General features: G+C 39.5%; 3 protein-coding genes and 2 long non-coding RNA genes across 5 annotated transcripts in view; 4 read left to right on the top strand and 1 right to left on the bottom strand.

Annotated features, from left to right (window-relative positions):
• The window catches only part of LOC124278384, a 6,498-nt gene extending 4,175 nt beyond the window's left edge, over positions 1-2,323 (top strand). Inside the window, exons 4-6 of the mRNA XM_046714100.1 lie at positions 1,371-1,464; positions 1,900-2,040; positions 2,289-2,323. Of these exons, the coding sequence (XP_046570056.1) occupies positions 1,371-1,464; positions 1,900-2,040; positions 2,289-2,323 (270 nt within the window). The remainder of the gene's footprint in view (positions 1-1,370; positions 1,465-1,899; positions 2,041-2,288) is intronic.
• A 259-nt stretch (positions 2,324-2,582) lies between these two features.
• Positions 2,583-8,557, top strand: LOC124278372. Its single transcript, XR_006899075.1, has 3 exons — positions 2,583-2,677; positions 7,362-7,592; positions 8,414-8,557. It is a non-coding gene; the product is annotated as an uncharacterized LOC124278372 (long non-coding RNA).
• A 424-nt stretch (positions 8,558-8,981) lies between these two features.
• Positions 8,982-12,099, top strand: LOC124278383. The gene is made up of 5 exons (XM_046714099.1): positions 8,982-9,069; positions 9,983-10,076; positions 10,611-10,797; positions 11,207-11,306; positions 11,870-12,099. Exons 1-5 carry the CDS (start codon positions 8,982-8,984, stop codon positions 12,049-12,051), a joined length of 651 nt encoding a protein of 216 aa, XP_046570055.1. The 3' UTR covers positions 12,052-12,099.
• A 34,127-nt stretch (positions 12,100-46,226) lies between these two features.
• Positions 46,227-54,186, bottom strand: LOC124278371. The gene is made up of 4 exons (XR_006899074.1): positions 54,079-54,186; positions 48,644-48,650; positions 47,424-47,426; positions 46,227-46,253 (listed from the first exon to the last, which is right to left on the bottom strand). It is a non-coding gene; the product is annotated as an uncharacterized LOC124278371 (long non-coding RNA).
• An 11,775-nt stretch (positions 54,187-65,961) lies between these two features.
• Positions 65,962-124,139, top strand: LOC124278398. Its single transcript, XM_046714112.1, has 14 exons — positions 65,962-66,065; positions 67,280-67,399; positions 114,286-114,382; positions 115,187-115,431; positions 115,982-116,075; positions 116,417-116,557; positions 117,084-117,194; positions 117,942-118,171; positions 119,564-119,715; positions 120,074-120,213; positions 121,699-121,792; positions 122,596-122,782; positions 123,259-123,358; positions 123,946-124,139. Exons 1-14 carry the CDS (start codon positions 65,964-65,966, stop codon positions 124,125-124,127), a joined length of 1,995 nt encoding a protein of 664 aa, XP_046570068.1. The 5' UTR covers positions 65,962-65,963; the 3' UTR covers positions 124,128-124,139.
• Positions 124,140-144,179: the final 20,040 nt, after the last annotated feature.

The following is a 144,179-nucleotide window of genomic DNA, read 5'->3' as shown; positions in this document are numbered from 1 at the left end:
ATGCCTTGATACCCCAGGATGTCTGCTCTAGAGTATTTGCTGATTTCCCTTCCATTTGAAGCTTATCAAGTTCATCTTCATCTAAGTCACTATCAATTTCATCAGTTTCGGCCTTTTCGACCCAACGCGAATCAATAGGTTCATGAGCGACACAGCCACACCCACACAATCGGACGCCATCTTCTTTTGTCACTAATCGGTGCATCAAAGCCGCCCTCACGTGCACCCGCTGTGACGACATTTGACAACAGAACTGATAATGGCCCGTTGTTAAGGCATCAGCGAGCCATTATCATTTGCAGCGGCCCGCTCATTTCTGACAACAAGGGGGCGGTTTCATGATAACATCCATTTTAGCTATAAATGTAAATAAAACATAATTCATTAACAGTTCGTGCGTATTTAAACCTTTCTAAAGGAGATGATAACTTTAGAAAGAATCCTCTTCTTAAAATAAGCCTTCTGCATTACCCAGAGTGTCAGAAGGGCTGTGCTCCCAGGGAGTCTGACGACAGAGTACTTGGGATGCAAGCGAGATATTTCAAAGACAAGGTCCGCATATGTAGCATGCTTTTCCTGAATCTTGCCAATCACGCTGCTGTCAAAAGGGACAGAAAATTCAATGATATAAATAAATTCATTGGCTTTATCTAAAAGGACAAGATCAGGTTTGTTGGCAGGAATTATCCTGAGGCTGTATATGGGCCTATTCCAAAGAAGTTTGACAGCAACATTTTCCATGACGCCCTGGACATGTTCAGGGTCGTACCATGGATGGACCTCAGAGTCAAAGCCATAGGCATGGCGAAGACGGTAGTAAAAGCAACGAACCATGCCATCATGTCGTTTAAGATATGCTGTTTGTGCCAAGGAAGGGTATCCACTGACACGGTGTTGGACAGTCTCTGTAAATTCATTGCACAATCGACATTTCATGCAAATATTTTCTTTAAGAATCACATTTAGGCGATTGCGAGTGGGAAGTGACTGGTCTTGGGCAGCAAAAGGATATTGTGGTAGTGGTATGTGAAAACATACATTTTCACTGGGACTTCGTGTCTATTAATCTTGTCCAAAGCACGGTAGTTGCTGTAGTGGTACGTGAACAAGCATAAATTGTCATTGAGATTTGAATTGGTTTCCAAAGGGAAATAATTGTTACTGTGGTCCTGTATGGAGACAATATACCTGGCAAAATTAGGTAAGGAGTATCAGTTGGATGGGTAGCTGTGAAGGCAGCTTGACCCTTGAGAGTTTCTAGGGCTTTGGTTGTGACCACCACAGAAACATCAGTCACACTGCATGTTCTTTATGTTTTTGCCACAATGCCTCAAAACAAACTAACGCATGAAAAATACATTTTGCCACAGCTGGAGGAACCCACAGAAGCGTTTACTATTTTCATCACCGGCGCAGAGATCAGCAACAACATCACTGTGACCGTCACCATCAACGACAACGATGGTCAGTTTCTTAGTTACTGTGTATGAACCCTGCGATAAAATTGCCAGTTTGGCCTGTTTCAAATGGCAAGATTTTGTAGAAATATGTGTTTGGGACAAGGTGTTACACTTCTCATATTACCAACTTGACTCCAAATAAACAAAAACAAAAAACAAAACACACTAAGTACTTGAAAAAACAAAACAAAAAAAATTACCCCCTGGACACTTGAGAATACACGTGAGGCACGTGAGAACAGCACTCGCCCAGAATGCTTGAGTAAGCCCAGATTGCCTCAGGGATTGTGTTTTCACATGCCAATGGTAATTGTTTTGGCTATTATTCTAAGTGATATTCTGATTTATACTAATTAGTTCAGTTCAAATAGTCACTCTTTAAAGTCGTTGCATTGTATCAATATATTCACATCCCAATGTCTTGTGATTGTCACATCAGCTCCAGATTCCTTCCACTGTGGTAGGGGTAAGAGTCAACCCTGCCTCAACAATGGCACCTGCAACAACGACGGCTGCCACCTCAACACTGGCTTCTGCAACTGTACTTCTGGTTTCGAGGGAGTAAACTGTGGAATTGAAAGTAATGTTTTAAAATTATTAAACATTAAAACATTAATCAGTCAGATTACACGTAAATACAAAACGCATCACATCCATCACCACAGGTACGTCGAAATGACGTATCTTTATCTGTGATCGACCATTGGAATAGGTAAACCCTAAAAAATGCCCACAATTGTTTTATTGCGGCATGCAATCCTCGCCTATTTTATGATTAGGTACTATAAGGATGACTCTTTGTGTTTAAGCATTCAATATTCCATCTAGTTCCAATCGGCGTTGCCCCCATTGTCAACCAATAGATCCAACACAGGTCTTAGCCCAACAATCATATGTTCTATCCACAAGACTATCAATCTTATCATTTAACGATAGAATACACCATGCCATAAAAAGATTTATTTTTTTCTGAAAACTGTTGATAGACACAGTATTGCATATTGCTGTGTCTACCTATATATACTTCTCTGTACACATCACAGATTGTGCAATACAGTCGATGATGACGTGTGTGTTGTGACCTTGACCTTTTGCGTGTGTTCTAGCGTCGGCGATAACAACCACCTGCAGTCCAGCGTGTGTGAATGGAACATGTGTGAACGGCACGTGCATCTGTGATCCAGGTTTTGCAGGGGACATTTGCGACAAACCTGCATGTGAGTTGATGATATATTTGTCTTCCGGTATGATTTCTACGGTAAATGACGCATCTTTCGTGACTGACTGAGTTTGGTTTTACGCCGCATTTAGCAATATTCCAGCAACATCACGGCGGGGACCAGAAATGGGCTTCACACATGCCCATGTGGGAAAACCGGGTCTTCGGCGTGACGAGCCAACGCTTTAAATTAGGCTACCCCACCGCCCCCATCTTTCGTGAGGCAACTATCAGACTAAATATGGTAAACAAGATAATTATGTTATATGAAGTACGACAAAATACGACAAACCAATCAGAACGCGTGTAATGACTGCTGTGCTTTGATAAAAGTAATCCCCAGTACTTTAATCGTTTATGGCAATATGTGATTGTTTGAAAAAACATGAAAAATATATATCGTCATATTGAAAGTACAGTGATTGAGTGAGTTTAGTTTTACGCCGCACTCAGCAATATTCCAGCTACATGGCGGCGGTCTGTAAATAATCGGATCTGGACCAGACAATCCAGGGATCAACAGCATGAACATCAATCTACGCAATTTGGATACGTCAACCCAGTCAGCGAGCATGACTACCCGATCCCGTCAGTCGCCTCTTACGACAAGCATGGGTTACTGAATATCAATTCTAACCCGTATCTTCACGGGTTATTGAAAGTACAAAGAACGTAGCTAACAGAAATGTGTTGCTTCATGTGATGTTTTCAATAAGAATAATGCCAGGGACGGTGAGAGAATCAAATACACACACGTGCGTTTGTTTATATAATCGTTCTCATGGGTCAAATTGAGTGTATCTGCTTGCGGACTTGTTTTGAAGACTGTACGTGTGCTTTCCAACATTTTTAGGAAATATAATTATAAATCGCTTCGAGTTTCAAAACAATAATATTTACATCTGTATAACTAATCAACATTAATCTTTAACATTGGGCTTATATTTCATATCTCTGGGAATATTTTAGTCTGACTTTTGGGGGTCAGTTATACATTTTTTCAGCGTATTGATTTTATATTTCCACCAGAGGTATGGCTGTAAGGTTACACGAATGTTTGGTGTGAGAAATATTCGTAAGTCTTTTTTGAGTATCTGCTTTGGGATTTATTGCAGCTGAAAAAATTATGTTTTATTTGCATATTCAATAAAACATATCCCATTTGTGATTCTTAAACCCTCTTTAGAAATATGGAAGTATAAGGTGACCACCTGATGAACGTTAGATGATGTGTTTAACAGATTTTTTTCCTCCTGTAGTTGTATCAAAGAGGTGTAAGTCATAACCAAAAACTAAAAACAAAACAATACAATATACGAGTGCTTCGGTGATATTAACTACCATTACAATTTCATATATATACCAAACTGTGATACATACCTTATGTGCAGGTAAATGATGCTCAGGTATTATAACAATATTATATTGATAAACATAAAACATACATAACCAATGAAAGAGGAAGATGATACATATTGGGGTGAATTTAAAAGTCATCCAAGCACTGGGAAGAGAAGGCCCAATTTGTGATTGAAATTTTCTGTTTTATTTAATTATATTGCTATTTTATTTATTTATTTTATTTTATTAATCCTTTTTAAAAGGGGGGGGGGATATGATTTTTTCACAAAGAATATTTCTTTCAGTGTATTTATGAATAAAGTTATATTGGGATGCATATTCTTAATACTGCATATGTAAATGTATCTTTTTGCAGCATGGATAATATGATTTGGTAATCTACTTTTGATGTAGAGTACCAAACCAAACCATTTGTTTTGATAATAGTAATTGATGAGTGTATAGCTTGTTAAGCCAAATTCGCAGGTTTTTCCAAAAAAGTGTGTCTTCTGACATTCTCAGTACACATGACAAACATTCTCATAACATCATTGCAGAAACAACACAAACTGTTATTAACTTTTATATTTTAAGCAAATCTCTTTTTGTATAAATAATACCTTGTAGAAACCTATACTAAAAATCTATAAGTTTGGTATCTTGCAATCATTTTACACTTGATACCATATTTTTCTTTTAAAAATTCTATTGATATTAATCCAGTTTCTTCACAAATATCCCTAATATTTATAATCCCTTTATCCGCCCAGTTCTTTATGCAATTTTGAAGTTATGATTAAACCATAATGGTTGGGATAGAATTTCATTGATGTTATTTGGGTCAATATAGTGTTCTTTGTAGAATAAGTGCCATGCTTTTAGCACATCATGCCAAAAACGATTTTCAATATTAATGTAAGTTTCAGAATTTGCTCAAAAGAGATTGTAGATTGGTAACGTCATGACACAACGCTGTGGGAAGGATGTAGATTGGTAACGTCATGATACAACGTTGTGGGACAGTTGTAGATTGGTAACGTCATGACACAACGTTGTCGGGAGGTTGTAGACTGGTGACGCCATGACACAACGTTGTGAGAAGGATGTAGATTGGTAACGTCATGACACAACACTGTGGGAAGGATGTACATTGGTAACGTCATGATACAACGTTGTGGGACGGTTGTAGATTGGTAACGTCATGACAAACTGTTGTGGGAAGGTTGTAGATTGGTAACGTCATGATACAACGTTGTGGAAAGGATGTAGACTGGTGACGTCATGACACAACGTTGTGGGAAGGATGTAGACTCGTGACGTCATGACACCACGTTGTTGGAAGGTTGTAGATTGGTAACGTCATGACACAACGTTGTGGGAAGGTTGTAGATTGGTAACATCGTGACACAACGTTGTGGGAAGGTTGTAGACTGGTGACGTCATGACACAACGCTGTGGGAAGGATGTAGATTGGTAACGTCATGACACAACGTTGTGGGAAGGTTGTAGATAGGTAACGTCATGACACAACGTATTGGGGAGGATGTAGACTGGTAACATCAAGACAACCGTGTGGGAAGGTTGTAGATTGGTAACGTCATGACACAACGTTGTGGGGAGGTTGTAGATTGGTAACGTCATGACACAACGTTGTGGGAAGGATGTAGACTGGTAACGTCATGACACAACGTTGTGGGGAGGTTGTACATTGGTAACGTCATAACACAACGTTGTGGGAAGGTTGTAGACTGGTAACGTCATGATACAACGTTGTGGGAAGGTTGTAGATTGGTAACGTCATGACACAACGTTGTGGGAAGGTTGTAGATTGGTAACGTCATGACACAACGTTGTGGGAAGGTTGTAGATTGGTAACGTCATGACACAACGTTGTGGGAAGGATGTAGATTGGTAACGTCATGACACAACGTTGTGGGAAGGTTGTAGATTGGTAACGTCATGACACAACGCTGTGGGAAGGATGTAGAGTGGTAACGTCATGACACAACGTTGTCACAATGTAAACACAACGTTGAAAATTTTCGTTGAGGAAACGTTTTGCTTTCGGCTCCTCACAACGTCATATAACTTGGTGTTACGATAGAGTGTTCTGTAAAACCTTTCACTTTGAGATTCTTACTTTCTTCACTATTCAGCTACAGCTTCAGAAAACACACGACCAAAACAACATGCAAATTGACGAATACACATTGAGGTGAATTTATGCTTTGTTCTTGTGTACTGTTCACTACTGGGAAAACTGTTTAACTATTAACGTTAACTAGAACGTCAAGACAACGTAAAATACGTTAGCATCAAATAACTTTCACCTTGTGGCGACGTGAAAATGACGTATCACAACGTCAGGGCACAACCTGGTGAAACCGTAAATGGGAGTCCGGAGTATAACGTTGTAACAACGAAAGCATAACGTTGTGACAGCGTGAAATTGCTAGTTGGGATATGTGTTTAGGTTAAAGTTAAGTCTACTAAGGGCAGAATTACATCGGGAAATCGAATCAGTCGAACACTGTTGTGTTCGAGTTATCCAAGCTTCTTCACAACCGCAAAATATTGACTAGAATAAGGAATAAGCAGTGATCGAGTTTTCAGTTCGAGACAACCGTCAGTTCAACACATCAAAATTCGACACTTGTGTTTGTATATACATTACCTATTAGTTTACTTTTGTCAATGAATATTTGCATCAGTAATCCGAAACTAGAACATGTTGCAGGGTATTCTCTATGACGTCTTTGGCTTCAACGGTCTTATAAGTGTTGGTAACCAGCATGACAAGTACATTTCCTGGTGTCAACAAAAAACTAATCCTATCCGACTGTTCTCCCAAGTGACATAAAGAGGTTGGCTGACACAGCTTTCAGTGGGGTCATCAAAGCCCTGTCTTTTGCCCTGCTGAGCTGCGTCCTATGGATTCAAAGAAACCTTTGAATCTGGGTTGAGTGTGTTTGGTTTTATGCCACTTGTAGCAATATTCCAGCAATATCACGGCGGAGGACACCCAAAATGATTTCACACATGGTACCCATGTGGGTAATCGAACCCCGGGCCTTCGGCGTGACGCGCGAATGCTTTAATCACTAGGCTACCCCACCGACCTGGGTCGAATCCCGGTTCTCCCCGAGTATGTTTCCATGTTTGTCACCATCATACCCGTGCTCGTGTGTTTCACTAAATTGGTAAAACATCTGACAAGTGCTTCACTTCGGGCTTTCTTCACACGTTTAGCTAATGTGATGAAATTGGAATTCCGTTCAGAGGGGTATCAAACTGAAGGCACTTGCTCACTCTTTCCAATCCTCTCTACCATTTATTTTCAGATTTTCACCAGTGCCATCCTACCAACTTCAGTGTCTGTATCACACCTTTCTCCATCGACACTTTTTTGCGGGGACATATATGTACACGACTTCAAGAACGTCTCTGCATGCAACTTAACTCTGGCTCCGACTGTAGCCGACCCTAGCGACGGCATCGTGGATTGGTGCAAGGGATATGCCGCCGTCATCCCCTACAACGGCACCTGCGGTGAACTCGGACCGTCCTTTAGTGTGGGTATTCTCTTTTGACATTCTCTATGATGAGTATTCTCTCGTGACGTTATAGCCATTTGTCCGATGGTGACGTAGAGAAAACTAGCACAAACATTTACATTTGTTATTCTGATCGCCTAGAAAACCAGCACAAGCAGTTCCGTTTGTTCTTTTTATGGTGCCATACAGACGGCGGGCACAAACTTTCATATTCAGTATGGTAATACCTGAAACATTCACATTTATTAATAGTGAGTACCCGTGACACACAGATGACGGGTATATATTGTTTTATTTTTTGTTTCGTTTTTGTTCTTTTCATCCTCATTAATCAAGTCTACAGTCCGTTTGATTTCATTTGAGACCGATGAATTGCCTACTAACACAAAATCGAATAATTGCAACAAAACCAAATTTGGCACAGTCACATGAAATCGGCAGACCAACTCTGATGATTTGTCTCATAATGTTGGACACCCGAATAAAAAGTATTTTTGGTAAAATCCGATCATATTTATAAGTATATACGTTTTCTTACCCGGTAATTAACTTTCTTTCAGGGCAAACATGTGAACTGATTCTAATTATACTGCTATAATGTTTTCCCTGAATTCATGTCACAATGTCCAACCCTTGGATCATCTTTTGCATTCTCTCCAGCAACAACTTTAATTTAGGTGTGACTTTTGCCATCAGGTGGAGCAACAGCTATCACTGGATTGTCAGCTCGCCGTCATTAGCTAGAATACTGCATGAAATGACTGTGTACGTCACACAATCTCCTACACACATGGGGCGTCTCATTCACGCTTTCTTATTGGTGTTGTGTATTATCACAGGGCAACGTGACCTCCTATGTACTCCAGTTGTTTGTGCAATACACCAGAGATCTCAGGCAGTGCACTGATGAGAAGGTCACCTTCACCTGTGAGTTTAACAACAACTCCCTCGAGGTCAACCACAACATCGGCGTTGAAGGCCAGTCGGACAGGTAGGTTGGTGGCAAGTATAACTTCCCGTGGGTATCAGAATTATGGTTGTTGTTTGGTTTTCTGCAACCTATGTGCGCCGTAACAGGCGACAAAAGAGGATGGATATCATTCTCTGACCGCCGTCAAAAAACCAGGAAAGTTGCCTAATGCGGCGTGAACTAGCAAACAAACCGACACATAATCTGTGGTAATGTTTCTGTTCCTGGGTGTATATAGTCAAACTAATACTTGCTACTAGCTAGTGGCAATTTATTATGATCCTGACGGTATGGACGACAAAGGCCGAAATCAATGTTTTTATTTTACTGGGTTGAGCATACTCGCCTTTGGGTAAATTCTCTCGTTTGTCTTCTATCATTTCAGCAATGATGCCACGTCTTTCCAGCGTGGGACGAGCCAACTTGTCCCCGCCAATATGGACGTCACAGCCAAAGATGGAAGTCCACTCCCTTCCATTCTAGCATTGGGAACTGATGTCAAAATAACCTTGTCCGTTCAGAATGGTACGAATTTCATAGCTCCTGGGTATCATTTCAGAATAATTAAACCCACTATTTATCTTCTAATCTCATTTCATCACGTAAACAAACTCCCGATGGCGTGGGTGGACTGGTCGTCTCAGGCGCCACAATTCTCTTTTGGCTTCCCTTGTGCACGTAATTACGGGTTTTTTCGAGTTTTCGGTACAAACATTGCTAGAAATGGAAAGTTGTTTTGTCTCAGAGATATATTTGTCTAGCCTAGAGACGATTGTGCTTCTTTCAAGTTTCATAATGTGATCATAGTTTTATTTCTTACCTTTGAACGTAACGTGAAGCATATAAACTTACTGTAATGGGTAATTTAGGTACAGGTAGCGCCTTATTGTTTTGCCATACATTGAAACGTACTGCATCAGCCCTTCCTCTATTTGTGTACAAAATTATTTCGTACTGGTGATAATGTTTTGTGATGTTAGTGAGCGAGTTGCGATGCTGCTGAGAACAGTATTGCCATTGTATCAGCTTCCTGTAGAAAGTGATGCGGATTTTTCAGCTTCGGTATACTGTAAGCACGGCTAAAATAAGCTAAGATTCCACCCTTCAGCAAACCTTTTGAACTGTTCAGTTACTCAACTGCGTGAAGCGAATGGCGGGCAAGGCATCAGGCGTGTTTCTTTATGAAAGAGTTATGTATTGCACCATATCCCAGCTATATGAAGGTGTGGTACGACCTAAACTTTAATAACGTAGTATTCTTTTAAAAAGTGCGGTCAGTTTTATTGACTGCACTGCAGTAAATTGTACTAATAACGCCAGGTCCAGACGAACCAGTGATTTATAATGTAAACAACTTTCCACGCCTTATTAGATTACGTCATCAGTATATCATTAGCATGCGAGTTGTATCATCTTGGCGTTCGCTCTTCATCTCCAGTACCTGGACAGGCTGGTATCATCATCCATTCCATCACCGTCCACAACAACAGAGCAGGGTTGGACAAGAGATCTCTTTCTCTGTATAATTATGGGTAAGTGGACACCCGAAACGTGGCATGCGTCCGTGGAGGCCATATGCTTTTGATGTATCGCAATGGGATTCGAACCACGGACTTGATGCGAGGTTGGAAGACCTGTCCATATTAAGCCAAAAGGTTAACTTTGAAAGGTAAGGATGTCAGTTGTGGGATGACCTTCCTACATGTGCAGTGGTCAGTGTCTGTAAATGTTGAAATCTAAAATTGTGTATATTTTACATATTTATTTAAATATTGTTTCATCCAAAATTATTCAGACTTACATCTCGTGTTTACGCACCAACGTTCAAACTTCAGCTTCTATATCTGTCCTTTCTCATAACGAACTTCCCATGGTGACATTGATTCATTGATAAGTCTTGTAAATATTAACATTTGCTGAATGTCTCACGATGCACAGTTACACTATGACTAAATGTTCTGTTGGACTTGAATTCCAGAATCTGTTAAACATTTTCAGATCGCATTTCCAATATCAAAACCAATGGACTTTCTGAATGTAACCAACGAAAATATTTGATTTAACAGCTGCGCCCCTCAAGTTTACAGGGGCATCCTCATCACGCCACCCTACTTCTCCCCAGCCGGACAGAAACACACAATCTGCTTCATCCTGAGGCTTTTTGTGTTTGAACATGACAGAAGTCTGTCCAACCCTGTTCTGGTCCTCAAAGTCGGATTTAAAGTCTTTAGCAATGCAGCTTCAGCTGTTATGGTAAGAATTTACTCTCCGGTCGTTTAACACCGAGGTTATGCCCGGCAGTGAATCGACAGGGGAAAAAAATCGTAGTTTTCCTTCTTCAGCACCCAGCACTGATGTAGCCGTTAGCAGTTCATAGACATGACATTGCTCCAAGAGTAATTTTTGCTGCGTTCTGTCTTGCTTCACAAGGGGATAATATCTTGGACCCGGGCTTTTCGTTTTGCGTTTATAGTTTTCATTGCTTTCGTGTGCAAGAGCTTGTCATTATTTGGTGTTAAGTGATTCTGCTGAGGAGTCATATCAACGTTGATTATCAATATGTCAACATTATCAACAGTCATGCGTAATATGAAGTGTAACTTTGTCCAAAACCTTTCGTGAACTGATCATTCACCAAGTCACATTCCGCTTCAAATTTCAGCCGGTGTGTAGTGGCCGAAGGAAACGACAGGCTGAAGAAGGAGATCTCACCGTGTCAAGAACTTTCAAAGTCACTATTGAAGAAAATGGCGCCCAAACAGGTAATTCTATGCGATATAACTGAGAACTCCAACCTTGAACAGAGCATCACGCCCACTTCAACTAACTCTAACCAATCTTCATTGGAATCAGTGAGTACAATATTAACAATCGTCTAAGTGCTTATATCGATTGTCAGCGTGGCCCATAGTGCTGACTGTTCCCTTGAACAACACCAATATACTTCACAATCTTCTTGGATGTAGTCTGTTGACTCCTTTAATATGTTTTTTTAACTCTAAAAGGACCCAGTCGAACCAAACGTTAGACGGTTGACATTTCCTTTAGCCCTCTTATTTTTAAAGTTCACTTTTGAATGAAATAGTATTTCCCTAACAAATTCCACATGGCCGATATTCAGTCTTCTACAGAGTAGCCACCCATGGGGTAATTAGCAGAACATACAAACAGGAGTAATAACACTGGGATGGAAACATAACAATCAATTTGACCGTTCCAGCTATCTCGCTAACTTTATCTGTCATAGCTGGATAAGAGGCATCGATAAAATAGAACACTTCAATTTGTGGTGTCCCTAACATGTCATGTTATTACATCCCTACAGTCGTGAAAGGAGAGATCAGCACTGGTGGTTCCAGAACATGGATGGTTCCAGCCGTGGTTGGCATTGGCTGCGTCGCCATCGCTGTTGCCGTCATTGCCATCTTCTTGGGCCTCATCATCACCAGACGAAGGCGAAGGTCGAATATGAAAGAAACTAACGACAAGTCTTATTATACACATTAAGACTCCAATTTTCCAAGAAGCAATGTCAACAGGGGAGGTATACCCAGCTGTCTCTTTGAGCTAGGAAACATCTTGTTAAGCTTATGAACGACTAGCGCGGTCAATACTTCCCTGCCCAAACTTAGCGGTGTATTTTGTATTAGAAGCATTTTGCATTAGAAGTGAAAACACGAAGTTAACATTGATGTCCTGGCTGGAAATGTACAAAAGTGTACATACAAGTTTAGGATGGAGCACTCGTATTTTACATGATAAACATTGTTATTATGCATTTACTTGATATGGCATATTTGGAGATGTTTCTCGTGGTAGCACATCGGGATTTATTACCCTTAAGGTAATTTTGTCGAATTCTGATTGGTCAATAGCTAAAGCATACGAAACCATGTAGGCGGATTTGCCAGAGTGTACGAATCCCCGTCAGAACTGTCACGTGACACACTACACGGGTTGTACGAATGACCTTGACCTTAGATGGAATGTGGCTGCTAAACGGCTGATCGCTTCCAAATTTTAGAGTTGGCGTATACAATTATTAGTATAAGCAGAGTAAAAATTGTTACCATAATTTCTTATTTGTTTGTGTCAATAAATATATCCCCCCCCAAAAAAAATGTTTCTGTATTACACTTGTCGTTTAACAAAACCTCAAATTCGATCATTTTTTATCATCTCCCTTTATGACCGTTCAGGAAATATCATAGCGAAATGTTTTGTGTCTCATTCAGCCGAAGGTTGAATGTTGTTGCTTAAAGATAAGTACACCCTTTCAAAACACCGTGTAACTAATAATATCGGTGGCGGAAATACTTGTATCTTTTGTGGGATGTGATTGATGGTTTTATATTGGTTTAATATTTGGTGTCATTACTGATTTTCTCTGACCCATTTTTATAATTTTCCCAACTATTTTTCCCTTTACATCAAACGGAATTTGTTTCTGAGGATAGTCAAGACTGTGTCTTCCTTTGCATTGACGTTCTATATTGAACACATGTTTGGTATCTTTGTAGCATGTAATTCTTGTTTGTTTATTGGTTTTATACACATGTTTGGCAGTTGGGTGGAATGTGATTTATGGTTTTTATTGATTTTATACAAATATTTGAGAGTTTGGAGGAACGTCATTCATGGTTTTATATATGTTTTAACCGTATGTTTAGTATCTTTGTGGAGTTAGATTCATGGTCAAATATTGGTTTTACACATATATCTTAGATCTTTGTGGGATGTGATTCATGGCTATATATTGGTGTTATACACATGTTTGGAATCTTTGTGGGATATGATTCATGGTTGTATATTGGTTTTATACATATGTTTGGTATCTTTGTGGGATATGATTCATGGTTGTATATTGGTTTTATACATATGTTTGGTATCTTTGTGGGATGTGATTCATGGCTATATATTGGTGTTATACACATGTTTGGAATCTTTGTGGGATGTGATTCATGGTTGTATATTGGTTTTATACATATATTTGGTATCTTTGTGGGATATGATTCATGGTTGCATATTGGTTTTATACATATATTTGGTATCTTTGTGGGATATGATTCATGGTTGTATATTGGTTTTATACATATATTTGGTATCTTTGTGGGATATGATTCATGGTTGTATATTGGTTTTATACATATATTTGGTATCTTTGTGGGATATGATTCATGGTTGTATGTTGGTTTTATACATATATTTGGTATCTTTGTGGGATATGATTCATGGTTGTATGTTGGTTTTATACATAGAGTTGGTGTTTTAGTTGGATGTGATCCATAGCTTTCATACTTGTTAGTTGTCTTTATTGATTTGGATTATAGGGATTCAATATTATGGGTTATTGTCTTTGGTTGGTAGAAATGTCTATTTAGAAAACATTGTGGGCTGTTGACGGTGGTGTAAAGTTTTATCTAAGCTGTGGTGCATTATGTTATAAACATATGCAGAATGTTAAAATATATGTGTACGGTCATGGTAAGATACTTCATCATCATTAATTGTCAGATAATATCTTTAGTCATTTCAAAGATAATATTGAAAAAGCAATAGATCAGCACTTGATTATGTATAGATATGTTACTAGAGGCAGAAATAAATAATTCATCAATAAAAGTCTAATGTCATGTGATTCTTTACAGCTTCGAGCTAATGTGTTTGGTTTAACGCCACTTATAAGAGTGTTAGCCATTACATCAAGGCGTGTCAGCTTGACGTGAAAAAGTTGTGCTTGAAGTGATGTGAATCATAGACATTTTCTTGTACGAAAATGTACAAATACGATTATTGTACTATAAGTCGTGATCAGTTTGAAATTTGGATTCGAACCCACCTTCACACATCACATCGCCTAAGGGATGCATAACTGCTACGGTTAAGCCACCCGCTCTCTCTTTCAGCTCGAGGTGCAAACACTGCATGTATGCACCAGTATTCGCACTTTTAGAAAACACAGTTAAAATCATTTCATTCTCCTGGGCTGGAATTTCCATCTGAGACACATATTGTACGAAAATAATTTGTCTCGTTTTTCTAGAACAAAAACAGAAAACATTCAGATTAACTGACTGGGCTACCTTCTCTCAGTAGTCACTAACATGTGCACCAGTACAAGTGCAAGAGGCTGTGTGGAGGATGACACAAAAGAGGACCACTTCGTCATCAACATCGGTTGATTATTTTTGAGGATTGTTTGTATTGTTGGATGTTTTTAACGACGCGTAGGGTGGGGCTGGGGTCTAAGGTCTTACTGTTAGTTAATTCAAATCACTTCCTAAATGTACTAAACTGTGAACGTGTATTCGTGGAAGAACATTGCTGTCTCGCTAAAAATATCTTATTCGTCATGTAAATCTACTCTAAAACTGTTCCTAATCCCATCTGACCGCCTCCGTGGTGTAGTGGTTAGAGCGTCCGCCCAGACAGCGGAAGGTCGCGGGTTCAATCCCCGACTGCGTCATACCAAAAGGCGTTAAAATATGGTACTTGTTGGTCCCTGCCTGGCGCTCGGCATTAATGGGTACAACAAGGACTGGTCGGCTCGGAGTCAGTATAATGTGTCTGTGTGGGGTATTCATGCTTCACTGCGGCATGGTATCTCACTGGGCTAGCACTATAAAACCAGATTCAGTCTGGGCTAGTACAAGCAGCCGCACATACACATACACACGCATGCACGTCGTCATCTGAGCGAAATATTCTCAAGCACGACGTAAAACCCAATTTCACCTCACCTCACCTAATCCCATCTACTTTAATATCTTTTCTCTGCGTGTCACACTAACACACTCTGTTTATGAAACATCAGTCACTGAGCATTTCATACAACATTCGATGAAAGTATGTGATATATGTTTTGACAAATTGGATTCGAGTTTGGATTTACTTGACTCTAAGCAGAGTCTTTAACGTTGCATTTCATGTTTATAACTGTTACAAATCAGGACAAATATGGATTCTTTATGTGATATATTTCATAACTTCAAACTAAACAGACTTTAAAAAACCCAATATCCATTATTGCAGCTGTTGTTGTTGTTAATCCCTTTTATGCATACCTTCGATGTTGTTTTACTGAATCCTTGTTTAATAAGTATGTATATACATATATAAATCTGTTCTGTGCTGTAGTAATTCACTCTTGCTTGACAACGGCTTAAGAACCTATATCGACCCGTCGAATCATAATTAAATATATAAGTTGTCATCCACAAAGTATTTTACCTTTCTTAAGTGTTGCAATACAATAGGATTTTCCATTTGTGCGGCTTTGGGATTTCTAATGCCACATTTTGCTTTACATTTAAATAAATTTCGGACGCTAACTGACAGCAACTTTTTATCAAGAGAAAATCATATTTTTAATACCAAGCAGTTGGAGAAGTCAAAGGCAGATACCCTAAGTGTGTAGCTCAGTTTTCTGGCCCTCGCTGCGATTGGGGATAAGTAATCTCTATTGTGCTGTGTGGGTCTCGATCAGTCTGTCTGTCTGTCTGTCTGTCTGTGTGCGTGTGTGTGTGCGCGCGTGCGTGATGATCTAGTATCCTGATTACCTTGACTTCCTCTGTAAGTGTAGGCAACGGATCTGTAGTGTGTGTCAGCGATTGTGAGTCTGTATGTGCCTGTGTGCGTTCCCATGTGGGCTCTCAGTGACCTACTGACAGCAGTTGAAGCGGCTGGCAGTGTGAAGGTGACAGTCATGATGAACATGCCTCGTCCGACTGGCCATTCCTGTGTGAATATCAAAATATATCCTTGAAATAATCAGTAGTAGTCTTTGCTTGTTTGTCTGATTTGATCGTTGTATTTGGCACTGTGAAATTCCATGCAAATACCTTCATAAATCCAGTACCAAATCTGATATTATGGAAAATAATTAACTACCAATGGAAATACTGCACTTATAAACCCTTATGTAACGCCGCTTTAAGCAGTGTCACAGTCTCATTACGGCGTGTCAGCATTGTGTTTGAGGAAAGAACAAAGTGATGAAGATATTAAACGTTCACCATACTGGTGAAATCCACGAATCAAGGCATGGTGCTGGCAAACCTAGTAACCTAATCTGAGCGATCCGAGATACGATCACAGGTATCTGGCGCTTTGGACGAATGATCCTAAAATACTATATGTTAACGATTTGCTCCGAATTAGTATAGGTCTTCACCAGCGTGCTTACAGGATCGCTGACTTGGTTGATGTATATATGTCACCGTATTCTAACTGCATAGATGGATGCTCATGATGTCAATCATTGGATTGTCAAGTCCTGATTCCAGTATGTACAGATCACCTTCATAAAGCTAGGATATTGCTGGGTGGTATTAAACAACCAACAACACTGACCCGATGTATAAACAGGCAACCACTATGAGTGGAATATAAACAACGAATTCATAAATGTTTCGCGAGAGCTCAATACAATCCAGCCAGTGTTTTTTCCAACTGACCAAAGGCATGTTTGCGGAGTGAAGGGCACTGAACCGTGCCGTATATAGCTGTGGTTTATACTGTGAACCATAATTCGATAAGAATGAGGGCCATTCTTTGGAGATATACAACTTCTTTATTCTGTATAGGCGACGTTTCGACATAAATTCTAATATTGTCAAGAATCCTATGTCGTTGAAAACCATACCGTTACACCACTTGCTTGACAACGACATTAGAAGCTATGTCGAAACGTCGCCTATACAGATTTAAGAAATTGTATATCCATAAAAACTGTCCTCATTCTTCATCTCCTCAACTTCTAGAATGCCAATCAAAGAAGTCATTCTTCGTTAATGTCGTCAGTAAGTAAACGAACACTCAACTCTGCATTTTCGTGTATTTTAGAGGTGTGTAAATCTGGCCATTGTTTCATGTGTTTTCTAGCATGTGTGTGTGTGAGTTAATATTTATCGCCACATCGGCAATATTTCAGCCATATCGTGCCGACAACAATATATAATTATATTAAAGATCAATAAAGTTAGAAATTAAAAACCTGTTGACTAACAACAGTAAAACTACTAAAGTACTGTCGGAAAAACTGTTTTTAGGCTGATACTCTGTATCCCTAAAATTTACACAATTGCAAATAGTATATTTCGAAATAACCCACTTCGGTCTAACTGGGCGTTCAGTGGGATGCGTAATACGATATCCAGAAAAGCATGTTTACTCGTAAAATCGGGCAAAATACGAATAGCTGCTGAAAACAATAGATCAGACTATAGATGGCAATTAGGTCGCTCAGCCAGGTATGACGACGGACCGTCGACTCACCTGGCATGAAATGCATGTGCTGCCTACAGGCACAAGGGGTCATCTCAAAGATATTTTGTGCTTTTTCATGTGTGTTGACTATGTCTCATCTATTGATTAACATCTTACGTGTCTTTCTTACATATAGTTTCATATAGTTTATGGTGAAATATGTCAAAGAGTATGATACCCGAAAACTATAGAAACGCATCGTAGTATATAGGTAGCATGACCACCCGAAGATCGACAGGACTGGATATTATTTGTAAATTGTTATGACGTGCCGTGTACCTCCCCAGTATAATTGCCCCAAAGGATTATCTTATCTTAGCTCATATCTCTATCCCCAAGCCCGACCCCAGGTTTTGCTTGTGAGACGGTCCCTCCTATCTGTTTCTTTTTATAGTTACAGTGAGACTGCATGGTAGCTACATCCTTAATAGTTTCGGCATAAAAGTTATTATTTTTTACGTCAGCTATCGTTTATAATGAATCTACGTCTAATTTCAAATTGGGCATTTAAAAAGTGTCCTTTGTAATACAATATCGTCGCAAACTAATTTGCGTAAAGCCATGGTCTATTCCAAATAAGTCTTTTTGGACTTAGAAAAAAACCGCATTGCTCATTTCTGCACTAATTTCACCTCAGTAAAGTCCTTTTTCTCCGTTTCCTATCTCTCTTCCACCGAGACCGTAGTTAGGCCGAACTTAGTTTAACAGATATTTCACACTTTCACATATCAACTACATAAATTGTAGAGATAAATGAGAAAATACAGTTTTTTTCTATTTCCGACAGTTCTATAGGGTATCACAGATATCCATTTAAAACTAGTAACTAAATCTAAAATATTTCAACTATAAATGGCAATACAATATAAAAACGTGCTATAGATTGCAAACGACTAAAGGTAGATCATCATACTAGGGACAATGGGGACTTACAGTACATTTGCTTCCTGCATGGGCCCTAGCTGGATTTACATCATCCCTTCAGCCGCTAGCAATTTAGACAAATCTAGCCATACATTTAAGAAGACACATATTCAACGATTAAAAATAGTGGAAAGTTTGAATTTACTTTGAATGTTTGTGGACTTACGTACCCTCTCAGGAGGACAATAATTTCTAGCATGTGTAACGAACGTAAATGCTGTAAAGGTAGGACATGGATTTCAATACCCTTGAAATCACGTATGACCAGAGTTAGGTTTATCATATATTTAATACACGCGTAAATAATTGGTTATGGGTAAATGTATTGTCACAATATTGACATTAATTTAACATGTATTTCAATGGTTCGGTAATATAACTTTCACATCGGGTTCGTTAGAATGTTTGACCACTCAAATAATGTACTGAGATCATTAGAAACACATGGCGAGGTGATACCCATGACCGAGCACCTACAATTTAAAGGGCTGCGCTATTAACGTGTGTACCTTTCTTGACATACACATGATGTGTGTTTAAAGGGTTCATTTGTCGGGACTCACTCACACTCACACACTCATATATCGGGTCTATGGATGAGCACTGGGCATTCTGTTTACTTTAGTAATTGCATTTTTCTCCAAAAGAACTTAGCACTCTGTGCAAGTTTAACAAGTGTAGAAGTGAGCAAGGTCAGCAGCTCACAAGACTTTCACCTTGGCTCCACCAAACTTCATATACATGTTAGATAATAGTTTTGCCATTTACTGATTACATATATAATATATGGAAATACAATTGCTGTGTTACGTGGAAACCTGACATAGCCTTGAACTTTACTGTCTCATGTTGCTCACAATGAAGTGGATGTTGGTGAAGAATGTCACTGACTCTCATGGTGAACGTGTGTATTAAGTTTGGTGAATCTAGCATGTATAGTTTTGGTGATATGCTCTGAACAAGATAACCATCAAACATATTTTGCGCTAGGTCATGTTTCCATAGAAACAGCAAAATTCAGATGAACTTTAGAACAGCAAAAGGCACATTTGTTGGTCATGATTAACTTGTGCACTAGGTTTGGTGAACCTAATGAAGTGAAGTGGACACATTTTGCACTAAATCGTGTTTCCATAGAAACAGCAAAAATAAAAGTCTGATCAACTTCAAAATAGCAAAAGGCTTTATGGGTAATGATTAACATGTGTGGGAAGTTTGGTGAACCCAGCATGTAAACTTTAAGAGATTCGTGACGGTAGGACGGAATGAACGCGCTATATATTCCCGTTATTTCGTAAGCGGGGGTATAATAACAACAAGTATTAAATAATTGTAAGACGGATATTATTGGTACTTTGCATCCGAGCGTTTGGGCGGTAATTTGTTTGTTTTTTTATACACCAAGCACAGCAGACTGCTCCATCTTGAGTTTTGTTGTGACCAAACTTCAGCATCTTCCCATCAGGTGAAGAAGATCTGTTATGTTGACTCTTTTATATTTAAACTTGCGCCTGTACATTTTTAATTCGATTCGATTCTTTATTTATTGGGCTATATGCCCCTCGTCATCATTTTACACTACATACAGGATATAATATGGTTATCCATTGAAATATACATACATTTTCACATTTACAAAGGAGGCTGGACAAAACATTTTGGTACTTACATGCATAACTTACTGTATTTACATGATTTTGCAATACTATCTTTGGGTGGGTTTGTTAATAATTGTAAAAATTTCAACATACTTGGTTTCTTCCCAAAATAAGGTTTAATAATACGTTTTCCATGTACAGTATGGTTTGGGCAAATTAAGACGAAATGGTATTCATCTTCAATTACATTTACAGTATACAGTATCTTTTTTAACACCCAGTTTCAATTTTTAATTTATGACACGAAAATCGTAACATAGTTAAATACCTGACAGTGTTTGGATGTATATGGCTCCATCGTATATGGTAGAGCCTGCAAAAGCAACCTGAAACTTCTGTCCACCACCAAGGCCTAAGACTTGAACTTCTCCTGTTGACAGTCTCTATGTTGAGGCAGATGAGCCATCCCTTAACCAACGTCGTGTAAAATTATCATTACAGTATCTAACAAAACTCTATTCTAACGAGTCTAATCATGCATTTAGCTGTGTTTTCAATCCTCTTTATGAGGATCTGTACAACAAAAAGTCTTCTCTTGTTCCGCCTCTTGGGCACAGAATTAAACCATTCATTTCTGCTGCCGGCATTGAGCTGGAAAATATATCTCCTTCCCGTCTTCTTTCTTCTCATCCTTGGCAACTGGTTTAGGCCTGAAGTTGACCTAACTCTGACAAAGTTTAGGGAATCAGAAACAAATTATCTACAATATAAACAAGAATATAATCAATTAAAAATTAAATATAATACATACAAATCCTTATTTACAGATGGGTCCAAGGATGGTGGCGCGGTGGATCTTGGCGCGGTGGCATGTGCTACTGTCATTGGAGCCAGAACAATATCTTCTAGAATACCGGATAACAGCTCTATTTTTACAGCAGAAGCAACCGCCATATTAACGGCCCTTAAATATATTCAAAGACATCCTAAACATAAAGTATATAATCTTTTCTGACTCTCTTTCTTGCTTCAGGCTTTAAAAAATCTATCTTGCAAACATCCACTTTTAATTGAAATAACCGAACTATATAATGATCTTGCTACTGGCCAGTGCGACATCGTCTTTTGTTGGTTGCCAAGCCACGTTGGCATTTCTGGGAACACAATGGCCGATCTTGCTGCTAAGGCAGCACTCAACAAATCTCTGACACCACTTCTCCTTCCATACTCTGATTACAAAGCTAGCATTAGAACCTACATCCGTGATCTGATGCAGAAGAAGTGGGACACCCAGGCAGGCATCAATAAATTACATGAAATAAAACCTTATATTGGTTACACCTACTTGGGTTTCAGTCCAGATTTGATGAGGTCATTATGCGACGATGTCGCATTGGTCATACGCGTTATACTCATAAATACCTGTTAAAAGGTGAAGATCCTCCGTTTTGTATCTCTTGTGATGAGAGAACCACGGTCAAGCATGTCCTGCTTGACTTTGTTGAATTCTCCATCATAAGGGATAAATATTTCAATGTGAAAACAAAGAAGGATATTTTTACAAATGTTAATTTTCATTATATATTATTGGTTTTTTAAAAGAGATTGATTTATTTGATGCATTCTGAGTAATGTGTTTTGTAAATAGCTATATTTTAAAGATTGGTAGTTTAGATTAGTAACTTAGATTGTTAGTGGCTGTACCCTCAAAGGGGGTTAAAGTATTGTAAAATTATTGTCCTCCTGAGAGGGTACGTAAGTCCCAAAGCTTTCAAAGTTAAATTTAAATTTACTTGATTTATTTTTAAAACGTAGTATTTTTGTTCTTTTAAAGTTGGTTAAATATTTCCTTCAATCGCCATCGGCTAAAGGGATGATGTGAATCCAACTAGGGTCCATGCAGGTAGCAAAGGTACTGTAAGTCCCCATGGTCCCTCGTATGGCGATCTACCTTCAGTTGTTGGCGATCTATAGCCTATTTTTATATTGTGTTGTCCTCTATTGTTAAACTGTTTTAGATTTAATTACTAGTTTTACATTTATATATGTGAATATTCTAGTTGTTTTACTGTCCTTTGTCGACAGCTATTTAGATTGATTACCTTGCTTTCATCGCTATATCACTCACTCACTGTTTGGATGTAAAGCATCTAAGTATAATTCATATCCAAATTCGCATTTGATATTACTACTTGAAGTAATGTCATGTTACCATTTTTTAATAAAACAATCAAATAAACGACAACATAAAAAGACAACAAAACGCACTAGCGTCAACACATCCTGGGTTGCACCATACATATCCAAAACCATTTATAAACATAACATATAATAACTGACCTTCTACAAGGCAGACACAGTTTATTACAATAGAAATACAGATAGTTGTATTCACTAAGAAGTGAACAGTTAGATCACTAAATTTGAAGATCTGTACACCTATGTTTGATTCGATGTCTAGGGTAGCAAATAGATAATGCTAGTGACTGCAAGTAGCTCATAAGCTCAGAGTACTGTAATATGATTGTCCTCCTGAGAGGGTACGTAAGTCCCAAAACAATTAAAGTAAATTTACACTTACTACGATTTTAACTGCAGTATACATGTTATTTCACTTTTATGGCTAGATTGTTAAAAAGTGCTGATCAGCTGAAAGGATGATGTAAATCCAACTAGGGTCGATGCAGGTAGCAAAAGTAATGTAAGTCCCCATGGTCCTAAGTATGATGATCTACCTTCAGTTGTTGGCGATCTATAGCCCACTTTTATACTGTATTGTCCTAATTTTAGTGAGTGATGCTAGTTTTATTTTATCATACTGTAATATTCTAGTTGATTTTACTGTCCTTCGTCGACAGGTTTTTATAATTTACATGTATTTATGGTGAATTCAAAACTTGTCTTTTGTCACGATATGGCTGAAATATTGCCGATGTGACTTATAATCTTAACTCACTCATTCACTCATAAGTTCAGATAACTTAGCAGGTTCGTTATCATGTATGGTAAAAAAGTGTCAGTATCCATAACCAAGTTGAAGATCCAGTAGATATTGATGACGTATTTGGTTTAAGAGTTTGGTTTCTATAGAAAATAGTGAATCAAATATATTTTACACTCAGAAACAAATATGCTATGTTACACAAAATCTCCTACACTAGTACCCTGTTAACCTAAGTGGGTGTGGGGTAGCCTAGTGGGTAAAGCGTTCGCTCGTCACGCTGAAAACAAACCGAAATGGTAACAATGTGTGAAACCGATTTCTCGTGTTCCCCGCCGTGTCGTGACGAGAACATTTAATTATCATATTAAATATCAATAAAATTAGAAATTATAAAACTATTGACGATGAACAGTAAAACGACTAGTGTATCACAAATAGAGATTTAAAACTAGCATGTAATTTATACGTATACTATAATGCAAGACTAGCATTATAAAACAAACGGGACAGAGATCACCAGCAACTAAAGTTAGATCACCATGCTAGGAACCACGGGGCTTATATATATGCATCATATTTACTTTTTACTTGATTAACTTCTTGTTTATATTGCAGTTCATTAGTTTCTGATCTCTTGAATGTTGTCAGTGTTAGGTCAGCTTGTGGCTTTGAACATCTTCCAGCTGAGACTCAGCGCCCGCTACTCTCCTGGTATTGTGTTAGTCACTGACGAGGAAGTGACCTTCAACTGCACCTACAGCAGCGACCCTTTCCCCGTCAACAGCCACTCCGTGAACATCAGTCAAACCAGGTATGTGCCAGATATATCTTAGCTTCACCACAATCAGGTTAAATGACCATAGTTATGATAGTTATGCTTTTACTAGAGCGAATGAGTGGGTTCTGACTTATGCCGTCTTTTGCAATATTCCAGCAATATCATGACGGGAAACACCAGAAATGGGTTTCACACATTGTATTCGAAGTCGTAGGAAATCATTGTAGGAAATCGAACCGTCTTCGGTATCACGAGCAAACGCTTAACCAGTAGGCCATCCCTTGTTTCCTGCATGCTTAATGCTTCAATACCTAGGACATTACACTGGTTATGGATATTTTACGATTAACAAACAATAAAGAAATTGATATTGATAAAGCTTTCATGTTCTCGTGATCTTTTCACGATATTGTCCATCAGGTGCCAAAAACACGTCCATGATAGTGAATAACCATTCTCGATTATCCATCCAGTCAGCTTGGCGTAATAGGAAGATCTGAAATGTTCAATACAAGGAATTATTCTTCTTCTGATTCAATGAACACGACCAGGGCTCGTACATTTGTCTTGATTTAATGATTGGCGTCCTCTTACTCAATGAAGACAACGGCACTTAGACTGTACGACAATGGCACAACAATGTATCTTACATTTATCCATTTCACACTTTTTTGGTGCTGATACCTTGATTGATTATACACATATTCCGATGTTTCATGTTTCTTTGTTTCTAACACAAGGGACGGTGGGGAAACCTAGTGGCTAAGGCGTTCACAAGTCACGCGAGACCCAGGTTCGATTCCCCACATGGGTGAAGCCCATTTCTGGTGTCACCCACTGTGATATTGCTGGAATATTGCTAAAAGCTAAACTCATTCACTCCATCACTGTTTTTAACACAGATAACCGCCGATAACTGTAAAACACCAGCTATGAATAACTGCATTATAACAGCAATTGGGTTATTTTTTAAAGCTATAGGTATTGGAACAAACCCTTATCCTCGGTCGCAACCCTATTTCTGCATCCGTGTATTCACACATTTATAAAGTCATCATCGCTGCCAAAGACAACCGACAACCTAAGGTGACGTCACATTTTATGTGCACACGAATGGGTGATGATTGCAAATGGCTTCGGTAAAGAAACGTTTCATTCACGACTGGAATATTAGACATTTTCAATTTGCTGAAATAAAATTAAATAATCAGTGACTAAACAAATTGATATCGTGCATTTAAAATATGCATGTAAAATATTTGATTTTCCTTATATCCACGATTCAAAGTTCATATCTGCATCATAGAGAAAGACGAAAGCATCTGTAACTCTGATTATGCTTTTTTTTCCTGTTTAGCAGCGGCTATGGGAAATGTGTCTGAAAAAGAAAAGACCTGTGTCCAAAAACTATTAATTCTATTGTCTTATTATTATTATTTGTAATTTGCAGATTTTATATCCATAACAAAGATTGCACCTCAAGCAAAAGCAACAGTGATATTGCTGGAATATTGCTAAAAGCGGCGTAAAACCACACTCACTAACTCACTCTTTAATATATGATAGTGTATTAATAAGTGTAACGTAAGAAAGAAGAACATTAATACCTCGCGCTCAGCCTTCTTGTGAAGTTTTTGCTTGCCTTCTACCTTCATTGACACAGGAAGAAATGAGCAGTCGGTAGGTCCTGAGTTAGAGTCTTAGGAAATAATAAGGGTTTTTCTTATTTTGGGGTCGGAGGCAAAATTACAGTCGTGAGTTGGTCGGACGATTACAAACACAGATCTAGAAATGTAAAATAAAAGAGATAGAGGGTCTTTGTCTTGATATAAGTACCTTCTTTATTAACATTCTGTGAATGTTTGTTTATTAAAGGTTTTTTCAATAACGACCTCGAGCTATTTTCAGGGTATTTTCCTAAATATAGTTCTCTGTCTTGCATTTACAGACACTTCCTCACAGGAAATTACGTGTGTTAAAAAATGCCTGCCGAGATTGGCCTCGGCATCGTCGCCATCACCATGGCTGTCGTCATCATCGTCCTCCTCTACACTGTCATTAGACAGTTCAAGGGAAACTGATGCCACCTGATAGTTCAAACACTACACAACTTTTATTTGAATATTGATTCACGGTAAAATACGGTTTTTAACGAACTCAAAGTGACCACTAATTTTAGTTCGCTATAACCGTAGTTCGTTATACTCATTTTGAGTGGCTTGGACCACCCCCCCCCAAAAAAAAGTCCGTTATATCCGTCAGTTCGTGATAAACGTGTTCGTTTTAACCGTAGGTTTTTTTTGTTTATATTATTTGCATTATACCCAGTTTGCATTTTATTGCCAGACATTTGGAGGGCATTTACAAATTGTATTCAAAGGACACACAATTTGTCTGATACAGTTCCCTAGTTTGCCTTATCCTAAATGTGCCTGTGTTTTTAGGTGAACAGTTGATTTGCCTTTGCGTGTGTTTGTGACAGATGACATCGGATGGACAGGATACGGCACATTTTTCAAATGCTTGGCATTATCAATAGTTTGTTTTTTTTATTCATAACCAGATTGTTTTATTACCATTTTGTCAGTTTTCGGGGTTGCCGCTGCATGTTTCATAGATTTTATAGACTTCTTCGAGAAAAAATCATTTTTATTTGGTTTGATATTTGTACTTTTACTTTATGTCTTGTGCAAGTATTGTGTGTGGTTAAGTTTTTTCTTTTGTTTTCTTAATTACAGAACGTCTTTGCTCTGAAATAGTCTACTATCTATGATATTAAATTAATTCACATATTTTCCATGTTATTGTTTGCCCATTTAACTCCGCATTCAGCAATATTCTAGCTGCATGTAAATAATCGAGTCTGGACAAGACGATCTGGAGATCAAGAACATGAGCATCTATCTACACAATTGGGATACGATGACATGTGCTAAGTGAGTAAGTGAGTGAGTGAGTGAGTGAGTGAGTGAGTGAGTGAGTGAGTGAGAGTGAGTGAGTGAGTGAGTGAGTGAGTGAGTGAGTGAGTGAGTGAGTGAGTGAGTGAGTGAGTGAGTGAGTGAGTGAGTGAGTGAGTATTTTATTAACGTGCCATGAGCCATACAAACATGATCATATAGACAGGACAGATTAAAATATGCACCACCCGGCCAGTAGGCCTATGAGACACGAAGTATCGGACTATCAGTAAGTTCATAGAATTATAGTCACCCATCAGTTAGTCAAGCGGTCTGTAGAAAATCATATCGTAGATCAGAATAATATTCAAATTCTGTTGAGAAATGTATCTCATCTTCGACGCATGAGCGATCACATAGCCTACATACACTAAGTTGGAGTGGTGTCCTAACCCATGACTTTCGAAAAGCATAAGACCAAGTTCGTATCTGTGCCACAAGTCTAGATGGCGAGACAGAGTTTACAAAAATCCTTCTCCTAAATCGGAAGACTTCTATTTTCTGTTGCGTACGTAACGCCAGCCGATCTCACAACGAACACCCATGTTTGGAGTATAATTTCCAACCCCCCAAAAGAAACGGGATGCTTTTTTTACACCGCATTTATACAACTGAATTCTTGATTGCCAAAAATAACTGAGCCATATGACACGATTGGCTGGGTCAGCTTATTCAATGAAGTGTTATATACATCATATGGCATTTCTCCAAATGATGTAAATTGGCATATTATTACACCCAAAGCTCTACTCACTGATTTGGCGATTTCTTTGGCTGTATAGTTCAAATTTAAGTGTTCTTCTAACCATAAACCTAGATATTTCAATGACGAACAAATGTCAATGCTCTCATTTCCACACTGAAACCCAAATAATGTTCGATTCACTGAAGGAGAACGACAGTGAACAATCTTCATTCAGCAACCAAGTCGAGCATTAATTGCAAAGGATGTTCATTTGGCGCAATTAGTGCAATGTCATCATCATACAACAAGAGACTAAGAAGATTGCCACCGATATTAACCCCACAATATATTTTTCTAGTAAGCCAGATCGTTAATAGATACGGAAAATAATGCTTGAGATAAGACGCATCCCTGTCTAACCCCGCTCAGTATCTCAAACCTATCTGTAAGCGGTAACCTCCCAAAGCCCCTACATCCCACAACCCCGACAGCTTATAACAACAAAGTTCATGGTCTGCAATGCTAATTTCCCGCCTGTAACCTGTTTCATACAGTGGACTAGCCAAACACTAAGCAATTGAGAGAATGATTTTAATGAGCAATAACCAACTAAGAGTTTGAGAGAATGGTTTTAATGGATGATAACAAAAATATTTTAACAAAATTTCAATAATATTGAACTTGAGGTTTAACTAACTGCATTAAATATCATAATGTCATAACATATTAAATGTTTTTGTTGTTTTATTTTTTTATCTACATGTTATCTCAAGCTCAAGCAAATTGGATTTGCACAGTCCACCCGCACGATCCCCATTTAGTTTGACTTTATATCTTGGTACCCCCCAAAAACACAAAATCTGCAATACATGCATCACAAACTTCAAGAAACAAAATATACTCCCCATCAAAAGTTTAGACTCACTAGTGTACTTGTAGCCACTTACTTCAGGCAACTGTTCTAAACTAAATTTTGCAAAATATTCCATACTGTTTAAAGGTGCTGTTTATACATGAACTGATGTATTGTAAAACAAATTCATAACGTTGAAAAGATTATTGTCATGCGTTCAATAAATGATGAAACTCGGTTAGAAATGACGAATTCTTATCAAAACTACACCAAAACGCAGCTGTTCACATGCACGATATTTGCATATACTTTTCAGCAGTTTGATGCATGATCCTCCTGCAATTAATCTGCATAACGTTTGCAGTTGTTTCCCCCAAGTTAGTGGAGATATTCATCTTCGTTGTAACCATATATACATACATAACATATAGTGAATGTTTTAAGTGAGTCTAAACTTTTGATGGGTATTATATGCAAGAAACATTTTGTGTGTTTGAGATAGGCAGAAGTCCGCTGGAATCAAACTTAGATATTAAAGTGAATACAAAAAGCAATTTCAAACTACAGTCGCTGGTTGAAGTGATCCCTCCCCCTTCATGTTTACTGAAAGAGCTTGTTTTGTAGACACTACCCATCCCATTTCAGATGACATAATCATAAGGACATAACTTACTCCCATGTTTTTACTTGTTCATACATGATGCAAAGGGTTCAACTGAATACTGAATGGTCACACAAATCTCGCACTGTATCCTCTACCCTGTAATCTCTCCTTTGGGTCAGTCCATTAGGCCAGATAGGTAAATGCCGCGTGTTGTTTTAACTATTTGTAGGGGTTATGGGGATGTAGGGGAGACAACCCTGTAGGCCCACCATTAACCGATAAACAGGCCACAGTGTTGTTATATGGGGACTTTACGGCAAGATCAAATTTACCAATAATCCCTAACTTCATCAGTTTGTACCACAGGCAGTCTCGGTTAACGCGACCAAAGGCCTTCATGGCATCGATATAACATACAAATGTTGAAGACTTAACCGATTACTTATTATTAATTACTGAAAACAGAGTAAATATATGTTCGACTGCATTACGCTTGCCTCGAAACCTCTGATCGCTGCCATGTTTTTTTAATAGGTGATATTATATTTTCGCCCCAAATTTCTGAGCAGAGATTATTCTCAAAACAGTAAGCAAACAACCAGAGCAGATCTAATAAAAACACAAGTATCGTTCTTAAGTGCATCTGCGGGAATGAGGTCACAGTTTACAGCCTTATCACACTTGGCACGACTGACTGCGCCTACTATCTCATCGCGTGATATAGGGGCCTCCAATCTGCTTACATCTGAACTTTGATCTGAACATAAAAAAAACTCCAACAAAGCAGCGAGCCTGCAGACCCGATCCCGTAAGTCGCCTCTTACGACCAGCGTGGGTTTATGATGAAGATCAGTTTTACCTGGACCTTCCACTGGTTACCCACCAATCTCGTGATGGAACATACCTGTGTGTTGGTGGATTTATGTACCGAGTAAGTAAGTGGAAGCGACATTGGATATCCTAGAAGTGGGCAGAAGAGAACAGTTACTCCACTGCGTCAACTTTCAATGAGTGAGTGAGTGAGTTTAAATTTTAAGTCACATCGGCAGTATTTCAGCCACATGGTGACTATATCAAGTTATATATAAATAATAATTATAGGTAAATTATAAAGTCTGTCAGCGAAGGGCAGTAAAACAACTAGTTTATCACAGATGTAAATTTAAAAACTAGTAATTAAACTTAAAACATTTTAACTATACAAGACGATACAATATTAAAACAGGCTATAGACTGACAACTGTCAATGACGTTGTGACAATGCTGAAAGGTGACCATACTCATCGGTTAGATCCCATTCTGCCTACAGTCCAAATTTGCCTACATCCCAGTTTGCCTACAAAAATTACTGTAGGCAGAATGGGAAATAATTTTTGACCTATAAAATAATGGAACAACCCATTTACCAGTCACTGAAGGGTATGTTGTTGGGTTTGGAGAAAGGGTAATTAATCCAATTTCACTTAAATTAAATGACATCATGATATTGGTGGTGTTGGTGGCCCGGAAAAGTTGCAGCAGCCTGTAGATGGTCCGAACTTTGACCTGGAAGTGATTGGCAACGGCTTGTGCAGTGTGGCCAGCTTCAAGTCTTCATAGCGCCTGGTTCCTCTGAGCTGTCGTGAGTCGCGGCATCCTGGTTGTAATGCGAATGTTTCAACCAGATTTGGGGGTGCATTTTATAGGGCTGGTCCTTATGAATTGCACGTGCAGCATGAGTTGCATGAAAAACATGGAGAACACCGTACTATCTCCGAGATCAGGTTGCGTTTTTGAGACCATTTCCTGGGTTCCATTCTGAGTTTGGGAAGGAATGTCTTTGCTCAGGTAAAGTTGGAAAGATACAATCAAAACATTAAATGAGTTTACAGTTATACGTTTCTGCGAAGGAAATTCCAAACTGACGTTTCTTTTGCTGCTTAGTATAGTTTGCAGATGCTGCATCTCACCTACTTCATGTTGGATGAGTTCATTTCAAAATAGAATGGACGAAATATAGTTAAGTACTTTTTTCTTCTTGTCTGTGCTCTCAGTCGTATAATCCGGATTATCGACTTATGAACACACTGGATTATGACTTGGTATTTTTATCCCCAGGTATAATACCCTGGTATTTAACGAATTGGTATAACGTCAAATATACCTTAATTCTTAATTGAAGCTACATGCATACATACAGACAGACATGCATGCATGCATACATACATACATGCATGCATGCATACATACATACATACATACATACATACATACATACATACATACATACATACATACATACATACATACATACATACATACATACATACATACATACATACATACATACATACATACATACATACATACATACAAACATTTGTATAGCGCCGATATCCAGTACAACTGCTCAAAGGCACTTTGTTTTCACTCGATCATTGGATATCAATCACAACGGCACATCGTATTTTTCAATCTCAACTCTCTGGGGATCATACAACTCTTACTGCCTCCTAGGCCCACCGAGTTAATGTGGCTTTTCCTTCCTTACGAGGTACCCATTCACAGTTGGGTGGACTGGGACGCATAGTCACAGTACTTTGTCCAAGTTTTCTGCACGTTGCTGTACCCGCAACTATAGTTTGGCATGAAATGCACGTGGACCCGGTTTTTTGTAAATATCTCTTCATCCAATGATCCAATCGATCTCAAACTGTGCAAGTGGATGTTTTGGCAGACAACCTAATCACATTGTAAATCACCGATTTTATGCATTTGTATTAAAGAATCTGTCTATGTAACTGTCAACAAAATAAACAGCAGAACGCAGACTGCTTGCAGAGAGAGGGAGCCAATGACCTGTAACAGCGGCAGTGTTGGGTCATAAAGGTAAATGCACGTGCAGTTCATGATAGTTACCTGTGCATTGCACAGTGATAGGTCACAGTTTGAGATCGATTGGATCATTGGATGAAGAGATATTTACAAAAACGGGTCCACATGCATTTCATGCCAAACTATAGGTGTTTGCACGTATTCATGTGGCCACCATCTGGTCATCTACCAACGGATTCGTGGGTTCTTTTAAGTGCATAGGGTTGTGTACTGTACACTAGGGGTTGTGACAACACTGAAAGAGTCTGCACACAAAGTTGACTCTAGTCACAGGTGGGCGCGATCCCGGCACTTCCAAGCTCGCTGGATTACCCGCGAACCGTGACATTTCACCCAAGGGTCGACGTCTTGTGCAGACACCGTATACTGTGTCTAAGTGGGGTATTCATGCTTAACTGGGGCATGGTATATTCGATGGACGACCAAAGGAGGTGTGTGTTTCTGGTGGTTGGGGGTGGGGGTGGGGGGGTTTCACCTCAGTGAGCTAGCGCCATAAAACCAGCTTACGTCTGGGCTAGGACAAGCAGCCGTCATGTGAGCCAAATATTCTTAAGTACGATGTTAAACCCCACTCCACCTCATCTCATCCATTGACTTTTATACTACATTAGATTTCTTCTAAAAGTAACGAGGCGTTCAACGGCCATGATATGTACACCATGTGACCTTAATGATTCAGAAACACGTTTTCTGCAAGCTTAGCCATTCCCTTTTTCATGTACAGGAAGCGAAAATATATGCACGCACTTCGAATGCATAATGTTAAAACATACATCACTAAACATTGAAAGAAAATTGATAGATGTTTTTAAACAATATCATCCAATCACAGCTCTCAGATGTCTCAATCTGCACTGAAGGTCCTTTACGAAAACGACCTCGATGGGCAACTGATTCTGATTGTGTGCAGTAGAGCCTATATTCTTGATTTTGATTTCAAAATGAAACATACGTGTAAACCCAATGAGCTAATGTGATCTATTATATTAATGCACCCATGGAGATCCGGATTAGAATTGATCTTCAGTAAGGGACGACTAACGGGATCGGGTGGTTACTGACTTGGTTGACACATGTCATCGTATCCCAATTGCTTAGATCGATACTCATGCTGTTGATCACTGGCTTTTCTGGTCCAGACTCGATTATGTAAAGACCACCGCGATATAGCTGAAATATTGCTGAGTGCGGCGTAAAACTAACTCACTCACTCACTCACTCGACCCACACGACCTTCATCCACTCACTCACATACAAGCTTAAACCAGCATCGTACACAGCTAAAAATCTGACAATTTGTCAAGTCATACATACAGATATATGAAGAACATCACTGACATATACAAGTAGAAATGCGCAAAGATCACATTTGTATATAAGATGTGAAAGAACACGCCAAATACCAATACAATAAAAGGATTAATAACTGATTTTCCATTTCCATGCGTAGGTGTCGCTCGACACCTTCTAAATGATACTGATACACATTAGCAGCAAAAATAGTTGAAGTTCGAATACATTTAGGGAACATTTGTACACCATATTAACCAGAAAGAGAGAGAATAGAACATAAGTGAGGATACATCCCTGGCGCAGCCCACTGTGACGTTCAAAATAGTCGGTGATATCATAATTTTTATCTACAACGATTACATGATTTAACATCTTCGTAAAATTATTTCAAGACGGAATAAACGCTCCCAAACCTTTTGTGCTGTATTGCCATATTTTGATCACAAAGTGAAATGGGTTTCTTACTAAATTTGTAAATGCTATCTACGATTTACATTGTCTCAATGCTATTTAGTGTATATAACGTAAAGATGAGGCCGTTAGTAGGGTTTTTTTCGGAGACCAACTTTTATTTAGATTATATCGTGCATATTTCCCTAAGTGAAATCCCATCATGAAGAATCATTGTGAAAATCTTTCTCAAAATATTTAGCAGGGATCTCCAATTATAGTGGTCTGGATTATTTGAGTCCCTTTTCATGTAACGAGACCATTGCTGAAGAAGCCCACGAACTTGTATGTATACTCGCTGCTCCCCATCATTTCCATCCACGTGCTGTCTACACTCTACTTTTGCACATACATTCCGTTGACCAAAAGTCGTTGTCGCATAATGCACGATTTTCACAAACGTGTCAACTTTTCATGATCCTTGTCGCCGAAAACGTGTGATTGAATTAGTGCGACACATTTGAGCCTGTACTCGTGTTGATCTTGCAGACTGTCAAGAAATAATTATGTTGGTATACTTTTTTTCAGACGTTGGTGTATTAAACGTTAATAAAACTGGAAAACTGAGAAAATTAGAAACAAATTCCGATATCATGGAATTTCAGATATTCGGGACGTGGTGGACACAGTTATTATCAGAATTACACCTGGTGAAATGATAGCAGTGCATGTCCTTGAGGAAGTGAGTGAGTTTCGTTTAACGCTGCTTTGAATGACATTACAGTTACTTCACGGCATGTCTGCTTCATGCTGGAGGAAATCCAATTCATGTTGTTCTGGATATCTTAGGCGTTTACCTTTTTGGAGATACCAGCGACCATATGTATGATAGTGGACGGAAATGAAAGACCTATCATACTGTACAGCCCTCTTCCTCGAGAACCTGGACAAGTGAAACTATGATCGCTTCTGCGTACCGTTTTTCACGTCCTCGTTCGCCTGAGGTCATCTGACTGTGCAACACGATATGTTTACTCGTGGATATTTCATATTACGCATTAGAAACCTTGTGTCGACGCAACAAAGGACGCTTCCAAAGGATAGACATTTGAATTGTTTTATTCTTGCGTCAAACACATCATTGCTTGTTCTTCCAAATGTTCCTACGAGGTATTTGAAAGGCAATCCCAACTGCAAAGCTGTAATTTTCTATTTTGCATTATCCGACTTTACAGAAAAAAAGTAATACAGATCATGTAGAAAGGTGTTTTTTAAAGATATATTGTATTGACACTGTCTATTCGTCTGGTAGATCTGTCATGAAATGAAACAAGACGCGATTGCTACGGATGGCATGGAAATAATCTGGGTGATATGTCTGAGCAGGACCAGGCTCTGTTCAAGTTTCCAAGAAAATGTCATTTGAACGTCATTTTACTTTCTGTTATGGTTAACATGACTGTGTTTGGTTTTCCAGACTACCTCTGTATAAACTGGACATTACATAACCACCTTATGTATTGAATTAGTTCATTCTTAATTTGCTGTCAAATGTATAATTCATTTCTAGCAATATACAGAACATATCTAACTGATCGCAATTTCCATCACAAAGTGATCTTAGGCAGGTTAATTCACCGAGCTGTAACAAACCCTACCCTTGTCTCGCCACAGCGTTACAACATCACCAAACACGCACGCACGCACACGCACACACACACACACACAAAAAAAAACTAACAAACAAACAAACACACATACATATTCAGGGAATGTTTGCTTCTATACTCGGTATACATGGTATATGACTCTCATGTCTTTCATATTGTCGGAATCGTCAAATTGACTCTGCCTGATTATGGAAAGGGTTTTGGTCGCTTTTATTGATGTTTTATAGAGGTCGCGTCTTGATGGTCCTTTCCAAACCCAACTCCTTTAACCAGCATTACTTGGATTTGGGGCAGTAAGAATGGGAATCCTAGAAATACTACGCGCAACACTCAGGAAATATTCTGATTCTAAAGGGGCGGTGGGTTAGGCTTGTGGTTGAGGCGTTCGCTCGTCACGCCCGGGTTCGATTCCCCACATGGACACACTGTGTGAATCCCATTTCTGATATTGCTTGAATATTGCTAAAAGCAACGTAAAACTAACCTCACTCTCCCTGATCCGATAACTTCAACGTTCCATGATCGAATTCCTTCAGTATACAGGACAATCTGATATGGTGCGGGTTGTATACTGACGTGTGTTGTGCCCTTAAACCTACAATGGTCTTAAGTGCACAGAAATCATAAATAAACATGAGTGGGCGGAGCTTATGTGACTACGTCATACGTGTTTCGTACGCACTACTTCTCTCTTGAACACGGAAGTGTACAGACATGCACTGTGTTTGTTCGAGTGGAGTGTGTTGCCATACTGTACACTGTGGTTGTTAGAGCGGAGTGTGTTGCCATACTGTACACTGTGTTTGTTAGAGTGGAGGGTGTTGCCATACTGTACGCTCTGTTTGTTAGAGTGGAGTGTCTTTTGCGTTAGAGTGGACTGTGTTGCCATACTGTACACTGTGTTTGTTAGAGTGGAGTGTGTTGACATACTGTACACTGTGTTTGTTCAAGTGGAGTGTGTTGACATACTGTACACTGTGTTTGTTCGAGCGGAGCGTGTTGACATACTGTGCACTGTGTTTGTTAGAGTGGAGTGTGTTGACATACTGTACACTGTGTTTGTTAGAGTGGAGTGTGTTGACATACTGTACACTGTGTTTGTTAGAGTGGAGTGTGTTGCCATACTGTGCACTGTGTTTATTAGAGTGGAGTGTGTTGACATACTGTACACTGTGTTTATTAGAGTTGATTGTGTTGACATACTGTACACTGTGTTTCTTAGAGTGGAGAGTGTTGACATACTGTACACTGTGTTTGTTAGAGTGGAGCGTGTTGACATACTGTAAACTGTGTTTATTAGAGCGGAGTTTGTTGACATACTGTACACTGTGTTTGTTAGAGTGGAGTGTGTTGACATATTGTACACTGTGTTTGTTAGATTGGATTCGGTTGCCATACTGTACACTGTGTTTGTTAGAGTGGAGTGTGTTGACATACTGTACACTGTGTTTGTTATAGTGGAGTGTGCTGACATACTGTAAACTGTGTTTATTAGAATGGAGTGTGTTGACATACTGTACGTTGTGTTTGTTAGAGCGGAGTGTGTTGCCATACTGTACACTGTGTTTGTTAGAGTGGAGTGTGTTGCTATACTGTACACTGTGTTTGTAAGAGTGGAGTATGTTGCTATACTGTGTGTGTGTTTGTTAGAGTGGAGTATGTTGACATATTGTACACTGTGATTGTTCAAATGGAGCGTGTTGCCATACTGTACACTGTGTTTGTTAGAGTGGAGTGTGTTGACATACTGTACACTGTGTTTGTTCAAATGGAGTTAGGGTGTTGACATACTGTACACTGTGTTTGTTAGAGTGGAGTGTGTTGACATGTTTGTTGTACATACTGTACACTGTGTTTGTTAGAGTGGAGTGTGTTGACATACTGTAAACTGTGTTTGTTAGAGTGGAGTGTGTTGACATACTGTACACTGTGTTTGTTAGAGCGGAGTGTGTTGCCATACTGTACACTGTGTTTGTTAGAGTGGAGTGTGTTGACATACTGTACACTGTGTTTGTTAGAGTGGAGTGTGTTGCCATACTGTACACTGTGTTTGTTAGAGTGGAGGTGTTGCCATACTGTACACTGTGTTTGTTAGAGTGGAGTGTGTTGACATACTGTACACTGTGTTTGTTCAAATGGAGCGTGTTGACATACTGTAAACTGTGTTTGTTAGAGCGGAGTGTGTTGACATACTGTACACTGTGTTTGTTAGAGTGGAGTGTGTTGACATACTGTACACTGTGTTTGTTAGAGTGGAGTGTGTTGACATACTGTAAACTGTGTTTATTAGAGTGGAGTTTGTTGACATACTGCACACTGTGTTTGTTAGAGCGGAGTGTGTTGACATACTGTACACTGTGTTTGTTAGAGCGGAGTGTGTTGACATACTGTACACTGTGTTTGTTAGAGTGAAGTGTGTTGCTATACTGTACACTGTGTTTGTTAGAGTGGAGTATGTTGCTATACTGTGTGTGTGTTTGTTAGAGTGGAGGGTGTTGCCATACTGTAAACTGTGTTTGTTAGAGTGGAGTGTGTTGCCATACTGTACACTGTGTTTGTTAGAGTGGAGTGTGCTGACATACTGTAAACTGTGTTTGTTTTGTTATACTGTACACTGCTGTGTGGAGTGTGCTGACATACTGTAAACTGTGTTTATTAGAGTGGAGTGTGTTGACATACTGTACACTGTGTTTGTTCAAATGGAGTGTGTTGCCATACTGTACACTGTGTTTGTTAGAGTGGAGTGTGTTGCTATACTGTACACTGTGTTTGTAAGAGTGGAGTATGTTGCTATACTGTGTGTGTGTTTGTTAGAGTGGAGTATGTTGACATATTGTACACTGTGATTGTTCAAATGGAGCGTGTTGCCATACTGTACACTGTGTTTGTTAGAGTGGAGTGTGTTGACATACTGTACACTGTGTTTGTTCAAATGGAGTGTGTTGACATACTGTACACTGTGTTTGTTAGAGTGGAGTGTGTTGACATACTGTACACTGTGTTTGTTAGAGTGGAGTGTGTTGACATACTGTACACTGTGTTTGTTAGAGTGGAGTGTGTTGACATACTGTAAACTGTGTTTGTTAGAGTGGAGTGTGTTGACATACTGTACACTGTGTTTGTTAGAGTGGAGTGTGTTGACATACTGTACACTGTGTTTGTTAGAGCGGAGTGTGTTGCCATACTGTACACTGTGTTTGTTGTTTGTTGCTATACTGTGTGTGTGTTTGTTAGAGTGGAGGGTGTTGCCATACTGTACACTGTGTTTGTTAGAGTGGAGGGTGTTGCCATACTGTACACTGTGTTTGTTAGAGTGGAGTGTGTTGACATACTGTACACTGTGTTTGTTCAAATGGAGTGTGTTGACATACTGTACACTGTGTTTGTTAGAGCGGAGTGTGTTGACATACTGTACACTGTGTTTGTTAGAGTGGAGTGTGTTGACATACTGTACACTGTGTTTGTTAGAGTGGAGTGTGTTGACATACTGTACACTGTGTTTGTTAGAGTGGAGTGTGTTGACATACTGTACACTGTGTTTGTTTAGAGTGGAGTGTGTTGACATACTGTACACTGTGTTTGTTAGAGTGGAGTGTGTTGACATACTGTACACTGTGTTTGTTAGAGTGGAGTGTGTTGACATACTGTACACTGTGTTTGTTAGAGTGGAGTGTGTTGACATACTGTACACTGTGTTTGTTAGAGTGGAGTGTGTTGACATACTGTACACTGTGTTTGTTAGAGTGGAGTGTGTTGACATACTGTACACTGTGTTTGTTAGAGTGGAGTGTGTTGACATACTGTACACTGTGTTTGTTAGAGTGGAGTGTGTTGACATACTGTACACTGTGTTTGTTAGAGTGGAGTGTGTTGACATACTGTACACTGTGTTTGTTAGAGTGGAGTGTGTTGACATACTGTACACTGTGTTTGTTCAAATGGAGCGTGTTGACATACTGTACACTGTGTTTGTTAGAGTGGAGTGTGTTGACATACTGTACACTGTGTTGTTGACATACTGTACACTGTACACTGTGTTTGTTAGAGTGGAGTGTGTTGACATACTGCACACTGTGTTTGTTCAAATGGAATGTGTTGCCATACTGTACACTGTGTTTGTTCAAATGGAGCGTGTTGACATACTGTACACTGTGTTTGTTAGAGTGGAGTGTGTTGACATACTGTACACTGTGTTTGTTAGAGTGGAGTGTGTTGACATACTGTACACTGTGTTTGTTAGAGTGGAGTGTGTTGCCATACATGTGTGTTGCCATACTGTACACTGTGTTTGTTAGAGTGGAGTGTGTTGCCATACTGTACACTGTGTTTGTTAGAGTGGAGTGTGTTGACATACTGTACACTGTGTTTGTTAGAGTGGAGTGTGTTGACATACTGTACACTGTGTTTGTTAGAGTGGAGTGTGTTGACATACTGTACACTGTGTTTGTGTGAGTTAAAATGTATCGTGTGTACACTTGTTGCCATACTGTACGGTGTTTATCAATATATTTAAGAGCTGTTAATATGGCATTAGCTTCTGCTGTGAAAATAGAGCTGTTATTTGGTAGTCGAGAAGATATTGTTCGGGATTCAATGACAGTGGCACTTGCAACCGCGCCACCACCCTTGGACCCAACTGTAAATAAGGATTTGTATGTATAATATTCATTTTTAATTGATTATATTCTTGTTTATATTGTAATTCATTAGTTTCAGATTTCCTAAACTTTGTCAGAGTTAGGTCAACTTCAAGCCTCACCAGTTGCCAAGGAGGAGAAGAAAGAAGACGGGAAGGAGATATATTTTCCAGCTCATGCCGGAAGCAGAAATAAATGACTTAATTCTTAGCCGAAGAGGCGGAACAAGAGAAGATTTTTTGTTGTATAAATCCCCATAAAGAGGATTGAAAACACAGTTAAATGCAGACTCGTTAGAATAGAGTTTTGATATATACTGCAATGATAATTTGATGCGACGTTGGTTAAGGGATGGCTCATCAGCCTCAATATAGAGACTATCAATAGGAGAGGATCTAAAGAACCCAAGACAAAGTATAAGGCCTTGGTGGTGGACAGATCAAGTAGTTTTAGGTTGCTTTTGCAGGCTCCACCATATACGATGGAGCCATAATCAAGTTTAGATCGCACAAGTGATCTATATAAGTGAAGGAGCGTAGCTTGATCCCCTCCCCACTTTGAATTGGAAACAACCTTTAACAAATCAAGTGCCTTCAGGCATTTAGCTTTAATTAATTTAATATGTGATAGAAATGCCAAATGGGAATCGAAAATAAGACCCAAGAATTTAGCCTCCTTGACAACTTTGATGTGGGTGCCACGAAGGTGGGAAATTCCCTGAAGTCCATATTTGATCAAAAATAATTAGAAGTGTTTCCAAACATGATCCAGGTAAATGTTTCAAGAGCTGATAGTGTACGTTATCAGCTCCTGTTGCTGTATCATGAGCTTGCTCAAAGGCGGTGTGAAGCTCATCTAGTGAAAATAGTTAATTATAATCTTCACCATTGTCTGAGTCAAAATGAATTCTTTTCTTCTCGGCACCCTTGAAGGGCCACCTCCTCGTGGTGGACCCGGGGGTATATTTGGTCCACCAGCCCGTTTGCCGTGGGTTGCGCCCCTGTGTCGGTGGAGGACGGTAGCCTGGTGGTTGAGGGCAGTTGGAGCCTGGAACCGTGTTCCTATTGCCCAACACACCACTTCGGCCGTTACTTCACCTAGACGGGTGGTAGAATCGGCCCGATTCTATCAATCGGCTGGTCACGCCATGCCCTGTGTGTAGGAAGTATTTTTGCACTTTCACTTGGGTATTGGTCATTTTGACGTCTAGTTTACAAAATTATTGATATATTTACTTGCCTAGAGTCCTATATAAGAACGCGGTGGCTCATGAGCCACCGCCTTCATGGTTATATATACCTCTGAATTCCGTGTTCTTTAGAAAAGCGTCATGGGCCGAACCAGCCTGGCACTTATTCTTTAAGATACCGTGGCTTTTCAAGTCTGTACTTTCTGGAGTATATCATCCCTGTAACCCTGGTATTGCAGTCTGGTTTCGACTGCGATATCGTCCTTGTTGACACTCCATGGCGGGTGGGGGCAGGGTTGTTGAATTATATATACTATTACACCATGGCTAAAAACGCTCAATCTGGTTCATCAAAAACGAGTAAACGTCGTGACATGTCTTCTTCATTCGATGAAGAGATATCTTTCCTTCATTAAAGATTCCTGGCCAAGGTTTTTGGTCATTGAAAGTTCTGATCGAAATTCTTTAAAGATCAATCCTTTTGCCGTCTCCAAGGGTATTCAAGGTATCTGCGGAGAGGTTAAAAACGTCACTCGTCTACGAAATGGTTCTCTTTTAATTGAATGTTTGCGTAGGCAATCTTCTGGGATTAAAGCAGTTTGTAAACAACCAGGTAGTTGTTTCTGTTCATAAAACTCTAAACACATGTAGAGGTATTATCAGAGACAGGGCCCGCTGTCTGTCCGATATGTCGGAAGAAAGATTTGTAGCAGAACTGAAAGAGCAGGGTGTTACTTCTGTTAAACGTTTTAACAGGAAACAAGAGTCAACTTTTGTCAAAACAAATACATATCTTTTCACTTTTGGTTTGACAACTCTTACCAAATTCATAGAAGCTGGATACTGTAATATCGGAGTGGAGGTATATGTACCAAATCCACTCCGGTGTTACAAATGCCAAAAATTTGGACATGGTGCAAGATCTTGCACAGGTAAGTCAGTGTGCTCACGCTGCAGTGGGGCTCATGAAAGCACCGAATGTACTAATGACATGAAGTATGAGTGCAAAATTCTAAAATTGAAGTGCAATAATAATATTTCATACTTTGAAGCAAAGAAATTGGTTCAGGCTCAGTCAAGACCAGCAACAGGTCTTACCTATTCTGCTACAGTATCTTCTCCTGTTCCCTCTACTGTCAAAAAAGCTGCATCCATTTCAACATCTTGTCAGACTGACATATCTTGTGTGAATGACGCTCAGATAACCTTAGATGACACGACTCAATCATCACAGGATTGTCAGCGCTCATCAGCCTCCCAGACTGAGGAGAACCAACCAGGACAAATATCAGATATTGATTTAACTCCAGATACTCAGAGCGTTGTTAAACTCTCAAATAAAGAAAAGAAAAAGTTGAGAAGAAAGACCAGAGCCCTTCAACATTTAGAAGAGCCTTCTCCTTTAACACCTTCTGTGGCGGTTTAAAATCTGTTCGAACCGCTTGACATGGAGATCACTCCTTCACAAACAGGCTGTAGGAGTGGCGCTGCCGCGCTCACGATCTCCAGTGGAAGCTCCCTAAGCAGTTTTATGAAAATAATACAATGGAATTGCAGAGGCCTCAGGAACAATTTTAACGATCCACAATTATTGTCACAAGATTTTACACCATCAGCTTTTAGTCTACAAGAGACATACCTGAAATGTACAGATCGGTGCTTCTATTCTCATGAGGCAGGGTGGATTTGGCACTCTCAGATCCAAAGGCACCCGTGAAGAGCCACCTCCTCGTGGTGGGTACTGGGTAACGCTAAGAGCTCTTCGAGCCCCCGTTGTGGACCCGGGGGTATATTTAGTCCACCAACCCCGTTTGCCATGGGTTGCGCCCCTGTGTCGGTGGAGGACGGGAGTCTGGTGGTTGAGGGCACTGGTTCCAGGAACAGTGTTCCTCTGCCCAACACACCACTTCGGCCGTTACTTCACCTAGACGGGTGGTAGAACTGGCTCGGTTCTATCAATCGGCTGGCCATGTTAAGCCCTGTACATGTAAAATTTGCTGCACAAATTTTCGAAATTATTACAAATTTTTGTCAGTGGTCTTGGCTTCAAGATGATATATTTCTATTTTGATTGTACAACTGCGATTTAGTAATTTGCCTAGAGTCCTATGTCCAGAAGGCAGTGGCTCATGGGCCAATCTTGTGGAATTATTGCTTGTTGATTGTTCTGCTTGAGTATATCATCCGGGTATCCTTGGTGCTGCAAGTCGGAAACCCACTTGTGATTAGCATTGTCCTTGTGATACTCCGTGGTGGGTGGGGAGCCCGGATGATGAATCAAATTAAACTTACCATGGATTACCAAACCCCCTCCAAAAAAACAAAACGTCCACTCGATAATGATGATGAGCAGAGACCGTCCAAATCAACAGAAAACTGGCCACGTTTCCTGGTTCTCGACACTGAAGACGAGACACCACTAAAGCTGAATCCTTTTGTAATTTCTAAGGGTATATATGGCATCGCAGGTGAAATAAAGAACATAAAACGCTTGCGTTCAGGATCATTATTGATTGAATGCCTTCGGAAACAACAAGCTGCCAACCTGATGACAACAGAAACATTTGCTGGAATCCACGTTTCAGCTACTGCGCACAGAACACTGAACACCAGCAAAGGAATTATAAGAGACAGAGATCGTTTGTTGGCCGACATGTCAGAACTGGACATCGTATCCGAAATGAAAGATCAGGGAGTGACATATGTCAAGCGATTTACCACCCGCAAAAACAATGACGTAATTCCGACAAACACATACCTCTTTTCATTCACTTCACCAAATCCTCCAAAGTCTGTAAAGGTTGGTTACTGTAACATCACAGTTGATATTTATATCCCAAACCCCTGGCGATGTTTCAGGTGCCAAAAGTATGGCCACGGTGTCAACACTTGCACAAAGCCTATAACATGTGCTCACTGTAGCGAAACTTCACACGTAACTGAAGATTGTGATAGTGCCTTCAAAAAAGCACAAATTGTTCAGGTAATCATTCCTCCTTTTCTAAAGACTGTCCCATATGGAAAAAACAAATGGAAATAAACAAGGTTAAATTCACTCAAAACATTACCTTCGCTGATGCTAAAAAGCTTGTTGATTCAACAGTTCCAAATGAATCATATGCATCAATCGTCAGGACACCCTCCGAAAGCTTGTCAAAAGTAAATTCGCCAGTTTCCAGTATTTCAATAGAGTGTCAAACAGACTTGATTTGGGTTACAAACGATACCCCTCACCTTCTTACACCTGAACAATCTAGTCAGACTTCAGAGTTGGTACAAATCAAAGTTCGGGATAAAGTACAATTATTGTCCACTCAGAAGACTGGATCTGACATAACTTCAAAGAATGTGGTCAAAAATACAGTTAAACCTAGGATGAAAAGTGTGCAAAAAAGCGGTAGACCCTCTAAGGGTTCAGGAAACCGTATACAATTATATAACAAATATGGTTCTCTCGAGGACATGGATGTGTCAGAAAGCATCCATCCCAGGGCACGTAGCTCGTCGCCCTCGAAGAAAGTAAGGGGTAGGTCCCCTATCAATCCACCTAAAAGATAGGTCATTTCACTAATATCGTGCAGTGGAATTGTAGAGGTCTGAGGACTAATTTTAATGAACTGCAGCTATTAGTCCAGGATTTAACGCCATCAGCATTCTGTCTACAAGAAACGCATCTGAAACAGACGGATAATTTTACTTTATGCCAGTTTACAGCCTATCATCATTATTCTCCTCTGGGTGATAGGGCCACTGGAGGATCTTCTATCCTTATACGGCAGGATGTTATTCACAGCCCTGTCACACTTCAAACTAATCTCCAAGCTGTTGCAGTGCGACTTACTCTGGGTGTAGCATTTACATTATGCTCTGTATATATACTACCGACAAAAAATAAGGGAACTGATGAAATGACAGTGAATGTGAAATTGCTCTGAATGTCCACTAAATCAATATGTGGGTGTAAAGTTCAATATCTGGTGTGTCCACCATGTTGGGCAACACATTCCCGACACCTTGATTACTGTTGATTAATTTCCGGATGGTTGCCCGTGGTATTGCCCGCCATTCCTCCTGAAGAGCTGCACCAAGCTGGGCCAGGTTGACGGGTGCGGGGTCCCTGGTGTACACCCTTCGACCGAGAATGTCCCATAGATGTTCAATTGGGACAGGTCTGGGGACTTAGAGTGCCAGTCCAATGTCTGTATGCCCTCTCGTCGGCGATAAGCTGTGACAATTTGGGCCCGATGTGGTGTGGCATTATCATCTTGGAATTCAAAATTCCTGCCGATGATTCTAGCCAGTGGAGCCACGACAGGACGCAAAATTTCGTCAACGTATCGCTGACCAGTCAAGGATCCATTAACGATGACCAGATCTGATCGCTTGTCATGTGTCAACCCACCCCACACCATGGCACTACCACACCCATATCGATCATGGTCAATAATTGCCGCTCTGGCATACCGCTCACTGCTACCGCGCCAACAACGTTTTCTGCCATCTGTGAATCTGAGGCAAAACCTTGATTCATCTGAGAACATGGTGTAACGCCAATGGCGGAAAGCCCGTCCCTGATGCTGCCTAGCCCATGCCAATCTTTGGCGCCTATGGTGAGCTGTAAGGGTAACACCCTTGAAAGGCCGCCTTGCTTTCAGACGTGCTTGATAGAGCCGGTTTTTTAATGGGTGAGTGTGAAATTTGTCGCCCAGTGAGTGTACGGAATTCCCTATTGATGGCAGGTGCTGATTTGAACCTATTGCGTAGGGCCATTAATGTAATGAGACGATCCTGTCGTGGTGTCGTTGATTTTGGTCTGCCACGCCCAGGTCTCATTGCAACCCCACCTGTTTGACGGCACTTGTCCCACAGGCGTGAAATTATAATTTTTGATTTACCCAACATTCGGGCAACTTGACACAATGATGTCTCTCCCCCCCCCCCCCTCTATCATCCCCCCAATTCTCCAATTTGTTTGTTCATTGAGATACTGCCTCGGAGGCATTTTTCAGCATATGTTCAACTCTCTTACATTAGTGATTGTGAGTTCTCCCAATACGTTTACAGAGGTTGACTTCTGTGTGCACGTGCATAACGTGTTGGTAATGCATCATGTTGAATTTCATTGTCATTGGATGTTGCGTTCGGGTGCAACGCTACGGTAACGCACCCTTTCACCTGTACGTTTGCTGCATTCAATTTCTTCGTTCCCTTATTTTTTGTCGATAGTATATTCCGCCTTCGTGGGCACTTCAGCAGACTGATCTACAGTCACTCTATGATCAACTCCCGAAGCCCTGTGTTATTATTGGTGACCTAAATGGTCACAACCCGCTCTGGGGTAGTAATAACACTAATACTAAAGGTAAAATACTGGAAGATTCTATCTCCAATAATGACCTATGTATATACAATGATGATTCAAGCACATACCTGCATCCTGCAACCGGAACCTATTCTTCTCTAGATCTGTCTCTTGCAGACTCTGACCTCCTAAATGAATTTGGTTGGTCTGTCCATAGTGACCTCTGTGGAAGTGACCACTTCCCAACTATTCTTTCAGAAATAACTCCATCTGATTCTCCATCATATACAAGATGGAGAAGGCTGACTGGCATTTATTTCAAACTATATGTAAATCGAAATTACGACCTGAATGCTTCAGTGACGTACCTGATCCCATTCAGATTTTTGCTGACGTTTTAAAGGAAATAGCTGATGAGTGTATACCGAAATCCTCTACAACTCCACACGTACGAAAACCATGGTTTAATACAGACTGTAGACAAGCCAGAAAAGCGAGGAAAAAGGCGGAACATTATTTCCGCAATCATCCAACTGTCCATAATTTAAATAAATTTAAAATACTCAATGCGAAGGCACGTCGTACCTTCAAACAAAACAAACGACAATCTTGGAGGAAATATGTCTTCAATATTAATTCACGCACGCCAATGTCTAAGGTGTGAAACATGGTTCAGAGAATAAAAGGCAAAGGCTCCAAAGCTGCTGTTCATCATCTTAAAGATGGTGACAATTTAATAACTGACAAATGCATCATTGCAAATAAAATTGGCGAAACTCTTGCCAAAAATTCATCATCGGCAAATTATGTTCCTGAGTTTCAGAGATATCAAAAACAACAGGAAAAGACAAAACTTAATTTCGAATCAAATAACGGTGAAGATTATAATGAAGTGTTATCATTACATGAGCTACATACTGCTCTAGAGCAAGCTCATGACACTGCAGCGGGGGATGACAATACACTATACTAGCTACTGAAACACTTACCGGAACCATGTCTGATGACACTTTTAGATATATTTGACCAAATATGGACGTCTGGAGAATTTCCTCCTTCATGGCGTAATGCCATTTTGGTCCCAATACCAAAACATGGCAAGGATCATACTGATCCGTCTAATTACAGACCGATCTCTCTAACTAGCTGTGTTTGTAAAACCATGGAACGTATGGTGAATAATAGATTAACTTGGTATCTTGAAACCAATAACCTTATAACCAATATTCAATGTGGTTTAAGGAAAAATCGTAGTACCATTGATCATTTGGTACGTTTAGAATCTTTCGTTAAGAATGCTATAGTAAATAAACAACATGCAGTGTCAATTTTCTTTGATCTTGAGAAAGCTTATGATACGACCTGGAAGCATGGCATTTTGAAGGATTTACATGACTTTGGTTTGAGAGGCCGTTTGCCTCTTTTTATATCACGGTTTTTAAAAGACAGACAATTTCAAGTCCGAGTGGGTTCAACCCTGTCTGATCATTACAATCAGGATCAGGGTGTCGCTCAAGGCAGTATTTTGTCTGTCACTTTATTTAGTATCAAGATCAGCAGCTTATCCAAGGTTTCAAACGATTCCATCGATGGATCACTTTTTGTGGATGATTTTAATATTTCTTGTCGTGGTAAAAATATGCATACTATTGAGAGACAATTACAGATGTGTTTAAGTACAATTCATAAATGGTCACTTGAGAATAGCTTTACATTTTCACAGATAAAGACCAAATGTATACATTTCTGTCGGAAGTATAAGCCTCATAAAGATCCCGAATTGTTCTTAGATTGTTCTCCAATTAACGTTGTGAAGGAAGCCAAATTTCTGGGACTGATTTTCAACCAACATTTTACCTTTCTACCACATATTAAGTATTTGAAGACTAAATGCCTGAAGGCATTAGATCTATTAAAAGTCGTGTCAAATTCAAAGTGGGTTGGGGATCAAACTACCCTCCTTCATTTGTACAGATCACTCATCCGATCAAAACTTGACTATGTCTCCATCGTATATGGGGGAGCCAGTAAAAGGAACTTGAAAATACTTGATTCTATTCACCACCAAGGTCTAAGACTTTGTCTTGGATCTTTCCGCACTTCTCCCATTGACAGTATTTACGTTGAGACTGACGAGCCTTCTTTACACCAACGACGTATCAAATTATCTTTGCAGTATATTACTAAACTATATTCTAATCAGTCGAATCCTGCATATAACTGTGACTTTAATCCCCTGTATGAGGAACTGTACAACAAAAAGTCTTCCCTTGTTCCGTCTGTAGGAATAAGAATAAAACCTTTACTTTCTGCTGCCGGCATTGAGCTGGAAAATATATCTCCTTCCCGTCTTCTTTCTTCTCCTCCTTGGCAACTGGTGAGGCCTGAAGTTGATCTAACTCTGACAAAGTTTAAGAAATCTGTAACTAATGAATTACAATCTAAACAAGAATATAATCAATTAAAAAATAAATATAATACATACAAATCCTTATTAACGGATGGGTCCAAGGATGGTGGCGCGGTGGCATGTGCTACTGTCATTGGATCCAGACCAATATCTTCTAGAATACCGGATAACAGCTCTATTTTCACAGCAGAAGCTAACGCCATATTAACAGCTCTTAAATATATTAATAAACACCGTAAATATAAACAATACATAATAATTTCCGATTCTCCTTCGTGTCTTCAGGCTATTAAAAATCTTTCTTGTCAACATCCACTTTTATTAGAAATTATTGAAATGTATAATGAGCTTGCTACTGGCCAATGCGACATCGTCTTTAGTTGGTTAACCAGCCACGTTGGCATTTCTGGGAACACAATGGCCGATATTGCTGCTAAGGCAGCACTCAACAAATCTGTGACACCACTTCTGATCCCATACTCTGATTACATAGCTAGCATTAGAACTTACATCCGTGATCTCATGCAAAAGAAGTGGGACACCCAAATAGGTCTCAATAACTTACATGCAATAAAACCAACTATCGGTTACACCTACTTGGGCTGTCAGTCCAGATGTAAAGAGGTCATCATACGACTATGTTGTATTGGCCACACAAGATATACGCATGAGTACCTATTAAAAGGTGAGGATCCTCCGTTTTGTATCCCTTGTGATGAAAGGATCACAGTCAAGCATGTCCTGCTTCACTGCATTGAATATTCCATCACAAGGGATAACTATTTCAAAGTAAAAGCTATGAAGGATCTTTTTAAAAATGTCAGTTCTCATTTAATTATTGCATTTTTAAAGGAATTAGATTTGTTAAGTGATTTGTAAATAGATATATATTGTATTATTGGTAGTTTGAATTAGTAACTGAGATTGTTAGTGGCTGTACCCTCAAAGGGGGTTGACGCAGCGTAAATTATTGTCCTCCTGCGAGGGTATGTAAGTCCCAAAACATTTGAAGTCAATTGAAGTGTACCAGTTTTTAATCGTAGTATTGTTGTGTTTTTAATGTTTGGCTTAATGTCAGCATCAACGCCAATGGCTGAAGGGGTGGTGTAAATCCAGCTAGGGTAATGCAAAAGTAATGTAAGTCCCCATGGTCCCTAGTATGGTGATCTCCCTTCAGTTGTTGGCGATCTCTAGCCACTTTTTTATATTGTATTGTCCAAATACTGTTATTTGTTTTTACTTTTTACGCTAGTTTTACTTCAAATTGTGATATTCTAGTTGTTTTACTGTCCTTCGTCGGCAGGTTTTTATAATATCTATATATATTCTATTTCCATGACAAATGTTCTCGTCACGATATGGCTGCAATATTGCCGATGTGACGTTAAATAATAACTCACTCACTCTTTTCTTCTCCTGTTGTTTCTAATGTTTCTGAAACTCCGGGACATAATTTGACGAAGGAGAATGCTTGGCAAGGGTTTCACCAAGCTTCTTGGCTATGTCAGCCTTATCCGTCAGTACATTGGCACCATCCTTCAAATGGTGGTGGGACAGTGAGGTAGCCTAGTAGTTGAGGCGTTCGCTCGTCACGCCGAAGACCCGGGTTCGATTCCCCACATGGGTACAGTGTGTGAAGCCCATTTCTGGTGCCAATATTTCTGGTGGAATATTTCTAAAAGCGGCGTAAAACCAAACTCACTCACACACTCATGTATCTTCAGTTAACTTACACTGGTTCCAGTTCAATTGTCTCGAGTATGACATTACTTCCAGTTTAACGATACGGGAATTAAATCGATGATTCGTAAATTGAAGGCTTTTATGTTATAATTGCGTTCCGTTTTCACATTTAATTGTATTAGTTTATTAAGTATCAAGAATAACACACAGCTGATTTTTCCCAATCTTCTTCCAGGCACTCCTCTCAATCTCACTCAGCCCTCCCCCATTACTGTTCGTGAAGGAAGCTCAAATGTCAGTAGATTTTTAACCTTTGCCCTGTATTCGTTGAATCATGTTTCACACCTTTGACATTGGTGTGCGTGAATTAATTCTGAGGACATAGTTTCGCCAAGACTGACCCGTATTCTGTTTAAATGCGCGTCGAGCCTTGGCATTTAAAATGTTAACTTTATCTAAATTATGGATTGTAGGTTGTCGGCGAAAATATTTTTCTGCCTTCTTCCCACTCTTCCTGGCCTGTTTGCAGTCAGGCTTACGAATATGTGGAATTGCAGAGGACTTAGGGATAGTTTCATCAGCAATATTCTTCAGTTTATCAGAGAATAACTGAATCAGATCTAGAGAATTGTCCAAAAAGTCAGATTTTAAGTTGTCAGTACACAGTGTTTGAAATAATGGCCATTTGGCCTTATTAATATTCCACCTCGTTGCAGGTGGATCATCATTCGGGTTTAGAGCTGAAAGTATTGTGGGGAAATGGTCACTTCCACACAGGTCATCATGGACTGACCATTCAAATTCGTTATACATATTGGGATTTGTGAGAGACAGATCAAGTGCAGAATTAGTTCCAAATCCAGGATGTAAATAAGTGGCTGATCCATCATTAAATATGCATAAATTATTATTAGAAATTAAGTCTTCGAGGATTTTCCCTTTACTGTTAGCATCGGTGCTTCCTCACAAAGGGTTGTGTCCGTTAAGATAACCCATGATAATACAGGGTCTGGGAGGCTAGTCAAATAGATCCTGAAGATCAGACTGCTGAAGAGCCGAAGATGGAGAAATGTACACAGAACAGAGCTTGAAGGTTATTTGTAAAGAAAGGCGGACAGCAATAATCTGAAGATTGCTTTAAAGAGGGACAGGGCTATGAATAACACCCTGCCTCACCAAAATAGAAGCGCCACCGGTGGTTTTCTCACCTGGAGGTGAAAACGAATTAAATTAATTGTACTGACGAAAATCAAATTGATCTGTACTTTTCAGGTATGTCTCTTGTGAACTAAAGGCTGATGGTTTAAAATCTTGTGATAGTAATTGTAGATCATTAAAATTGGTCTTAACGTCTCTGCAATGCCATTGTATTAGATTAGGATTCTGGCTCATGGTGGTTCCAAACTTCTGACATATACACCTCCACTCCGATATTGAAATAACCAGCTTATATTGATTTAGGGACTGTGCTCAATGCAAAAGTAAACAGGTATGTGTTGCTTGGAACAATGCCTCTACTCGAATTGAATGTTTTATGTTCTGTGATCTTAACGCTGACATTTGCAAGTTGGTGTTGTTGTAATTGATTATTGACTCCTTGCACATTCTACAAGGAGCTGACCACCGAGGAGACACGAGACGTTTTGACTTCTCCGCATATAGATTGGATAGTCTTGGAAATCTAAAAAGGATTTAATTTGAGGGGTTCACCATTTGTAGCCTCAACAGCTATAACTTTTGACCGGTTTTCCTGTTGCTTTGGAACTGAAATATATTCAGCCTTCAGACACCTTTTCTTGTCATTCCTGACAGAACCAGAATTTATTTGACTCATGATGTATCTGACGGGTTTAAGCACCCTTGCTCACCACCGAGTGTCAACAAGGACAGTATCTGCAGCGGATATCCAGCATGCAAACACCAGGGATACAAGGGTGATATACTCCAGTAAATACGACATAAATAGCTATATTTGTCTACCAAATATAATGTCAGGCTGGTTAACATGAGCCACCGCCATTTGGCATAGGACTCTAGGTAATTTAATATATCAATAATCTGTATATTTCAAATCAAAATTACCAATACCCAATAAGTTAAATGTGCAAAAAATATATTCTATGCGCAGGGCATGGCGAGACCAGCCGAATGATGAATCGGACCAATTATGTACCACCCGTCTAGGTGAAGTAAGGGCCAAAGTGGTGTGTTGGGCAAAAGGAACACGGTTCCAGGCCCCTATTGCCCTCAACCACCAGACTCCCATCCTCCACCGACACGGGCGCAACGCACGGAAAACAGGTTTTCCAATTCGGTCTTGCGACCAACACTGGGGTGCTGTGGACCTATGTTGCCCTGGTCTACACGGAGGGAGGGTGGGGAAAAGAGCTATTAGCGTTACCCAGCACCCACAACATGTGTTTTACCTGGTCCGGATGCGACTGTGCGTCATCCTCGTAAACTCGCAAACCATACAATTATCTGTAATAGCGAAGGAATAGCTGCTGTGAAAGAATAAATTCTCCATTTTCACCCATGCATGAATTTAATCAGTTTGCACACGAAACCCCTTTCTGGTTTTGGCCAAACTTCATATGACTCTTCCCATTGGCTGTCTTTAAATGTGGAATACGATTTGTCTGTGTTGACTATTTTACCAATAAATCATCTATGCAAATTAAACGTCAACTAATATTTAAGTGATGACAGAGTGGGTTCTTCATCAGACGAAGACTGAGCTCAAAATGTAAGTATGTTTCATATTTCCAAGTTTCGCGCAACACAAAATTCTCTCGCCTTTGTGATACTTAATTTTAACTTTATGTGTGTTGGGTAATCTGAAGCTCTGAATATTGCTTTGCTCGGACTGTCTAATGCGCCGAATATTGCTTTGCTCGGATTGTCTAATGCGCCGAATATTACTCTGATCAGTATATTTTCTTACCATTTGGATACTTCCTATACATATTATAGGTCCTATGGTAATCAAAACGCTCAGAAAATGACTTCGTTTGAATTGGTAATGCGCCAAATGTTGCTGTGCTCGGTTAGTGTAAGGCGCCGAATATTGCTGTGCTCGGGTAGTGTCAGACGCTAAATATTTCTGTGATCGGGTAGTCTTATGCGCCAGATATTTCTGTGATTGGGTAGTGTAAGATGTGGAATATTTCTGTGATCGGGTAGTGTAAGACGCCGAGTATTTCTGTGATCGGGTAGTCTAATGAGCGTAATGATGGCGGTGCTTTGATAAAATTAATCCCCAGTACTTAAATCGTTTATGGTATCACGTGATTGTTCATATAAAGTCATGAAAAGCATATATCATATATGTCAGTACAAAGAACGTAGTTAACATAATTATGGTGCCTAATGTGAAGTTTTTAATAAGAATAATGCCATGAACGGTAGGAAGGATTCAAATACACGCATGAGGGTTCGTTTTGATGACAGACCCTCATGGGTGCAACTGGATGTACAAAGTCCGTCTGAGTCAAAATCTCCCCAATGAATTGCACACTAACTCAAAAACAAATAATCGTAAATGACTCAAACCAACGCCAAAGTAAATAGGAAAAACACACCAACTCTGCCGAAAAGTTGTTTGACAAACCATCATTGTTTTCATTCGATATTTCAAGATTTGTGACAATGGTGTAGAGACAGCTCAGGTAACAGCCATGTAAGCGGGGGGGCACGGGCAAATTTGTCACGTGACGGTTTATCCTACTGATTGACCGATTGATTCATCTCACTCAAGTTTACTGCTGTTGTTAAAGCTTGAAATTACAAGGTCTACGACTCCTTCAAGTCTGAAACTCAACGGAGAATTTGACTCAAACGGACTATATTTGACGGTTTTGCGGACTGATTTCGGAGATTTTACGTCCGCTTTCCGACATTTTTAGGAAATATAAATCGCTGGGAGTTTCAAGACAATATATTAATAAAATAGGCGTAGGAGTCCGGGGATCAGTTGGGTGGCATTATACATGTGCATTATTATGCTGCGGACCTTGTTATTATACATGTGCATTATTATGCTGCGGACCTTGTCTTCGCTGAACATAAGTATGTAGATAATAGGCGCTGGGAGCATGTATGAGTAATACTGTAACCCTCATGGAATCCATTCTCACTACATCCTCGGTTGACTTAAAAGAGAAAGATGAAAGGATGCGGTAAATGGGGACAGTTATGAAAACTTGAGAGAGTACTCTTCTGTTGTGCACAGGTATGCCTTGCCTACTGTGCTATATAGTACATCTATCCGCAAGCTGAGAATGTTGTTATCAATAGATCTGCTATCATTCAGGTGACACGCCCATCGACAATGTCGATCCTTGAAGCCTGTCCGCATTCTGAGTATATAAGTATGCCATTAATGTCATTGCAATTAATTTCATCTGTGATGCCTTGACCACTACGAAAGTCTAATGCATGCTGTCGATTTTGTGGCATAAAATACTTTTTAGCGACTTTTTCTCGTTGCGTTCATTAATTTCTCGTTGCTTCGGATATTTTCTTCGTTACTTCATGTTTCTTTCAAAAACTTGAAATTTCAAATGTTTTCTCGTTACTTCAAGTTTCTTTAAAAAACATGAAATTTCGATAATTTCGTCGTTGCTTTGAGTATTTTCTCGTTATTTCAAATATTTTCTCGTAACTTCAAGTTTCTGTCAAAAACTTGAAATTTCGAATATTTCTTCGTTGCTTCGAGTATTTTCTCGTTACTTCAATCATGTTTTCGTTGCTTGGACTAATTTCTCATTGATTCGAATATTTTCTCGTTGCTTCCATTTTCTTTCAAAAAGCATGAAATTTCAAAATATTTTCTCGTTACTTCTCGTTACTTCAAGTTTCTGTCAGGCTATGACTACATACCCAGAGTCCCGTAGAAAAGACACCGTCTTGTTGTTATATGTTTTCCTTGATATGTCTGTGTGAGAAGACTATTTACTTCTCTTATCGAGTGACGTCCAGGGCCCCGTTTCACAAAGCTCTCGTAAGCCTAAGATCTCGTAACTTTTCTCGTAGCATTCGTACTCACTATGTTACAGTATAGGAGGTGCGAATGCTACGAGAAAAGTTACGAGATCTTAGGCTTACGAGAGCTTTGTGAAACGGGGCCCTGGGCAGGAAGTGACAGTGTTTTAAATTTATTTATTTCCTTAATTAATATATTGGGGTTCCCTAATAAACCTTTATTGCCTCATGCTGAATCAGCACAGGATGTGTATGTTAATGCGAAGTTGATATTGGCAAATGTCAATGGGTAAATGTGACATGTTTAAAAACAGGCTAAATATCTTATAGCTTTGTTTACTTACTAGAGTTACACATGAAAGGCAAACTGGTTTTATATCTACCTAAATACCACGTCACTGAGTCTTATTGCGTAGTATCTGAAGCTACTACGTTGCTTATAGTGAAGCCCTCTTTTCTATATCCTCAATATAGTTGCTATATCATTAGTGTTCGATCCGACTTCGTCCGTGCTCTCAAAAGCACCTTCTGTCTCACACATGTATCCAGCATTGTATCTATATTCAATTCAGTTCTCTTTATTCATGTGAATATGTACAGAATGGTACTGCATGTAACACTTTGTAATGTTACAAAATATTGTATGTAAAGATAACTGGTCCGTTAAAGTGAAGCCCTTTTTCCTCTCCATTCCCAACATAGCCTCAATCAAAATTGTTTAGTCTCTGATCGACTCACGTCTTCTTCTTTCCTGTCCCAAATGACAGTAGCTTCATCTGCCACCACTAAGCAGTCGGTGAAGGTAAGATACTTGCAACACATGAGGTCGCAAACATTCTCAAATATTGTTGCATCAGTGACAATGGTGCACGTTGCAGTTCCCTAATCGTTTCTAGGTGAACAATTCACTAGCCTGTCCATATGGTGGAACAGGATACGCCTACCTTTTCGAGAACACCTGGTATCCAGACTATTTGATAGTAATTCATAAACATATGCTCTGTCATTATGTCCACTAATGGATTGTCTTGACCATACTCGATATTGACAGTCGTATAACTAGTAGCATGATATAGTTGGAACATTTACTATCGACTCTGCTTTTCTAAGAGATTTCTTATGGATGTGAAACGGGCATTGTCGCTATCGTGTGATGGGGTTCATTTGCGTTCTGCGATTTCCTTTCTTTCTTTACTTTTAAAAACGGACTATATCTTGACAAACATGTCGAAGTGCGAATGATACATAGTACTATAACTATGGTTAACCAACACAATAAATACTACCTTATATATAGTAGGCAGGTTGTTCACCTGTGTCTCTGGCATACGTTTTAAATAGTAACATTCGATGGGTATCAGTTTGATAACTGCAAAGGAACACTACAGACCAAACAATTATGATAACAGGCATTCATATACCCTATTCTATAGATATAAATACAAGTCAGGATATATGTATGAGGTTTAAGTTGTTTTTGACACTTTTGATTGAGGCTTTATATGTTGGGTGAGGTGATGTGAAATGGGGTTTAACGTCGCACATATGAATATTTCGTTCATATGACGTATGTGTGGTTGCTTGTACTAGCCCAGTCTTAAGCTGGTTTTATAGTGCTAGATGCAAGACAGACTGAGATACCATGCCGCAGTTAAGCATGAATACCCAAATCAGACACATTATACTGACTCCGAGCCGACCAGTCCTTGTTGTACCCATTAATGCCAGGCAGGGACCAGCAAGTACCATATTGAAACGTCTTTTGGTATGACGTGACCGGGGATCGAACCCGCGACCTTCCGCTCTCCGAGCGGACGCTCTAACCACTACACCACGGAGGTGGTTGGATATGTTGGGAATGGAGAGGAAAAAGGGCTTCACTTAAAGGTCACATGCAACCAAAAAAATCAAACATAATTAAAACACAATTATCACTTCTTCATGACATATAATATGCATTGCTGATTATGAAAAAACAAATAAACAAAATTATAAGCGAATAATCGCAATTCAAAAGTGCAATATTTTGTACCTCGGTTTACCTCCCTCGAAACGAAGCAGCCGGGATGGCTTAGTCTCTATTCGCCCACATCCCTAATTGCCCACATCCCAATTGGCCCACAAAAACATCAGAGGTTAATTAGGGTCAGACAATGCACCCCTACTCTCATAATGGGATTAGTCTAAAATCACATACATCTCTGAGTTACTTGACAAAGTGCTCTTGTTTCAGTGTTGTGGTAGTTATACAGGATGGAGAAGGAAACTTAGAGAAGATTTAAAGTATATTTCAATTTTGTCTAAATAAAGTAGAGAGTATTATTAATTAATGTATCTACTAATCGGAAATAACTTCTCTCTCCTTTCAATTTAGTAACTCACTGCAACCCTATAAGTATGGTAGTTTGCAAAGTATGGGCAGTCGCAATGGCTAACCTACAGAAAGCAGAGTTCACGTTGTCGCAGAGAGGAGGAAAACAGGTTCTACACGGAGGTCACAAGTATCGACTGCACGTTGACAGACAGGTAGCCACTCACTGGAAGTGTATCATCGACAAGTGCAAGGGTAGATGCAGCACCATTGGGGATCACATCACTTCAGTATCAGAACACAACCATCCTCCACTAGTGAATGAAGAAGAGAGTCGACTTCTCACCAGACTTAGACAACGCGTTCAAGAAGAGATCAAGCCTGTCCAGCAAATCTACAATGAAGAGACCCAGAACCTAGACGAAGAAGCTGCTGCTACTGTTGCTTCCTTCTACAGTATCAAGTCTGGACTCTACCGTCAGCGTGCCAAGGTTCTTCCACCAGTCCCACGTACCCGTGCTGATGTAGACCTCACAGGTACCTTTTTTAAGTATTAACTTATCTACTGATATTTGCATAATGCTCAATTGATTTCTTGACAGTGTACTTCATTCATTCATTCATTCATCAAAAACAACGTCTAACACACTTGCTTGTTTTTAAGGTCTTTAAGGTTTTTAAGCAAGTCTCGTGATACATACATTAGATTGTTTAACTACTTGAAGGACTCTGTGCTTGCTATTGTCGGCGTTGAACTTTCTCCCTCCGTTGTACAGACTGACTACGAAGCTGCTGCTATTGGAGCCACTGAGAGAGTCTTCCCCGATGCAGAAGTCCGTGGATGCTACTTCCACTTCACCCAGGCGGTTTGGCGGCAGGTTTCAGAGAAAGGCCTTGTGAAAACCTACAAGGACAACCGTGCCTTCAACACCCACGTGCGACGTGCTGCAGCACTCCCCCTCCTCCCAGTGGATCAGATCCAAGATGCCTGGATGGAAGTATTGAACCAGTCTCCCGACGTTGACGGAATCGGCCAGTTCAACGACTACATCACATCTACATGGGTTGACTACGACGCAAGATTCCCACCTCGCATTTGGAATCAACATGGAAACACTGGGCCAAGAACAAACAATCACTTGGAGGGATTCCACCTTGGATTTAAGAAGCTGGTTCAGAAGCACCACCCGAACATTTACGAGTTTGTGATCACAATGAAGAAGCTCGAGACAACAAACAGAGTGGCCAGAAGACAGATTGAGCATGGAGCAGCTGTCCGCCCAAGATCCAGACTCTACAAGAACCTGGACAGCCGCCTGCACAGACTGCAGCAGCAACTGGAAACTGGCAGAAGATCACCGCTACAGTTTCTGGACGCGGCTGGACACCTGATCAAGTTGAACTGAACATTATGAAACTTTGTTACAGAAATAAAAACAAAATGTAAATTACTTTTGTCTTCATTTGCCCACATCTCAATTCGCCCACATCTTCAAAATAGGAGAGTCCATTCTTCAGTCATAGGTATGACACAAGTTGATCATTATGTAATCCCTAACCAATATGTTGTTTTAAAACTGTGGGCGAGATGGGATGTGGGCGAATAGAGAACATGCCGCCGGGATACCGAACCCAGTTAGAGCGGGTGGGTGTGCACTCAAGTGTAACGGCTGGTTCATTAGCAGATGACGCCTTCATTGTGTGTGTATATATAGAGATGTTGGGTTTTGTAAATACATGCTCATTTTTTGTGTATAACATTTTGCAATCAACAGACATCATAACATGTCATGTGTTCAAGTATCACACCTGCCTGTCTGTGTAATTACATAATGTGACAGAGACCGAACTCGGGCCATAAATCAATGCGTTTTGTTTATGGTGTATAGCCTGATTGGTGTTAAGTTCAAATTGCATGTGGTCAGTGATCGCAGCTGTGTATTGCATATTGTCATTAGCAGACAGGCAGGCAGACACACAGGTGTCAATAAAACAAGACATTGAGTTTTGTCTGTGACAACGACATATCTATATCACAGTTAGAAATTGTGTCAACGCTAAATAATGACATTGCTTTTAAGTATCGAACTGAGAAAGTGTCTCGGTAAGAAGAACGTGTGGTGAAATAGACAAATGAAATTATATAAACAGTTAATTTACTGTCATAACATATAAAAAGCTCGCGCCTGTGAGATATCAACAAAACATTAGAAAAATAGCTCACACCAAAGCCTTCACCGAGTATTCACCCGACAACCCGCTTCCAAGCTGCGCGAACCTATTTCACTGCGCACATGCTATGAGCGCAGCCCAGCTGTTGAAACCCGTTTTCCCCAGAAAAGTCTGGGGAAAATTAGTGAAACGTTTGAACTCCGATTTCGCGCGTTTTTTTTCATCGCGTTATTTTTCAACTTTATAAGTTGAATTTGCATTTTTTGACGATTTGTTTCGGTATGTCCATACCGAAAGGTATCAGAATCTGCAAAGTTGTGTTTTACGTTGCATGTGACCTTTAAACGGACCAGTTATCTTTTCATGTGGCATTTTGTCACATTTCAAAATGATATTTAGGTAGATGTAATACTAATCTATGGATGTAAACAAAATTGAAGATACATGTGTGAGGTTTAAGTTGCTTTGAGAAACGGTCCAAGATAGACTGAACAATTGTGACGACGATAATGTTGAGAGTTTGGGGAAAATGTCGTATCACTACCTGTGAGCATGCTTCAAATACGATGAACAGTGGCTTTCTAACGTGGAGTTTGCTTGGATATAGATGTAAAACACTTTCTGGGCAGACAGAAATGTGTATCGGGATTGACCGAAGTACTTGTCCGTTTTAAATGCTGTATCGTTTAACGATTCATCTTTTAGACGTAACCTCTATCGGTCACTTTCACAGGCCGAGTTTTAAGCGATTTACTCGTAATGAGGTTATTATGATACGCATGTGTGACTTCCGGCTACTTATTATTATCATGAGTGTATGTTGGATCACTTAAATGTAGGCATTGTTTTCGATAATGAGTGAGTGAGTTTAGTTTTACGCCGCAATCAGCAATATTACAGCTATAAGGCGGCGGTCTGTAAATAATCGAGTCTGGACCAGACAATCCAGTGATCAACAGCATGAGCATCGATCTGACAATTGGGAACCGATGACATGTGTCAACCAAGTCAGCGAGCCTGACCACCCGATCCCGTTAGTCGCCTCTTACGACATGCATAGCCGCCTTTTGTGACAAGCATGGGTTGCTGAAGACCTATTCTATCCCGGATCTTCACGGGTCGTTTTCGATAATGGATGTTGTAGCGAATTATATAGTTGACCCGCCTTGGCCCGGTCCGGTCGAGTCGGGTCGAGTTTTAGGCTATCTCCTTCTCGTTGTTCCAGTATAATAACTTTCTTTCAAAAATCGTGAAGTAACGAGAAAATGCTCGAAGCAACGAGTAAATATTTGAAATTTTTGAAAAAAAATGAAACAACGAGAAAACCTTCGAAGCAACGAGAGTATAATTGAAGTAACGAGAACATACTTGAAGTAACGAGTAAATACTCGAAATTTCAAGTTTTTGACAGAAACTTGAAGTGATGAGAAAATATTCGATGCAACGAGAAAATAATCTAAGCAACGAAAAAAATGCTCTATGCAACGAGAACTTTCGCTGAAACAAATATTTTATGCTACAAAAGTTGCAGCATTAGGATTTCGTAGACCACCACCATAACCCCATCACAGAATGAAATGTTCGTCCACATCCCCTCCTCCATTTCACATCTCTGGGGATTTTTTTCGTCTGACGTTACTTGGGTCATTCATAATGTTTTCAGCGTCATTATTTAAAAACATCTGCAGGGGTATGACAGCAAGGTTACACGAATGTTCAGTTTGCAAAGTCATTTTTGAGTATCTGAGTTGGGAGTTAATGCAGCTGAAAAAAGAGTATTTTATTTGCATATTCCATAACACAAATCCCATGTATGATTCTTAAGCCATATTCAGAAATATACATTTGGAAAAATAAGGTGAACCGCAGGTACCTATTACATTAGAATATGTATTAAACATTTTTCCTCCTTTTAGTTGCATCAAATAGGTTTACTTCATTAAAAAGAAATAATACAAAACAACAACAAACAGCAATACGATATACAAGTGCTTCGGTGATATTAAGTACCATTGGAATCAAACATGGATAGAGTTATCGTTCTTTGTTTGAAGTAGTTCTGATGTTCATACGCCAATATGAAATTTTTCCAGAGAAGCACGAGTCTCTATTCTGTTTGTCCCGGAATAACACGAGTTGGTCACGAATGTACTGAGAATCCCATAAAGGGCCTAGAAATAGGATTTCGTAGCCTCCACAGTACTGAGTTTGTTTGACACTATTTACAGTTAGTATGATGTCTTGGGGTCATGAAAAGGCCTGTAATACTCTCAGATTGTTGTCTCAGTTTTTTTTACAGGCCATTATATGTGGTGGGGGTCTGCGAGCATTTTCGTCACATTTGGTTTGCTGCCCGACAACACCTCAAAGTTAATCATTGATAGTTTTACTACTATCAATGTGATTACTTTCATTTTGACTTCTGTGTACTGCTAAAGGATGTAGAAATTATTTGACATAATTTTGTTTTGAAAAAAAAATCATAATTGCCGCCATTTTGTTTTGTCGTGTTTTGCCTTCTCAGCACTTAAATTTACATAACAATGAACACCGAATGTTTCCATTTACATCCACAGTTGATACGTTTGATGTTTTTTGACACTTGTTTCTCCTAGAGTGATGGCTTGGGCACAAAACAAGTCATTTTGTATGGTCATATCGTTGTAATTTAATGTTTTACAGCTTATTCTTTGAGACAGGGGTATTTTAGCGATTCTCCGACTTTTCATGGAAATGTGTGAGGGTGATTTATTTAATGGCAGTTAACATTATTTTTGTTACTAAAACAAGTTGTTTTTGTTTTCTCTTTACTTCTAGAGTGACGGCATGTTATTAGGAGTTTTTATATATTACCCAGAATTCAAAATGGCCGCCATTGTAGTTTAACTACATATACTTAGTGGAGGACTTAGTGGAGTCAAAATGAAAGTGATCAGATTGATAGTATTACAGGCCTTTTCATGAGCCCAAGACATCATACTAACTGAAAATAGTGTCAAACAATTCAGCATTGGGGAGGCTACGATTTGAAATATTTCAGCTGCCTCCTCCTGGACTAAGTTGCTGAGAGTTACCTTTTGGACTGGCATGGTAGTGAAAAACGGACCTTGGTTGGTATATTCATATGTATAAATAAGATTAAAAACAATTTCAAAATGAAGATTTTTTTTAATGTCCTCCAACTCTGATTGGCCGAAACAGGACTTTGTCATATTTTGTCTTTGCAACTTTAAGGTCATGGCCTGCTACACACTTAAGCACATATGCCAGATGGTGTGTGTCCTAAAGCAAATGACTTCTATGTGCTTCTATTCAACCTGCAGTAAATGGGTAGAATAGATGGCGATGGGACAAGGAGCAGGCAAAGAATATCAACAATACACTGACCAATTAACCAGGGTCATAATGAAGCGCTTTGAGGATACTTAACAGGTTGATTTGGAACATTAAATGTGTCCTGTTCTTGGTTTCGCTGCGAGCTTAAGCACATATGTCATATGCTGTGTCTCCTAAAGCAAGTGGCGTCGAAATGTGCCTGTATTCATCCTGCACGAAATGGGTACACGGTAGAATTAGATGGCGATGAGTCAGTTAACCCCAAAGGCAACTTGTGATGTACACAGAGCAGGTTCCAGACAAAGAAAATCCAGAACACACTGATCAATTAACGAGGGAATTAATAAAGCGTTTTGAGAAAGTTTTACGGTGAGGATTTGGCGTATTTAAATGTGCACATTGTTATATGTTTTGAATATGTCTTTCCTTGTCGCTTGTCGTAAGAGGCTCGGGTGGTCAGGACTGCTGACTTGGTTAACACATGTCATCGGTTCCCAATTGCAAAGATCGATGCTCCTGCTGTTGATCACTGGATTGTCTGGTCCAGACTCGATTATTTACAGACCGCCGCCATATAGCTGTAATATTGCTAAGTGCGGCGTAAAACTAAACTCACTCACTCACTCTTTCCTTGTCCTGAACAGATGAAGAAATCAATGGCCGCCTCTGCGTCGTTCCTTGTGCTGCTGGTTAGCGTCACGGATGTGTGGTGTGGTACATTTATTGGCCCAGGTGAGTTTAGTCACCTTCAGGCTTCGATGCAACATCATGCCTAAGTCTCGGTATACAATATCTTTCCTGTCACACAATCAATACATGTCCAGGTCTTCACTCCATGAGTACTCGATTGTCACACAATCAATACATGTCCATCTCTTCATTCCATGAGTACTCGATTGTCACACAATCACCACATGTCCATGTCTTCACTCCATGAATACTCGATTGTCACACAATCGGCACATGTCCATGTCTACACTCCATGAATACTCGATTGTCACACAATCAATACATGTCCATGTCTTCACTCCATGAATACTCGATTGTCAGACAATCGCAACATCTCAATGTCTTCACTCCATGAGTACTCGATTGTCACACAATCGCCACATGTCCATGTCTACACTCCATGAATACTCGATTGTCACACAATCAATACATGTACATGTAGTCACTCCATGAGTAGTCGATTGTCACACAATCGGCACATGTCCATGTCTACACTCCATGAATACTCGATTGTCACACAATCAATACATGTCCATCTCTTCACTCCATGAGTACTCGATTGTCACACAATCGCCACATGTCCATGTCTACACTCCATGAATACTCGATTGTCACACAATCAATACATGTCCATCTCTTCATTCCATGAGTACTCGATTGTCACACAATCGCCACATGTCCATGTCTACACTCCATGAATACTCGATTGTCACAAAATCAATACATGTCCATCTCTTCATTCCATGAATACTCGATTGTCACACAATCGGCACATGTCCATGTCCTCACTCCATGAATACTCGATTGTCACACAATCAATGCATGTCTATGTCCTCACTCCATGAATACTCGATTGTCACACAATCAATACATGTCCATCTCTTCATTCCATGAGTACTCGATTGTCACACAATCGCCACATGTCAATGTCCTCACTCCATGAATACTCGATTGTCACACAATCAATGCATGTCTATGTCCTCACTCCATGAATACTCGATTGTCACACAATCGCCACATGTCCATCTCTTCACTCCATGAATACTCGATTGTCACACAATCAATACATGTCCATCTCTTCATTCCATGAGTAGTCGATTGTCACACAATCGCCACATGTCCATGTCTTCACTCCATGAATACTCGATTGTCACACAATCAATACATGTCCATCTCTTCATTCCATGAGTACTCGATTGTCACACAATCGCCACATGTCCATGTCTACACTCCATGAATACTCGATTGTCACACAATCAATACATGTCCATCTCTTCATTCCATGAGTTCTCGATTGTCACACAATCGCCACATGTCCATGTCTACACTCCATGAATACTCGATTGTCACACAATCAATACATGTCCATCTCTTCATTCCATGAGTACTCGATTGTCACACAATCGCCACATGTCCATGTCCTCACTCCATGAATACTCGATTGTCACACAATCAATACATGTCCATCTCTTCATTCCATGAGTACTCGATTGTCACACAATCGGCACATGTCCATGTCCTCACTCCATGAATACTCGATTGTCACACAATCATCACATGTCTATGTCCTCACTCCATGAATATTCGATTGTCACACAATTGCCATATGTCCATGTCTTCACTCCATGAGTACTCAACTGTAACACAATCACCATATTTCTGTCTTCAGTCGATGGGTACTCGATTTTCATCCAATAGCCATATGTCCATGTCTTTAGTCGATGTGTATTTGATTGTAACACATATGTCCATGTCTTTTGTGCATCGGGATGTGCATTTGTTCAAAGTAAATGACGTTCTGGTATTTTTTCAGTACCCGCCAATCCGATAATGGTGACACCGGACCCTGCAGCAGTGGACGAGACCGCGGGCTCTATCGTTCTCACTGTTACCAACACAATGTTGCCTACTTCCGGCTTATGGGGCTTCACTGTGAGTGTTTATTACTTTCATGTAAAATAGTAAGGCTGTAACGATGCATTGAACTATCGATGGATTGCAATTGTTGAGCCTCCGATAATTAATCGATGGTAGAAAGAAAATACTATTGATGCATCGATAGTATGTATGGCTATCAATAGTTTAATAATTGACTTCCGTCGGCAAATATTTATGTTGTTTTGTATGTTTGTATAGTTTGGGTGAAGACTTGTTTTAACTGTTTATTTGATCCCAGTTTCAAATTTCTTAACAGATATTAAAAGACTACTGACTGACTGACTGAGTTTAGTTTTACGCCGCTTTTAGCAATGTTCCAGCAATATCACGGCGGGTGGACACCAGAAATGGGCTTCACACATTGTGCCCATGTGGGGAATCGAACCCGGGTCTTCGGCGTGACGAGCCAACGCTTTAACCACTAGGCTACCCCACCGCCCCTTCAAGAAGACAATTCAAGGAGAAAAATATTATTTTGCAATAGACTATCGCTATCGCAATAGTCACCCCTATAAAATAACCTAAAGTAACGGGATGATATTGAGACTGGAACGAGTCTAAATTTAATTTGCTACCCGGGTATCCGATACCTTATTACTCGGCTTTACCCGCTGTAGGACTCTTTGGTTGGGTACAAAATGTCTGATAGAAGGTGTTTGACCGTACCAAGGCCAAACACTATTCCCATACACGATCTGCGATCTTAGCGCTCCAATGATCGTAAGCGTCATATTATAACATTGACATAAGACCCAAGTGGACCCTGATCATGCACGCACTGAGATTGACTGAAGCTTCCTATTTCTATAAACGTCAGAACGAATGCCTGCATTGGCAGAAAGAGCCAACACCAGCAACTTGAAGTGTAAGTATGGAGGAGCATTGTTATTGTCATTAAACAATATACAATATACGTTACTAGCCCGGGTCCGAGAAGTACTATGGATACCCGGGTCCAAAGCAAAACCAACCCTACCCGAGTACCAGAGTTTCCTGTTCAAGCCCTAGTTGGTATGAAGCTGTATGAAAGGAACGTGTATAGGTTTGTGCTCAGGATTAAAACGCATTTTACACAATGTATTGTTGTGGCGTCCTTCTGTTATAAATAATTCGTATTGACCAAGGTTAACCCATGATGTAATGTCCATTGATAGGTACATCATCCTAAAAATATCAACACCTTACTTACTGCATTGTTCTTCTTTAAGTACGCAACGGCTGACGACACAGCAAGTGGATCCGACTACACAGCAATCTCTGCAACGCCAGCGCAAGTTCAATTTGACCAAAGCACCTTTAACATTACGATCCCCATTTTGGATGACACAGTAAGTTTACTTTCCGTTTAAAATCAACCACAACCCTTTCTCTTATCTTAATGAGGACGTGGGTTAGGTTTTACGCCGCTTTTAGCAATATTCAGACAATATCACTTTGGGGTAGAAAAGAAATAGGCGTCGCACATTTTGGGAACCGATCACGGGGTACATTATGACCAATATAGTGATGATGTCAGGTGTTTCCGACAAGGACAGCGTGTTTCGTTTACTCCGTGGTACTAGTCACAAACATGCGAAGTCAAATGTGCACCTGAAACAATCACGGAAACATATGGTTTCAGTCATAACTGGAAAGTACATCAGGAACTATTTTTGTCACTAATGTTTCATATTTGGCAATTTTATATAAAAGTGTTTTACTAGGGCCATGAATGCCGTAGTTCAGTATGTATCTTGTCTGTTTTATCTGATGTGCTGTTCAACGTATGCTATCTAATACGATTTCAGTTTTAAAATCAGCTAGTCGTCCTTAGCATAAACCCTGGAAGAATGATGTGAATCTTCCTCGAGCTTTATCTATTCAATTTGCAACATGTTGATGTATTCTTTGAATCTGTGAAATGACTAATCCCACTAAACATGCGCCATGGTTTTTACGCTGCCATTATCGTGACACGTGTTGCTTACAACTAGTTTAACCAATATAGACGAAGAAATATTTTGTTTTACTGTAAGAATAGGTGACAAAATTTCCCCCGATATTTGACAATTATGAGTAATAGTAATCATCCATTGCTTTGATAATTTCCTTACATATTCTCTGTTCAGGATCTCGACCCTGGAGAGACGTTCCTGGTCCAACTAACAGGCTTCATACGGGGTGAACCTGACACGAATGTGACAGTCACCATAATCGACGATGAACGTCAGTGACATCTCAAAGAATCTACTTGATAAAAATCATATTCGTCAAACAATACGTAAACCCGTACGAAGAGAAGAAATATTGCATACGTTTGTTTGCTTTAATCATGCAATTATATGATGTTACAAGCATCTAATTTCACTTTTATCAAACAAATGAGAGTGAGTGAATGGTGTTTAACGCCACAGCGAGCAATATTCCGTCTACTAATTTAGTGTAGGCAAGGCAATCCGCTGGTTGATGTTATTTCCAACGCCGTCAGGTCACACTGAAAGGCACCCGTGAAGATCCGGGTTAGAATTGGTCTTCAGTAACCCATGCTTGTCGTCAGAGGCAACTAACGGTATCAGGTGGTCAGGCTCGCCGACTTGGTTGACACGTGTCATCGTATTCCAATTGTGTAGATCGATGTTTATGCTGTTGATCACTGGATTGTCTGGTCCAGACTCGATTAACTACACACCGCCTCGATATAGCTGAAATATTGCTGAGTGTGAAATACGAACTCACTCACTCAGTCACTAAATCGAAAGGCACGGCATTTAACGACCCTCTCCAATAAGGTCGACTGGTCCTGAGCAACCTATACTTGAGGTAAGATGCGATTAGCGGGATCTGATGGTTAGATTGGTGGTTTGGTTGTGATGCCTGTAATCATATCCCCATTGCATAGATCGATGATCATGGTGCCAATCACTAGATTGTCTGGTCTAGACTCGAAACAAGAAATAGCGACGACATTCTCTACAAGCAATAGAATACTGGTGACCTGTTCTTACTCTCTTCCCCACAATGTTCATCCTCCAGAGACACTATTTCTGCAGGTGCACCGGTGCAGTTGAAGCAGCCTGCTGACATTGCAATCAATGAGAACGCTGCCAACAACATAACTCTGACACTTGAGAGGAATGACACCTCCACCCACAGCTTCACACTCCAGTTGCACATCATCGCTGGTACTGCCGATGCCGGGACGGACTTTGCACATTTCGGACTGTGGTTAAATATCACATTTGCTGAAAACGTAATGAGCGTAACAACTACACTGGCCTCTGTCATCAATGACTTGGTGAGTGTCACTACTGACAAAATATTTTCTACAAAATGTCATGCCTATTTAAACTGGTCTAAAGGGGAAGGTAATTGTTGAAGTGATACGTGAACAAAATATAGGTGTTCGTGTCAAACTGAACTCGTCTAAAGGGAGGTAATTGTTGTCATGGTAAATAATACATAATTCATTAACAGTGCGTGCGTATTTACACTTTTCTAAAGGCGATAATCCTGGTAGTGGTACGTGAAAACATACATTTTCACTGGGACATCGTGTCTGTTAATCTGGTCCATAGCGCGGTAATTGCTGTTGTGGTACATGATCAAACATAAATTGTCTTTGAGCGTTCGTGCCAATTTGAATTGGTCTCCAAAGGGAGCAAATTGTTGCTGTGGTCCTGTATGGAGACAATATACCTGGCAAAATTAAGTAAGGAGTATCAGTTGGATGGGTAACTGTGAAGGCAGCTTGACCTTTGAGAGTTTTTATGGCTTCGGTCGTGACCACTACAGAAACATCAGTCACACTGCATGTTCTTATGTTTTTGCCACAATGCCTCATTGCCAAAAACAGGGGCGGTGGCGTAGCATAGTGGTTAAAGTGTTCACTCGTCACGCAGAAGGCCCGGGTTCGATTCCCCATTTGGGTACAATGTGTGAAGCCCATTTCTGGTGTCCCCAACCGTGATATTGCTGTAATATTGCTAAAAGCGGAGTAAAACCATTTTCAGTCAGTAACGCCAAAACAACTGACGCATGAAAAATACATTTTGCCACAGCTGGAGGAACCCACAGAAGTGTTTACCATTTTCATCACCGGCGCAGAGATCAGCAACAACATCACTGTGACCGCCACCATCAGCGACAACGATGGTCAGTTTCATAAACTGTGCATAAACCCGGTGGTAAAATTGACGGTTTGAGCTGTTTCAAATGGCGATATTTTGAGAAGATTTATGTTTGGACCTAGGGTTTCACCTCTCATTTTAACAACTTGACTCCAATAAAAAAACAAAAACAATGCCAATGATAATTGTTATGGCTTTTATTGTAAGTTATATTCTGGTGTATACTAATTAGTTCAGTTCAAATAGTCAGTCTTTAAAGTTGTTGTATTGTATCAATATATTCACATCAGAATGTCCTGTGATTGTCAAACAGCTCCAGATCCCTTCCACTGTGGTAGGGGTGAGAGTCAACTTTGCCTCAACAATGGCACCTGCAACAACGACGGATGCCTCATAAACACTGGCTTCTGCAATTGTACTTCTGGGTTCCAGGGAGTGAACTGTGGAATTGAAAGTAATAATTAATAAACATTGAAACATAAATCAGTCAGATAACACGTAAATACAAACTTATTTTTGACTGAAAAATGTTGATACACACAATTTTGCATATTCAACTTGCTATATTATACAATTATAGCACCAAGGTCGATAAATCATTGGATCAACCGAACTGAAGGCAATAATTGTTTATTATATGACAACGGTACTGAATACCTGTTCTGTCACATAGCATACCACCGATGGCGTTGCACATGACCCAGAGGTGCAGCCATTTTGATATTGATGGGACGTAGCTCTAAACCAACATTGTGACGTTAAATAATAACTCACTCACTCATCACTAAACCAACACAGTCACAGGGACGAAGCGATCGCTTCCTTATCTAGCGTGACGCACGCAGTGAGGGCTTCACAGCTGAAATATCCCAAATCTATTTTTAGCCACGGGAGGGTCTTGGATTGTTATATCAACCTCTCGCGACGTGGAGAGGTTGACATCGCTTAGCGTCAAAGCTGTCATGTGACCAAGTGGACCAATCAGCAGGGCTGATGTCTGATGTATTGCTGTGTCTACCTACATATACTTCACTGTACACATTGTGCAATACAGTCGATGATGACGTGCGTTGTGACCTTGACCTTTTACGTGTATTCTAGCGTTGGCGATAACAACCACCTGCAGTCCAGCGTGTGTGAATGGAACATGTGTGAACGGCACGTGCATCTGTGATCCAAGTTTTGCAGGGGACATTTGCGACAAACCTGCATGTGAGTTGATGATATATTTGTCTTCTGGTATGATTTCTACGGTAAATAACGCATCTATCGTGAGGCAACTATCAGACTAAATATGTTAAAAAAGGAATTTTGTTATATGAAGTACGCATGTCAATTTCTGATTTACGCCAACCAGGGGCTTAATTCACATTCGATGCTTGTTATGTACGAAAATACGACAAACCAGTCAGAACGTCCGTAATGATTGCGATGCTTTGATAAAAATAAATCCCAGTACTTTAATCGCTTATGGCATTATGTGATTGTTAACCGTGAAAGGTATATATCGTCATATTGAAAGTACAAAGAACGTAGCTAACAGAATTGTTTTGTTTCATGTGAAGTTTTTAACAAAAATAATGCCAGGGGTGGTGAGAGATTCAAACACACTCACGTGCATTTGTTTCCATAATCGTTTTGGGGGGTCATTTATACTTTTTTCATCGTATTGATTTTAAATTTCCACCAGGGGTATGGCAGCAAGGTTCCATGAATGTTTGGTGTAAGAAATATTCATAAGTCATTTTTGAGTATCTGCTTTGGGATATTTTGTGGCTGAAAAAGGATGATTTATTTGCATATTCAATAAAACAAATCCCATTTGTGATTCTTAAACCCTATTTAGAAATATATATTTGGAAATATAAGGTGAACAGCTGGTGAACGTTAGAATATGTGTTTAACAAATATTTTTTCGCCTGTAATTGTATCAAAGAGGTATAATTCATCAAAAAATAAAAAATATAACAGCAATACAATATACGAGTACATAGATGATATTAAGTACCATTTGAATCAAACAGGAATAGAGTTTTCGTTCTTGTCTAGAATAGTTCATGCGCTAATATGAAATCCTTCCAGAGGGGCACGAGTAGCTAATCAGCTTGATCAGGAATAACACGAGTTGGTCCCGAATGGAATTTAAACCTACTGCTCAAAAGATGTCATTTCACTACAGCTTTTTTTTTTTTTTGGTGGGGTGGGGGTGGGGGTGGGGTGGTGGTTTGTTGTTTTTATTAAAATGTCATATATATGTATACCAAATTATGATACATACCTTACGTATGCACAGGTATCAGAACAATATTACATTGATAAACATAAAGCAAAAATAGGAAGATGATATATATGGGTACATTTAGTTATCTATGTACTGGGAAGAGAAGGGCCCATTCGTGATATGATTTTCCACAAAGAATATTTCTTTCAGACTTTTTATGAATAAAGTTATATTGGGATGCACATTCTTAATACTGCATATGTAAATATGTCTTTGTTTAGCAATAATGATGTGATTTAGTAATCTATTTTGATGCAGAGTACCAAACCAAACCATATGTTTTGATAATTAGTAATGGATGAGGGTATAAATTGTTAAGCCAAATCGCACATTTTTGTAAAAAGTTTGTGTCTCCTGACATTATCAATTCAATTCAATTCAATTTATGGTACATGAGAATACAATATTACTATAGTCATATAAATATATTCATGTCAAGATGGCAGATAAAAGCGAAAAAGAACCAAAGGTTAATGTATCTTTGTAGACTTAAATATTACATTAATGTACGTAGCAAGAGTTTTAAGATTGCGCGTTTGTTTAGACGAGAACAGTTTGACGACTTTCCACAAGATTATTGGATTCAGGTAAGAAGGTAAATATGTTTGTCTATACAGTAATAAAGCTCGCATTTGAACAGATAATGGAGTTCATCTCCCACAGCATGAGAGTTGCATAAATTACACAGACGATATTCTCTAGGAACATTTGCCCAACGGCCAACTTACACACTTGACAACCATTCTCATTTACACCATTGCAGAAACAACATTAACTGTTATCAACTTTGTTTTTCATTTTAACCGATTCTCTTTTTGTGTAGATAATATCTTATGGAAATCTACATTGAAAATCTATAAGTTTTGTATCTTGCAATCCTTTCCTATAGATTGTAAATATATTTCTGTTTCAGGAAATAAAGCTGCCATTTATTACAACTGTTTGGATATATATCATTGGAAATAAGTTTACCATAAAAAACCTGCACCTTCTGTATGCTCTTACTAAACTGATCTGGCATAGTTAACATTCAAATCCCTGAGTGACATTGAATGACAGTTGTTAAGAGTAATTTTCCCAGAGTCAGGTAATACATGCAGTAAATATTTATAATGTAAATCAGTACCATCGGTACCATATTTTTCTTTTAAAGATCTATTGATAATAATCCTGTTTCATCACAAATATCCCTAATATGGATAATACCTTTATCCACCCAGTTCTTCATGTAGTTTAATGATTTTTTGAAATTGTGATTAAACCTTAATGGTTGGGATAGAATTTCATTGATGTTATGTGGGTCAATATAGTGTTATAGAATAAGTGTCATGCTTTTAGCACATCATGCAAAAAACTATTTTCAATATTAATGTAAGTTTCAGAATTTGATCCAAAGTTAAATATCTATTTGAAAGATATATTGCATGGGTTGTTCTTGTCACCGTCTTAAAGTAGATAATTTCAAAGCGTCTATAAATCTATTTGTATCTGTCATTCTCAATCGCCCTTCTTCATAGTTATTTGTTTTATACACTCGTCTTTATTTTATCATTCTTGTCATTCTAAATAAATTTTATAAATATTTATCAAGGGAAGTGATAAATTCGGCTGGTGGGTTGGGCACGGAGTTGAAAATAACAATCAATTTGGAGATTGGAGAGTATTTATTACTGTTATTGTACCAATAAGTGTTAAGTTTCTCTTTCTCCAAGATGCTTAGAGTCTATCAATTTCATCTAGTCTCTTTATGATACATTTTACTAGAGTTAATATGATATATTAACTGTAGGAATATAGAGGATTTGAGATTTCTTAAACGTGTTTTCAGTTGTTCATGGCAAATAAACATCAATGGTATGAAAGAATTGGGCATTGTTTAACTTAATTCTTTATTCTTTTGAGTACTATCCCAGCAAACACACAGCGTTTTCGCAACGTTGTGGGAAGGTTGTAGATTGGTAACGTCCTGACACAACGTTGTGGGAAGGTTGTAGATTGGTAACGTCATGACACAACGTTGTGGGAAGGCTGGAGATTGGTAACGTCGTGACACAACGTTGTGGGAAGGCTGTAGATTGGTAACGTCATGACACAACGTTGTGGGGAGGTTGTAGATTGGTAACGTCGTGACACAACGTTGTCACAACGTATATAACGTTATGTCACAATGTAACAACAACTTTGCAAACGTTCGTTGACGAAACGTTATGCGTTGGGCTCCTCACAACATCATAAGAACGTTCCTTATAACTTGGTGTTATTTTAAATTTCGGCTAAATCTTCCAACCATCGCCAGCGGCTGAAGGGATGTGTAAATCCAGCTAGGGCCCATGCAGGTAGCTAAAGTCATGTAAGTCCCCATGGTTCCCCGTCTTCTTTAATTAAAATGTTTTAGTTTTACATGCTAGTTTTATATTCATATCTGTGAAACTGATAGTATTTTCACTGTCCATCGTCGACAGATTTTACTCTTCAAAATGTTTTCATTTTTTATTGTATAAATTGTTTTCGTCACGACATGGCTGAAATATTGCCGATGTTACGTTAAATTTTAACTCACTCACTCACTCATTTTATGTATGTTCACAATTATTCGTTCAACAATTAACGTTCACTAAGCATCAAATAACGTTAAGACAACGTAAATATACGGTCTGCATCAAATAACGGGATCCACTTGTAACGACGTTGTGACAACGTGACGTTGTGGTCTGATGTGACAAGGACAGTCAATGGCGAGTCCACATTAATAAACGTTGTAACAACGGAAAATATTGACAAACAAGGAATATGCAGTGTTCAAATTTTCGTGAACATTGTTAGCTCACCATAAAGTGTTCAACTGTTTATTTAGGTTAAGTTTACTTTTTTACTAATGCACATTTGCATCGAACCCGCCTTCGGCGTGACGAGAGAATGATTTAAACACTAGGCTACCCCACCGACTGGGTCGAATCCAGTTCTCCCCGAGTATGTTGCTATGTTTGTCACCACCATACCATTGCTCGTGGGTTTCACTAAATTGGTAAAACATCTGACAAGTTCTTCAACAAGTTTAGCTATTGTGATGCAATTGGAATACCGTTCAGAATTTATCAAACTGAAGGCACTTGCTCACTCTTTCCAATCCTCTCTACCATTAAATCATATTTTCAGATTTTCACCAGTGCAATCCTACTAGCTTCAGTGTCTGTATCACACCTTTCTCCATCGACACTTTTGGCGGGGATATATATGTACAAAACTTCAACAACGTCTCCGCATGCAACTTAACTCTTGCTCCGACGGTAGCCGACCCAAGCGACGGCATCGTGGATTGGTGCAAGGGATATGCCGCCGCCATCCCCTACAACGGCACCTGCGGTGAACTCGGACCGGCCATTAATGTGGGTCTTCTCTTCTGACATTATCTATGATGAGTATTATCTTGTGCCATAATAGCCTTTTGTCCTTTGTCAACGCGCCCATCATCAGAGTTGGTCTGTCGATTTCATGTGACTGTGCTAAATTTGATGTTGTTGCATTTATTAGATTTTGTGTTAGTGAGCAATTCATCGGTCTCAACTGAAATCAAACGGTCTGTACATTATGTTAAAACACATGAGTGTTAGCATTGGAAGCCGAGTCAGCTTGTCAGAGGTGTACACAAAGTAAGTGATCTGGACTACTTCTTGTCAAATTTCCACTTTTGTTGATTAGATCACTGACTTTGTGTCTGAGCAGTTACACCCGTGAAGATCCAGGTTAGAATTGGCCTTTAGCAACCCACGCTTCTCGTAAAAGCTGACTAACGGGACAGGGTGATCAGGCTCGCTGACGTGGTTGACACATGTCATCGTATCCCAATCGATGTTCATGCTGCTGATCACTGGATTATCTGGTCCAGATTGATCATTTACAAACCGCCGCCATATGACTGGAATATTGTTGAGTGCAGCAACCAACCAACCGAGCGATTAGAGGATCCCCTCTGAGAGCGTGGGTTTCAATCCAGGATGGAAGTCAATACCAAATACTTTACATTACTAACAAAGAGTAAACACAAATATATCGTATGTTACATTTGTCCACTTTCTGAATGGCATTGTGTATTCACGTATGTAAAGTATTTTTGGTAAAATCCGATCGGTACATAGACTGCATCAACAGATGAGACCAATAGCAATCACTGGATTGTCAGCTGGCGTCTCGCCCTCATTAGCTAGAATACTGCATAAAATGTCTGTGTACGTCTCACAATCACATCTCCTACACACATTGGGAGTCTCATTCACGCTTTTTATTGCTGTTGTGTATTATCACAGGGCAACGTCACCTCCTATGTACTCCAGTTGTTTGTGCAATACACCAGAGATCTCAGGCAGTGCACTGATGAGAAGGTCACCTTCACCTGTGAGTTTAACAACAACTCCCTCGAGGTCAACTACAACATCGGCGTTGAAGGCCAGTCGGCCAGGTAGGTTGGTGGCAAGTATAACTTCCCGTGGGTATCAGAATTATGGTTGCTTTTGATCTTCAGCAACCTATGTTCGTCGTAACAGGCGATTAACGAGGATGGATGATGAGATTCGCTGACCGCCGTCATATAGCTTGAATGTTGCCGAATGCGGCGTTATCTAAGAGACAAACCAATACATAATCTGTGGTAATGTTTCTGTTCCTGGGTGTCAAACTAATACTTGCTACAAGTGGCAATGTATTATGATCCTGACAGTATGGACGACATAGGCCAAAATCAATGTTTTAATTTCACTTGGTTGTGCATACTCACCTTTTGGTAAATTTTCACGTTTGTCTTCTAATATTTCAGCAATGATGACACGTCTTTCCAGCGTGGGACGAGCAAACTTGTCCCCGCCAATATGGACACTACAGCCGTAGATGGAAATCCACTCCCCACTGTTCTAGCATTGGGAACTGATGTCAAAATAACGCTATCCGTTCAAAATGGTGCGAATTTCATAGCTCCTGGGAATCATTTCAGTATTATAAAACCCACCATATATATTCTAATGTCATTTCATCACGTAAACAAATTCCCGGTGGTGTGGGTGGACTGGTCGTCTCAGGCGCCACAATTCGATGTGCAGAGTTGCTTCCCTTGTGAACGCAAGCCACCAATTACGTTTTCGAATTTCAGTTCGCCACAATTGCGGTTCTGGGTTTTACAGCACCATACCCGTGTTCGTGTTCGTGTTCGTGCTTCTTTGAAATCATCAAGTTTTAAAAATATGATCATAGTTACATTTTATACCTTTAAACGTAGCGTGAAGCATATAAACTTGCTGTATTAGATAATTTAGGCATAGATAGAGCTTCGTTATTTTGCCATAAGTAGACACGTACTGCATTAACCCTTCCTCAATTTGAATCCAAAAATATTTCGAAGTGGTGATAATGTGTAGTGATATTAGTGAGCGAGTTGTGTTTGATGCCGCTAAGAACAGTATTGCCATCATGTCAGCCTCCAGCAGGAAGTGATGCTGATTGCTCAGCTAGGGTATTCTGTTAGCACGGGAATGGTGCATACAAACCAAGCTAAGATTCCACCCTTCAGCAAACAGTTTGAACGGTGTCCTCCCAAAAGATAAACGTTCCATTTGTCAGACACGTTAAAACAACTAAAGGTATGTTTGGTTGCACTTAGGTACACATCACTGTTACCTTTAAGTAAGGAATGGACTGATCCACATTTATGGATAATGACTGTATTCAGCATATACTATCGACAAAAAATAAGGGAACTAAGAAATTGAATGCAGCAAACGTAGAGGTGAAAGGGTGCATTACCGTAGCGTTGCATCCGAACGCAACATCCAATGATAATGAAATTGCACATGGTGCATTACCAACACCTGATGCACGTGCACACAGAAGGCAACCTCTGTCAACGTATTGGAGAACTCACAATCACTAATGTAAGAGAATTGAACACATGCTGAAAAATGCCTCCGAGGAAGTATCTCAATGAACAAACAAAACGGAGAATTGTGGGGATGATAGACGGAGGAACAATACTGTGCCAAGGTGCCCGAATGTTGGGTAAATCAAAAAGTGTAATTACACGCCTGTGGGACAAGTACCGTCAAACGGGTGGGGTTGCAATGAGAGCTGGGCGCACAGACGAAAATCAACGACACCACGACAGGATTGTCTCATTACATTAATGGCCCTACGCAATAGGTTCAAATCAGCACCTGCCATCAATAGGGAGTTCCGTACACTCACTGGGCGACGAATTTCAACCGTTAAAAACCGGCTCTATCAAGCACGTCTGAAAGCAAGGCGGCCTTTCAAGGTAGTTACCTTTACAGATCACCATAGGTGCCAAAGATTAGCATGGGCTAGGCAGCATCAGGGACGGGCTTTGCGCCATTGGCGTTACACCATGTTCTCAGATGAGTCAAGGTTTTGCCTCAGATTCACAAATGGCAGAAAACGTTGTTGGCGCCGTAGCAGTGAGCGGTATGCCAGAGCGGCAATTAATGACCATGATCGATATGGGTGTGGTAGTGTCATGGTGTGGGGCGGGGTTACAGATGACAGGCGATCAGATCTGGTCATCGTTAATGGATCCCTGACTGGTCAGCGATACGTTGACGAAATTTTGCGTCATGTCGTGGCTCCACTGGCTAGAATCATCGGCAGGAGTTTTGAATTCCAAGATGATAATGCCAGACCACATCGGGCCCAAATTGTCACAGCTGATCTCCGACGAGAGGGCATACAGACATTGGACTGGCCCTCTAAGTCCCCAGACCTGTCCCCAATTGAACATCTATGGGACATTCTTGGTCGAAGGGTGTACACCAGGGACCCCGCACCCGTCAACCTGGCCCAGCTTGGTGAAGCTCTTCAGGAGGAATGACGGGCAATACCACGGGCAACCATCTGGACATTAATCAACAGTATGCCATCAACGTGTCGTGAATGTGTTGTCCAACATGGTGGACACACCAGATATTGAACTTTACGCCAACATTTGATTTAGTGGACATTCAGAGCAATTTCACATTCACTGTCATTTTATCAGTTCCCTTATTTTTTGTCGGTAGTATATATACAACAAATTAAGGTAATTTAACAAGGATGTTTAGTAGTACAAAATTTATCTTAAGCAGCATACTAAGCCATATATGTATCAGAATATATTTAGCTATTTAATTAATTACATTATAACCACGTGTAGTTCAGACAGGCAGCACAGTCATTACAATGGCAGTTACCCAAATTTAAGCAAATGCCCAACAGCGTCAAAGAACCCCATATGGGTCTTGTCACCAGCACGCAGTCTCTCTTGCAGTCTCTTGAACGGTTAAGTCACTCAACTGCCGGAAGCGATCAGACATGTTTCTTTAAAGAAGAATTTTGTATTGCACCATATCCCAGCTATATGAAGGTGTGGTACGACCTAAATTGTACAACGTAGTATTCCTTTTAAATGGTGCGGTCAATTTTATTAACTGCACAGCAGTAAATTCTAATAATGACACCAGGTCTAGACGAACCAGTGATTTTTAATGTAAACAATTTTCCACGCCTTATTAGATGAGTATTTCATTAGCATGCGAGTTGTATCATCTTGGCGTTCACTCTTCATCTCCAGTACCTGGACAGGATGGTATCATCATCCACTTCATCACCGTCCACAACAACAGAGCAGGGTTGGACAGGAGATCTCTTTCTCTGTACAATTATGGGTAAGTGGACACTCGAAACGTGGCATGCGTGTGTGGAGGCCATATCATTTTGAAGTATCGCAGTGGGATTCGAACCGCGAATCTGATGCGAAGTCGTAAGACCTGTCCATATTAAGCCAAAAGGTTAACTTTTTAATTAAGGATGTCATCTGTAGGATGACTCCACGCCTTCCTACACGTGCAGTGGTCAGTGTCTGTAAATGTTGAAATCTAAAATTGTGTATATTTTACATAATTATTTAAATATTTTTTTCATCCAAAAATATTCATACTTACATCTCATGTTTACATACATGTACCAACGTTCAAACTTCAGTTTCTGTTTCTGTCCTTTATCATAACGAACTTCCCATGGTGACTGGCATCTACATTGATAAGTTGTAAATATTAACATTTGCTGAATGTATCACGATGCACAGTTACACTATGACTAGATGTTGTGTTGGACATGAATTCCAGAATCCTTTAAGCAGTATCAGATCACATTTCCAATCTCAAAACCAATGGACTTTCTGAATGTAACCAACGAAAGTATTTGCTTTAACAGGTGCGCCCCTCAAGTTTACAGGGGCATCCTCATCACGCCACCCTACTTCTCCCCAACCGGACAGAAACACACAATCTGCTTCTTCCTGAGGCTTTTTGTGTTTGAACATGACAGGAGTCTGTCCAACCCTGTTCTGGTCCTCAGAGTCGGATTTAAAGTCTTTAGCAATGCGGCTTCAGCTGTTATGGTAAGAATTCACTCTCCGGTCGTTTAACTCCGAGGTTACCCTCGGCAGTGAGACAGGGGGAAAAAATCGCGGTATTACTTCTTCAGCACCCAGCACAGATGTAGCCGTTAGTAGTTTATAGACATGACATCGCACCAAGAGCGTTCCGTCTTGTTTTACAAGAGGGTAATATCTTTGACCAGGTTTTTTCCGTTTTGCTTTCATAGCTTTCATTGCTTTCATGTGCAAGAGCTCGTCATTATTTGGTGTTAAGTGATTCTTTTAAACTGAGAAGTCATATCAACGTTGATTATCAATATGTCAACATAAGTCATACGTAGTGTCAGCTGTAAGTTTCTCCAAAACCTTTCGTGAACTGATTGTTCACCAAGTCACATTCCGCTTCAAATTTCAGCCGGTGTGCAGTAGCGGCCGAAGGAAACGACAGGCTGAAGAAGGAGATCTCACCTTGTCAAGAACTTTCAAAGTCACTATTGAAGAAAATGGCGCCCAAACAGGTAATTCAATGCAATATAACTGAGAGCTCCAACCTTGAACAGAGCATCATGCCCACTTCAACTATCTCTCGCCAATATTCATTGGAATCAGTGAGTACAATATAAACAATCGTCTAAGTGCTTATATCGATTGTCAGCGTGGCCCATAGTGCTGACTGCTCCCTTGAACAACACCACTATATGCTTCACAATCTTCTCGGATATAGAAACCAACATGTCTTGTGACTCCTTTAATATCTTTTTCAACTCTTTAAAATGACCCAATCGAACCAAACGTTAGACGGTTGACATTTCCTTTAGCCCTCTTATTTTTAAAGTTCACTTTTGAATGAAATAGTATTTCCCTAACAAATTCCAAATGGCCGATATTCAGTCTTCTACAGAGTAGCCACCTATGGGGTAATTGGCAGAACAAAAATACAGGAGTAATAACACTGGCATTGATACATAATAATCAGTTTCACCGTTCCAGATATCTCGCTAACTTTATCTGTCATAGCTGGATAAGAGGCATCGATGAAATAAAACACTTGTGATGTCCCTAACATGTCATGTTATTACATCCCTACAGTCGTGAAAGGAGAGATCAGCACTGGTGGCTCCAAAACATGGATGATTCCAGCCGTGGTTAGCATTGGCTGCGTCGCCATCGCTGTTGCCGTCATTGCGATCTTCTTGGGCCTCATCATCATCAGACAAAGGCGAAGGTCGAATATGAAAACAACTGACGACAAGTCTTATTATACACATTAAGACTCCAATTTTCCAAGAAGCAATGTCAACAGGGGAAGTATACCCAGCTGTCTCTTTGAGCTGGGTAACATAACATTTAATGTTCGGGGTACATTTCTAATTGACACTCTCAATGAACAATTTCCTGCCCAAACAAAACTGCAGAAGCATTGAATATTAGAAATAGAAAACATACAATTTTATATTCTTGTTAAGCTTCTGGACGACTCTCCCGGTCAATACTTCCCTGCCCAAACTTAGCCGTGTATTTTGTATTAGAAGCATTGTGTATTAGAAGTGGAAAACACGAAGTCAACATTGCTGTCCTGGCTGGAAATGTACAAAATGTACATACAAGTTTAGGATGGAGCACTCGTATTTTACATGATGCACTTTGTTATTATAGATTTACTTGACATGGCATATTTGGAGATGTTTCTCGTGGTAGCACATCGGGATATATCTGTGACGGAAATACGTTTTGTGGGATGTGATTCATGGTTTTATATTGGTTTTATATTTGGTGTCATTACTGATTTTCTCTGACCCATTCCTATAATTTTAAGAACTATTTTTCCCTTTACATCAAACAGAATTTGTTTCTGAGGATAATCAAGATTGTGCCTTCCTTTGCACTGACGTTCTATATTGAACACATGTTTGGTATCTTTGTAGCATGTAATTCATGTTTGTTTATTGGTTTTATACATATGTTTGGGTGTTTGGTGAAATGTCATTCATGGTTTTATATTGGTTTTAACCATATGTTTAGTACCTTTGTGGAATTAGATTCATGGTTTTATATTGGTTTTATACATATATTTGGTGTTTTAATGGGATATGATTCATGATTTTATATTGGTTTTATACATATATTTGGCACTTTGTGGGATATGATTCAAGGTTGTATATTGGTTTTATACATATATTTGGTGTTTTAATGGGATATGATTCATGATTTTATATTGGTTTTATATTTCTATATATTTGACACTTTGTGGGATATGATTCAAGGTTGTATATTGGTTTTATACATAGAGTTGGTGTTTTAATGGGATGTGATTCATGACTTTATATTGGTTTTATACATATATTTGGTACTTTGTGGGATATGATTCAAGGTTGTATATTGGTTTTATACATATATTTGGTATCTTTGTGGGATATGATTCATGGTTGTATATTGGTTTTATACATATATTTGGTATCTTAATGGGATGTGATTCATGGTTTTATGTTGGTTTTATACATATATTTGGTGTTTTGATCTGATGTGATTCATAGCTTTCATACTTGTTAGTTGTCGTTATCGATTTGGATTATAGAGATTCAATATTATGGGCTATTATCTTTGGTTGGTAGAAATTTCTGTTTAGAAAACGTTGTGGGCTGTTGACAGTGGTTGGTGTAAAGTGTTATCTATGCTGTGGTGCATGATGTTATAAACATACGAAGAATATTAAAATCTATGTATAGGGTAAAAGATAAGATATTTTATCATCATTTATTGTCGGATAATATTTTTGGACATTTCAAAGATAATATTGAAAAACAATATCTGTTTAATTTTTATGTATCACTCCTTTTGCGGAAGATCAGCACTTGATTATCTATAGATATGTTACTGACGGCAGAAATAAATCATTCATCAATAAAAGTCTAATGTCATGTAATTTTTTACAGCTTCGAGCTAATATGTTTGGTTTAACGCCACTTATATGGGTGCTTAGCCATTACATCAAAGCCTGTCAGCTTGATGTGAAAAGGTTGTGCTTGAAGTGATGTGAATCGTAGACATTTTCTTTTTATAGGAAAATGTACAAATACGATCATTGTACTATAAGTCATGATTAGTTTGAAATTTGGATTCGAACCCACAATCACACATCACATCGACTAAGCGTAGCTGCTACGGTTAAGCCACCCTCTTCTAGCTAAGGTCCGAACACTGCATGTATGCACCAGTTCATCGCATTCGTACTTTCAGAAAACACAATAAAATGTTTTGTTTTATTTTCCTGGGCTGGAATTTCCATCTGAGACACATATTTGACGAAAATATTTTGTCTCGCTATTTTCTAGAACAGAAAAAGAAAACGGTGACTTCACATTAACTGACTGGGGTACCTTCTCTCGGTTGTGACTGACATTGTACACTACAAGTGCACATACTAAATATACTAACGAATATATATTGAAAGGCGAAGATCCTCCGTTTCGTATCCCTTGTGATGAGAGAATCACGGTCAAGCATGTCCTGCTTGCCTGTATTGATGTTGCCATCGCAAGGCGTAAATATTTCAGTGTCAAAATAATCAAGGATCTTTTTTATAATGTAAATGATCATTTAGTAATTGGTTTTTTAAACGAAATAGAATTATTAGATAAATTATGAACAATATGTGTTGTAAATAGACAAGTGGAATTATATAAATGGTAGTATAAATAAGCAACTGTGATTGTTAGTGGCTGTATCCTCAAAGGACACGTTAGACCCAAATTTTTCAAAGTAAAATTTAAACCCACCACATTTTTAAATGTGGCAATTTTGTTATTTTATATTTAGGCTACATTTTCCTACAATCGCAAGCGGCTGAGGGGATGGTGTAAATCCATCTAAGGTCCATGTAGGTAGCAGAGGTACTGTCCACATGGTCCCTAGTATGGTGATCTACCTTCAGTTGTTGGCGATCTATATCCTGCTTATATGTTGTATTGTCATGTATAGTTAAATTATTTTAGATTAAATTACTAGTTTACATTTTATATATGTGATAATCTAGTTGTTTTATTGTCCTTCGTTGACAGATGTAAATAGCTTAATTTTTAATAATTGCAAATCTATAATTTGATTTAGTCACGATATGGCTGAAATACTGCCGATGTGACTATAAATTTAACTCACTCACTCACCCACCGGAGGGGTGTGTCTAAAGTCTTACTGGAACAGTTGTATAACCGAGAATAACCAAGGCCTATTAGTGTATATGTGAGTATAACATCGTGTTAAACAATCTCCACGCAGCTGTTTAGTTTGGTTAAATCTAGTTGCACTTTCTAAATGCACCTAACTGTGAGCGTTTATTCGCGGAAGAACGTTGCTGTCTCGCTTATAACATGTTATTCGTCATGTATATCTATTCTAAAACTGTTCCTAATCTCATCTCAGCTAAGAACCTACTGGTATAGATATAGGCATTAACACCATCTGTATATAAAACATCAGACACTAAGCATTTCACACAACATTCAATGATAGTATGACATATATATTTTGACCAATTGGATTCGAGTTCGGATTTAATTGACTCAAAACATATTTTAACGTTGCATTTAATGTTTAAATCAGGACAAAATGGATTCTTTATGTGATATATGTCAAAACTTCAATCAAAACAGACTTCAAAGCAACCAATATCCATTATTGCTGTTGTCGTTGTTGTTAATCCCTTTGATGCATACATCGATGTTGTTTTTACTGAATCCCTGTTTAATAAGTATGTATAAACGTATATAAATCTGTTTTGTGCTGTAGTAAATCACTCTTGCTTGACAACGGCATAAGAACCTATAATCATTATAAAATATAGAAGTTGTCATCCATAAAGTAATTTACCTTTCTTAAGTGTTGCAATACAATAGGATTTTCCCATTAGTGCGTCCATGGGATTTATAATGCCGCGTTTTCCTTTACATTTCTTAAATTTCTGACAGCAACTTTTTATCAAGAGAAATTCATATTTTTAATGTCAAGCAGGTGGAGAAGTCAAAGACAGATACCCTCTGTGTGCATCTCATTTTTCTGGCCCTCACTGCGATTGAGGGTTATTAATCTCTCTTGTACTGTGTGGGCCTCAATCTGTTTGTCTATACATGCAACGGGTATGTAGTGTGTGTCTGAGTGTGAGTCTGTATGTGCCTGCGTGCCACTTACGTAGTGTCTATCATGTCCATTTGGTAACGGAACCACGGAACCCAGTTGTCTGCGTTACTTTCAAAATTAGAACATTAAGGAGCCCAACAGTAGTGCTTACTTTAAGCTAACTATTGTAACAACTGCTTCATTTTTACCTAAGTCAGTGAGAGACCTGCGTTTAACGCCGCTTTAAGCAGTATCCCAGTTTCATTACGGCGTGTCAGCATTGTGTATGAGGAAAGAACAAAGTGATGAAGATGTTAAACGTTCACCATACTGGTGAAATCCACGAGCCAGGGCATGGTGCTGGCAAACCTAGTAACCTAGTCTGAGCGATCCGAGATCCGAATCGGCGATCATAGGTTTTCGGCGCTTTGGACGAATGGACGTCGTACAAGCGTACAATACTATATAATTATCATAATGTTCGTCACTTACAAACATAGCCAGTTCATATGTGTGCGTTTGCATTGTTTCAACAAATATGCATGTTAATGATTTGCTCCGAATTAGTATAGGTCTTCACCAGCGTGCTCACAGGATCGCTGACTTGGTTGATGTGTATACGTCACCGTATTCTAATTGCATAGATGGATGCTCATGATGTCAATCACTGGATTGTCAGTCCTGATTCCAGTATGTACAGATCACCTTACAGGATCGCTGACTTGGTTGATGTGTATACGTCACAGTATTCTAATTGCATAGCTGGATGCTCATGATGTCAATCACTGGATTGTCAGTCCTGATTCCAGTATGTACAGAACACCTTACAGGATCGCTGACTGACTTGGTTGATGTGTATACGTCACCGTATTCTAATTGCGTAGATGGATGCTCATGATGTCAATCACTGGATTGTCAGTCCTGATTCCAATATGTACAGATCACCTTACAGGATCGCTGACTTGGTTGATGTGTATACGTCACCGTATTCTAATTGCATAGCTGGATGCTCATGATGTCAATCACTGGATTGTCAGTCCTGATTCCAGTATGTACAGATCACCTTACAGGATCGCTGACTTGGTTGATGTGTATACGTCACCGTATTCTAATTGCATAGCTGGATGCTCATGATGTCAATCACTGGATTGTCAGTCCTGATTCCAGTATGTACAGAACACCTTACAGGATCGCTGACTTGGTTGATGTGTATACGTCACAGTATTCTAATTGCATAGATGGATGCTCATGATGTCAATCACTGGATTGTCAGTCCTGATTCCAGTATGTACAGATCACCTTACAGGATCGCTGACTTGGTTGATGTGTATACGTCACCGTATTCTAATTGCATAGCTGGATGCTCATGATGTCAATCACTTGATTGTCAGTCCTGATTCCAGTATGTACAGATCACCTTTTCAAAGCTAGGATATTGTCAGTCCTGATTCCAGTATGTACAGATCACCTTCATAAAGCTAGGATATTGTCAGTCCTGATTCCAGTATGTACATATCACCTTCATAAAGCTAGGATATTGTCAGTCCTGATTCCAGTATGCACATATCACCTTCATAAAGCTAGGATATTGCTGGGGTGGTATTAAACAACCAACAACACTGACCCGATGTATACACAGGCACCCACTACGAGTGGAATATAAACAACAAATTCATAAATGTTTCGGGAGAGCTGAATGCAATCCAGCCAGGTATTTTTTCTAACTGACCAAAGACATGTTTGCGGAGTGAAGGGCACTGAACCGTGCTGTATATAGCTGTGGTTTATAGTGTGAACCATAATTCGTTAAGAATGAGGGCAAACCTTTGGGATACACAACTTCTTTATTCTGTAAAGGCGACGTTTCGAAATTGCATATCCAGAAAAAAAACTGTCCTCATTCTTCATCTGCTTAACTTCTAGAATGCCAATCAAAGAAGTCATTATTCGATAATTATAATCAGTTCATGTGCATTATAAAAAACCTTCAAAGCAAGCACTCACGCAGTGACAATATCCTGAGAGGCCTGAAAAAGCTGAATTACGTAGTCAAATATATAAGACATGTGCTGTAAGCTTTTTATTCCTCAGTCGTGTGGTAAATTGCTACAATAAGAAAACAGATAATTACTTATATTGCCAAAACATATTACAATCTAAAGTTCTAAACACATGGGCCAAAATACACACGTTTTCCTAGCCAAAGTTAGCAGAAAGAGATTTTATGAATGCTTCATTCAGTTTAAAAAGCACATGGCATAAACTCTGAAAAGAGTCTGATAGAAATTCGAACCAAATTTACATTAAATGATAGAAATATGGGTTACAATGTACTGTAAAACACTATCAAACATATTGAGTGTGTACTTACACCATGGGGAACTGGAGTTTGGCATGCAATGCCTAAAAACCAAATTACTAAAAAACATCGCGTGTGCGATCCATAACAAACTGAAACCTAAAACCAGGATCTTCCGGTGAGATGCGACACAGAAGATTGCGCAGTGCATACCACTAAAATAAATTGTGCAAAACATACTGCAAATACATAAGTGAGTGAATGAGTTTAGTTTTACGCCACACTCAGCAATATTCCAGCTATATGACAGCAATCTGAAAACAACAGTCTGGACCCGACAATCCAGTAATCAACAGCATAAGCATTGATCCATGCAATTGGGAACCAATGACGTGTGTCAACCCAGCCAGCGAGCCTGACCACCCGATCCCATCAGTCGCCTCTACGACAAGCATGGGCCACTGAAAACCAAACCTAACCCTAACACGGGTTACTTAAATACAATAGATACAAACTTGTCACATGTGACAGAACACTCCCCGTCTGATATCTTGTGAACGATATCATATAAATCACCAAATTAATACAATACATCAAAACATTCAAAAGCATGTATAATAAACTACAAGAAAATGTCCATCATCTGTTAAGATTACTCAAAATCTTAAGGAAATGCAATATATTCTAAACTTCTCAAAGCCTTTGTGCAGTCTAAAATTTATAAGTCACTTATCATTTGCTGATACTTTCATCAGCAACACAAGTTCTGTGATTGGGCGAGTAAGTTTCAACACAGAGTTCTCGCGGAAAACACGAATAACAGCTTTTCGTATTTTGCCATCCTCACTCTGAATGGCATTTTCGACCAGTCCAATAGGCCATTCATTGCGAACAGTGTCCTTTTCTCTCAGAAGAACAACATCGCCTTGCTCAATGTTAGGTTTACTGTCAAACCACTTACGTCTAGCCTGTAGGGTATGAAGATAGTCAGTTTTCCACCTTGACCAAAATTGTTCAGCGAGTGCTTGCACTAGCCTCCACTGAGACTGATACAAATCTGTCATGTTACAGTTTGTCACAAGATTCTCCGCATGATCTGACTTGAGCGTCAACAAAGAAGAGGGACTTAATATACCTGGAACTTCAGGGTCCGAGGAAACTGGTACTATTGGTCTTGCATTAACAATTGCACAGATTTCTTCCATTAGTGTTGTCAACACATCATGAGTGAGATTTCTATGAGACACATTTGCTAGCATAGAGTCTAGGATTCTTCTCACTACTCCAATCATCCTCTCCCATATGGGATGCCTGAGGTGGATTGAAGATCCAACTAGCCTTGTTATCGGACAGGAACCTTTTAATTGGCTCATCCTCTACATTTATGACATTCAAATTGAGAACACTGCAAGCTCCAGTGAAATTTGTGCCCCTGTCCGAACGGAATTCCTTCACTTTACCTCTGATGGATATGAAGCGCCTCAGCGCGTTGATAAAAGCCAAGGTACTCAGCTCATCTATCACCTCTATGTGGACGGCTCTGATGACAAGGCAAGTGAACAACAAAGCCCAACGCTTGCTATTTGCCTGTGCTCCCCTGGTGCGTCGTGTGGTGACGGACCATGGGCCGAATGTGTCCACGCCTACATAAGTAAATGGAGGACATGGAGTTAGGCGATCCTTTGGCAAATCTGCCATCTTCTGTTCAGCGCCTCGGCCTCGCAGTTTGCGACACTTCACACACTTGAAAATCGTTTATTAGGCGCTTGCTGCTGGTGATCCACAGGCCCGCAGCTCTAACGGCTCCCTCCGTGAAGTGACGTCCTTGATGATTCACTTGTTCATGGTACATGCGAACTAGGAGTAGCGCTATGTGATGACGACCAGGTATGATCAGTGGATTTTTCAAGCCAACTTCTAATTCTGCTTTGTTGAGACGGCCACCTATCCTGAGCATTCCGTCTTCGTCAATGAGTGGATTCAATGAATAGAGTGGGCTGTCCTTCAATAAGGACATTTTAGAGCGGATGCGCTGTATGTCTTCAGCATAGTATTCACACTGAACTTGACGAATGATGAAGTTTTCAGCTGTGATGTAAGCATCTGCACTTGAAAAGGCACTTGGAGAGATGTGATGTCTATCGCGTGCGATACTCTGGAGTCTCACTATAGCACGTACAAGTTTCTTCCAATCCGAAAATCTCTCAAAACGCTGAGTGTCAAATTGTGGTTGTGACTTGTCAACCTTTGTGACACTTGACCTTACTTCACTTTGTAATTCATAGTCTTGATCCATGTCAGGGCTGATCACTGTCTCTGTGGTGTCTGATTTCCTAGGGAGTTGAGATGGGCCATTTAGCCATTTGCTATCTCCTATTATGCTTGCCAGCATAAATCTTGTTCCACAGTCTGCTGGGTTTGTACCTGTCTCAACATAGTTCCACTGCTGTGGAGAAGAAAACTTTCTGATAGTTGCTACTCTGTTGGCTATGTACACTTGAAATCTTCTAATTTCATTAGAAATGTACCCAAGTACAATGCGACTGTCCGTGAAGTATTGAACAGATGAGCATGACGCTTGTAGACTCTCACATACTATGCCCCCAATTTCTACTGCCAATACAGATGCACATAACTCAAGACGAGGAATTGTATGTACATGCGCTGGAGCAACTTTTGATTTTCCAAGGAGAAAACCGATTTCTGATCCTTTTTCATTTTGTCCAACAAGATATGCCACAGCTGAAATTGCTTTTCCTGAGGCATCTGCGTACACTTGTACTTGTTTCTCAGTTTCTTCAAAGGTTTGTTGTAAACATGCTCTAGGAATGTTCAGCTGTTCCAGTGCACTTAAAGAGTCTCTCCAGCTTTCCCATTCCTCCTGATATTCACTTGGTAGGGGATCATCCCAATCAACTTCCTGATTTATCAACTCCCTGAGGAGCACCTTTCCTTGAATGATAACTGGTGCAACAAATCCCATGGGATCATACACACTATTGATGGTTGAGAGGACACCCCGCTTTGTGTACGGCTTCTTCTCACCTGACCATCTGAATGTGAACGTGTCGGTCTTGACATCCCACAACATTCCGAGGCTCCTCTGTAGCGGAAGTTTGTCGCCGTCAAAGTTTAAGTCTTTCAAATCCTTGGCCAAGTCATCATTGGGGAAGGATTTCATCACTTCATGATTATTTGAAATGATCTTGTGCAGTCGAATGTTACCGAAGGTTTTCAAACCTTGCTGCGTTCTCTTCACGAGATCGACCACTTCACTTGCAGTGGGTTTTGACAGAAGTCCATCATCAACATAAAAGTCACTTTTGACATAGTTCACCACATCTTCCCCAAACATGTCTCTGGCTTCTTCTGCAGTTTTGTGTAGACCATAGGCTGCTATGGCTGGAGATGGGCGGTTACCGAAGACATGTACCCTCATTCGGTACTCAGTCAGCTCCTTGTTTGGGTTGTTATCTTCATACCAAAAAAATCGTAGATAATTTCTGTGATCCTCTCTGACTTGGAAGCAATAGAACATCTGCTGTATGTCTCCCATTACTCCCACCTGATGTTTTCGAAACCTGAGAAGAATTTCGAGAAGACTGTTTATCATGTCAGGCCCTTGTAACAAAACATTGGTCAATGATACACCTTTGTATGGAGCAGAAGAGTCGAATACCATACGGATCTGATTAGGTTTTCTGGGGTGGTAAACACCAAACAATGGCAAATACCAGCATTCTTCATTTTCTTTCAAGGGTGGGGCTTTTTCCACATGGTTGTTGTCAAAAATCTTAGCCATGAAGTCCATAACATGCTGTCTCTTAACAGAGTCCTGTTTCATACTTCTATCTAGTGTCCTTGCTCGTTTCATCGCTTGACATCTGTTATTTGGGAGAACGGGTCTGGTCGACTTGAATGGAAGTGGTGCAATCCAGTTACCTTCACTCCCTTTGTACATTTCTTTGTCCATTATTTGAAGAAATTGCTGATCTTCAATAGACAATCCGGGTTTGTCATCATCTTTGCCTAGATGAAACACTGTGTCTCCAATAGAGTTTTCACATTGCTGCATACAACATGGTGCACACAGTTCTTTCACACTGAATAAGTTTGAACATGGTTTGAAGACTGTAGGTCTTCCGCTTGGTAGAAGATTTGTCTTACTGACATTCACAAAGTCTGGTTTGTGTACCTTGCCGATACAACTCTCACCAATAATTACCCAAGCCAAAGGTAATTTTTGTGCATATGGTGTATTACCTGGCCCGATGCGGTGGTCATAAACATGTGGTGCGCTTGGATCATGTCCCGTCCGATGAGCAAAAGAATATCACATGAATTGTCTATTGGAGGAATGAAACTTGCAATATCGTTGAGATGCGAGTAGTGGCTCGCGACTTCAGGAGTGGGTATTTCATCCCTCTGATTGGGTATAGAATTGCATTCGATAATTGCTGGAAGTTCAAGACTGCTACTACAATCAAGAGGCTCAACAATAAAACCTGATGCTTTCTTTCCAGAAGTCTCCATCACACCTGAGCATGAAGAAAGTGTATAAGGTATTTCATCGCATTTCACATTGAATGCATCAAAGAACTCGTGCCAAAGTTGAGTTACTCTGGTCATCGAGCAAAGCATACATCTTCACTGTAAAGTCTGGTTGCCCCTTGGGGTGTACATTTACAAGAACCGTCTTGCCACAAGACTTTCCACTGAACCCGTTCCTACATATCTGAGTGCACTTTATAGAAATGGGGTCATTTTGTGTACTTTTCCTGAAAGTCTGTTCATGCTCCCCGCCATTATCTCTTGGCGATGTGGGACGACGATTACCTTTTGGGTAGTTGACAACATGAAGCGCTGTAGCATGTGTACGACTATTGCACTCTCCACACTTCTCTGCTTGGTTGCACATTTTTGCTATGTGCTCAGTAGATGCACAGCATTTGTAGCAAATGCGATTTCTTCTCAAAAAATCTTTCCTTTCCTCATACTTCTTCATTCTGAAAGCCTTGCACTGATTTAGAGAATGTTTTGTTTTGTGTAGCGGACACAAAGTTTGGCTGTCTGCAGATTTCCTCTCTGCGACATCAGTCTTCCTCGAATTGACAGAGGGGCGCGCCAGTTTGAATGTAGATAGAGATTTGTCTTGTGTGTGCGGTACACTTGAGCCAGTTTCATATGCAAAGCTAGGGTCATTTCTCATTTTGCTTGTTCTTCGCAAGAACTCTACAAACACAGAAAAGGGAGGTAAAGAGACATTATGCTTATCTTTATAATTAGTGGCGTGGCTTGTCCACTTTTCTTGCAATGAATGAGGCAGTTTTTGAACAATAGGGATAACTCCTACTGATGAATCACTGATAAGATTTCACACCTGTGTTTTCATCGCGATCACTCATCTGTTCTGCAGTCTGATGATTGTATTGCTGTGTAGGGTAATTGTACTCTGTCTGACTTAAATTTTTGACATAAGCCTGTGTCCGCTTTCTTGGATCTTCCTCTGGAAGAGAGATTTGTTGTCCAACCGCCTGCAGGGCTTTTACTTCAGCTTCTGCTTCAGCTGCAGCTTTCTGTTGTTGTAGGAAATGGCGGTCTGCTTCAAGTTCAGCCAATCTTCGTTTTGCTTGGGCTGCGGCGACTTGATTTTCTTCATCAATAATATCACTTTGTCTTAGTAGACTTGCTTCTTTTGCTGCATAATCTATAGCAGCCTTTGTTGCTTCCGCTTTGGCCAACTTCCTTGCCATGTAAGAACCAGATGCATGTGAAGGCACAGACCTTTCCTTTACTGCATTGTCAATTTGTGTATCAATGTCACGAACAGCACTGTCCATTTGCATTGCAAAACTACTGAATTTATCCTTTAGCATGTTAAAGTCATGTGTACTTTCTTCCGTACAAGTTCTGTTGAGGAAAGCAACAAAATCAATGAAAATGTCTCTTAGTTTGTCAAAATTGCTTCTCAAGTCTTTCTCATATTTTCTTAATGTCTGTAGATCCAATTCACCCTTCCTGATGTTGTCTATTCGCACAGCAACAACATGCCAAGCTGAGTCAAGTTTATCATTAAAATCCTGTCTGTGTGATTCCTATAAACTTTGACCTTTATCAGTTAATGTTCTTTTTCGCTTTTGAACGTCACCACTATCAAGAACTTCCTCACTATCAACAACTTGTGATGATGACTCATCCATATTTGAATCCGAAGGCTTACCCTCTGCCATATTCATGTGTCTGTATATCAACACAATTCTTTGTAGATATGTTCATGAATAATGTTCATATCACTATTTCATTTAATAATTTTGGGCCAGTGTGGCGTTCCATACTCAGAAATTGTCTTTCAAAATTATTGTCTGCTTCCAGTAATGGTCCTGTCTAATTACTGACAATTCCCAATGTCTTCAACTCCAGAAGAGGTCGTGGTCAATTTACTGCGCTGTAAGCTTTTTATTCCTCAGTCGTGTGGTAAATTGCTACAATAAGAAAACAGATAATTACTTTTATCATCCAAAACTGTGTTCCACAGGAGATATCGCTTGTGTGAGATCAAGCGATATCTCCTAGGAGATATCGTTTTGACAGTAGATTTTGCACAATGCCCTGACAATGCTATGACGTCATGTACTTGATGACGTCACAATGCTATGACATCGCTGCACTGCAAGTCTAAAGGCAGTACCATGTTCAGAGATGTACATTTTTCATTGAAAATTAATGAAGAGTGATTTTGGATGATAAATAGAATCTCACCCTCGTGTCTTCTGATATCAAATATATCAACACTCGTTGATAAAAGTAAAAATATCCTCGGCAAGCCTCGGATATTTGTAACTTTATCAACTCGTGTTGATATAATTGATATCAGAAGACACTTGGGTGAGATTCTCTATATATTGCCAAAACATATTACAATCTAAAGTTCTAAACACATGGGCCAAAATACACACGTTTTCCTAGCCAAAGTTAGCAGAAAGAGATTTTATGAATGCTTCATTCAGTTTAAAAAGCACATGGCATAAACTCTGAAAAGAGTCTGATAGAAATTCGAACCAAATTTACATTAAATGATAGAAATATGGGTTACAATGTACTGTAAAACACTATCAAACATATTGAGTGTGTACTTACACCATGGGGAACTGGAGTTTGGCATGCAATGCCTAAAAACCATATTACTAAAAAAACATCGCGTGTGCGATCCATAACAAACTGAAACCTAAAACCAGGATCTTCCGGTGAGATGCGACACAGAAGATTGCGCAGTGCATACCACTAAAATAAATTGTGCAAAACATACTGCAAATACATAAGTGAGTGAATGAGTTTAGTTTTACGCCACACTCAGCAATATTCCAGCTATATGACAGCAATCTGAAAACAACAGTCTGGACCCGACAATCCAGTAATCAACAGCATAAGCATTGATCCATGCAATTGGGAACCAATGACGTGTGTCAACCCAGCCAGCGAGCCTGACCACCCGATCCCATCAGTCGCCTCTACGAAAAGCATGGGCCAACGAAAACCAAACCTAACCCTAACACGGATTACTAAAATACAATACATACAAACTTGTCACATGTGACAGAACAAGACATGTTGTCTGTCTGTGGCTGGTCTGGATCATCGTAGGCGTGACAATGTAAACCATGCAGTTACCCAATTGTGTAAGTAAGAGCTGCTATAAGTCATCTATGCAAATTAGACATGAATATATATTTAAGTGATGACAGAGCGGGATCCTCATCAGACGAACCGGAGCTTAAAATGTAAGTATATTTCTTCTTTCCAAATATGGATACTTCATGTTTATCATTATATGTGCTCGTGTAGTCTAATTCACCGTCAGGAATACCTATTACAAGGTGAGGATCCTCCGTTTTGCATCCCTTGTGACGAAAGAATCACCGTCAAGCATGTCCTGCTTGACTGTATTGATTTTGCCATCACAAGGGATAAATATTTCAATGTCAAAACAGTTAAGGATCTTTTTTATAATATTGATTATCATTTAATAATTGAATTTTTAAAGGAAATAGAGTTAATTGATAAAATTTGAATATAATGTTTTGTAAATAGATAAATGGTATTTTAGACATGGTCGTATAAATTAGCAACTGCGATTGTTAGTGGCTGTATCCTCGGAAGGGGTTTAAAGTATCGTAAAATTGTTTTCCTCCTGAGAGGTTAAAATTCAAACTTACCAGATGTTTAAAACGTAGTATTTTCGTTCTTTTAAAGTTTGGCTAAACGTTTCCTACAATAGCCAGCGGCTGAAGGGATGGTGTAAATCCAACTAGGGTCCATGCAGGGAGCAAAGGCACTGTAAGTCCCCATGGTACCCAGTATAGTGATCCAAATTCAGTTGTTGGCGACCTGTAGCCAATTTTTATAGTGTATTATCCTTATTTGAAATCAAATTTTAGAGTGAGATGCTAGTTAAATTTCTTGATACTGTGATATTCTAGTTGGTTTTACTGTCCTTCCATGACAGGCTTTTATAATTTACATTTATTCATGGTGAATTCTGAACTTATATAGTCACGATGTGGCTGAAATATTGCCGATGTCACTGTAAATCTTAACTCACTCACTCAATCTAATTCACCGAATATTACTCTGATCAGGGCATTCGTGAAGAGCCACCTCCTCGTGGTGGGTGCTGGGTAACGCTAAGAGCTCTTCAACCCCCCGTGTGGTTCCGGGGGCATACCAACCCACCAACCTGTTTGCCGTGGGTTGCGCCCCTGTGTCGGTGGAGCACGGGAGTCTGGTGGTTGAGGGCACTGGGAGCCTGGAACCGTGTTCCTTTTGCCAAACACACCACTTCGGCCCTTACTTCACCTAGACGGGTGCCCAGTGCCTTGTGCATAGACAGAGGTTTTGCACATCTAGCGTATTGCGTATTGGCCATTCTTTATTTCCAGTAAACACATTATTGCTATACAAAATTTCAGAAGGCGGTGGCTCATGGGCCAATCTGGCACTATTGATCTCCGGGTTCAAATTGTCATCAAATAACTTTACAGGGCAGAACCAATCTGCCTTTTATTCAGTTTGGCAATATGTGCTACCTGTGTTGATACTGCTTGAGTATAACATCCCTGTAGCCCTAGTGTTTGTAGTCGGTTTCCACTACGATACTGTCTTTGTTGACACTCGATGGCGGGTGGGGAACAGGGATTTCAACGTGGCCTCCCCACCAATCACTGGTTCTCGGTACACAAATAAAAGATTTGATGCGTATTGATGCAGACACTGTGTCATCTTCTGATGATGAAAGTTCTGTCTTAACTGTAGATTCCTGACCACGATTTCTGGTTGTGAAAGGTGCTAATGGTCTCCAACTTAGGATAAACCCTTTTGTTGTGTCTAAAGCTGTGGAAGGAATATGTGGCACTGTACAAAATATCACTCGTCTACGGTCAGGCTCTCTGATGATTGAATGTGCTTAGAGACAGCAGTCTCTAAATCTGCTCAAAACAAACAATTTTGCTGATACTGAGATTGTTGTATCAGTGTACAAATCATTAAATTCGTGTCGAGGCATTGTTCGAGATTGTTCGAAATTTGTGTCTGACATGACAGAAGAAGAGATTGCGAAAGAACACAGACCTCAAGGGGTGACATCTGTCAGACGTTTCACCAGAAAAAATAATGATAGAATAGTCAATACTAACACCTATCTGTTTACCTTTGCCCTTTCGAAAATACCGACTTCTATCAAAGCTGGATATCTTAACATCGCTGTGGATACATATAGCCCGAATCCACTCCGTTGTTTTAAGTGTCAACATTTGGTCATGGGGCTAGTTCTTGTAAGAACTCCCCAATTCGGTCCCGCCGCAGTGGAAAACATGGAAACACCGATTGCACAAATGCCATCAAATGTGCAAACTGTAGTGGTGAGCATATGTCTTACTCCAAGCAATGTCCAGTATTTGAGAAAGAATCCAGTATTATTAAGATTAAATATACAAACAACATTTCTTTCTCTGACGTCAAGAAATTGGTTGAGGACCAGACGCCAAAAGAAAAATGTATCAAAGTCGTACTCTGTCGCAGTCTCTTCTTCCATCCAAAAGGTGGATAGTGTATGCCAGACAGCATTCAGCTGGGTCACAGGCCAACAAAAACTCCTCTACCCGCTTTCTGAGATGACCTCAACAACTGAAACACAGACTGATGTGCCATCTACCCCTCAGTGCCGAACAGTTGGCCATAGTCGGGGATCTGTGCCAGAAACCCATACTGGGAAAAATACCGAACCCATCAAAAGTGTCTTTTCCAAAACAGAAAGAAAACAACGAAAAGGAAAACAAGCAAAGGCTCTTAAGCACATTGAAGTTTCTTTGCTCAATCCTTTAGACCTTCCCGTCATTCGCGATCTCCAGTTACACCACCATGAGTCACTCCACCAGTATATTACAATGGAATGCTAGAGGACTTCGGAACAATTATAATGACCTCAAGCTATTAATCCAGGGTTACAAACCATCAGCTTTTTGTTTTCAAGAAACTTTCCTCAAAACAACTGATACATTAGATTTACGACAGTACGACTCGTACCATTGCTTTTCACCTGTAGGTGACAAATCAACCGGAGGAGTTTCTGTTATGGTACGACAGGGTGTTATTCACAGTCCAGTTTCTCTGAATACCCCACTTCAGGCTGTTTCAGTACGTGTCACACTGAATATTGTGTTCTTTATACATCCCACCATCGTATTCTCTTCGATAGTCTGATCTTCAGGCACTTTATGACCAACTTCCCAAACCCTGTGTCATAATGGGTGATTTGACTGGTCATAACCCACTTTGGGGTAGTAACGACACCAATACGAAAGGAAAATTACTTGAGGATTTTTTCTTATATAACAATTTATGCCTTTTTAATGATGGTTCTAAAACCTATCTACCCTGCAACTGGCACGTATTGCTGCTTGGACCTATCAGTTGTGGATTCCAATTTACTAAGTGAATTTGAATGGTCTGTACATGATGACCTCTGTGGTAGTGACCATTTTCCTACCGTATTAAAATTCCTTACACCATCTGATGTTCCCCCGTCATCGAGATGGAATTTTAATAGAGCACACTGGGCTCGCTATGAAACTCTTTGTTCAGAAAACCTAACACCTGATGGGTTTTTTATGTTCCCGACTCTATAAAGCTCTTCTCTTCTTTTCACAAAATAGCTGATGAATGTATTCCGAAGTCCTCTGCAGATCCTCACCTACGTAAACCTTGGTTTACTGTTGACTGCAAACAAGCTAGGAAGGCCCGGAAGAAGGCTGAAAAGTATTTCCGTCGCCATTCAATGGTTCATAATTCAAATAAATATAACATTTTAAATGCAAAAGCCCGGCGTACTTTTAAGCAAAACAAACGCCAATCTTGGCGAAATTATGTTTCAAAGATATATTCACCAACGCCAATGTTCCTCAAACATACCAAAAACTGCTGGAGAAGAAAATTATCAATTTTCATTCGGATAACGGGGAAGATTATAACGAAGTTTTTTCTATTCATGAACTTCAACATGCTCTTAATCAAGCCCATAATACTGTTACAGGAGTTGGTGGTATACATTATCAACTCCTCACACACTCACCTGAATGTTTAGAGACACTGTTGAATATTTTCGATGAAATTTGGCCATCTAGTAAATTTCCTTCATCCTGGCGTGATGCCATAGTGGTACCCATACCTGGACGTGACCATACCGATCCATCTAATTATAGGCCCATTTCTTTAACTAGCTGTGTTTGCAAAACCACGGAACGCATGGTAAATAACAGATTAACTTGGTACCTGGAATCAATCACAAATATCCAATGTGGTTTTCGTAAACATCGCAGTACCATTGACCATTTAGTTCGAGTGGAGTCATTTGTTAAGAATGCCTTTATTAACAAGCAACATGCAGTGTCAATCTTTTTCGATTTAAAAGCTTATGATACCACCTGAAAGCACGGCATCTGAAAAGATTTACATGATTTGGTTAACGGGGCCGTTTGCCTCAGTTTATATCACAGTTTTTAAGCGAGAGGCAATTTCAAGTCCGAGTGGGTTCAACCCTGTCTGACCATTATAATCAGGATCAGGGGGTCCCACAAGGCAGTATTCTGTCTGTCACATTGTTTAGTATTAAGACCAACTCTTTATCTAAGGTTTAAACGATTCAATTGATGGATCCCTTTTGGGGATGATTTAATACTTCTTGTTGCAGTAAAAATATGCATACTATTGAACGGCAACTGCAGTTTTGTTTAAATAAAATAAATAAATGGTGTCTTCAAAACGGCTTTAAAGTTTCCAAAGCTAATTGTCTACACTTCTGTAGAAAATATAAGCCGCATAAGGACCCATAACTATTTTTAAATTATAAAATAGTTTAAAGTTGTAGAGGAGGCCATGCTCTTGGGCTTATTTTTCGACTCGCATTTAGGTTTTCTTCCGCACATCAATATCTAAAAAATAAATGCCTAAAGGCGCTTGACTTGTTGAAAGTCGTTTCCAATTCTATGTGGGAAGGGGATCAAGCTACCCTCCTACACCTATATCGATCAATGGCTTGATTACGGCTCCATCGTATATGGTGGAACCTGTAAAAGCAACCTTAAAATTCTTGGTTCTGTCCACCCTCAAGGTCTAAGGGTCATATATATTACCCAAAAGAAACGCAAAACAAGGTCTTGGTTAAATTGTTTAGGAACATTTAATATATTAATGAAGAATGGTACAAAGGAGGAAATGTGCAGCATGGAGAACACAGAAGTCGAGGTCATTACAACAGGGTTGAAATGTCACATTCAAAGGTCAAGGTTATCAACGTGGTCAGTATCGCATATGCCCACCATTGGCATCAAGAACAGCCTGGCATCTCCTTCCCATGGACCCAACAAGGGTCTGAATGACAACCTGGACGTTGTTTGCCTGAAGGTAAGCTGCTGTGTGTCGAGCTGCATGTGGCCGGGCGTTGTCATGCTGGAAAATGACATTGGCGTTCCGGGTGATGGGTAGAACGTGAGGTCTCAGGATCTCGTCTGTGTACCTCCGAGCCGTGAGATTGCCCTGCACACAGACAAGATTTGTTTTTTCCACTGTGTGAGATGGCTGCACATACCTTAACACTCCACCGCCGAATCTGTCAACTTCTTGAATACAGCATGGTGCAAAACGTTGTCCCTGACGTCTGTAAACTCGAGTTCTTCCATCTGAACGATAGAGTAGGAAACGGGATTCGTCACTGAAGCACACTCTTCTCCAACGCAGTTGCGGCCATACTCTGTGTTGTTGACACCATTGACGACGTCGTTGACGGTGCTGTGCTGTCAAAATGACCCCACGAACAGGATGTCGAGCCCGAAGTCCTGCTTCTCGCAATCTGTTCCTCACTGTCTGGGCCGATATCCTACGCAGGCCCGGTATGTTGGATGCTGTAGAGGACGCGGTTATGGTTCGAATCCGTAGATGAGGTAACCTGATGACCCTGGTGGTCACTCTTAGTCTGCCGGGTCTGTGTCGATCACGTGTGGTTCCTCGGTGCAGATATCGGTTCCACAGTGTCGTTATGGTGATATGCGCCACGTTGAACACTCTGAAAAATTATTATGGCTGTGCCTTCGAAGGGGGTTCACTGAGGTGGTACGTAAGTCCCAAAGCAATCAAAGTAAATTAATCTTACCAAATATTTTAAACGTATTATCTTTGTAATTTTAAATTATTGCTAAATTCGACTACAATCACCAGCGGCTGAAGAGATGATATAAATCCAGCTAGGGTCCATGCAGGTAGCAAAAGTAATGTAAGCCCCCATGGTTCCTAGTATGGTGATCTTTCTTCAGTCGCTGGTGATCTTCGGCCCGTTTGTATATTGTGTTGTAATGGAGGTTTCATTTTAATATTACATGTTAGTTTTAAATTTCTATCTGTGATAGACAAGTAGTTTTACTGTTCATCGTACAGTTTTATAGCTTCTAATTATTTTCATCTTTAATGATAATTAATTGTTCTCGTCACGATATGGCTGAAATATTGCAGATGTGACGATAAATATTAACTCACTCACTCGAAGGGGGTTGAAGAAACGTAATAGTACTGTTCCCCTGAGAGGTTACGTAAGTCCCATTTCATTTGAAGTACCATCGTTTTAATAGTAGGATATTTGTTTTTTCATGGTTCGGCTAAATTTCTCCATAATCGCTAACACCTGAAGGGGTGATGTAAATCCAGCTAGGGTCGATGCAGGTAACACGGTACTGTTAGTCCCATTGGTCCCTTCTATGGGGATCTACCTTCAGTTGCTGGTGATTTCCAGCCTGTTCATATTTTGTACGGTCCATAAAAATTGTTAAATTTACAGTTGTATGCTAGTTTTAATTCTCTATCTGGGATAATCTAGCTATTTTACCGTCCTTCGTTGACAAGCTTTTATACTTAAATTGCGTTTATTATGAATTAATAACTTTTTACAGTCACGATATGGATAATAATAGTTTTTAATGATAACAGTTTTTGCATGGTACTATTTAGCTCGACTGATTTTACATTCAGGTTCAGTAAGGCAGAGAATATTGCTGTGCTCAGATAGTCTAATGCACCGAATATTGCCTTGCTCATGTAGATTAAGATGCCAAATATTGATGTGATTGAGCAGTGTAGTGAATGAGTGAGTTTAATGTTACGCCTCCTTTTTGCAACATTACAGCAATATCACAGCGGGGACACCAGAAACGTGCCTTGTGCCCATGTGGCGAATCGAACCTGGGTCTTCGTCGTGAAGAGCAAACGCTTTAACCACTTGAGTACATTTTAACGCCCTTGAGTAGTCTAAGACGCCGAATATATTTCTGAGAGGGTCTACGGTCCCGAATGTTGCTCTGCTCGGGTAGTGCAAGACGTCGAATATTACTGTGATCAGGTAGTAAAGGTTCTAGATAGTCATCGAGTAGCCTGAGGCAGTAAATATTTGCTCGGGTAGTGTCAGACGCCGATCATTTCTGTGCCGAGTATAGTGCCTGAACTGTGATAGGACGTTTTGAGTGTGGGTTCCTCGGCATTGTATTAATACGTAGTAAACGTCTGATGCCTGCAGCCACTTTGGGATTTCTCCCTTTAAGCCGACGTATCTTCATATCAGTGAAAGTGGAGTTGGTGAGAGATAGCTTACAGACTGGCATGGTACCGGAAAAGAGTAATAAACACAACCCTCACAGAACCTTGTTTGTTATAGTCATATGTGTTCAAAAATATTGAGATGATGATGATACAATTAAATTGTTACACTTTTCAGATAGGCCGAAATAGGGCCTTTGTAATATCTTGTCTTTGCATCTTTAAGGTCAGGGTTTTAGCTCTCTTTTTCCCTGCTGCACACTTAAGCACATATGCCAGATGTTGTGTGTTCTAAAGCAAATGACTTCTATGTGCTTCTATTCAGCCTGCAGTAAATGGGTACAATAGATGGCGATGGAACTGTTAACCTCAAAGGCAGCTTGTAATGTACACACAGCAGGGAGCGGGCAAAGAATATCAACAACACACTGATCAATTAACCAGGGTCATAATGAAGCGCTTTGAGGATGCTTAACAGGTTTTGATTTGGCACATTAAACGTGTCCTATTCTTGGTCCTTCTGCGAGCTTAAGACATATGTCATATGTTGTGTCTCCTAAAGCAAGTGGCGTCGAAATGTGCCTGTATTCATCCTGCACGAAATGGGTACACGGTAGAATTAGATAGCGATGAGACATTAACCTCAAAGGCAACTTGTGATGTACACACAACGGGGAGAAGACAATGAAAATCCAGAACACACTGATCAATTAACGAGGGTAATAATGAAGCGTTTTGGCCATGTTTCACAGTGGGGATTTGGCGTATTTAGATGTGCACATAGTTATATGTTTTAAATATGTCTTCCCTTGTCCCGAACAGATGAAGAAACCAATGGCCGCCTCTGCGTCGTTCCTTGTGTTGCTGGTTAGCGTCCCGGTGGTGTGGTGTCTAATCCCGCGTGAGTCGTTTTATACCTGAACGTCATACTGACATTTGCCTTTTCTGCAAACACCTGCTGTCATCACTGATTGTCATGCTTCTCTCTTTTATATTCATTAATTTGCCCTTCTTTGACGGAAGGACTCGTTATTCTCTGGCGTTAACATTTCATTATATATGTACAAAGAATATGCTAGTGTCTAATTACCACTCTTAACTGAACATTACGAAAATGGGCTATAGATCGTCAGCACCCATAAGTGGGCAACCACAGGGGGGACCTTGGGGACTTAGAGTACGCATGGTACCAGGTAGCTCTGGCAATTGATGCTTATCGGACAGTTTAGCCAAACAGTTAAATACAGTTAACAGTAATAAATATACTGCGTTTAAAACCACGTAGAATGAGAAATAGTTTAAATCAAATTTAACTTACATACACTCTCAAGAAGACAAATATTTTAAGCTACTTCAACAACTTTTGAAGGTATAGTAGTCAATCATTCTACCATTAAAATCACTGACTATTTACAATGCATTTCAAATTTTATCAATTAATTCAAGTTCTTTTAAACACCCAAAAAGATCCTTTAGGGATGAAAGTGTGAAATAATTAACCCTCGTGATGGAAAAATCAATACAGTCAATCAGAACATGCTTGACGGTTATTCTTCCATCACAACGGATACAAAATGGATGATCCTCACCTTTCTATATAATTGATTCTTGACCAGACGTTCCAATGACCGACATATTGAGCATTGATCTACGAAATTTGGATTCACCAAGCAAGTTACTGGCCAAGCTTGCCACCGCATTCAGTCTTATTCCAGCAATAGGACAGTGGTCGAGTCTGGAACAGGAAATCATGTGACTGATAGTAAAAAGTAACGACCCACGTCGCCTGAGTGTCCTTAAAGTACTGTAAAATTATTGTCCTCCTGAGAGGGGACCGCCTGCGTGGTGTAGTGGTTAGAGCGTCTGCCCGGAGAGCGGAAGGTCGCGGGTTCGATCCCCGACCGCGTCATACCAAAACACGTTAAAATATGGTACTTGTTGGTCCCTGCCTGGCGCTCGGCATTAATGGGTACAACAAGGACTGGTCGGTTCCGAGTCAGTATAATGTGTCTGAGTAGGGTATTCATGCTTCACTGCGGCATGGTATCTCAGTGGGCTAGCACTATAAACCAGCTTCTGTCTGGGCTAGTACAAGCAGCCGCACATACACGTACACATACACACGCATGCACGTCGTCATATGAGCAAAATATTCTCAAGCACGACCTTAAACCCAATTTCACCTCACCTCACCTGATAGACAAGTCAAATTTCTCAGAAATGTGAATGCATGAGGCATTTTTGAGTAAAAGCAAGCAAACAACATTTTCTGGGGTAGGTTTTCGTGCTGAATACGAATCTGTTGTTTGCTAAGCTCAATAATGCCTAATTAGGTCACAAATTGGGTTCAAAGGTCAATGAGTGCAAAATTCAATTGTTTTAAAAAGTGTTTTATTTATCATTTTCCATCCATACAATGAACTCATTTTACAAGATATTGATTAATAATGGTACCACAGGATTTCAAAATGTTGAAATTCATGGAAATGCTGAAGGAAAAATGTCGTATTTTTGCAAATATCTCCCTTATGGAGCGACTTTTAGGTTTTGTGTGAAGAGCTACTTTTTACAAGCATTTTTGCTCAAAATGCAAAGCAAGGCTGAATCTTTTCCTTTTGTTAACAGAATTATATTCCAGGCAAACTGTTTAGGTCACAAAAACCGCATATTAAGCGCATAATTACTTCAAAGGTTAATGAGTGTGACAGGATGCGATAGGCATTTTTACATGTATGCCACACGAATGTTCAGGAAATCACATGAACAGGTGGGAACCCTATCCGATAATGTGTCAAATACATAGTATGAAGATGAAGGCGAAAGTGGAACACAAATGCATACAAGCCATGTGCTATGACTGAAGGATCGAGGCTGTACTAAAAGACTTTGCTATCACATATTTGGTTTAGTGATCTTTGTGCCGGAGGATTTTGTTAGTGACACACTGCACTGGTACTTTTTTATTCAAAAGGTGCAGTGTGTGTGTACCAGGAGAGGTCATCAGTGGCGGTATATACGTAGCACTGGTGTAAGTTTGTTTACAGGCCAAGGCTTATCATTTGAGCTTTGTATCATATGTCAGGAAACCAGTCGGTCTAAAAATACCTTCTACAACCAGACAGAACTGAACATCTAATCTATTTTTGAGGCCACCCAGTTCAGGCACAATTGAAACATTCCAAAGTTCGGTCATCTGTAGACAGGCTATCATTCCTCTTTGAAGAATCTCCTGACGGCAACCCTAATCTAAAATGGCACAAACTCTGTTATTCAGCATACACACATTAGGGAAAAATAAATGTAAGGCTTGCCAAGGAACAGTCCAATGCTTCACAAGGAAATGAACAGACTGGTGTTTCAGATGAAGATACCGCTTTTTACGCAGGGGTACTTCAACAGTGGATTTGTACACAAATGCAAAATATGTACACAAGCATGCTATCACATTGACTGTCTAAGTAAATTTCTGTGGGATGCCAAAAGGGCAGAAACTGACAGCAAATGAGCTGATATAGCCATGGCTTGGTTGTGTCAGGAGTTACGTCACAATGCTGAGAATGGACACGAATTTAAATTGTCTGCTATGTTCATGAGGTACAAAGAATTAGCCAGTGACTCTATAATCCTTTCATTTGATAAAGGAAACAAGTGCATTGTGGACTCTTGTCCCAGGTGCACGTTGCTCTGAGACTCCACAGTGATATAATGTCACATGTTGTGACGTGAGTGAAGAAGCAGAGTAGGCCAGTGTACATGCTTCTGAACATCTTACTTGGTGGCCAAAGTCATGTTTATAATGAGTTTGAAGAAGGTGAAATAGGCGCATCTGATGTTGAACGGGTTAAGAACACAAGGGTTAGAAGTACAGGGCACTTCGCACCAAGGTACCAAGTCCATCTTGGACTGCCCCCAAGAAAAAAGAAAAAGAAAATCTCCCAAAGACCAAGTTCCTTGAAAACACTGCCCCAGTTTGTGGATCTAGTGCTTGGAGAACCCGGGTGTAACTGATGATGTGCCAAGCATTCTATATGGTATAGCTCAACTAGTTTTCTTGACTGTGCATGTTGATTGGTGAAGGGTCATACCCATACCAACATGTTTAGGTGGTGCTTCCTTTTCCCCGCAAAGACTGTAGACCATGTCTTGCCCCATACTACGAACACCTGTGTTCTTAATCCGTTCAACATCAGATACAAGCCTATTTCACGTTCTTCAGAAGGAGGTACACTGGCCAACTCTACTTCTTCACTCACGTCACAACAATTGAATCCCGGATCTGACATATCACTGCAGAGTCTCAGAGCAACGTGCTTCAGTGACATGAACAACAAATTCATAAGTGACCCCAATGCACTTTGATAAAGGTCCCTTGAAGTCCTCTGTCTACTGAAATATGATGATGAGTCTGACTCATTGGCTAATTCTTTGTACTTCATAAACACAGCAGACAATTCAAATATGTGTCCATACTCTGCACGGTGACATAACTCCTGACACAACCAAGCCATGGCCATATCAGCTCATTTACTGTCAGTTTCTGCCCTTTGGGCATCCAACAGAAATTAACTTAGATGTGATAGCATGAATCGGCTGCTATTAAATCATTCACATCTATAATACGTTCAAAGACCTTGTGTGCATATTTGGCATCTGTGCACACTTTAGAATCTATTATTATGGTAGAAACATGGCTCGTCTTCTGCTTGCTTTCAGAGCTGTGACAGAAAATACACAACGTCAAGTACCCCTACGTAAAAAGCGGTATCCTTCATCTGAAACACCTGTCTGTTCATTTCCTTGTGAAGCATCGGACTGTTCCTTGGCAAGCCTTACATTTATTTTTCCCTAATGTGTGTATGCTGAATAACAGAGTTTGTGCCATTTTAGATTAGGGTTGCAGTCAGGAGGTTCTTCAAAGAGGAATGATAGCCTGTCTACAGATGACCGAACTTTGGAATGTTTCAATTTGTGCCTGGGCTGGGTGGCCTCAAAGATGGATTAGATGTTCAGTTCTGTCTGGTTGTAGAAGGTATTTTTAGACCGACTGGTTTCCTGACATATGATACAAAGCTCAAATGATAAACCTTGGCCTGTGAATAGAAACAAACTTACACCAGTGCTACGTATATACCGCCACTGATGACCTCTCCAGGTACACACACACTGCACCATTTGAATAAAAAAGTACAAGCAGTGCATCAACTAACAAAATCCTCCAGCACAAAGATTCCTAAAACCAAATATGTGATAGCAAAGTCTTTTAGTACAGCCTCGATCCTTCAGTCATAGCACATGGCTTGTATGCATTTATGTTCCACTTTCGCCTTCATCTTCATACTATGTATTTGACACATTATAATAATAAAAGTAATAATAGGGCATTTCTAACATGCATAAATCCCTACTGAAGTATGCTCAGAGTTCAGCAAAGTTGGAAAGACCTCAGAAAAAGGTGAGTTTTCAGTTTTGATCGGAAGCTAGAGAAGTCACTGGTGTTCCGGAGAGAGAAGGGAAGATCATTCCAGGCTGTTGAAGCTGCGCAGGCGAATGATCTGCTGCCGTAGCGAACACTGTTTGTTCTAGGAACAAGCAGAAGGTTTTTGTCCTGAGAACGAAGGGATCTAGCTGGTTGATATGGCATTAGAAGATTGGAGAGATAAGCAGGAGCGCATCCAGACAGGCAGCGGTAGGTGAGGCAGAGGAGTTTAAAGTGGATCCGGTTCTCGATTGGAAGCCAATGAAGAGATTGAAGAATGGGAGAGATGTGGTCAAACTTCTTCGATCTAGTCACGACACGTGCCGCAGCAGTTTGGATTCGTTGAAGTCTCTGGATTTGTGGATAGTTTGCACCGGCTAGGAGAGAGTTACAACAGTCCAGGCAGGTCATTACATCGCATAAGGTGAGAGTTTTTGCCGAATCTATAGTCAGGTATTGCCTAATGGAACTGATATTGCGTAGAGCTGCAAAACAGATCCTAGAGAGAGTAATGATCCTCTATCAGTACTTGCTGGAGACGGGACGACAGATAAGACTTGAACCAGCATAGAGCTGTGCCATCAATTCCATTATCAGATAGGGTTCCCACCTGTTCCTGTGATTTCCTGAACTGTTCCGTGGGTAATTATGTTGCTAAAATCATTAATCAAACTCACTGCATGAATGAAAGCAGTTTCATTTGACATGCATGTGAAGCAGTATAAAAGCATTCGTGTGGCATACATATAAAAATGCCTATCGCATCCTGTCACACTCATTAATCTTTGAAGTAATTATGCACTTAATATGCAAATTTTGTGATCTAAATAGTTTGCCTGGAATATAGTTCTGTTAACAAAAGGAAAAGATTTAGCCTTGCTTTGCATTTTGAGCAAAAATGCTTGTAAAAAATTAGCTCTTCACACAAAAACTAAAAGTCGCTCCATAAGGGAGATATTTGCAAAAATACGAAATGTTTCCTTCAGCATTTCCATGAAAACCAACATTTTGAAATCCTGTGGTACCATTATTAATCAATATATTGTAAAACGAGTTCATTGTATGGATGGAAAATGATAAATAAAACACTTTTTAAAAAAATTGAATTTTGCACTCATTGACCTTTGAGCCCAATTTGTGACCTAATTAGGCATTATTGAGCTTAGCAAACAACAGATTCGTATTCAGCACGAAAAACTACCCCAGAAAATGTTGTTTGCTTGCTTTTACTCAAAAATGCCTCATGCATCCTTAAAATCCACATTTCTTAGAAATTTGACTAGTCTATGAGAGGGTACGTAAGCCCCAAAGTAGTCAAAGTAAATTTAAACTCTCCACATTTTTAACCGTAGAATATGTGTATTTGTAATGTATGGCTAGATTTGTCTAAATTGCTAACAGCTGAAGGGATAGTGTAAATCCAGCTAGGGCCCATGCAGGAAGCAAATGTACTGTAAGTCCCCATGGTCCATAGTATGGTGATCTACCTTCAGTTGTTGGCAATCTATAGCCCGTTATTCTTATGTTGAATTGTCCATAAAAGTTTGTTTTACAGTTACATGCTAGGTTTAATTGTCTATCTTTGATAATCTAGTTATTTTTACTGTCCTTCGTTGACAGGTTTTATATAATTCAGTTGCGTTTATTATGAATTCATAACTTTTTAAAGTCGATGTGACTCTAAATCCTTACTCACTCACTCACTCACTTAAAATTAGCAATGTGGTGCTGAGGACCTATTCTGCCCTGGGATCGGCTATCAGCTATCAGCGTTACCCAGCACTCACCACAAGGAGGTTGCTCTTCACGAGTGTCGTGATGCAGTGAAGTATGGCAGTGCAAAAAGTTAAACTGATGAGCAAAAGAAAGTTTAAAATCAATCTAATTACAAACCACAAAATATTTATGAAGTAAAAGGTATTGCAAAATCACAATCTTTATTAGACAGTTAAACTGCAACTGATATTGCCATGATAGCTGTCCGAATCGAGGTAGGTTAACAAAATCAAACATTCAAAATAATTGACAGTGGGCACACACACCTAAAATCGTACAAATTCAATAAAGTAAACGGCCGGCATGGTACCTTTAGGAGGTCGCGCTGTATAGGGGGGTATTTTGTTGAAGGGATGAATTTGTGGATGGACAGGCGAGAAGACCGCTGATCACTGTTAACAGAAATTTGACAGCTCAGTGTTACATGGAGGACACTCGTCGGCCAGTTGCCCTATCATTTGTACATTAGCTGCCATGTGGTGTCGTTTGTCAACGTGACAACGCCTGACCCCATACAGATTACTTGCAGCCAATAACTCCATGGATGTCCCCAATAGAAAACCTGTTGGATGTCGTGTTCAACAGCGAACACAACAACAGCACCCGACAAGAACTGATCCAAGTCCTTAAAAAAAATAGCTTTATTATTCTGTAAATATGTACTTCATCTGAAAAATGTATTAGACCATCCTCTCTTTTCATTTGCTGTGCACAAATAGCTGTCATTTGTGTACGTATGTGATATCGACTATTTAATTATACAGCTTGGGTCATTAGGACTCATATTTATATTCATGTACATATTAACATCATGTATTTGCTCAGTAACATCAGGCATATTGTAAATCTTCGGATGTCAATTTACTATAGGAAATTCATTCATTCATTCATTCATTCATTCATTCATTCATTCATCCATCCATCCATCCATCCATCCATCCATCCATTCATTCATTCATTCATCCATCCATTCATTCATTCATTCATTCATTCATTATGTCCGTGTCTTCAGTTCATGTGTACTCGATTGTCAAACAATCACCATATGTCCATGTCTTCGGTCCTTGTGTACTCCATTGTCAAATAATCACCATATGTCCGTGTCTTCAGTCGATGGGTACTCGATTTTCATCCAATAACCATATGTCCATGTCTTTAGTCGATGTGTATTTGATTGTAACACATATGTCCATGTCTTTGGTGTATCGGGATGTGTATTTGTTAAATGTAAATGAAGTTCAGGTATTTTTTCAGCATTTAACAATATACTTTCTTTCAGGTACGATAACGGTGACACCGGACCCTGCAAGAGTGGACGAGACCGCGGGCTCTATCGTTCTCACTGTTACCAACAGTATGTTGCCCTCTTCCGGCTTTTGGGGTTTCACTGTGAGTGTTTATTACTTTCATGTAGAATATTAAGGCTGTAAAGATGCATTGAACTATCGATAGATTGCAATTGTTGAGCCTCCGATAATTAATCGATGGTAGAAAGAAAAAACTATTGATGCATCGATAGTATGTATGACTATCGATAGTTTAATAATTGAATTCCATTGACAAATATTTATGTTGTTTTTTATGTTTGTATTGTAACTGTTTATTTGATCCCAGTTTCAAATTTCTGAACAGATATTAAAAGACTACTTGGTAAAAAATTGATATTAAAAAACTGGTTGTTTTTATTTCATATACACTATACATTCATTTGGTAAATGACTTTTCAAGAAGACAATTCAAGTAGAAAAATACTATGTTGCAATAGACTATCGTTATCGCAATAGTTGTTTCCCCCTCAATAGTCACCCCTATAAAATAACCAAAAGTAACGGGATGATATTGAGACTGGAACGAGTCCAAATTTAATTTGCTACCTGGGTATCCGATACCTTATTACTCGGCTTGACACGCTGTAGGACTCTTGGGTTGGGTACAAAAAGTCTGATAGAGGGTGTTTGATCGTACACCGGCCAAACACTATTCACATACACGATCTGGTCCCATCTGCACATGCGATCTTAGCGCTCCGATGATCATAAGTGTCATATTATAACATTGACATAAGACCCAAGTGGACCCTGATCATGCACGCACTGAGATTGACTGAAGCTTCCTATTTCTATAAACGTCAGAACGAATGCCTGCATTGGCAGAAAGAGACAACACCAGCAACTTGAAGTGTAAGTATGGAGGAGCATTGTTATTGTCATTAAACAATATACAATATACGTTACTAACCCGGGTCCGAGAAGTACAATGGATACCCGGGTCCAAAGCAAAACCAACCCTACCCGAGTACAAGAGTTTCCTGTTCAAGCCCTAGTTGGTATGAAGCTGTATGAAAAGAACGTGTGTAGGTTTGTGCTCAGGATCAAAGGGCATTTTACACAATGTATTGTTGTGGTGTCCTTCTGTTATAAATAATTCGTTTTGACCAAGGTTAACCCATGATGTAATATCCATTGCTTGATCTGCTGGTCAAGTAAATGACCTGTTAGGTTCATCATCCTAAACTATCAATACCTTACTGACTGAATCGTTCTCCTTTAAGTACGAGACGGATGACACAGCTGAATATGTCTACTCAGTTTATGATGTGGATTCCGCTGGTGATGTATACTACTACACGTACACAGCTGATGAATCCGACTACACAGCTGATGAATCCGACTACACACCAGTCTTTGAGACGTCACGGCAAGTTCCATTTGACCAAAACACCTCTACCATTACGATCGCCATTTTGGATGACACGGTAAGTTTAATTTCCGACCTAAAAAGCAATAAACCCCTTTTCCTTCTTGTAATGAGTACATGCGTACGCCTCTTTCAGCACAAAGTCCAGCAATATCACGTCGGGGTAGAATAGAAATAGGCGTCGCGCACTTTACCCATGTTGGGAACCGAACACGGGGCTTCGGCTTGGCGAGGGAACACTTTAACCGCTATCCCACCGCACTAAATCACATGAGATTAAGTATGATCCATATAGTGATGTTCGTGAAAAGGAGAGCTTATGTCGTTTAATCCGTGGTACTAGTCAAAAACATGCGAAGTCAAATGTGCATCTGAAACAATCACGGAAACATGTGGTTTCAGTCATAACTGAGAATTACATCAGGCATTTTTTTGTCACTAATGTTTCACATTTGGGCATTTTACATAAAACTGTTTTACTAATGCATGAATGCTGTAGTATGCCTGTTGTATCGATATGACGTGCTGTTCAACGTATGTTGTCTAGTACTATTTCAGTTTTAAACTCACAGAGTGTCGTCTTTAATATAAACCCTGGAAGAATGATGTAAACCTTCCTCGTGCTTTACCTGTTTGATTTGCAACATGTTGATGTATTCTTTGAATCTTTGAAACGACTAATACCTCTAAACATGTGCCATGTTTTTACACTGCCATTCTCGAAAAACGGTAAACAACAAACAAATATTCTTGTGACATTGTATTGCTTAAAACTAGTTTTTAATCGGGATTTTACCAATATGTACGAAGAAATGTTTTGTTTTACTGTAAGAACAGGTGAGAAAATCTGCCCCGATATTTGACAATTATGAGTAGTAGTAGTCATCCATTGCTTTGATAATTTCCTTACATATTCTCTGTTCAGGAGCTCGACCCTGGAGAGACGTTCCTGGTCAAACTAACAAGCTTCTTACAGGGTGAACCTGACATGAATGTGAAAGTCACCATAATCGACGATGAACGTCAGTGATATCTCAAAGAATCTACTAGACAAAAATCATATTCGTCAAACAATACGTAAACCCGTACGAAGAGAAGAAATATTGCATACGTTTGTTTGCTTTAATCATGACATAATATGATGTTACAAGCATCTAATTTCACTTTTATCAAGCGAGCAATATTCCGGCTACTTCACGTCGACGTAACTAATTTAGTGTAAGCAAGACAATCCGCTGGTTAATGTTATTTCCAACGCCGTCAAGTTACACTGAAAGGCACCCGTGAAGATCCGGGTTAGAATTGGTCTTCAGTAACCCATGCTTGACGTCAGAGGCAACTAACGGTATCGGGTGGTCAGGCTCGCTGACTTGGTTAACACATGTCATCGTATTCCAATTGTGTAGATCGATGTTTATGCTGTTGATCACTGGATTGTCTGGTCCAGACTCGATTAACTACACACCGCCTCCATATAGCTGAAATATTGCTGAGTGTGAAATATGAACTCACTCACTCAGTCACTACACCGAAAGGCACGGCATTTAACGACTCTCTCCAATAAGGTCGACTGGTCTTGAGCAACCTATACTTGTTGTAAGATGCGATTAGCGGGATCTGATGGTAAGATTGGTGGTTTGGTTGTGATGCCTGTAATCATATCCCCATTGTATAGATCGATGATCATGGTGCCAATCAGACGATTGTCTGATCTAGACTCGAAACAATAAATAGCGACGACATTCTCTACAAGCAATAGAATACTGGTGACCTGTTCTTACTCTCTTCCCCACAATGTTCATCCTCCAGAGACACTATTTCTGCAGGTGCACCGGTGCAGTTGAAGCAGCCTGCTGACATTGCAATCAATGAGAACGCTTCCAACAACATAACTCTGACACTTGAGAGGAACGACACCTCCACCCACAGCTTCACACTCCAGTTGCACATCATCGCTGGTACTGCCGATGCCGGGACGGACTTTGCACATTTCGGACTGTGGTTAAATATCACATTTGCTGAAAACGTAACGAGAGTAACAACTACACTGGCCTCTGTCATCAGTGACTTGGTGAGTGTCACTGCTGACAAAACATTTTCTACAAAATGTCATGCCTACTTAAACTGGTCTAAAGGGGGAGGTAATTGTTGTAGTATTACGTGAACAAAATATGATTTGATTGAAGTGTTTGTGCCAATTTGAATTGGTCTCCAAAGGGAGAAAATTGTTGCTGTGGTCCTGTATGGAGACAATAAGCCTGGCAAAATTAAGTAAGGAGTATCAGTTGGATGGGTAACTGTGAAGGCAGCTTGACCTTTGAGAGTTTTTATGGCTTTGGTCGTGACCACCACAGAAACAGCAGTCACACTGCATGTTCTTATGTTTTTGCCACAATGCCTCATTGCCCAAAACAGGGGCGGTGGCGTAGCATAGTGGTTAAAGTGTTCGCTCGTCACGCAGAAGACCCGGGTTCGATTCCCCACATGGGTACAATGTGTGAAGCCCATTTCTGGTGTCTCCCACTGTGATATTGCTGGAATATTGCTAAAAGCGGCGTAAAACCATTTTCAGTCAGTCATGCCAAAACAAACTCACGCATGAAAAATACATTTTGCCACAGCTGCAGGAACCCACAGAAGTGTTTACCATTTTCATCACCGGCACAGAGATCACCAACAACATCACTGTGGCCGTCACCATCAGCGACAACGATGGTCAGTTTCTTAGTTACTGTGTATAAACCCTGTGGTAAAATTGACGGTTTAGCCTGTTTCAAAAGGCAATATTTTGAGGAAATGTATGTTTGGAACTAGGTGTTTTACCCATTTAACAACTTGACTCCAATAAATACAAAATACTTGAGTAAACCCAGATTGCCTCAGGAATTGTTATGATTACACAATACTTCTTTCACATGCCAATGGTATTGTTTTGGCTATTATTCTAAGTGATAGTCTGATTTATACTAATTAGTTCAGTTCAAATAGTCACTCTTTAAAGTCGTTGTATTGTATCAATATATTCACATCCCAATGTCTTGTGATTGTCACATCAGCTCCAGATTCCTTCCACTGTGGTAGGGGTAAGAGTCAACCCTGCCTCAACAGCGGCACCTGCAACAACGACGGCTGCCTCCCCAACACTGGCTTCTGCAACTGTTCTTCGGGGTTCGAGGGAGTGAACTGTGGAATTGAAAGTAATGTTTTAAACTTAATAACATTAGATTAGACGTAAATACAAAACGTATCACATCCAACACCACAGGTACGTCGAAATGACGTATCCCTTTCTGTGATCGACCACTGGAATAGGTAAACCATCATGCCATTATTTTGTGGTCATTGCGGCTTGCAATCCCCACCTATTTTATGATTAGGTACAATAAGGATGATGTTCTCTGTGTTTAAGCATTGGATATTCCATGTAGTTCCAGCCGGTGTTGCCCCCATTGTCAAACAATACATCCAACACAGGTCTTAGCCCAACAATCATATGTTCTGTCAATCTTATCATTTAACGACAGAACTGAAAATGACAGATAAAAATAATGATTTCTGGCTGAAAACTGTTGACAGACACAATATTGCATATTCAACGTGCTATATTGTCTAATGTACTGCTGTGTCTACCTGTATATATTTCACTGTACACATCACAGATTGTGCAATACAGTACAATGATGACGTGTGTGTTGTGACCTTGACCTTTTGCGTGTGCTCTAGCGTCGACGAAAACCACGAACTGCAGTCCAGCGTGTGTGAATGGAACATGTGTGGAGGGCACGTGCATCTGTGATCCAGGTTTTGCAGGGGACATTTGCGATAAACCTGCATGTGAGTTGATATATTTGTCTTCCGGCATGATTTCTACGGTAAATGACGTATCTATCGTAAGTCAACTATCAGACTAAATATGGTAAACAAGGTAATTATGTTATATGAAGTACACATGTAAAATTCTGATTTACGCCAACAAGTGGCTTAATTCAAAAGACGTTACGAAGAGCCGATCCTTTCATTTTACTAGAGTTAATGTGATATATCAACTGTAGGAATATAGAAGATTTGGGATGTCTTAAACGTGTTTTCGGTACCTCATGGCAAATAAACATCAGTGGTATAAAAGAATTGGAAATGCTTCAACTCAATTCAATATTCTTTTGAGTAGTATCCCAGCTAACACACAACGTTGTGGGAAGGTTGTAGATTGGTAACGTCATGACACAACGTTGTCACAACGTATAACGTTATGTCACAATGTAATAAGAACGTTGCAAATTTACGTTGAAGAAACGTTATGCTTTGGGCTCCTCACAACGTGACGAGCGAATACTTTAATCACTAGGCTACCCCACCGACCTGGGTCGAATCCCGGTTCTCCCCGAGTATGTTTCCATGTTTGTCACCATCATACCCGTGCTCGTCGGTTTCACTAAATTGGTAAAACATCTGACAAGTGCTTCACTTCGCGCTTTCTTCACACGTTTAGCTAATGTGATGAAATTGGAATACCGTTCAGAGGGGTATCAAGCTGAAGGCACTTGCTCACTCTTTCCAAACCTCTCTACCATTTATTTTCAGATTTTCACCAGTGCAATCCTGCTAACTTCAGTGTCTGTATCACGCCTTTATCCGTCAACACTTTTGGCGGGGATATATATGTACACAACTTCAAGAACGTCTCCGCATGCAACTTAACTCTGGCTCCGACTGTAGCCGACCCTAGCGACGGCATCGTGGATTGGTGCAAGGGATATGCCGCCGTCATACCCTACAACGGCACCTGCGGTGAACTCGGACCGTCTTTTAGTGTGGGTATTCTCTTTTGACATTCTCTATGATAAGTATTCTCTTCTGACGTTATATACCCATTTGTCATTCTGATGGTGACGTAGAAAGCCTAGCACAAACATTTACATTTGTCATTCTGATGGTGACGTAGAAAGCCTAGCACAAACATTTACATTTGTCATTCTGATGGTGACGTAGAGAAGACTAGCACAAACTTTTACATTTGTCATTCTGATGGTGACGTAGAAAGCCTAGCACAAACATTTACATTTTTCATTCTGATGGTGACGTAGAGAAGACTAGCACAAACATTTACATTTTTCATTCTGATGGTGACGTAGAGAAGACTGGCACAAACTTTTACATTTGTCATTCTAATGGTGACGTAGAAAGCCTAGCACAAACATTTACATTTTTCATTCTGATGGTGACGTAGAGAAGACTAGCACAAACTTTTACATTTGTCATTCTGATGGTGACGTAGAGAAGACTAGCACAAACTTTCACATTTGTCATTCTGATGGTGACGTAGAGAAGACTAGCACAAACTTTTACATTTGTCATTCTGATGGTGACGTAGAAAAGACTAGCACAAACTTTTACATTTGTCATTCCGATGGTGACGTAGAGAAGACTGGCACAAACTTTTACATTTGTCATTCTGATGGTGACGTAGAAAGCCTAGCACAAACATTTACATTTTTCATTCTGATGGTGACGTAGAGAAGATTAGCACAAACTTTTACATTTGTCATTCCGATGGTGACGTAGAGAAGACTAGCACAAACTTTTACATTTGTCATTCTGATGGTGACGTAGAAAAGACAAACATTCACGTTTGTTCTTCTTATGGTGTCATACAGACGGCTGGCACAAACTTTCATATTCGGTATACTAATAGCTAAAACATTCACATTTAGTATGCTAATAGTGACACACGGATAACGGGTATATTGTGTTCTATTTTTTGTTGGTCTTTTTGTGTGTTCTTTTCACGAACATTAATCAATACAGTCCGTTTGATTGCATTTGAGACCGATGATTTGTTCATTAACACAAAATCTAACAATTGCAATAAAACCACTTGGTGGTAGGACAGCCAGGTAATCAACAAACGTGTGTAGTGAAATTTCGATTTCACACGTGCAACTCGCACATCTGGCTGTTCTACTAGCAAGTCGCCCCTTGCAAAAAATAGCGAAAAGTGACAACAAAATAATGATCTTTCGTTAAACAACCTTTTTTCGGAATTGATCTGTCGATTTCATGTGACAGTGCAAATTTTGGTTTTGTTGCAATTATTAGATTTTATGTTAGCGAGCAATTCATCGGTCTCAAATGAAATCAAACGGACTGTACACACATGGGGCGTCTCACTTACGCTTTCCTATTGCTGTTGTGTATTATCACAGGGCAACGTGACCTCCTATGTACTCCAGTTGTTTGTGCAATACACCAGAGATCTCAGGCAGTGCACTGATGAGAAGGTCACCTTCACCTGTGAGTTTAACAACAACTCCCTCGAAGTCAACTACAACATCGGCGTTGAAGACCAGTCGGGCAGGTAGGTTGGTGGCAAGTATAACTTCCCATGGGTATCAGAATTATGGTTGTTTGATCTTCAGCAGTCTATGTTCGTCGTAACAGGCGATTAAAGAGGATGGATGATAAGATTCGCTGACCGCCGTGATATAGCTGGAATGTTGCCGAATGCGGCGTGAACTAAGAGACAAACCAATACATAATCTGTGGTAATGTTTCTGTTCCTGGGTGTCAAACTAATACTTGCTATTGGTGACAATTTATAATGACCCCGAAGGTATAAACGACATAAGCCAAAATCAATGTTTTTATTTTACCGGGTTATGCATACTCATCTTTGGGTAAATAATTATTGTCACGTTTGTCTTCTAACATTTCAGCAACGATGTCACGTCTTTCCAGGGTGGGACAAGCCAACTTGTCCCCGCCAATATGGACGCCACAGCCAAAGATGGAAATCCACTCCCTTCCATTCTAGCATTGGGAACTGATGTCAAAATAACCTTGTCCGTTCAAAATGGTGCGAATTTCATTGCTCCTGGGTATCATTTCAGAATTATTAAACCCACTATTTATCTTCTAATCTCATTCCATCACGTAAACAAACTCCCGATGGCGTGGGTGGACTGGTCGTCTCAGGCGCCACAATTCGCTTTTGAACGCAAGCCACCAATTACGTTTTCGGTTCGCCACAATTACGGTTCTGTGTTCGTGGGTTTCATCAGAGTGGTAAAAGCCTAAGAAGCACATCACTTCGGGCTTTCCTGTCACATATGGCTGAGACGCTGTCATTTAACTGGGACACTGGTAACTAAGGTGGTGGCAAACAGACATCACTCCCTCACTAACCTGTCACCTATTTCACCAATCGTTCATCCATTTATTGTACGAACCTCGCTAGAATTGAAAGTTGTTTTGTCTGAGAGATGTATTCCTCTAGCCAAGACACCATTGTGCTTCTTTGAAATAAGCAAGTTTCATACTATGATCATAGTTATATTTCATACCTTTAAACGTAACGTGAAGCATATAAACTTACTGTAATAGATAATTTAGGCATAGATAGGGCATCGTTATCCTGCCCTACGTACTGCATCAACCCTTCCTCAATTTGAATGAAAAAATATATCGTACTGGTGATAATGTGTAGTGATATTAGTGAGCAAGTTGTGTTTGATGCCGCTAAGAACAGTATTGCCATCATGTCAGCTTCCAGCAGGAAGTGATGCTGATTGCTCAGCTAGGGTATTCTGTTAGCACGGCAATGTTGCATACAAACCAAGCTAAGATTCCACCCTTCAGCAAACATTTTGGACGGTGTCCTCCCAAAAGATAAACGTGCCATTTGTCAGACACGTTAAAACAACTAAAGTTATGGTTAATTGCACTCAGGTACATATCAGTGTTACCTTTAATACGTAATGGACTGATCCAAATTGATGGATAATGACTTTATTCAGCATGTATACAAAAAATTAAGGTAATTTAATGTTTAGTGGTACAAAAATTATCGTATTCAGCATACTAAGCCATATATGTATAAGAATATATTAAGCTATATAATTAATCACATTATAAACACATGTAGTTCAGACAGGCAACACAGTCATTATAGTAGCAGTTACCCAAGTTTAAGCAAATGCCCCACAGCATCAAAGAACTCCATAGGAGTCTTGTCACCAGCACGCAGTCTCTCTTGCAGTCTCTTGAACGGTTAAGTCACTCAACTGCGGGAAGCGATCAGACACGTTTCTTTATAGAAGAAGTTTGTATTGCACCATATCCCAGCTATATGAAGGTGTTCCATGACCTAAATTGTACAACGTAGTATTCCTTTTAAAAGGTGCGGTCAAGTTTATTAACTGTAAATTCTAATAATGACGCCAGGTCCAGACGAACCAGTGATTTATAATGTAAACAATTTTCCACGCCTCATTAGATTACGTCATCAGTATATCATTAGCATGCGAGTTGTATCATCTTGGCGTTCGCTCTTCATCTCCAGTACCTGGACAGGCTGGTATCATCATCCACTCCATCACCGTCCAGAACAACAGAGCAGGGTTGGACAAGAGATCTCTTTCTCTGTACAATTATGGGTAAGTGTTCATTCGCAACGTGGCATGTTAGTGTGGAGGTCATATCATTTTGATGTGTCGCAATGGGATTCGAACCACGGACCTGATGCGAGGTCGTAAGACCTGTCCATATGAAGCCAAGAGGTTAACTATGAAAGGGAAGGATGTCGTCTGTGGGATGACTCCACGCCTTCCTACATGTGCAGTGGTCAGTGTAAATGTTGAAATCTAAAAATGTGTATATTTTACAAATGTATTTAAATACTTTTTTATCCAAAAATAATCAGTCTTACATCCCATGTTTACGTACCAACGTTCAAACTTCAGCTTCTATGTATGTCCTTTCTCATAACCGTAAATCCATCTAGGGTCCATGCAGGTAGCAAACGCACTGTAAGTCCCCATAGTGATCTATCTTCAGTTGTTGGCGACCAATAGCCTGTTTTTATATTGTATGGTCTCCGTAAATAAAATAGTTTTAGATTTACATGCTAGTTTTAAACATCATCTGTGATACCCTAGTTATTTTACAGTACTTCAATGACTGGTTATTTAACAACTTATATTTATTGTGTTTTGAAAACCTTTCTCGGCACTATATGGCTGAAATATTGCCGAGGTGACGTTAAATTTTGCCATCTGCTTTCATAAGTCTTGTAACTATTAACACTTGCTGAATGTCTTACGATGCACAGTTACACTGTGACTAGATGTTGTGTTGGACATGAATTCCAGAATCCTTTAAGCAGTATCAGATCACATTTCCAATCTCAAAAACCAATGGACTTTCTGTATGTAACCAACGAAAGTATTTGATTTAACAGGTGCGCCCCTCAAGTTTACAAGGCCATCCTCATCGAGCCCCCCTACTTCTCCCCAGCCGGACAGAAACACACAATCTGCTTCATCCTGAGGCTTTTTGTGTTTGAACATGACATGAGTCTGTCCAACCCTGTTCTGGTCCTAAAAGTCCGATTTAGAGTCTTCAGTAATGCAGCTTCAACTGTTATGGTAAAAATTTACTTTGCGGTCGTTTAACATGAACGTTACCCTTGGCAGTGAGGCAGGGGGATAAAATCGCAGCATTCCTTCTTCAGCACCCAGCACTGATGTAGCCGTTAGCAGTTTATAGACATGACATCGCTCCAGGAGTAATTTTTGCTGTGTTCTGTCCTGTTTCAGAAAGGGGTAATATGTTGGACCCGGGTATTTCGTTTTCCTTTCATAGTTTTCATTGCTTTCGTATGCAAGACCTTGTCATTATTTGGTGTTTAATGACTCTTTTAAACTGAGGATTCATATCAACGTTGATTATCAATATGACAACATTATCAACAGTCATGCGTAATATAAAGTGTAACTTTGTCCAAACACTTTCGTGAACTCGATATGGCTGAAATATTGCCGACGTGACGTTAAATATTAACTCACTCACTCACTTTCGTGAACTGATCATTCACCAAGTCACATTCCGCTCCAAATTTCAGCCGGTGTGTAGCGGCCGAAGGAAACGACAGGCTGAAGAAGGAGATCTCACCTTGTCAAGAACTTTCAAAGTCACTATTGAAGAAAATGGCGTCCAAACAGGTAATTCTATGCAATGTAACTGAGAACTCCAACCTTGAACAGAGCATCACGCTCACTTCAACTAACTCCCCAATATTCATTGGAATCAGTGAGTACAATATTAACAATCGTACAATTAATAAACAAGTGTTTATATCGATTGTCAGCCTGGCCCATAGAGCTGACTGCTGCCTTGAACAACACCAATATATGCTTCACAATCTTCTCGGATGTAGAAACCAACATGTCTGTTGACTCCTTAATTATCTTTTTAAAACTCTTTAAAAGGACCTAGTCGAACCAAACGTTTTGTCGTTTCCTTTAGCCGTCTCATTTTGTAAGTTCACTTTTGAATGAAATACTCTAACAAATTACTCCAACAAATTCCACATGGCCGATATTCAGTCATCTGCAGAGTAGCCACCTATGGGGTAATTAGCAGAACAAACAAACAGGAGTAATAACACTGGCATGGATACATAACAATCAATTTGACCGTTCCAGCTATCTCGCTAACTTTAACTGTAACAGCTGGATAAGAGGCATCGATAAATAAAACACTTCAACTTGTGGTGTCCCTAACATGTCATGTTATTACATCCCTACAGTCGTGAAAGGAGAGATCAGCACTGGTGGCTCCAGAACATGGATGGTTCCAGCCGTGGTTGGCATTGGATGCGTCGCAATCGCTGTTACCGTCATTGCCATCTTCTTGGGCGTCATCATCACCAGACGAAGGAGAAGGTCGAATATGAAACAAACTGACGACAAGTCTTATTATACACATTAAGACTCCAATTTTCCAAGAAGTAATGTCAACAGGGGAGGTATCCCAGCTGTCTGTTGGAGCTGGGAAACATAACATTTGATGTTGGGGTACAGTTCTAATTGACACTCTCAATGAACTCTTACCTGCCCAAACAAAACTGTGGAAGCATTGTATATTAGAAATACAATTTGATATTCTTGTTAAGCTTCTGGGCGACACTCCCTGTCAATACTTCCCTGCCCAAACTTAGCGGTGTATTTTGTATTAGAAGCATTGTGCATTAGAAGTGGAAAACACGAAGTCAACATTGATGTCCTGGCTGGAAATGTACACAAGTGTACATACATGTGTTATGATACACTTTGTTATTAAGCATTTACTTGATATAGCATATTTGGAGATGTTTCTCGTGGTAGCATATCGGGATATATCGGTAGCGGAAATACGTTATGTGGGCTGTGATTCATGGTTTTATATTGGTTTAGTATTTGGTGTCATTACTGATTTTCTGTGATCCATTCCTATAATTTTCCCAACTATTTTGTCCATTCACATCAAACGGAATTTGTTTTTGATGAGAGTCAAGACTGTGTCTTCCTTTGCACTAACGCTCTATATTGAACACATGTTTGGTACCTTTGTGGCATGTAATTCATGTTTGTTTATTGGTTTTATACACATGTTTGGCAGTTTGGAGGAATGTGATTCTTGGTTTTATATTTGTTTTAGCCATATGTTTAGTATTTTTGTGGAATTAGATTCATGGTCAAATAATGTTGTTTTACTTATGTTTGGTATCTTTGTGGGATATGATTCATGGTTGCATATTGGTTTTATACATATATTGGGTATCTTTGTGGGATATGATTCATGGTTGTATATTGGTTTTATACATATATTTGGTATCTTTGTGGGATATGATTCATGGTTTTATGTTGGTTTTATACATATATTTGGTATCTTTGTGGGATGTGATTCATGGTTGCATATTGGTTTTATACATATATTTGGTATCTTTGTGGGATATGATTCATGGTTGCATATTGGTTTTATACATATATTTGGTATCTTTGTGGGATATGATTCATGGTTGTATATTGGTTTTATACATATATTTGGCATCTTTGTGGGATGTGATTCATGGTTTTATGTTGGTTTTATACATATATTTGGTATCTTTGTGGGAGATGATTCATGGTTTTATATTGGTTTTATACATATATTTGGCATCTTTGTGGAATATGATTCATGGTTTTATGTTGGTTTTATACATATATTTGGTATCTTTATGGGATATGATTCATGGTTTGATATTGGTTTTATACATATGTTCAGTATCTTTGTGGGATGTGATTCATGGTTTTATATTGGTTTTATACATGGGTCATTCTCAAAAAAAGGCCAAGTTCATGCTATGAAAAATATTAAAATGAAAAGCATCATATTGAATTATCTCTTTATTGTTTTGGATGGTCAACACATTAAAAAATGCAGTCATGATAATTTGCACACAGGAAAGTAACAAAATATTTTTAAAATTAACTTTTTAAAGTATCCACTGAAAAAACCTGTCAGTGGTGTAACAAGCATAAAAGTAATTTTTTTCAAACTTTGATGTGAGATTAGGAATTTTTCACTTTTGTCACTATTTACAACCTATTTTTTTTTTAAATATAAATTAAATCACTTCATTATTCTCACAAATGTAATTGTAAATTTAGCAAAAATGTCTTGGTGTGAGAAGAATGAAATGGTAACATATGATATTTCTTCTGATATAACTTGTATACTTAAGACTAAACATGTGTTATGTATACATTGGTATTAAAGCTGCTTTCAGTTATCATAAAATATCAGTCTAACTGTTAAAATTTTTCTTTTGAAATAATTAAATCTTAGCAAATACGCATGTAACACCACTGATATTGTTTGTTACCCCGCCTGTTACACCACTGAACTTTCTGCAACTTACTAGAGCAGTAAACCAAATTCAACAGCCATATGATGCTTTGAATTACTTAATAATCATCATTGGAGAACGATTTTCAAAATGTGGCATTGAAAAACAAATAATATCAACAGGTAAGAATAAAATTTACAAATTCAAAGAATACTGTGACACCAATGACATGTTGTGTTAGACTACTGACTTTTCTTTACCTTACTACAAAGATAAATCCAAATTAATAGCCTTTAATTTATAATCAACAGATTTGAACAGCTCAATAGCAAATTCTGAACACTCAGATTTTAAAAGGTTTTTCAAAAATAATATAACAAAACAAAACAATTAACATAATGTAGTAATATTGTTACACCAATGACATCTTTTGTTACACCACTGATTTTTCTTGAATTAACTTCAACGATAAATTTAAATTAATTGCCTTTAATTGATCATTAACAGAGTTGAACAGATCAATGGCAAATTCTGATCTCTCAGACTTTAAAAGGCTTTTCAAAAATAATATTAAAAGCAATAAAATGAACATATTGCAGTAACATCGTTACACCAATGACATCTTTTGTTACACCACTGATTTTTCGGAACTTTATATACTAATATACCAGAACAAATTACCTTCACAGACTTTACATGACTTAATGGCAATAAAATATACTGGACAAATACAATGCAAAGCAGTTAAGTTCTGTGAACAAGTGTCTTAAATGAACATTTTGTCAGTGGTGTAGCAAAAACTGTCAGTGGTGTAACATTTTCCCATGTTATACCACTGACAGTTACACCACTGACCTATTCCCACTTTTATGAACGTTATAACAATTAATGCTCCCTAACCACTGACCAATGTTGATAAATGTTTATGTTTCATTAACTTTGATGTACTTTAAATGAACAATGTTATGAAAAAGTACATATGAATAAGTAATCAGCGTTACACAACTGACTCTATAAAAAGTTATGATACAAAGTAGACTCACCAATTCAACAAACTTCAACATCAAAATAAAATTTGGCCTCCACTAAACTCCTGCCATGAGGAGGAAGGCATCAGCAAAGGGACCAGTTAGCATTCCATATTTTACTCAAGGGGGATAATTATTAATGTCACAAATTTATATTCGTTACACCACTGACTGTGACATTTTGGACAGTCATTGTTTTCATCATAAGTATGTGATTTAATTTTTTTCAATATTTCATGCAGGAATGCGTTTTTAATATTGGGATTTCATTATAAATCTTTAAAAAATATATATAAATGGCCTGGAATTTAACCTTTATGGTACTGCAAAGTAGTGTCGCTGTCCACTGACAGTGGTTTTTCTTTCAAAATGATTATAAAAACATAAATTTGTCCCAAAAATAACAAACAGGTACACCATTTTACATCATTATGAAGAACAAAATACATTTTCTTGGATAATACGATTTTTGAAAAAAAATTGAAATAATACTTTCAGAGAAATGTGCTACTGTCCAAAACTTGGGCAAATTTTGAGAATGACCCACATATGTTTGGTATCTTTGTGGGATGTGATTCATGATTGTATATTGGTGTTATACATAGAGTTGGTGTTTTAGTTGGATGTGATCCATAGCTTTCATACTTGTTAGTTGTCGATATTATGGGCTATTATCTTTGGTTGGTAGAAATTTCTGTTTAGAAAACATTGCGGGCTGTTGACAGTGGTTGATGTAAAATTTTATCTAAGCCGTGGTGGATGATGCTATAAACATATGAAGAATGTTAAAACATATGTATTTGATGAAGGTAAGATATTTTATCATCATTAATTGTCAGATAATATTTCTGGTCATTTCAAAGATAATATTGAAAAAAACAATAGCTGTTTCTTTTTTATATAGCACTCCTTTCGCGGAAGATCAGCGCTTGATTATGTATAGATATGTTACAAGAGGCAGAAATAAATAATTCATCAATCAAAGTCTAATGTCATGTGATTTTCTACAACTTAAAGCTAATGTGTTTGGTTTAACGCCACTTGTAAGGGTGTTTAGCCATTACACGGGCTACGGGCTATAGATCGCCAACAACTGAAGGTAGATCACCACACCAGGAACCATGGGGACTTACATTACTTTTGCTACCTGCACGGACCCTAGCTGGAATAACACCATCCCTTCAGCCGCTGGTGATGGTTGGAAGATCTATTTTCTAGAACCAAAACAGAAAACAGTGACTTCAGATTATCTGACTGGGCTACCTTCTCTCAGTAGTGACTGACATTGTGCACTACAAGTGCAAGAGGCTGTATGGAGGATGACACAAAAGAGGACCACTTCGTTATTAATGCAACATCGGCTGAATATTTTAGGGGATAGTTTGTATTGTTGGTTGTTTTTAATGACAGATGTGGGGTGGGGTGGGGGGTGGGGGGCTTACTGTATTACTGGAACAGTGGAATAACCGGAAAATCCCAAGGCCTATTAGTGTAAATAAAGATGTGAGCATAACATCGTGTTAACAATCTCCACGCAGCTGTTAGTTTAGTTTAAATCACTAAATGTACTAAACTGTGAGCGTGTATTCGTGGAAGAACATTGCTGTCTCGCTTATAATATCTTATTCGTCATGTAAATTTATTCTAAAACTGTTCCTAATCTCATCTACTTTAATATCTTTTCTCTGGGTGCCACAGCTAAGAAACTATTTGTATAGCTATAGGCACTAACAAACTTGCATTAAAATGACATAAATTGTTGTAATGTGTATTCACACCAACATTCTTTCCATGTAGATCTTTATGACACGAAACCTGCGGGGAAATCAGGTGAGACTAGCACTTATTAGTCTCCCCAAAGCGAGCGAATAGAGGGGATCCAGGTGTTGAGCAGTAAAGTGGCTCTAGGGCTAAATGAGTTAATATCTTTTCTCTGCGTGACACAGCTAAGAACCTACCTGTATAGATATGGACACTAACACCCTCTGTTTATGAAACATCAGTCACTGAGCATTTCACACAACATTCGATGACAGTATGTCATATATATTTTGACCAATTGGATTCGAGGTTGGATTTAATTGACTCAAAACATATTTTTAACGTTGCATTTAACGTTTAAATCAGGACAAAATGGATTCTTTATGTGATATATGTCAAAACTTCAATCAAAACAGACTTCGAAGCAACCAATATCCATTATTGCTGTGGTCGTTGTTGTTAATCCCTTTGATGCACACATCGTTCACTCGTGCGTGCTGAGCTGGTATCCTGATTACCTTGACTTCCTCTATAAGTGTAGGCAACGGATCTGTAGTGTGTGTCTGCGATTGTGAGCCTATATGCGTGTTCCCATGTGGACTCTCCGTCACCTACTGACAGCAGACGAAGCGGCTGGCAGTGTGAAGGTGACAGTCATGAATAACATGCCCCGTCCGTCTGGCCATTGCTGTGTGAATATCAAAATATATCCTTGAAATAATCAGTAGTAGTCTTTGCTTGTTGTCTGATTTGATCGTTGTATTTGGCACTGTAAAATTCCATGCAAATACTTTCATAAAATGTAATACCAAATCTGTTATTATGGAAAATAATTAACTTCCAATGGAAATCGGAGTAATACTGCACTTATAAACCCTTATTTAACGCCGCTTTAAGCGGTATCTCAGTTTCATTACGGCGTGTCAGCATTGTGTATGAGGAAAGAACAAAATGATGAAGATATTAAACGTTCACCATACTGGTGAAATCCACGAGCCAGGGCATGGTGCTGGCAAACCTAGTAACCTAATCTGAGCGATCCGAGATCCGAACCGGCGATCATAGGTTTTCGGCGCTTTGGACGAATGGACGCCGTACAACCGTACAATACTATATAACTATCATAATGTTCATCACTTACAAACATAACCAGTTCATATGTGTGCGTTTGCATTGTTTTAACAAATATGCATGTTAATGATTTGCTCCGAATTAGTATAGGTTCACCAGCATGCTTACAGGATCGCTGACTTGGTTGATGTATATATGTCACCGTATTCTTATTGCATAGCTGGATGCTCATGATGTCAATTATTGGATTGTCAAGTCCTGATTCCAGTATGTACAGATCACCTTCATAAAGCTAGGATATTGCTGGGGTGGTATTAAACAACCAACAACACTGACCCGATGTATAAACAGGCAACCACTACTAGTGGAATATATACAACAAATTCATAAATGTTTCGCGAGAGCTTAATACAATCCAGACAGTGTTTTTCCAACTGAACAAAGACATGTTTGCGGAGTGAAGGGCACTGAAACGTGTTGTATATATACTGGACAAAAATAGTTAGGGATATATGTAAATTTTGAAAATATGAATAATGATCTATTTATTCATTGACACAATCATAAACATGCCAATATCCCTAACATATTTTGTCCAGTATAGTTGTGAATCATAATTCGTTAAGAATGAGAACAAATGTTTTGGAATATACAACTTCTTTATTCAGTATAGGCGACGTTTTGACATAGATTCTAGTGTTAAGAATCTTAAGCCTTTTGAAACCAGACAGTTACACCACTTGTTTGACAACGATATTAGAATGTATGTCAAAACGTCGACTATACAGAATTAAGAAATTGTATATCCAGAAAAGACTGACCTCATTCATGATCACCTCGACTTCTAGAATGCCAACCAAAGAAGTCATTCATGTGCATGATAAACACTCTCAATGCAAGCACTCATGCAGTGACAATATCCTGAGAGGCCTGAAAATGCTGAATTACGTAGTGAAAATATGAGACATGTTGTCTGTCTTGTCTTTATGTGGCTTGTCTGGGTCATCGTAGGCGTGACAATGTAAACCATACAATTATTCATTTATCAAAGTAAGAGCTGCTGTAATCATCTGATGTGGTAGTGTAAAACGCCGAATATCACTCCGGCCGGGTGATCTAAGGCACCAAATATTACTCTGATGGGGTAGTTTGATACACTGTACATTGCTGTGTTCAGCTTGTCTAAGGCTCCGAATGTTCTTCTGATCGCACGTAATGCGGACTTGAAATTGTCTGTCACTTAGATATAAATTAAGGCAAAAGGCCTCGTAATCCAAAGTCATGTAAATCTTTTAAAATACTATGTTTCCATCGAAAATGATCGACACTGCATGTTGTTTATTGATTACGGCCTTTTTAACCAAAGAGTCTAAACGCACTACATGATGGATGGTACTTCTGTTTTTACGGAAATCACATTGTATATCTGTGATTTAGTTATTGGATTCCAAGTACCAAACAAGCCGTTTATTCATCATGCATTTATACCATGTAATTTATTGATACCTACTTGAGTGTCCCACTTCTTCTGCATCAGATCACGGATGTACGAGCTAATGGTAGCTTTGTAATCGGAGTATGGAATCAGAAGTGGTGTCACAGATGTCTTGAGTGCTGATTTAGCAGCAAAATCGGCCATTGTGTTACCAGAGACAGAGATTCCAACATGGCTAGACAACCAAGAAAGGACGATGTCGCATTCGCCAGTGGCAAGATCATTACATAATTCGATAATTTCAATTAAAGGGGATGTTTACAATATAATAATCCGGTAGAAGATATTATTCTGAATCAAATGACAGTGGCACAAGCAACAGCGCCACCATTCTTGGACCCATCTGTAAATAAGAATTTGTATGTATTATAGTTACTTTTTAATTGATTATATTCTTGTTTATAATGTAATTCATTAGTTTTTGATTTCCTAAACTCTGTCAGTGTTAGGTCAACGTGTGGCCTCACTAATTGCCAAGGAGGAGAAGAAAGAAGACGGGAAGGAGATATATTTTCCAGCTCAATGCCGGCAGCAGAAATGAATGGTTTAATTCTTAGCCCAAGAGGCGGAACTAGAGAAGACTTTTTGTAGTACAAATCCTCATAAAGAGGATTAAAGACACAGTTAAATGCAGGGTTAGACTCGCTTGAATATATTTTTGTTATATACTGCAAGGATAATTTTATACGGCGCTGGCTAAGGGATGGCTCATCGGCCTCACCATAGAGACTGTCAACAGAAGTTCTAAAAGACCCAGGACAGAGTCTTAGGCCTTGATGGTGGACAGAATCAAGTAGTTTTATTTTGCTTTTGCAGGCTCCACCATATACGATAGAGCCGTTATCAAGTTTTGAACGGACGGGTGATCGATATAGGTGTAGGAGGCAAGTTTGATCCCCTCCCAACTTGGAATTGGCATCAGGCATTTACTTTTGGGATGTTTGATAGGCGGAAGAAAAGTTGGGACTCGAAAATTACACCCAAGAACCTTCCAAAACCCTACATCCCATAGCCCCTACAGCTTATAACCAGAAAGTTCATGGTCCAGTGCACTGCTATTCTCCTGCCTGTTACCTCTTTCATACAATGGACTAGCGCAAACACTTAGCAATTGAGAGAATGGTTTTAATAGATGATAACAAAAAGTTCAACCACATTGTATACCTTTTATTAGGTTATTGGTTTCCAAGTACCAAACAAGTCCGTTTATTCATCATGCGTTCCATGGTTTCGCAAACACAGCTAGTTAGTGAAACTGGTCTATAATTAGAAGGATCAGTATGATCAAGTCCAGGTTTAGGGATGGGCACAATTATAGCATCGCGCCACGACGAAGGAAAGTTTCCAGATGTCCAAATGTCATCAAAAATATGTAAAAGCGTCTCGAAACATGATTCTGAGTGCTTCAGGAGTTGATAATGTATACCATCAGCTCCTGAAGCAGTATCGTGAGCCTGGACAAGAGCAGTATGAAGCTCATGTGTCGAAAAGGTTTCCTTGTAATCTTCCCCATTATGTGAATTAAAATTAGTATATTTATTTGCTTGCTGTTTTTGATATTTTTGGAATTCAGGGTACATAATTAGACGAGGAAGACTGTTTGGCCAACGCCTCACCAAGTTTATTTGCAATATCTGATTTATTAGTCAATAGTTCATTCCCATCTTTCAGATTGTGAATGCTAGATTTAGAGCCCTTACCTTTGATTTTCTGGATCATATTCTATACCTTTGGTATCAGCGTGCGCGAATTAATTTTTGATACATAGTTGCGCCAAGATTGGCGTTTACTTTGCTTGAAAGTACGCCGGGCTTTGGCGTTTAAAACTTTAAATTTATTTATATTGTGGACCATAGGATGGTGACGGAAATGATGTTCAGCTTTCTTCCGTGCCTTGCATTCATTGTTAAACCATAGATTTCGTACATGAGGAATTGTGGAGGACTTTGGGATACAATCGTCAGCTATGTAATTTAGTTCAACTGAAAAACATTTAATGGCACCAGGAATATCATTAAAAAGTTCAGGTTTGAGTTTTGTCAGCACAGTGAGATTCATATAGAGGCCAGTTAGCCTTTATAGAATTCCATCTTGATGCTGGAGGAACATCACATGGATTCAAGGGTTTTAGTAGAGAGATATGTAAAAGAGTATGATACCCATAGGAAAGCTTAAATCAGTCATCGTATTAAATGTCTCAAAATATATAAGCGGCATGACCACCAGAAGATCGACAGGACTGGATATTATTTGTAAATTGTTATGACATATGCCGTTTACTGCCCCAGTTTAATCCCCCTAAAGGATTATCTTATCTTAGCTGAGGCACCCGTGAAGAGCCACCTCCTCGTGGTGGGTGCTGGGTAACGCTAAGCGCTCTTCAAGCCCCCGTTGTGGACCCGGGGGTATATTTGGTCCACCAGCCCGTTTGCCGTGGGTTGCGCCCCTGTGTCGGTGGAGGACGGTAGTCTGGTGGTTGAGAGCACTGGGAGCCTTGACCCGTGTTCCCTTAGCCCAACACACCACTTCGACCCTTACTTCACCTAGGCGGGTGGTAGAGCAGGCCCGGTTCTATCAATCGGCTGGTCACGCCATGCCCTGAGCATGGACATGTTCATGTTGACATTATTTTGCTTACATTGTATGTTGACACTGAATATTGTGCTTATTCTATTGTCAGTATAATAATTGCCTAGAGTCCTATGTCAGAAGGCGGTGGCTCATGGGTCAATCTGGTGATATTGACCCCTGAATTTTATGTTTCTTGAGAGATGTGTCATGGGCCGAACCAGCCTGGCACATGTTCTTTTGGATATCATGTCTTTATTTACTGAAGTATGACATATCTGTAGCCCTGTAACGTCGTCCTTGTTGACACTCCATGGCGGGTGGGGAGCAGAGATGTTGAATATATTTATCCCATCATGTCTCTCCACAATTAATCTGGTTCTTCAAAAGCTAACAAACGTCGACATGTTGATTCTGATGATGAAATATCAACGGAAAACTCTGATTCTTGGCCTAGGTTCTGCTGACGGTACTCCATTGAAACTCAACCCTTTTGCTATCTCCAAGGGCATTGAAGGTGCCTGCGGAGAAGTGAAAAATGTTACCTTCCTCCGAAATGGTTCACTGTTAGTGGAATGTGCTTGGAGGCAACAAACTGTCAACCTGCTCGTCTTAAGCAGTTTGTTAATACACAGCTTGTTGTCTCGGTGCACAGAACACTGAACTCCAGTAGACGAATTGTTAGAGATCGGGCGAAGTGTCTTTCGTTCATGAGTGAGGAGGAAATGTAGCTGAACTGGGAAGTCAAGGTGTTACTGCTGTGAAGCGTTTCACCAAAAAAAACAAGAAAACAGTATAATAAAAAACAAATACTTACCTGTTTACATTTAACTGTCCGACCATTCCAAAGTCTATTAAAGCTGGCTATTTCAATATTGCAGTGGACGTATACGTACCTAATCCACTCAGATGTTACAAATGCCAAAGATTTGGACATGGCGCTAAGTCTTGTCATGCAAAGAATACTGTTTGTTACCGTTGCGGTGGCACTCATGAGAGTTCCGAGTGTACAAATGAATCACTCACATGTGTCAACTGTGGCGGGGAGCGCGCAGCCTCTTCCAAATCATGTCCTGTCTTTGAACGGGAATCAAAAATACTGAAAATTAAATATACTAACAATGTTTCATATCATGAAGCTAAAAAGTTAGTTTCTGTTCCATTTCAAACTTCTTCTATTTCTTACTCAGCTGTAGTTTCCTCTTCTCCTATACCTGTTGTCAAACCTTCCAGAGTTTCTACTCATTGCCAAACGTCGATCAGTTGGGTGAATGATGATCAGATCATTGTGGAAGAAGTTTCTTCTGTACCGGACACATCAGTATCCGAAACACAAACAGATGTTCAACTGACACAAAACTCAGAACCAGACAATGTTACAAGAGAAAACTCAGTGCACTTGACCAAAGCAGAAAAGAAACAGATGATAAGAAGGGCCAGGGCCCTCCAAAACTTGGAAGTGTCTTCTTCTCCCTCAACCCCTGCTACGGTTCAAAATCGATTTGAACCTTTAGACATGGAGGTCAGCCCTCCAGTCTCTACTCAAGGGAGTAGGCAAGCATCACGTTCTCCAGGTAAACCACCATGAACGGTTATCAGCAAGTAATCCAGTGGAACTGCAGAGGCCTCAGGAACAGTTTTAACGATCTACAATTATTATCACAAGGTTTTACACCATCAGCTTTTAGTCTACAAGAGACATACCTGAACAGTACAGATCGATTTGAATTGCGTCGGTACAATTCATTTCATTCATTCTCACTTCCAGGTGATAAAGCCACTGGCGGTGCTTCTATTCTCGTGAGGCCCGTTTCCACTTAAAAGCAGTCTTCAGGCTGTTGCTGTCCGTCTTACTCTACAGATAACCTTTACGCTTTGCTCTTTGTATATTTCCCCTTCTTCAGTTCTTCAGCAGTCTGATCTTCAGGATCTTTTTCCAAACCCTGTATTATCATGGGTGATCTTAACGGCCATTACCCATTGTGGGGAAGTACTGCTATTAACAATAAGGGGAAAATCCTCGAAGACTTCATTTCGAATAATAATCTATGCATATTTAATGATGGATCAGCCACTTATTTACATCCAGGTACGGGAACGTATTCTGAACTTGATTTGTCACTCTCAGACACAAATATTTATAACGAGTTTGAATGGTCGGTCCATGATGACCTTTGTGGTAATGACCATTTCCCCACAATTCTCTCTGCTATAAATCCGACTGATGACCCACCTGCAACAAGGTGGAATTTTAATTAGGCGGATTGGTCTTTATTTCAAACACTTTGTACTGACAAATTAAAATCCGACAATTTTTGTAAATGTCCCGGATCCTATTCAGTTGTTCTCAGATACATTGAATGATATCGCCGATGCAAGTGTTCCTAAGTCCTCTGCTAAACCTCATTGTCGTAAACCATGGGTGTCTGACGATTGTAAACAAGCTAGGAAGTGTAGGAAAAAGGCAGAGAAGTACTTTCGACGACATCCTACAGTTCACAACTTCAATAATGTAAAAATAAATAATGCCAAGGCTCGTCGTACTTTTAAACAAAGTAAACGTCATTCTTGGAGAAACTTTGTATCAAAACTTAATTCACGTACACCAATGAGGAAGGTGTGGAACATGATACAGAGAATCAAGGGCAAAGGTAGAAATTCTAGTGTTCGTCATCTTAAAGATAGACACAGTATGTTGACAGATGAAACTGGCATTGCAAACAAGTTGGGTGAAACTGTAGCTAGACATTCTTCTTCATCAAACTATAATCCAAAGTTTCAGAAATATAAAGATCATCAAGAAAAATTTAAAATTAACTTTCATTCTGATAATGGTGAAGATTATAATGAAGTATTTTCACTACATGAGCTGAATACTGCCTTAGCGCAAGCTAATGATACTGCAGCAGGAGCTGATAATATCCACTATCAGCTCCTGAAACATTTACCCAATGCATGTCTTGAAACACTTCTGAACATTTTTGATAATATTTGGACAACAGGACACTTTCTTCCTTCGTGGCGTCATGCCATTGTTGTACCAATACCTAAACCTGGTCGGGATCATACGGATCCATCAAACTACAGACCGATTTCACTAACTAGCTGCGTTTGCAAGTCCATGGAACGCATGGTCAATAATAGATTAGTATGGTTTCTAGAATCCAATAATCCTATTACTAACATTCAATGTGGTTTTCGTAAAAATAGAAGCACTATTGACCATTTAGTTCGACTAGAATCATTCGTTAAAAATTCCATTGTAAATAACCAGCATGCTGTATCAATCTTTTTCGACCTAGAAAAAGCTTATGATACAACATGGAAACATGTTATTTTAAGAGATTTACATGACTTTGGTTTGAGAGGCCGTTTGCCACATTTTATATCACAGTTTTTAGCAGACAGACACTTTCAAGTTCGTGTTGGATCAACCTTGTCTGACCATTATAATCAGGATCAGGGGGTTCCACAAGGCAGTATTTTGTCCGTTACTTTGTTTAGCATAAAAATAAATAGTCTCTCAAAAGTATTAAATGACTCAATAGATGGGTCATTGTTTGTGGATGATTTTAGCGTTTCATGTCGTGGTAAAAATATGCATACCATCGAGAGGCAGTTACAGATGTGTCTAAATCAAATTCATAAATGGTCACTTGAGAATAGCTTTAAATTTTCACAGATAAAGACCAAATGTATACATTTCTGTCGGAAATATAAGCCTCATAAAGATCCCGAACTCTTCTTGGATGGCTCTCCAATTAACATTGTAAACGAAGCCAAGTTTCTGCGACTGATTTTTGACAAACATTTGACCTTTTTACCACATATTAAGTATTTGAAGACCCTCCTTCACTTGTACAGATCAACCATCCGGTCAAAACTTGATTATGGCTCCATCGTCTATGGTGGAGCCTGTAAAAGTAATTTGAAACTACTTGATTCTGTCCATCACCAAGGTCTAAGACTTTGTCTTGGATCTTTCCGAACTTCTCCTATTGAAAGTATTTACGTTGAAGCTGACGAGCCTTCTCTAAACCAACGCCGTATCAAATTAGCCTTGCAGTATATTACAAAACTATATTCTAATCAGTCGAACCCTGCATATAGCTGTGTCTTTCATCCCCTCTCTGAGGATCTGTACAACAAAAAGTCTTCTCTTGTTCCACCTCTAGGGCATTGAGCTAGAAAATATTTCTCCTTCCCGTCTGCTTTCTTCTCCTCCTTTGCAAATGGTTCGGCCACAAGTCGACCTAACATTAACTCCTTTTAAAAAATCAGAAACTCATGAATTACAATACAAACAAGAATATAATCAATTAAGAAATAAATATAATACATATACATCACTGTTTACAGATGGATCCAAGGATGGTGGTGCAGTGGCTTGTGCCTCTGTCATTGGATCAAGAACAATATTTTCTCTGCCTGATAACAGCTGTATTTTTACAGCAGAAGCTAACGCCATATTAACAGCCTTAAAATACATTAATAGACACCCTAAATATAAACAATATATAATATTTTCAGACTCTCTTTCTTGCCTTCAGGCTCTGAAAAATCTTTCTGCTAAACATCCACGTTTAATAGAAATTATTGAATTATATAATGGTCTTTCTACTGGCCAATACGACATCGTCTTTTGCTGGTTACCCAGCCACTTTGGCATTTCTGGGAACACCATGGCCGATCTTGCTGCTAAGGCAGCACTCAACAAATCTGTGACACCACTTCTTATTCCATACATGCATTCTGATGCAGAAGAAGTGGGACACCCAAGTAGGTATTAATAAATTACATGAAATAGAACCCTATGTTTGTTATACCTACTTGGGTTGTCAGTCCAGATTTGAAGAGGTCATCATGAGAAGATGTCGTATTGGCCATACAAGATATACTCATGTATATCTATGGAAAGGCGAGGATCCTCCGTTTTGTATCCCTTGTGATGAGAGAGTCACTGTCAAGCATATCCTGCTTGACTGTGTTGAATTCTCCATCATAAGGGATAAATATTTCAATATCAACACGGAAAAGGACCTTTTTGATAATGCTAATTATCATTTAATCATTGATTTTTAAAAGAGATAGATTTGTTTAATGAATTTTGATATATGTTTTGTAAATAGATATGGTTTTATAATTGGTAGTTTAGATTATTAACTTCGATTGTTAGTGGCTGTACCCTCAAAGGGGGTTGAAGCATTGTAAAAGTATTGTCCTCCTGAGAGGGTCCGTAAGTCCCAACACATTTAAAGTAAATTTAAATTTGCCACTTTTTTAATCGTAGAATATGTTTGCTTTTACTTTATGGCTAGATTTGTCTTCCATCACCAATGGCTGAAGGGATGGTGTAAATCCAGCTAGGGTCCATGCAGGTAGCAAAGGTACTGTAAGTCCCCATGGTCCCTAGTATGGTGATCTACCTTCGGTTGTTGGTGATCTATAGCCCGTTTTTATTTTGTACTGTCTATAGTGATTTAATTTTACGATAGCGTACTAGCTTTAAATTTATATAGCTGTGATACTCTAGTATTTTTACTGTCCTTCGATGACAGGTTTTTACGTTATATACATTCATTGATTTGAATATTGATATAAACTGTTCTCGTCACGATATGGCTGCAATATTGCCGATGTGACGTTAAATTTTAACTCACTCACTCACTATCTTAGCTGATATCTCTATCCCCCAGCCCGACCCAAGCCACCGTCTGAGACACCCGTCAAGGTTTTGCTTTTGAGACAACCATTCCTACTTGTTGTTTTAATAGTGGTAGTGAGACTCCATGTTAGCGACATCCTTAATAGTTTCTGTATTAAAGTTATTATTTTGTACGTCGGCTATCGTTTATAATGAAGCTAAGTCTAATTTAAGTGGGCATTTAAAAAGTGTCCTTTGTAATACAATATCATCGCACACTAATTTGCATAAAGCCTGTTCCAAATAAGTCGCTTTGGACTCATTTTTGTACGTTTCCTGTCTCCCTACCACTGAGACTGTATTTAGACCGAACTTAGTTTAACTACATAAATTGTAGATATAAATGTGAAAAAGGACAGTACTTTAGTTAGTAAAATTGGTCTATGATTAGAAGTATCAGCATGATCACGTCCAGGGTTAGGGAGGGGAACAATTATAGCATCACGCCAAGAGGAAGGAATTTTTTCAGATGTCAAAATGTCATCAAAATATGTATGAGCGTATCTAAACATGATTCTGGTGAGTTCTTCAGGAGTTGGTAATATAACCCTAGAAAAATAATCGTGATTTACAAAAAAATTACAAATTTACAAATTTTGTAAAGATGATATTTACAAAGCTTGTAAGTTTTCGTTAATTTAGGAAGGATTTTACCACTACTTCTTTCAGGTCCTCCGTTGCCCATGGGTCCCCTGTTTCGATACCCCTCTAATGTTAGTGTCGGGAGGAGTGTATAGACTTAACTATTTCACGTATCTTTTGTTCTATTAGTTCATATTGTTGATAGACATACAGCTTCTTGTATGTGACATAGTTGCGCTCATGTGGTTAACAGCTAAAACACTGACACAACTTAAAACGGTATTTTGGGAAATGCTAGCCATACTAGAGGTAAATACAACATCGTTCTTATCATTACAGTCAATAGAACAAGAAGGATGCAGTGAGTGAGTGAGGTTAAATTAGTATATAAAATTGGTTCCTCGTTAATCACAGAGGACGGCGAATAGAAATAATCATCACACTTACTTTAAACATCATCCCAACTTATAAAAGGTTTATGTAATCGTAAACGTCAGACATTAGGGACATAAAATTTGGGTAATGTTTGTGTCGCTTTTCTTGTTGCTCATGAGGCTGAACCGTAATGGATCGCCACAGTAGTTCCAGTTAGAAATGCAATCTATTTATCTCGTCATTTATGACGTCTTAAGACACCTTCTTGGAAAGGTCAATGTTCATTTGGTTGACCTTAATGATGCAGCCACTGGCTAGGTGAACATGAAACGTATCGTAAACATACCTACACAATCACTATCTTATATTAAACGGCCTTGGCCTACTTCTCAACATTTTGTTAGTCATCATGTAACTCGTAAACATCAGACATACAATTTGTGTAATGTATGTGTCTCTCTTCTTGTGGCTCATGAGGCTGAACCATAATGGATCGCCACAATAGTTCTGCTTAGAAATGCAGTCTATTTATCTCATGTTCAGCAGTGGTAAAAAATGAGCAGTTCCAGATGCTACCATGGGAGACAGCTGAAACGGCCGGCTGATGATACTTCACTGCTGTAACCGTACTTGATTTCAATGAGTGCAGACAGTAAAACTCATGTGGGCCTTTTGGTTTACTTTTGTGTTTACAATGTCGATATGTCGTGATGTATTTAGAATGTTATTGGACTTAAAAGTGAAGGTTGAAGAGGAAGGACATATATATACCTCTGGCTTTCATTTAGGAGATAAACATCATGTGTTGGCCAATTCCCGGATGTTATTAAGTATTTGAACCGAATCATTTGGAACCGACGGCGTTCTCCTAAATGAATGTTTTTGATTATTTGAAAATATTAACATATGAAACTGACACATTTATTGTAGTAAACCATATTTCAAACCTTTACACAAGTGTTAGAAGATCAAACGTAGCCATAACTGCAACATACTTTAGTTCCTATCATGTACAATATTCAATACATTGGGACTATTATTGCAGTTTCATATGAAAAGGTTAATGAACTGCGATTTAATTCAATGGATAATGGAAATTATTTATACATTTTACGAAATGTATATGCACACATATTTAAAGGAATTGTCTTGTTCATTTAATTTGTTTGTGTCGCTTTATAGACAAAACAATGATGTATATTGATTGGCCAGGTGCGCGTTTGTCAGAAACGTTTTATGATTCACTATCATTGTTTTCGATAATATAATCAATTCATATTCGATGACAGGATATCAAACTCTAACAATATTTATACGAAAATTGTTTTAAAATATATAAACCATATTATGTCTTTATTGTGTCTCCAGGACCACACGAACGCAATTCTCGCACAATGTTCACTTTTCAAACCCAGAGAGCGAATGGGACTTCTCCCAGGAAACACTGCCTAGTCGAACCCACCAAGAACTTTACGGAGAATATGTAGACCTTGGCACGCTTAAAATAGCTGTGGAATTCTTCGCTTTCATCATGAGTCTTCACATGCATCACCAGAGGATCATCCGATAAATAAATATGTGCAAAAGTACACAATAAAATTCTAAGATGAAGAGCCTTCACATTAATCAAACCCCGACCTCCAGAATTGATTGGCATATATAGTATGACCAGAAATTATTGAGAATTTTAGGAATATGTTTAATTGGATTTCTAGTACAAACAACCTTGACCAGCTATCAAGTGCTTGGTTTCATTCAAGAGAGACAACTCCGTTAATCCTTTTTCATTAGTTTGTGAAGAGTTATCCCCCTTTGTTTACTTGCTAGCAGACGACATTTTCAGTGATCCTCAGTATGGATGATTTAGAGAAGAGGAAGTTGATTTTAGAGTATTATAACAAGGACATCAGATCAGTCACTGTTTATCGTGTTTTGAAAAATATTGCAAATGGATATGGCATTGAGCACCAGGGAGGCGCAGGTAGGCCAAGGGAATTGACTGTCGGTGACAGGAGGCGGCTTGGTACTCTTGTTTCTAAAAACAAACAAAGGAGTTTAGAAAACTTAAGGCTGGATATGATTGATAGAGGAACTGTGGCTGTCTGTAAGGAGACAATTAGAATGGGTTGGCAGAAAAGTCGAGGAATTCCATCACCGATCATGAAACCTGAACAAAAGGAGCGAAGGCTGAACTGGTGCTTACAGCATAGAAATGTAACTGGGACAATGTGATTTTCTCAGATGAAAGTTCTGTGTGGCTGTTTCCTAATAAAACTGTTATTCTGGACCAAACAAACTGAAAAACCTTTGTATCAGCGCCCACAGTACAGTCCGAAATTTAACGTGAGGGGTGGCATATCTGTGTTAGGGGCAACGCCCCTCTGTGTATTTGAAGGGAATATGAACAGTGAGCGGTACACAGATATTTTCGAGGGACATTTACTTCCATCTGCTCACGTGTTCTATGGAAATGTTTGGATTTTCCAGCAGGACAACGACCTGCGCCAAGAGATCAGGAGGTACCAAACCAAGGGCACCGAGAACAATGGGCAACCTGACGACAGTGTACTTGAGATGCAAGCGAGACATTTCATAATGAAGCGCTTTGAGGATGCTTAACGGGATGAATTTGGCGCATTGAAACGTGCATTTTGTTATGGTTTTTTTTAAGAAGGCCGAGTGGGACAACTTGGGAATGGCCAGCGAGTCCTAACTTGACACACAGAAGGAAGCGAGCTACAAAGACATATTTTATATCATTGGAAAGATCTCGAGGAGATGAACTCAAAAAGTTCATGTGCCAGTGCGCTCACGTGTTCATAAGCTCACAAATGGGCTCTGAAAATGCATTTCTGCAGAAATTACTTGCAGAATTAATTTTTTCCGCAGAAATTTCTGGCAGATTTTTTTTTTACCGCAGAAATTTCTGGCAGAATTTTTTATTTCACTACCAGAATTATCTTAATTGAAAATATTAGACACCATTTGAGGATAATTCAATATGGACTTTATTTAAATGATGTTACTTTCTCCTGTAAACAACTTCAAGTTGGAGGGGATAATGGTTCCCAGAAGTAGATCGCCGCACAAATCTTACAAGGCATATTTTAACATCTTATCAAGACGAAATGAAAATAAAAATAATATGGTGATTTTTTTATACATCTTTTATTCACGTTCTGTATAACATGAGTTTCACTGGACGAAGTTACAGTCATTTCATGTTAGACATGAGCCCTGTTGCCAAATGTTTCAGAGATAGATCCTCTCGGAGAAATATGTGTCCTATATATATATATATAAATATTTGTCAGGTGTTGAGATTGCGATCTGATCGGAGATCCTACCAGTAGAGACTTCGCAGTCTTTACCAGTATCCTACTAGTAGAGATTGAAATCGGATCCTACCTGTCAGATCCGACTCTACCAGTACAATTTCCAATTCAACTGGTAGAAACCCTGATTGTTCTGTAGGCAAACAACACTTTATTTGCTGAACAATAATATTCATTTGTTATGCATGTTATTTTAATATGTGAAAAATGTAAAGAAATTCAAATAATTCCATATCGATGTATCTCACTTTAAT

This window comes from Haliotis rubra, unplaced genomic scaffold (genome assembly GCF_003918875.1).
Source record: "Haliotis rubra isolate DU_JTF1 unplaced genomic scaffold, ASM391887v1 Scf236, whole genome shotgun sequence".
NCBI classification, from domain to species: Eukaryota; Metazoa; Mollusca; class Gastropoda; order Lepetellida; family Haliotidae; genus Haliotis; species Haliotis rubra.
This window is presented reverse-complemented; position numbering and strand designations above follow the sequence as displayed.

Bases quoted from the DNA above. Each gene is read 5' to 3' on its own strand.
- LOC124278383 (XM_046714099.1), top strand. From the start codon at position 8,982: ATGGACGTCACAGCCAAAGATGGAAGTCCACTCCCTTCCATTCTAGCA. The intron at 9,070-9,982 runs GTACGAATTTCA...CTTCATCTCCAG, and splicing joins AACCTTGTCCGTTCAGAATG to TACCTGGACAGGCTGGTATC. The intron at 11,307-11,869 runs GTAATTCTATGC...ACATCCCTACAG, and splicing joins AGAAAATGGCGCCCAAACAG to TCGTGAAAGGAGAGATCAGC.
- LOC124278398 (XM_046714112.1), top strand. From the start codon at position 65,964: ATGGTGACACCGGACCCTGCAGCAGTGGACGAGACCGCGGGCTCTATC. The intron at 67,400-114,285 runs GTAAGTTTACTT...TTCTCTGTTCAG, and splicing joins TCCCCATTTTGGATGACACA to GAGCTCGACCCTGGAGAGAC. The intron at 116,076-116,416 runs GTCAGTTTCTTA...TTGTCACATCAG, and splicing joins CACCATCAGCGACAACGATG to CTCCAGATTCCTTCCACTGT.